Source organism: Dipodomys merriami, unplaced genomic scaffold (assembly GCF_024711535.1).
Source record: "Dipodomys merriami isolate MVZ:Mamm:240054 unplaced genomic scaffold, mDipMer1.0.p SCAF_4, whole genome shotgun sequence".
NCBI classification, from domain to species: domain Eukaryota; kingdom Metazoa; phylum Chordata; class Mammalia; order Rodentia; family Heteromyidae; genus Dipodomys; species Dipodomys merriami.
Window position 1 is genome coordinate 48,555,863 of NW_027205603.1, and position 144,179 is coordinate 48,700,041.

General features: G+C 34.3%; 2 protein-coding genes and 1 long non-coding RNA gene across 7 annotated transcripts; 1 reads left to right on the forward strand and 2 right to left on the reverse strand.

The window, feature by feature from the left end:
* Positions 1–6,365: 6,365 nt before the first annotated feature.
* LOC138806268 (uncharacterized) lies at positions 6,366–7,316 on the reverse strand. Its single transcript, XR_011365758.1, has 2 exons — positions 7,167–7,316; positions 6,366–6,950 (listed from the first exon to the last, which is right to left on the reverse strand). It is a non-coding gene; the product is annotated as an uncharacterized lncRNA (long non-coding RNA).
* Positions 7,317–7,456: 140 nt separating this feature from the next.
* Positions 7,457–77,711, forward strand: Zc2hc1a (zinc finger C2HC-type containing 1A). 3 transcript variants are annotated; one of them, XR_011365646.1, is made up of 12 exons: positions 7,457–7,543; positions 15,656–15,732; positions 18,818–18,934; positions 22,297–22,438; positions 24,065–24,213; positions 27,888–27,987; positions 28,526–28,625; positions 39,743–39,841; positions 50,601–50,706; positions 51,219–51,266; positions 52,200–52,278; positions 77,262–77,711. XR_011365646.1 is itself a non-coding variant. In XM_069990958.1 (10 exons), exons 1-10 carry the CDS (start codon positions 7,528–7,530, stop codon positions 42,433–42,435), a joined length of 1,083 nt encoding a protein of 360 aa, XP_069847059.1. In that variant the 5' UTR covers positions 7,457–7,527; the 3' UTR covers positions 42,436–44,487. The 3 variants fall into 3 exon arrangements, 2 of the variants coding, with proteins under 2 accessions (XP_069847059.1, XP_069847058.1); XM_069990958.1 differs by lacking the exons at positions 50,601–50,706; positions 51,219–51,266; positions 52,200–52,278; positions 77,262–77,711 and adding exons at positions 36,208–36,324; positions 42,270–44,487; XM_069990957.1 differs by lacking the exons at positions 50,601–50,706; positions 51,219–51,266; positions 52,200–52,278; positions 77,262–77,711 and adding an exon at positions 42,270–44,487.
* Positions 37,316–77,275, reverse strand: Il7 (interleukin 7). 3 transcript variants are annotated; one of them, XM_069990961.1, is made up of 6 exons: positions 76,815–77,275; positions 70,671–70,804; positions 52,936–53,016; positions 51,785–51,919; positions 50,354–50,514; positions 37,316–37,400 (listed from the first exon to the last, which is right to left on the reverse strand). In XM_069990961.1, the coding sequence occupies exons 1-5, from the start codon at positions 76,822–76,824 to the stop codon at positions 50,401–50,403; spliced, it is 474 nt and encodes a 157-aa protein (XP_069847062.1). In that variant the 5' UTR covers positions 76,825–77,275; the 3' UTR covers positions 37,316–37,400; positions 50,354–50,400. The 3 variants fall into 3 exon arrangements, with proteins under 3 accessions (XP_069847062.1, XP_069847061.1, XP_069847063.1); XM_069990960.1 differs by lacking the exon at positions 37,316–37,400 and having other exon boundaries at positions 49,699–50,514; XM_069990962.1 differs by lacking the exons at positions 37,316–37,400; positions 52,936–53,016 and having other exon boundaries at positions 49,699–50,514.
* Positions 77,712–144,179: the final 66,468 nt, after the last annotated feature.

Here is a 144,179-nt window from a genome sequence, read left to right on the forward strand (position 1 = left end):
GGGTGTGATTCTAACACAGTAAGATTAGTGGCTTTGTAGAGGAAGATACCAGTCTCTCATTTTCTGTCACATAAGGAAACAATGAACAGATAGTTTTCTACAATTTGCAAAGAGATCACTTGTTCATAATTGCTCATACTTAGTCCTTGATGTTGAACTTTCAGCCTATATTACTGTAGCTTAGTTTATTGTATATTTAATGGCGCTCAACCAAGCTTTATTGTAGTTCTATTGAAAAGTTATTAGACTTTAGCCCACCAATAAGAAAAATAGTCCTCTGTTTTACATATATGCTACTGTTTCTCAAACTTTAAGTTAATCCACTAGTAGCTGAGTAATTGGCAAGGATAAATGTGTACACTCATGCCCAAAATAATTATAATATCAAGTATTATCAAAAGCATCATTTGGATCTAACATTACTAGCAACAAACAAGACCATTAACACACAAGTATTCATCACTCAGTGTTCTTTTAAAATGGTTATTCTTATTGTCACTGCCAAATACAGCTATTCAATTTTTTTAAATTTAAACTTTATTGTAAAGATGATGTACACAGAAGTTACAGTTACATAAGTCAGGTAATGAGTACATTTGTTTTTGAACAATGTTACCTCCTCCATAATTTTCTCCAACTTTCCTCCTGTAAATTGTGTTTTTTAAAAATAACATCTGTTCTGTTCAGGAATGATCAAAGCTGAAGATACTTCATTTTCTGTGAAATAAATTTTAAGTCAAATGTCTAGGACTAATAACCTTCTGTAGCTTGGGCTTAATTTAAATTTCCCACATATAATAAGGAACCAGTACAAATTCATAGATATAGTTTTTATCTTTCACGTTTTCACTCTCATGTAAACTTGCCATTATCATGTCTTATTTTCTGCCTTTGTTCACATTATGATCAATAATCAGAATGTCTGTTATAATCACACATAATTCAAGGAAAAATACAAAATCCATCTCCTAAGAGAAACTATCTAGTTCCAAAACATGAGGATATTTATTCTAATTTTTCTGCTCCATTTGACTAGGATTATTCATTCTAGCAGTGTATAAATTGAATATTACCAGCATGGATTTCTCTGCTTCTTCCATATCTTTATGATTTGATTTAGACTGTAAATCTCCATAGGACTTCCATTCTATGTTCAATTTTGTTCATTAATCTGCTTCCCTGGAACTTTCTCAGATTTAAATATTTAGTAATTTTTTTCTTTTGGCTTTTTAACTATATCTGATATGGTATTTATTTGCTATTTGTAATATATTATTATGATTGCATTCTTGCTGAATTAACTAAAGTGTAGCTCATGCACTACCCAATCCTGGGCACTGTTCCTGAGCTTTTTGGCTCAGGACAAACTCTCTTCCAATTCAACCACAGCTTTGCTTCTGGCTTTTTGGTGGGTAATTGGTAATGAGTTTCCCAGACTTTCTTGCCCAGACTGGCTTTTAACCATAATCCTCAGATCTCAGCCTCCTTAGTAGCTAGGATTATAGGCATTAGCTACAGGATCCTGGCTTCAATTAACCACAGTTTAATTTCCTAGAGCTAGAGTCTTAAAATAGTATAGAACTGAATTGTGTAAAAAATTAATGTGTAAAATGACACATGAAGCCAGGAGCTGGTGGCTCATAATTGAGGCTGACATCTGAAGATCATGGTTCAAGCCAGCCTGGGCAGATGAAGTCTGTGAACTCTTACCTCTCCTACTCAGAGAAGGCCCGAAGTGGTAGAGCAATAGCTTTGAATGCAAAAACACTCAGGGACAGTTCTCAGTACCTGAGTTAAAGCCCCAGGACTGACAAAAAATAAAAATAAAAAAGACATATGTTCAGCCTGAACATAAAAGGGTCAGAGGTGAAAAGACTGTTTTAGTCTTGCATAACCAACAATCTCTCATATTGAGCAGAATTTCAGTAAATATGTCTAGAGGAGAGTTGTGATACTAGAATATTAAGGTCATAATATTTGTATTCTGAGAAAATGGTCTTAATGTATTTTGTGATTCCCAGGCATTAGTTATACCTCTACCCAACTTAGTACAGTGTATTCTTTAGCGAAACAGAAATCTCTCTCTCTCTCTCTTTCACACACACATACACACACGTGTGTATATATATATAAATATATATATACACACGTGTGTGTATATATATACACACACATATATATAGGGAGAGAGAGAGGGAGAGATAGAGAGAGAGAAATTGAGAGGAACTGGCTTATGTGATTATGGACATTGTAAAGTCCACAATCTGCAGAGTAAGGCCATCAAACAGGAGATTCAAGGAGAATTTTCTGTTTGAAACCAAAGGAAGTTTGCTGACAGAATATATTGTACTTTGGGAAGTCTTTATATATTTTTCTAAAGGTAAAAGTTCCAAGTCTATTTTTTAAAATATTAATTGCCTACCAAAACACCTTCACAGAAGTATCCTAAATAATGAATGTTCCAGCAAATCCTGCTAGGGTAACACATAACACTATCATAGAAATGTTATCACTGAAGGAAATAAAGAATAATAGGAATTACATGCTTTTACTTCAATCCTCTGGTTCCATGATCTGCCCACAAAAAAAAAATGACTACTATCCAATATAATTCCTCATGGTTTCAAAGTTCTCTGAAAACTAATGCTTTCTAATTATATATAAATTGTTTCAATTATTGTAAATATTTGATTATTTAGAATTTTACTTATAAAGACATAGCTTTATAATATTTTACAAAAAGAACTAGTAGAGATTATTATTTGTCTTTTGTTGATCATCCTTTAGCTGCTATGAAACACAATGTACATAGGTTTCAGAAACCACATCTCTTAGAAACAGCAGGCAAACAAACTTGGATTCATGTGACTGAAATTACAGAATATGCCAAACATATAACTTTGATATGCATAGTGAGTAGGAAGCAAATAGAATAGTATATTTTCAATGTATAAAATGCAAATAAGCTATTCAGAAAGATAAGTTTATAAATGCAAGCATTTTATTAAATATTCGAAGGAATGTAATTCTAACTTCATATGTATCTGCAATAAAAATGACAGTTTTAGCTTTCTACTGTAAGTTGATTGTTCTTAAGGAAAAAGCAAGTAGTCCCTTATATTAGTAATTAGCATCTATCTATAAGGTAAATTCAAAAATGTCACTTTCCATTAAAAAGCAGCTACAAAAACTGTATTAGATGTTTTAGGAAAGGAGCCAGAAGCTTTTTAAAGCATGAAGAAATGCCCAGACATTCATGTAGGTAACTTATAATTAAGTAGAGTTTTCCTGGTTTGTCCTTACACCACCAGCACCACCACCACTGTCATTATCATAATCAAATACTTACTTGTAATATTTTATAGCATTTTAAAGCAAGTTTAAAGGGCCCAGGAAGGGTCCTAGTTAATAAAATGGAAAAAAAAACTACTGGCAATTTTCTTCTTGTCTGTATATCTGGTTTTTTCTTGCTAGAAACATTTTGCTTTCCTGAAGGCAATAGGCAACACTGGATAAAACTAAACTACATAACTTCTCCAAATCAGTTCAGAATATTGGTATAAATTCATATTGTTAGATACAATGTAAAGATACTAGAACATTTTTTTATTTTTGTCTAATTCTCTTTCTAAATCATTTCTCTGTTTTCAAGATTAGATTTGGCTGCAAATACACAAGTCTTCTTATTCTTTAATACTCTCAAAAAATAGATGCCATAGGGGATTATTTCAAATTACTGGTTTAACAGAATTAAACTGAAAAAAACCTGTCACTAAATGACATCATAGACAAAATTATCAAATGTTTGACAAACTGAGAAAAAATAATTGTAATTAGCAAAGATTTAACATCTAGGAGATAAAGAATTTGCAAGTCCATAAGAAAAACTGTGAGAAGAACAATTGAAACAACTGGGAAATAAAGAAAGTCAAATCTGAATTACCAAGTGTATAAAGAAATCACCAACAATTAACTCTGAACAAAGGGGCAAAAAATTGTAGGTAAGCCAGCTATTAATGAAATTTAGATAAGTATATTCTTTATGTATTTTTATGTGAGTGTATACTGGTACATTGTAGAGAGAAATCTGGGCATACTTACCTTAAATAAATATGATCCAGTAATCTCTTCCAAGGATACATCCCAAAGGAACTCAAGGCTAGGTTCATAAGGGGACAGGCACAAAGATGCTCATTGTGGCAGCAAGGTAGTTGCAAGAGGCAACTCTTTAGTAAAATACATGTATGCATACAGTAAGATATTAACCAGCACTAGTAAACAGCAAACTAGCATTGCATACAGTAACATGAGTGTATTTCTGGATGAGTGGTAAAAAATTAAAATTAAAAGTTAAAATATAAAGATTACAAGTAGAGTGAAACCCATAGTATATTACCTAGACAAATTAATAACAAGCATATACAAAATAGTTCTGTATTTATTTCAAATAATAATATATATCCAAAGGTATCTGAGAATTTAGGGCAATAGAATGGTTCCCCATAGTGAAAATGCTGGCAAAGAGAGATAAAATGGAGAATAAGTGGCAAGATGACATCTTTAAAATACATTTTTTGCATGGACAATTGAATTACATAGGTATATGATATACAAACAGTGGTATGTACACAGAAAGAAAGAAAGTCAACAAGTATCTTACTAGGTCTTCCGGTGCAGTTAAAAATCTATTTGGAATTATAGTGACAAGTGAGAGATAAAATCATAATAGAACATTGAAAAATTATTGTTCATTCAGGTGTGACAGTGGGGGTTTTTAAGGTTCCTTCCACAATTGAGAGTCTCTTTTGTAACTAGATAATAAAAACAGAATAATTTATATCACACTGTGAATAGATAAGTTCTCCAGTAGCAGAAGAAAGTTTGCTTGAGGTTTCTCTTTCTGTTTTAATATTTTTTTCCTTTTCTTCTTATTTTTGAGGACATTTTTCTTTCAACAGATTTCTGCTTTTAACAGTCACTCAATCTATCTTTGCTTTATGATTGTCCTAGGCCATAGTGAATTATCACTTGTTTATTCCTGAACACCAAAGGAATTTTTATTTTATTTCAATCTAAAAAATAAAACCACTAAAAACCAACTCAAAATTTCTTCCACAGTCTAGAACATTGCTCAAGAGTCTCTTTTCTCAAATTTTAAGCCCAATATATTTGCTTTCTTACAGATGAAAATTGTTATTATCAACTAATAATATCACTTGTCAACTGAAATAAGTTATACACAGATAGAAGACAGAACTTAATTGTAGGAGAGAAGAGAGTTTCATTCATTTTGGTACATGACTGGTGATGAAATAAACAGGAGGCATAGAAGGGAATTAAATACTTGCTGAAAAGTAGAACAGATTAGACAAAAGTTGTCAGAGAAAAGCACCAAGTAAAGTCACTCACAAGCTAGTCATTTAGGAAACAAAAAAAGGTATGAAAGCAGACTCTCTCTACTCAGGAGTCTGTTCTTGTACCTGCAGAAGGCAAAGAGGCTGTGGCATATAAGTGTTGTGAGCCTAATACCTGTACAGTACAAAAATGAACATGATTTAGAGTATTAAGATTCATATGCCTATCTAAATACATATTAAACAAAATACCTGAACATTTGAGTTTACATATAAGGCAGCAAAAAGACAAAACAAGGGAATAAGAAGCACATTAGACACATCAATTTAAAAGCAAACTATCATTCACTAATGGAATAAATGTGGGCAAAAATAAAATGAGACATCTACAATATTAATATTTTAATGCAAAAATGAGAAATGTAGAATCTACTTTGTAGAATGACTTTGAAAACTGCATAACTGAATTTTTATGACCAAGACCGAAGCATGTTTAATATAATGAAATCTTCATTGCTTCATCATTACTGTTGTTACTATAGATTTTATGTCTAGTAAGGTGTCTTAATTTCAGTTCAAGAATTATAATTTGTAGAGTTAATGGCTTCTTTTTTATATTTTCTGCATTATATGCTTTTTTCTCCATAATGTTCTTTTTGGAAGTTTTTTCTTTTTGTTATTGTTTTTCTTCATGTATTTTTATTGTTATTATAAACAGGAGTTTATAGTCATATATTTTATATATATAGTTATATGTCAGATAGAGTACATTTCTTTTGGAACAATGTCAAGAGTTTTTTCTAACTATATATACGTATATATATATATATATATATATATATATATATATATATATATATATATGTATGTATATGTTGACTGTCTTAGCTCTAAAGAGGTAAAAGGAAATTCTATATATTCAGCCCAGGTAGTGATGTCATCTATACAACTATCAGCTAGCCAGTGAGGCTCAAGAACTCAGCAGAGCAGAAAAGCCACAGTAAAACCAGGGAAAGGATAGAAAAAGGCAATTATTCAGACAAGGATGACGTTTTCTTTACCTCACCCCATACAAGAGATGGACTATCTCACAACCAGAAAACAGGCACTTATAGCAACTTTCCAAAGAAAGATAAGACCCCCTCAAGAGTGCTTACTTGTTTAAGCAGTACTTTCACTAAAAGTTAGTAGCTTTTTGTGATTAAAATGATTTAAGTAATTTATAATTTTTCAATTATATACATTAGTGTGAAAATTAAATTTTGACTCTTGAGTCAAAGAACAGTACTGCTTGCCATGGATAAATCAACTTTTCCAAGAAACTTAGTTTGGATGACATGTTAGCTTGCTAAGGAAAATGATGAAAATGGCTTGAGTTGTTTGAAAACGTTTTCACTCTGACTGACTCGAGCCTCCTCTGGTGTTTAGGTCTCCCTCATCAAGCACAGGTGTGCATGACTTCCTTAGCTAGCAGGCCAGCAGCTGTTTTGGTGGGAGGATGATCACGTCCAGGGTAGGCCAAGATTAGAAGATAATGAGAGGACCTTGTTTCACTTCTGATTTGGGCCCGGGGTTTTATGCTGAGCAAGTTGTTTCCTAGGGTTTAGAGAAATCTCAGTTTCACAATCCCAGATAGAAATAAAGCAGAAAAAAAAAAAAAGATTTCCCCCTAGGAAAACAGCTGCAGTTCACCACGGGGCTGCGTGTGAAGACACAGGGGACACACCATGCTAAAGTCGGGTGACCGCGGTGGGGTAAGCGCGTGGGGAGGGCATGGGCTTGCTTCCCGTCGCCTCAAGGGAATAGACGTACTTGCGTTCACTCGTTAGAGTTCCTGAGGTGCTGGAATAGTCTATAAATAGGAGAATGACCCGGCTGGAGGCGAACCCAGGCGCTGCTGGGTGGCAGAATGCAGTCAGAGAGGCTTGGGACCCCCTGCAGGGTGACCGGAACAGCCGCGAACCTGAGGGAGCCGGGTTTACACCACCCGAGGCTCGGCCGCGCCTCGTAAGCCCCGCCCTTCTACAACCCCGCCTTCTTCTGCTCGGGCCAATAGGAAGCCACGATGTTAGTGGGTGGGAGGCGCGGCCGGGTTGCTACAGCCAGAGCTGGGCGGCGGCGGCGGCGGCGGGCGCTGGCGGAGCGGACTCGCGGATTCGGAGGCGGGGGCGCAATGGAGGGACCGGAAGGTAAGGAAATGAAGGATGCAGGCTTGGGGCTCAGAGCATTCGGGGGTCCCGGATACCGATATTCCGGAGAGGCGAAGGGAGGTCCGGAGCGGCGGACCCCTCCTAGGCCTGGGTGGGCTGGAGCCGGACAGCTCCCCACGCCGAGGAGGGGTGACTCCCGGAGCCCCGCCTCAGCCCGGCTCGGGCTGGGCTCTCTACCCAGCCCGCACCCGCGCCAGCCCACACGACCTTTCCTTCTGTTTTCTGATCCTCCTAACTCCCGTAGTTAATCGGTCTCTTGGCCAGGTTTTGTTTTGTTTTCCTTCTCCTTAAAAACTGGAGTCTAGGTTGCTGCCCACGGCCTCTCCACTGCCTGTCTTTGCTGTTCCTTCAGGGTGTATCTCCTACCATAAGCCACTTTGCCTTGGCCAGTTGCCTCTGCATAGCTGTTTTCACATTTCTGCAGCATCCTCCATGGGAGAGATGCCAGAGCATCTCCTAAGGAAGTGTCTGTCACTGGCAAGCTGTCCGACCGAGACAATAGGTTTCCAGATGGATTAGATGGTTTATTCACGATGAATTGTGAGGGAGAGCTAGCCTTGGTCCTTCAGTTTTGGGCTTATCCTTGTGTTGTAACTATGACTCCAGATTTTGCTTTGTTCCCAAATCCTTCACTTTTCCTCCATTCTCTTAACACATTCTGTGCAGGGACTACATTAGTTTAAAAACAAAGGAATGAAGGGGAAATAAAAATAGCATAAGCAAAAGCAGTTTAAAGATTTAAATTGTGGTTTATCCTTCGGATGAAGAACAAGTCTTCAGAATTGAAAGATCTTGTTAGGATGTAACCCCTTTTTTTCTCATTTACTTATATTCAGGTCGATGGAATAAAGAACGAGCCATTGAGCTCTGTGTATTGTTAAATGATGCAGAGTAAAATATTCCAGGTTTTGTTTTGAAGTGAAAAGTGATATTTGGTGACTTTTTCAGTGTTCTACACTCACCAGAAAGCGAGTGGCAATAATGAGTTTATTTCATATATTTGCTTTGAGTGAAAGCCTTCATGTTAAGCACCTTGAAAATGACTGATAATTCTGATAATTTGTCAACTTCAATGTGCTATTTCCTGTGAAGATCATATTTAAGACTACCAGTCTGAAGATTTTACTATTTAACGTTTGTGGTGAAAGCAGGTGTCTTCATCTAAGTTTTCCCTTACATATCCTAAACACTTTTCTATCTTGAGGATGCAACAAAGAATAAAAAAGTCAAAGCTTTAGCCATTTCAGTAGTCTTCATTTTAAGTTGTGTTGACATAACTAGTGAAGCTGTACTTAAGAATGCATTTAGTAATAGAACCCTATTATACTCAATTACAAGGGTGGAGTATGCATGAATTCTATGTGATAAGGTTGTGGGCATTACAGGCTCCACTGATGTATCATGATAAACAATACCGGATTTTTCATCTGTTTTTAAATAAAACAATATTATCATTAATGGTGTGTTTTGTTGCAATGAATCAGGTTGAAATATATGAAATGGTTCTCTTTCTGGAAAACAGTAAACATTCAAATATTGGTAATTGCATATGGTACAAACTAATAAAAGTTTTTGAGAATTTTATGTTGAATGAAGAATAGAGATTTTCTTCCCCCAAGCCCTTCCTGTTCCCCTTACTCATTTTTAAAAATAAATTATTTCATCACATTTGGCAAAGATCAAAACTTTGAATCTTTTTTTTTATTGTGAAAATACTGTACAGAGGGGTTACAATTACATGGGCAAGATAATGAGTACATTTCTTATCAAGCATTGTAGCCTCCTCCTTTGTTTCCCCTTCCCATCCCATCTTCTCTCCGCCCCCCCTAACTGTCTTCCCCCCCCCCCACCAAGTTGTAAAGTTTGTTTTCGACCTAATGACTTGTACATCTCATTGTTGCAGTAGGTCCACCTGTATCCCTATTTAAACGATTTGTTTTTTCCCTTCCCCTCCACAAATTATAACAACATCAAATACAGTGAAAGCAGGGGTTATACCATGGGGGAGGGACATACAAAGCATCAAAGAAATCATCTTAGAATTCTATGCCTCCATCAGAAAACTTTGAATCTTGAAGTTGCTATTCATTAATTTATTCATCCATGTCTTCAGATAATAAACATTCATACAGTGATAGTTTCTTTTCTATGTTGGAAGTCTCCATCTAATATTTTGAAGGTGTGGGGTTACCTTACCTTTCAGTATCTAGTATGAAATTTTGAAGTTTGCTCAATGTGTAATAGTAGTTGAGTAAATATTGTGCTCTGTGTAATTAGACTTGCATTTCTGTTTGAAACCAGTTACCAAGTTCTGGCTTTACAAGCTTCTGTGAAGACAGGACTATGGATTCTTGAAAAGCTCTACTGATGATAATCTTATTCTCTTCTTTATGAGGTTATTATTTGTATGTTAATCATACAAATTATTTTCGATCTTATGGGACTTATAATTCCTGAATTTTCAAAGGTATAAGCATTTATACTGAACAATTTAATTTGAAGCCAAATGTAAATCATTGCTTACAATTGTGTAATTAATAAAAGTATGGTTTGAATAATTAAAGATTTTCCTTTTCACCTAAATGTCATACAGATGTATCCAAAGACAACAGAGGTAGTTTTAGACCTGAATTATAAGCTTTTAGAGAGGTATTATAGAATTAAGAGGAGATAAACATTTTTTAAGATTTCTCCATATTTAGTACTTCATTGCCTTCATAATATCCTAAAAATTAGTTACAACAATGATAAACATCAGCTGCCTGTTTCTCTTTTGGGCTTCTAAAATTACTAGATCTTAATATTGTCTTCTGAAACCTGATTAGGAGTGAAATTGCTATTTTCCAGTGTAGCACTGCTTGCCTTAAAGGCAGGCGATATGTCTCATTAATGTTTCTACTATGTTTTTCCATAGCATAACTGTATACTAGTTCATTAAATAATTTTTCTAGCATTGTTGTTTTGGGGGGATGATACTGATTAGATGGTAGATTTTTTTTTATAGTCAATGCATTGGAAAGGCTTGTATTTTAATTTGTGTTTTGTTTCATTTTTGCTATATGATTTGGGCAGTTGCAGTTATTGAATACTATAATGTCTTAACTTAGATAACATACACTGAGAATTTAGCTGAATGTCTAATGCATTAAACCCCATGTTTATTAGGTTTTTTGGGTGAACCCATAGGAGGCATAATACTTGAAACAGTCCAGGATAAACAGAGCACATGGTCTATACAGAGCCCTAAATAATCTGAAAAGGGAGAAATTGGGACTACATACACATATACATACATACATACACACACATATATATATGTATATAAAATAGGCATTGGGACTAAGGCAAAGATGGGGAAATTGAAAGGAAGGATAGATTTAGAAGTTACTTCTCTTTTAAGAGGAAGAAAAGTTTGAGTGATGGAGTAATAAGTTTGGCTTTAGAAGTGTGTTTATAGAATACTTGGAGTATCTGGTAGAAAAGTCTCAGAAAAAAAGTCTCATGGAACTGTAGACATAGACATTTTAGTAGTTATCAACATATATGACAACAAATGAGTGTAATCACTAAAGCAAACTGTTTAGCATAAAAGAAAAGTTACTTAGGAGAATCTAATGTTTTAGGGTTTAGTAGAACAGGAAATTGGAATAAGGAGCATCTTTAAAGAAGTTTAAAATTTTGTCAAAGAGGAATGTGGGAGCAAAATAATTTTCATGGAGTAGGAGGTAAAAATCTGATAGTATCTCATATTTAAACATAGGTAGCCTAAGCACTCATCTTCTCAAATCCTGCTTCATTTGTGAAACCTAGACAACTTGTGTATAAAATAAATACAGTAGAAGTCAGAAGAACAAGGATTTTAAAAAGTTGAAGGAAGTTATCAATGGTTTCTCATGTTATGGAAAGGTCCTATAAAATAATCTAAGAGAAGGCTTCAAATTTGGCAATTATGATAATGAGCAGTCATCTCTATTTCAAAAAATTGTTTATCTCTATTTTAGCACATTTCCCTGATCTACTTCGCAAAGATATTGTTATGATCTTCTCTTTTACCCTATTCTTTTCTTTATTCATTGTGTTTATCAGTACTTGACATTTTATGTTTTCTAAACATGTGACCATGAAGCAAAGGACTTGAAGATGATTAGTGAGAAAAGAAAGCACTAATCATGTTCAGATTGGTAATGAAAGAAATTCAACCAAGAACTGACTTCCAGTGGTATTCCTATGTCTGTGGGTTATACTGTCCAAGACCTTTAATGGATGCCTGAAGCCATTGACAGTATTGAACCCTTTATGTACTATTATCTTTCCATATACATAAATATATATGTACACATATATGTGTACATATATATATAATTATAAGGAAGTTTCACTTATATGCACAATAAGAGATTGACAACAATAATAAAATATAGCAGTTGTGATAATTGTAATAAGAGTTATGAGAATGGAGTCTTTTTTGAAAGTCAAGACAAGTACTTGTATTTTTAACTACAGTTGACCATCAATAAATTAAACTACATAAATCAAAAGTGTGGATGTGAGAGAGAGAGAATTGAATTTTTCTTTTTCTTTTCTTTTTTTTTTTTTTTTCGCAGGATGAAGGTATTAACTTAGAACCTGGTGCTTGATAGGTTGGCTCTCTACTGCTTAAGCCTCTCTGCTTTTTGATGGTTACTTTATTCCCTAGCCTAGCCTTGAACCTCTATTTTCTAGATTTTAGCCTATTGAATAGCAAGGATTTACAAATGCAAACCTTTAAGAGTCCAGAGGGGGACTTTTTAAAGCTGTTTTGGCTGAGGCTATTGTTTTGAATTAGAGTGCAAGTAAAAAGAGAGTGAAGGTTAGGTGTTGTAATATGTAACTTATCCAATGAAATCTTGTTAAGTTAGCTGAAAAGAAAAAACATCCTTGATATTTTCAAAATTGATATCAACAAGATTTTGTAAAAGGTCTTGGGAAGAAAGTAGTATTGTGGATGATATGTACTTCAAAAGAGAATTTTGTTGAGTTATGTAAAGGTTAGATTCAGATCAACTGTGGTAGAAGTTAAGGCTATCAGTAATCAAATAGACATGCTTGCATTGGGAAGAATTATTCTTGGATTTTAAGATGTCTTTTTTTGGAGAAGATTCTCTCCTTTTTCCCTAAATATACATATCTTTTAAATGTTTGTTTCATCTATATATACTAGCAAATTCTTTCACATTATCTGTATTGTATAGTAGTATTACACTTATTCATGTTCTGAAATCATTATTATCTACTTACAACAGAATCAAGGCCTTATGGTAAGGACAGATTGGCTTCTCCCAGTTCTAGAATGGTAAAATATTTTATTGATTGAATTTTTTTCCATCATATTATTGTTCCTTTTGCTCACTGCTACAATCTTACCTTCTTTGGTTATGTTTTTCTTTTACCTTCTTGGTTATGTTTTTATATGCATCAATATTTGCTAGTTTGGACCCCTTAGGAGAGGTTTGTGAGGTAGATTGAACAGCTATTTCCTCATATAATAGATTTTTTTAAAGTAATTTAGTGAACTTCTTTATTTTATAGAAGAGGAATCTAAATTTTAGAAAGGTTTGATTTTTTTTTTTTATCTAAAACTCGAGTCTTCAATAAAGATGTTGAGACTTGAAGTTAGGTAATACAAGTCAAATTTCAGTGCTTTTCTATCATTATTACAAAATGTAGATTTTGACAAAATACTTAACTTATTTATTATGTACTGTTGGCTTAAGTTTTTTAGTAGGTCTTCTCATCAACACAAACACAAATACAAGTTATATTTTATGAAATACAGGACTTATGCTATATGACCAACTAATACAAGAGGAAATTAGTTTGGATTATCTATTTTAAACAACATAATGACTTTTCAAAAATATTTTTATCTTTTTATTAAGATGATTGTATTTTCTTTAAGCTGTGTATTCCAGGGTAAACTGAACTCATGATCTTTCTGCCTTACCCTCCAGAGTTCTGTGATTGCAGGAGTGATTAATATCTTACTTTTCATTTACTTATTCTTTTTGTGACAATGAATTTAAAGAGATTTAAGTCCATTACATAGTTTGTGTGAATTTTGATTCCTATAATTGGATTTTATCACATTCTAATATTCTGCTACTCTTAAGTTGTATGGTTTTTTTTTTTTTATAAAATGGAAGATGGTTTGAATCTTAGATTGAGTATTTAAATCAAATACATTATGGTGGCATTCTGAGAGCAATGATTTTTTTGTCTTCGTGCCACCATTATTACATGGTATGTGCTTAGCAATTACTAGGTGCTCAGTAGGCAATTGGATTATTTTAATGCATCAAACTGGCTTTTCTCAACATTTATTTTTAGTACTCTAGATTGATACAGTTCTTCATATATGCCACATGTGCTCTACCACTGGCTTATTCCTCAATAGCGGTAGCCTTAGTAGTTAGTTTTTATAAGTAGATACTGAAATGTACTTTAAAGCAAGTAAAGCATGCAATACTTTTAAACATTATGTTTGACAGAGTTTTAAATCACTGCTTAGTATTTAAAGTATTACATAAAAACTGTAAGCAAGTCTAATGGCTTATTCAGCATGTGGTTTCACTTGGACCATCTTTTTAAAAGCATTCTTAGTGAATTTAATGGATTCCACATGGCAAGTACTTCACCTTTCTGAATTGTTGGTGAAGTTATGTGATCCTTATAAATGAGACTTCTCTCCTTAAGTAACCTATCTCCTGATATTAGAGAAGGACAAATCAGGCAAATCTTAGCTTTGCCATTGTAATGTCCACTGTTAAAGTGCCACTGTACAGACATTGCCTCCCGTTTGAGATGACAAATAGCCACTATTTGCTAGTAAATAGGACACTGGAGTGCTAGAACAGTAAGGGAAAAAAAAGTTCTTCTGTTACTATATTTGAATATATTCTCTAATGTCTATTTTGGTTCACTTGATTAGTTTTCTTCAAGCTCAGCAGATGCTATATAATGTATATTATGGAATCCAAAAAAATTCATTTTCCATGAGTTAATGTTACTTCTAAAAGAAAATGTTTTTCTTTTTTTTTTTTTTTTTTTGTCGGTCGTGGGGCTTGAACTCTGGGCCTGGGCGTTGTCCCTTCGCTCTTCAGCTCAAGGCAAGCGCTCTACCACTTGAGCTACAGCGCCACTTCCGGTTTTCTGGTGGTTTTATTGGAGATAGGAGTCTCACGGTCTCTCCTGCCCGGGCTGGCTTTGAACCGAGATCCTCAGATCTCAGCCTCCTGAGTAGCTAGGATTACAGGCGTGAGCCACCAGCGCCCGGCAAGAAAATGTTTTTCTATTTGTCTTTCATATAGTAAAAGAATTTGAACCACAGTAAATTAATCAAAGTATGGGAAAATATTACAAGTTTACAAATTACTTTTGGAAATTAAAATATGAAAGTAAATTTAGATTTGATATTTACCTAGTAAATAAAATGATAGATTAATTCAGTTCAGTCCTGAGAAATGTAGGTTTCTATTGCATTTGTAGTATTTGTTATATCCAGATGTATCAGATGAATATATTAAGTTTAATTGAATACCTCAATTTCCTGGTTCACTGAATCTTAATACCATATATACATAACAGAGTAAACATGGATGTATGTAGTTAATATAACTAGGTGCTTTTGAGAGTCTTATGCTTTCTATTATCTGGTAACAAACAGTGCAATATTTTTTTTTCTAGATTCTCTTATGTCATCACGGGAGGTCACTTAACCAACGATAATTCTTTAGAGCTATTAGGATATATGTGTGTTCTAAAGTATAGTAATTTACAACAGAGTTAGGTTATAAGATAAGAGACATGATTACCTTATTTGGTTACATCATTACAAGAAACCTAGATATTTCCAACTATATCAGTTTTCATATTATGGCCATGTTGATCACAGGTAACTTGAAGCATTCAGTCATTTTAATAATTTTGCTTATGTTAATGTGAAACAAAGTGCTTTTTGTAAGAACTGACAACTCTCTATGAAGCTAACAAAAAATGTAAAAGATTGAGTTTACAATTTGATCTATAGAAATTATTTATTGTTTTCTGTTTCAGATAATGGAAGTGTTGTCCAAGTTGGAGAATTACTGCCTTGCAAGATTTGTGGAAGAACATTTTTTCCAGTGGCATTAGTTAGTAGACTGATTCTGTGCCTTTTCCCTTCTGGGTTTAATGTGATTATTAATACTCTAGAACAGCTCTTATGAGAAGAACTTAATATAGAATAATGTTTGAACGGTTACTGCATAATATTCTTGTTCAAGAGTCTCAGTTTTATCTGCATCATTTTTCCACAATGTTCTTTTTAAGAGTTTTACTGGTCTTCTGAACTCCTCCATTTAAGTATTAAATTCTTTGTAGTAAGGGGAAAATATTACCAGAAACAAACACACACTGATAAAAACAAACAAAACATTTCTTAAGTACACATAACAATATATTTACAGATACAAAATGAGATGATACCCAGGATGTGCTTTCAAGTCATTCAGAGGAAAAAAGTAGAGAACAATGATTAAAATGCTTTTAATTGTTGGGTAAAAATGGGAGTTCATTATACTATTTTCAAGTGTAAAAAAAATTAAAGAAAAATGTTTCTTTCTACTAAAAAAAGCTAAAATTGTTACTTTTAGATATTTGTAACTACTTACCTACAAAGAAAAAGACTTTAATTGATCTTAATTAAAAGTAGCCATTCAAATAATGAATAATAAAAATTATGCTTTTGTGCCAAGCATCAGTGGCTTATGCCTGCAATCCTAGCTGTTAAGGAACATAGTATATATTTATAGGTGCATTAGCATATTTGTAAAATTTAAACATAAATTATTCAAAATTTATACCTTTATTGAGATGATTTACTAGTATTGTTAATAAGCAATGTTTTAATAATATGGATCTGCTCATTAGTGTTCTGGCTCCACTTACATTCTACTCTAAATTATTTTTAACTAAGTTTTGTTAAAGTAAAACTCTTACTACAACTATTTCCAGAAAATAAAAAAAAATTAAATTAAAAAATGAAAGTTCTGAGATCAGAAGCTCACCCCTGTGATCCTAACTACTCAAGAAACATTGATCTGAGGATCATGGTTTGAAGCCAAACTTAACTACTAAAAATTCAGAGTGGAACTGTGGCTCAAGTGGTAATGTACTAGCCTTGAGCAAAATAGCTCAGGGACAGTGCCCAGGTCATGAGTTCAAGGTCATGAGTTCAACCTTCCCCCTCTTAACAAAGAATGATAAAAGAGAGGAATTAGTGATCAAAAAGGTTCTTAACAGATACCTCTGCCAGCCTTTTTGTAATACTTTAGAAATCAAATACAGTGAAAATGAGTTAAACCATTGGGGAAACACACACAAAAGAAATTTTAAAAAATCACATAGTACAGTATAAGTACATTAAGAAGAACAGCAACAAAGATAAAACCTCTTGTATCCCTGTATTGGGGTTTATTTCACATAACATCATCATCTTATATGGTCAAATGTACATAGCTTTTGACCTTTTCTGCTTGTCCTAGACATATATTAGTTATTGTATATAAGGAAAACCATGAGGCCTATGTTTCTTTGGGCCTGGCTTACTTAATATAATTTTTTCCAATTCTTTCCATTTCCTAACAAATGGGGTGATGTCATTCTTTCTGATGGAGGCAAAAAATTCCATTGTAGGGTCTGGGAAGGTGGCTTAGTGGTAGAGTGCTTGCCTTGAATGTATAAGGCCCTGGGTTCAATTCCTCAGCACCACATAAGCAGAAAAATCTGGAAGTGGTGCTGTGGCTCAAGTGGTAGAGTGCTAGCCTTGAGCTTAAAGAGCTGAGGGACAGTGCCCAGGCCCAGTTTCAAACCCCACGACCACCAAAAATAAAAATAAAAATCAATTTTATACATATGTATTATATACACCACATTTTCTTGATCCATTCATCTACTGAGGGGCATCTGGGTTGGTTACATATCTTAGTATAGTAAATAATGCTACCATAAGTATAGTTGTGCTGGTAGCTTTAGTATACCCTTGTTTGTGGTCGTTTGGGTAAATGCCCAAAAGTGGGATTGCTGGGTCATAGAGGAGCTCTATGTGTAATCTTTTGAGGAACCTCCATACTGCTTTCCAAAGTAGCCCAATACATGTTTGAGTTGTATTTTGTAATCATTTTTCAAAGCTTTCAGCTTAGTTTTTACAAATAAACTTTTATTGTTTAATATCTAAGTAATGTTACTGTAAATATTACACCTTTTACAATGGTTTGGAAATAAAAGCCACCTATTCTTGACATATTACTAAACTCATAAACATGGGCATATATGGTAATACTAAATGGTGATCCACTAACTTCATTTTTTATTATTTGAGGTTTTATTCAAATAGCTATAGTTATACTGCTGTGTTTTAAAATGAAACTGGGAAGTATGTAAGTCAGTAATTTAGTGTAGTGTATGAGATTTTATGACATTAAGTTAATCAGGTATGAGATTTCTTTTATTCACAGAAAAACTTCCAGATGCATACAAAAGAAAAATGATGCATTTAATTCACAGTCATTAGTCAATATGTTTCATATAATGGAGAATTGTTTTATCTGATTAATTAATTGAACAAACAAGAGAACTTTATATTGTTCTTTGAATGAATAAATGATTAAATGCACAAACACTTTAAAAAAAGAAAAACCTATAAGCGTAGAAGACTAAGTGAGAAAATTCTAGGTGAAGAAAAGTAGAAAGCTTGAATTCTTGAAGGAGGAAAAGGATAATGTGGAGGAAGGACACAAATCTGGCCACTTTATCCTTTTATTTTGTATTCTTTTAATCTATTACTCTGCATTGCTTTTAGTAATCAAAAGTAGTCCTATTATCTTTGGTAGTCCCATGACCAATGCATTCTTCTCCATTTGCATCCTTTTTCTAGTATTGCTGAATAGTATTCAATGAAGACTTTTTTTCACTCAAGAAGTTTTCACTTGTTTACATTATTTTTCTTACTGTTAACGTGTGAAAATGATAGATACTTAACCCATAATAACATTTTGAAAGATTATTTCCCTATAATTTATTGTATGCAATTTATTTTACCAAGGAAAACCAACCTTTTATTTATTTCGGGCTCAGATTTTTTAATTAGACAGATTTTTTTAAACTAGTGTCAAATAGTTTTATAGTCTTACCTTGTGGAAAAAATAAAATTATATGTTTCATTTCTCCGTTTAACAGAAAAAACATGGACCTATTTGCCAGAAAACAGCCACTAAAAAACGGAAGACCTTTGATTCAAGCAGACAGAGAGCTGAAGGAACTGATATTCCAACAGTAAAACCTCTTAAACCTAGGGTAACTATCTCACTTTTTAAGCAGTATGAACCTTGCTGTTGTAAATATTTTAAAAAATAGATAATTATTCTTTGTGCTAAGATTAAATAATGAGCAAAGTTCTTTTATTTTTTTTCAGTTTTTAAACTTTCAGAAACTTAGAAATTCTATTTTTAAGTTTAAATTGCAAAGGTAAGACTAAAGTTGTGGCTCAAATTCCATCAATTACTTAGAGGTTTGTTTACCATTGGAGAGTCAGTTGCTTAGCTGTAGACTGGAACTAATTCAAACAATTATGTTAAATTATTATTATTATTTTTTTTTTTTTTTTTTTGTCGGTCGTGGGGCTTGAACTCTGGGCCTGGGCGCTGTCCCTCAGCTCTTCAGCTCAAGGCGAGCGCTCTGCCACTTGAGCTACAGCGCCACTTCCGGTTTTCTGGTGGTTTATCGGAGATAGGAGTCTCACAGTCTTTCCTGCCCGGGCTGGCTTTGAACCGTGATCCTCAGATCTCAGCCTCCTGAGTAGCTAGGATTACAGGCGTGAGCCACCAGCGCCCGGCTCTATTTGGCTTTAATTTTTGCTCTTTTACTGTCTTTAACCAATAACATAAAACTTTAAATACACAAAAAGGAAAACTTAGCATAAAAGACATTGATGTTTTCTGGAGAAGAGTTTAATCAATTGTTTGGTTACTGTACTGTAGTTGTTTTCTTTTTGTTGTTGTTACTATTAGAAGTAAAGCAGTGAACTTCTTTGATAACCTGTCCTTCTATTTTTATAAATAAATCATTTAAATACTTCATAAGATATAATTTTAAAAAGTCATTTAGTGAAATGGTCAAAGCTAAGTTTTTAACCAAATCTTTAATCTTACTAATAAAATTATTTAGTAAAATCCTTAAGTGAGTTATGACACATTAAACCTTAACAGTTTTAGATAATTTGAACATTGCCTGTGACTATTGCTTATAATCCAAGGTATTCCAAGGACAGAGATTGGGACTTGCCACCCTGGGACAAAAACTCAAGACCCTATTGGGAAAAATAAAACCAAAACAGTGTAGGCACCTGGCTCAAGTGATAGAGGTTCTGTCTAGCAAGTACCATGCCACTAAGTCAAACCCCAGAACTGCCATAAAATGTACAAACAGGACTGAAGTAGCAGAAGCCAAAAGAGGAAATGGAAAAAGAAGGAACAGAAAATTGAGCAGGCCAAGTAGCAGAGACTCACAGAAACGTTCCTGATGATGAAAGGCCCAATCTAAAATTTCATATCCTTTGTTAAAGTGGTTGTGGAACTGAGAGCAAGTAGAGCTAGCCATAGTACCTGGTTAATCTTCTAAAGAAGTAGAAGAGGCAAGCAAGCACATATCCCACCGGAAGGCCTTATTTGCATAAAGTAATATGATCTAGTCCAACAAAGAAGAGATGAATATAACCTCTGAGCCTCTCTCCCCAAACATTTTTTGCAAGTAACTGTCTCAGGAATATCTAAGTCATTCAGAAGTGAATGACGAGAAAACTTGTTAGGTCACATTGATACAAAAATGTACAATGAAGAAAAAATAGAAAAGAGCAGCAATACTTGCCAGTAGGTGAGTAATACTTGTTAAGAAATAAATGAATAATGTGATCATAGATTTAGCTATAAAAGAAGAAACTTTTTAAGAATTTTGCTTTTATATCCATGAACTGTAGGTCTGTCATTTTTCTTCTCATAACATTTTGTTGCTCCCATAAATCTAGTTGGAGAATGCCTTGTTTTCATTTTCTGAAAGAGTTTTATGCGGGGGAAGGTTTTTAATGATAAATACATTTTTTAAAGTGAATATGAGACTTTCTCTCTGATATTTGTTTTGGTGTGTGTGTGTGTGTGTGTGTGTGTGTGTGTGTGTGTGTGTGTGTGTGTGTGTGTGTGTGTGTGTGTGTGTGTGTGTGTGTGTGTGTGTGTGTGTGTGTGTGTGTGTGTGTGTGTGTGTGTGTGTGTATTTGTGTTTGTGTTTTGCAGGATACTGCTAATTTGAGCTTATCATATTTATTAGCAACAAGTTTCCTTATAGTAACTTATTTGTTTATTTTTCTATGTAAACACATGATTGTGTTTTCATACTTTGGTAAATTTTTATCACATTTTCTTTAGTTTTGACTTGGCATTTTAAAGGAACCGTGTTTTAACTTTGTTGATCAATGTAAAGACTGGAGACACACTAAGAACAGTTGAATAGTTCAATAATATGACAAAACAATACATTTTGTAGTATATGAACCAGCATCATATTTAATGTAAATAGAATTACCATGTTATATAAATATTCTCTTCTATTCTCTGCAAAGGATATGGAGTTAAATGGCTGTGACTTCACTTGGTTACCCATTTTAAAAAGCAAAACTTAGTTGGGTTCATATGTCATGTGAGATACTTATAAGATATACAATGTAATTACAAATAATAGAAAACTTAAAGTTTTGAAAGTGAATCCATGAATGTTCAAGAAGGAAATATGGGAAATTTTTATTTTCTCATCATATAAATTTAGGCCCAGATAGCTACCTATACATTCAGAGACCATAAAAGAAAGTAAATGAAGTTTTAAAGTAATTGTATCAAAGAAGAAGAACCTGTAAGGTTGTTGAAGGAACAGAGGGAATACTATACTATACTATAAAAAAGTTATTTGAAGCCGGGAGCCTGTGGCTCATGCCTGTAATTCTAGCTACTCAGGAGGCTGAGATCTGAGAAATCATGGTTCAAAACCCAGACAGGGCAGAAAAGTCCATGAGACTCTGATCTCAAGTAAACCACCAGAAAACTGGAAGTGACCCTGTGACTCAAGTGGTAGAGCACCTGCCTTGAGCTCAAGAGCTCAGGGACAGCACCTGGGCCCATAGTTTAAGCCCCATGACTGACAAAAACAAAGTTATTTGAAAATTGTGTCATTTTAGAGACCAAATTCACAAAATGGGCAGCAAAAAATGATTCATAGTGATGTGAAATGTTATTTGTTAAGTCACACTCATTATAAGAAAAAACAGCTAGTTAGGTTCACAGAGAAAGGATAATTATTTTCCATTTTTTGTCAGTTAAAAACTCAAAAGTTTGGTAATTTTATTAGTGATGTGATAGGAAACGGGAGAAGGACCCTCTTAGTGTAGACACAGTGTAACACTTATAGAAGACAATTAGGCAGTATCATTCATAATTAGAATTATAGTTTGAAAGTTCCATACAATAAAATTGCACAAAATTTTTAAAAAATTTAATTTAGCAATGTCATTTACAGATTCTTATTAAAGAATCTGTGAAAGCCATATAGCACTACCTCAAGTTACTATTCAGTTTATTAAAAATATATTTTATAACTTTTTTTTTCTTTATTTATAGCCAGAACCACCAAAGAAACCATCTAACTGGAGAAGAAAACATGAAGAATTTATTGCCACCATAAGAGCTGCTAAAGGCCTTGATCAGGCACTTAAAGAGGGTGGCAAACTCCCTCCTCCTCCACCACCTTCTTATGATCCTGGTATATTATTTGACAGAAAATGATAGAATTCCTATACATTTAAGGCATCTTAAAATTCATTCTATTATAATGAGCCTAATTACACATGCACTTTAAATGCTTTGGTGTAAAATGTTAGTAATAGTCCAGGCCTGAAATCATTAAGAACATAGAAATGTATTGTCTCTTTGTCACAATCCTTTTACTTAAATGTAAATCATTACATCATTTTAAAATTATAATTACCATTGAATGTTAAAATTTGAGGAAATATAGTCACTCAGTTGAACTCTGATAGTTACATTGTTACCTACCAAGTTAACAACATTAAAATTGAATTAGTATTCTATACTTTCGTTTATTTCCCAGTGCCAGAATGATGTTTAACAAATGTTGATGTGATCATTTTTAATATTTTATTGAAAAGCTTACCAGCTAATAAAATAGAAGGCCACATAATAAATATTTTAGTGTTGACATTCCATAAAGTCCCTGTTGGAACTCAACATTTTCATTGTTGCAATATGTCATATGTAAATGAATGGATATGATTATGTTTCAATAAAACTTTTTACCAAACTCAGGCAACGCCTGACATAGATCACAAGACATATAGTTGGCCAGCAGTATTATTAGTTAATTTCAATTCTTTAAGTGTTGTTTCTGGGATAATCCAGCTGAGTTTAGATCTTTTTCAAACTTCACTTGTGGTTTTTTCCATATCGTTCTTTGCTTTGGCAATATTAGGAATTACACGTTGTAATGCATACAGTTAAAATTTTTCATGTATTCATAAGTTTTTGAGAGTGACAGTTTTTCAGGATAATTAGGGCTTTACAAATTTTTTAATCTTTTAAAGACAAAAACAACTTTGTTATTTTGTTTTAAGACTACTCAATTAGTAAGCAGAACAAACTTCTGAGCTTCAAAATTTATTCATATAAATTTAAAGTGCATTCTCCCTATCCAGAAGTAAACTTGTTAAAATAATGGAGATTTTTCTTTTAACAATTGCTGAATTTTTTTTCTTATTCCCACTGTCCCATGTAGTTGTTCTTTTATAATGCTAAAAAATTGGGCTCTGTGTTAAATATAAGGATTAATTTTAAAGCAAATTTAGAAAATATTTCAAGTTACAAACATCTTTTAAACTTGAGTTTCTTATGTTATGGAAGTTGTTTATCAGTACCAAGTTTTGGGAACTCTGAGAGAAAATAAGAGTGTTAAAAGTCCATTAATCTCTTTCTCTAATTGAAATGAAATATATAGATATACTCACATTTCAAATTGTGTTTTAATGTGTTATTACTATTTACTATAATATGTGTGTCCATAGCAAAAATATCATACTATAGAGGTAAAAACAAAATTATAATTTTCTTTTTATTCTTTTTACTGAGTACATGTCTTTTAATTATTTTCCTCAGAATTGATTTAATGCTAGCAGAAAGCTAGGATTGTTTAATTGGACTTTTTCTTTAAAGTCTATACTAACCTTAGATAAGTCAAGCTAAATGTTAGACATATTTTTGATTATCAGATGTTATTATATTATGTATCTTAAGTTACTCTTCTTAGAAACCAGTGATACTTTATATCTATTTCAGGTGTTCTGTTATTAATTTATTTCTGTTTGGGTCTGTTTAGATTATATTCAGTGTCCGTATTGCCAGAGGAGATTCAATGAAAATGCAGCTGATAGACACATAAATTTCTGTAAAGAGCAGGCAGCTCGTATTAGTAATAAGGGCAAATATTCTACTGATACCAAAGGCAAACCAGCTTCTCGGGCGCAGGTGAAGTATTCAACTTAAATCATTTCTACAAATCAATGAGAAAATGTCACTGTCATATATATATTTGTATGTTTATAGTGTCTTGATTTACAAGCTTTTATACGTTTCTCATCTGCTAAAGTAGATACATTAATGCTAAGAAAGTTAATGAATGACTGATTGAGAAAAATTACTTAAATTAATCCACTTAAAATGTACTGGAATAAGTAGGAACTTTGTTGCACTAGCGTTAGTTTAACTAAATCTTAGAAATCTTCATGTTTTCTTTTTGTTTTTTTTCTTTGTTTTTAAATTTTATTTTATTGTAAAGATGCTGTACATAGAGGTTACAGTTACATGAGTAAGGCAGTGAGTACATTACTTGTCGGGTATTGTTAGTCCTTCCTTTGTTCTCCCACTATCCCTTTTCTCCCCCACCTCCCACACTTTCCTCATTCCCCCCTCTTCCCTCCCCAGCCTGCAGTTGTAAAGTTCATTTCCAATATACTCTCTTGTGGATATCATTGTTGCAATAGGTCATACAGTGTCATTGTTTCAGCATTTTGTTATTCCCCTTTCTCTCCCCAGATTAGACAAATGTATATACAAGTTGCAGGGTACCAAAATCAAGTACAGTAACAACAGGGGATATAACATAGGGGAAAGAACATACAAAGGAAACAAACACAAACAAAAATCACATAGTACATTTAAAACAACAGCAACAAGGAAAGACCTCTTGTGTCCATATCTTGAGGTTTATTTCACTTAGCATCATCTAATATGATCATATGAACATAGCTTTTGAGCTTTTTCTGCTCATCTGATAAAATTATATATGTATGCTAATTATTGCAAATGAAGGAGACCATGGAACCTAAATTTCTTTGGGACTGGTTTACTTCACTTAAAATGATATTTTGCCCAAGTCTTTCCATTTCCTAATAAATGGAGCAGTATCATTCTTTCTGATGGAAGCATAGAATATACACATATATATCACAATCTTCATGTTATAATTATTCTGTTTAAAATATTTTCTGATTTGTAATCCTTTTCATTTCATGGGGAATAATTTACTTCTAAAGAGTTGAGGGGGTTCTAAGTATTTCATTGTTTATAATTCACTTGTCTGAGAACCTACTAGACAAAATTTCTACCTTTTAAGTTTTTTATTGCTTATCATATGGTGTTTGTTTTTGAATTTTCATGCTTTCTGGAAAAAAGTTTGTGTTCTGCAGTTATTTGGTGCCAAATTTATAAACTCTCAGGTCAAGGTGTCTGGTACTAGCTAACTTTTCTTCTGGTTGACCCATCAGTTATTGTAAAGTTATGTGTTTAAATCTTCAGCTGTGATTGTGGCCTTTTCTGTACATTTATTTTTTCACTTTTACATCAAATAATTTGATTTTTCTGTTAGTTTCTCTTCATATATATAATATCTATTATGTATTCATACTTTATAATTTTATAATTTCTTTTTCATAAATATAAAATATAAATATGATGCTTAAATTTATATTTATATTTCATAAATAGAAAGTAAAAATAATACAATATTTATATTTGCATTATATGTAATATTTTTTTTCTCATTATCCTTTTCTGTATGTGGCTACATTCCTTTTATAAGAATATAACAATTTCAACTTAGGCTATTCTCTATTCCTTAAATACATTTTTGCATAATTTGGAGGCCAGCTTGTACTTGTGTCTTATTTTTATTTCTTAAATATAATTTGACTGCCATTACCTATTCTCTTAAGTGTTTAGCCCCTTATATTTAGAGTATTTCTTTTTTTATGTGTGTGCCATAATAAGGTTTGAACTCAAGACCTGGGTACCCTAAGCTTTTTATATTCAAGGCTCTACCTGTGCCACAGTGCCACTTCCAGCTTTTTTGGTAGTTTGATTGGAGATAAGTATTTCAGGCATTCATTTCCAGGTTGGTTTTGAAATGCAATCATCAGATCTTAGGTTTCTAAGTAGGTAGGATTAAAGGTGTGAGCCACTGGCTCCCAGTTACATTTAATGTAAGTTTTGATAAATTGTTTAGGTCTGCTATGCTCAATTTTTCAGCTTGTCAAATCCATATATATAATTTTTTATTCTTGCACTATTTCTTTCTCTTGTTTTATTGAAAGATATTTTTTATTCTCTTTTAACTTCTTTTGTTATACTAGGCATAACATATATCTTTGATTTATTCGTTTTATGGCTATTTCTATTTACCTCTCATTGTCCTTAGTGCTAATACATGTGTAACTCTACATACATCAGAATACACATCAAGCGTATTGATGTCTGTTATCATGTAGTCTTTGTATTATTGCTTTACATATCATTTTTAAAGAAATGGGAAAGTTAATGTATTAGCACATCTATATATTGATGTATACATATACTTTAAGTTTGTACTGATGTATTCATTATTCTAGATTGATTCTTTTTTGCAATTCTTCCATGGCCCTTTGGGCTGAAGAAGTTTCTTGAGTTAATACAGCTATGCTGGCAGTGTTCTATGTCTGGTTTTCTAAAAATGCCTATATTTTGTCTTCATTTTTTTGTTAAGATCCTCTTTTCTGTTGACTTACTGTTACCATATTTATTTTTATAAGCTTTTTGGACATAGTTATAGTAACTAGTTCCCTATTATTGTCAGATTTGTCTTTTCTTTAAAAGTAATATAATTATTATTTTGTAGTATCTCTCTGGTAATTGTAGTATTAGGTTATCAATTGTAGTATTAGGTTATCTTGTATGTTCCTGCTACCATTTTTTTCCCTTCTTTCTTAGTTTCTTAAGTATTTACTTCCATGACTATTATAAATTATTGCTCTTCCCCTAAAAAAATACAGCTGGGCACCAGTGGTTCATGCCTGTAATCCTAGCTATTCAGGAGGCTGAGATATCAAGATCATGGTTCAAAGCCAGCCTGGGAAGGAAAAATCTGTGAGACTCTTATCTCCAATTAGCCACTAGAAAACTGGAAGTGGCAGAGTGGCTGAAGTGGTAGAGTGCCCAACTTGACCTGAAGAGCTCAGAGACAGTACCCAGGCCTAGAGTTTAAGCCCCATGACCGACAAAAAAGAAAAAGAAAAATACTTACAATGTGTTTACGCAGGTGAAGTGCCTTCTCCCAGAGAAGTGTTTAACTTGCATGTATCGAAGAGTACTATCAATCTAGACACATTTTAATTTAAATTAATGGTTCTAGTTTGCGCTAGAGCAAATCCACATACTGACCAGATGATTATAATCTCAAATGGGATTATCCCAACAATATCTTTTCTTCTAAGCAAACACTCAATGCTATAAAAATGTTATTTTATGTAAGTGTTATATTTTTAATACATTCTTGGGCATTTTGTTTTTTTGTTAGTGAATTAGCCAAATAGTCCATTCAACCATTTTGTCAGAAATACACTTTTTTCAGTTTCAGTAATTTTTTTATGAATGTAATAATTTTACTTTTATTTTTCCATTTGTCAGTAGTATTAATCATAGTCTTTAGTATTGACCATAGTATTAACCAAAATATTACATGCTTTTATAATGTATACCCATTCTTCTCCATAGTTCTCTTCTTATGAAAGTAAAATTCTATACCTGGAGAATGTGAGCTTGTCAGTTACTAGTTTGTAATTCATAATAAAAAAATGATACTGATTTTTTTTTTATTTTTGTTATTTCAGTATAAGCCTCCTGCACTTAAAAAGTCAAATTCTCCTGGAACCTTATCATCAGGATCATCGCGATTACCACAACCAAGTAGCACTAGCAAAACTGTTGTAGGTAATAAAATCCACAAAATAGGTGTTTTGGTTCCTTTTTAACTATATTGGTAGAAAAGGAAATGAAAACAATAGTCTATTTTGTTCCATTAAATTAGTTACGTTACTAATTATGTAGAGAGATAGATTGTTATTATTTCTAGATAGAAATGAAATAACTAAATATTTTCTATTTTTAGGTATTTTTTTCTTTAATGCCCTTCCTTGATGTTTTTACTGACGTACTATCTGTTAAGAATATTCAAACAAATTATTTCATCATTCTTTGTCTATAATATTTTCCTTCATTCCTACCTTGGTTTCTCATTTTTGAACTTGAAAGCTGTTACCAATAGATATTTAATGGCTCTATGACTATATTGACCACTAAGATAGAAATTAGCATATCAATAAGCATCCTGTTCCCTTGTAACTTTTAAAGAAAACTTTTTTATTTGTTAATTTTTGAACATTACTAAATCACTGTTTCTCATGTCAAGTATTCTGCTTTATGTGATTTCATTTATTATTTTTAAAGCTGTTGCCTTTTTTATTGTAAGGTGTATCTTCAGGTAAAGTGTCATCAGTTAACAACTCTTTGGGAAACAAACTTCAGACCCTATCTCCTTCACATAAAGCAATATCAGCCCCTCAGGCAGGGTAAGTCTACATTGAATAATTTATTAATGGTACATATTTTAATGATGCATTTTATTTTCTCTGGCCTTTTCATGAATATTTTTATCTAAGTTCATTTTTTTTTAACATAATGCTTTTCAAAGGCACCCTAATTCCTGTTGAGAGAATTTTAGTAGAGTTATTTTAAAGAAACACTCTGGCCAAAAGTTAGTTCCTATAACCCTAGATATTCAGAAGGCTGAGATCTCAGTTCAAAGCCATCTTGGGCAGAAAAAATCTGTGAATCTCTTATCTCCATTTAACCAATCAAGAAAAAAAAGTCAAAAGTAGGGCTATGGCCCAAGTGGAGGAGAGTGCTAGCTCTAACCACAAAAGTTCAGGGATAGCATGTAGGTCCTGAGTTCGAGCCCAAGGACTGCCTCCCCCTCAAAAGAAAAAAATCTGGTACTTTTATCAAGAACCATAAACTATTCATAATTTTGATTGAGAATCTAAGGAAATAACTTGAAATATTCAAGATTTTTATGATAACCATAATTTATTAAGCTCTCTGTTATCAGTTATTGTACTGGGCATGTTGCTTAAACTTGCTCCATAATTATAAGATAACATTTAGAGAAGCAAAGTGATTTATTCAAGGCCACATAATTCGTGTGTGTGTGTGTGTGTGTGTGTGTGTGTGTGTGTGTGTGTGTGTAATAAAAATACATAGGGGTTACAGTTACATGAGTAAGGTAATGAGTACATTTCATTCGTACCCCCTCCTTTGTTTTTCCCCTACCATCCCTTTCTTCCCTAACTTCCCCTCTCTCCCCCCACCTATCCCCAAGTTGTCAAGTTCATTTTTACCATAGTCTCTTGTACATCTCATTGTTACAACAAAATTCAGCATTTTGTTATTTCCTTTCCCCTCCCCAAATTAGAAAAATGCATATATAAGATGTAGGGCACCATGGGCTGGAAAGGTGGCTCAGTGGTAGAGCGCTTGCCTTGCATGCCAGAGGCCCTGGGTTCGATTCCTCAGCACCACATAAGCAAAAAGAAAAAAGCCGGAAGTGGCGCCGTGGCTCAAGTGGTAGAGCGCTAGCCTTGAGCTGAAGAGCTGAGGGACAGCGCCCAGGCCCAGAGTTCAGGCCCCACGACCGGACCCCCCCCCAAAAAAAAAAGATGTAGGGCACCAGAATCAAATACAGTGAAAACAGGAAAGAACATACAAAAGAAACAAAAAAATTTACATAGTAAATTATAAATATATTAAAAAGAACAGCAAGAAAGATAAAACCACTCAAGGCCACATAATTCTTTTTTTTTTTAATTTAATTTAATTTTATTTGTGAACATACTGTACAGAGGAGTTACAATTACGTGGGCAGGATAATGCGTACATTTCTTACCAAGCATTGCAGCCTCCTCCTTTGTTTACCCTTCACATCCCTTCCCAGCCTCCCCCCTCCCCCCCAATCCCAATCCTTCTCCTTCCCCTCCTCCCCCCCACCCCCGCACCGACTTTGTAAAGCTAGTTTTGGACATGACAACTTGTACTTCTCATTGTTGCAACAGGTCCACCTGTATCCTTAAACTACTGGTTTTTCCCCATCTAAGGCCACATAATTCTTAAGAGAAGCAATAGGCTAAGTAAGATCTATTTGATTCTAAAATTTTTATGCATACTTTTGTTATAATAAGATCAAATACCTGCATTTAATATAGTAAATTATGAAAATAGACAAGGCATATTTTACCACTGTAAAATATAAATAAATTTTAATAAAGATGATTTTGCTCTAGAAAGAGAAAAATATAAAGCTCCACATGGAGTTTTATATACTAACTACATACTATAAACTTACTATATACACATACTACTTAGTATAAATACTTTAATAATGTATATTTTTTATTAAATAGGTTAGATATTAAATAATGCACTGTATTTTCCCACAATAAAATGCATTATTTTAATACTTTTTTCTACAAGCACAGTTACAATGAACTCCTTTTAGTTCTTATTTCCTATGTGGTTTTATTGGTAAACAAAAGGTAGCTAATCTTCTTGGGCGCTTCACTCAGCTCTTCAGCTCAAGGCGAGCGCTCTACTGCTTGAGCCACAACGCCACTTCAGGTTTTCTAGTAGTTTTATTGGAGATAAAGAGTCTCACGAACTTTCCTGCTCAGGCTGGTTTTGAACCATGATCCTCAGATCCCAGCCTCCTGAGTAGCTGGGATTACAGGTGTGAGCCACCGATGCCCAGCTGTGTTGGTCTTTATATATACTAGTATAATTGACTACAGAAAAATAGTCTGCATTTAAAAGAATATAGTCTATCTATGGCCCACATTAACTTTAGTTATTATGTAGGAAATATATACAAGGAGATTGCCAAATGAGATTAGCTACTTTTTGTTTACAAACCACATAGGAAATAAGAACTAAAAGGAGTTCATTGTAATTGTGCTTAAAGAACAAAGACAAAAATAATAATTTACAAGATCTGATGACTTAAGTGTTTTTTCTTATTGCTGTGCTTCCAAAACGAGACAGATTAATAGTATAACCAGGTAGTTGAAAATTAAAATAATCTCATTTTTCAGTGTTACAAACAATCTGAGTTTTTTCTTCTTGACTTTTTTCTTCTCTATTTAGTTGGCTCATTGATGAGTTATGGGAAGTATACATATAGCATTTAATTTTGTAGTCTTTTTTTTCCCCAAGTTAAAGAGAATTGCCCTCTGTTTTATAGTTTGTAGTGTTGTTAATTTACAGGTGATAATAAATTACAAAGTAATCCTTTTCAGCACTACTGTCACACTGATAGTTTCATCAGTTGACAATATTAAGTTGTACTGATAACACTAGTTTTAAGTAGGACATGTGATCCTGGATGGTATCATGAAAAAAGGGAGCATACTGGTTTTAGAATTTTGAAAACTAGCTTCATGTATTCTGTGTCATATGTGTCTGGGGATGTATCTGTGTTTCAACTTTACAAAGTTCTTTGACTCTGCTTAGACCTCTACAAGTGATACAAGAGAGTACAGAGATGGGGCTGGGAAGGTGGCTCAGTGGTAGAGCGCTTGCCTTGCATGCATGAAGTCCTGGGTTTACTTCCTCAGCACCACATAAGCAGAAAAAGACAGAAGTGGCACTGTGGCTCAAGTGGTAGAGTGCCAGCCTTGAGCTGAAGAGCTGAGGGATAGCGCTCAGGTCCAGTATCCAGGCTCAAGTGGTAGAATGCTAGCCTTGAGCTGAAGAGCTGAGGGATAGGCCCCACGACTGGCCAAAAAAAAAAGAGAGAGAAAGAGAGAATACAGAGACTGTTGAACATGTACTTTTGTGAGTTGTTATATAATTATAACTCAGTCAGTTATCTCTGTTCATATTCTGATTATTCTATATAAGGTATTTCTAACTACTTTCTAAAGAAAGTAATGTTTACTTCTGGTAAATATGATCACTATATTAACTAGAATTATTAGAGCCATTCTTAACTGTCTATTTAAGGCATATATTGTTCCTGTCTTACTGAAATAAAAATGAAACTTGTTGACCTAGTTTAGGAAGGAGAAAGGACATTGATAGATGGGATGAGATTTGATTGAAATACATGGTATATACCATGTAAAATACATGGTAGAAATACCCCAATGAAATCCTTCCTTTCCCATAGTATAACTAACATGTGCTAATAAAGAAGAAAGCAGGATTGGGAAGTTGGTTTAGTGGTAGAGTGCTTGCCTTGCATACATGAAGCCCTGGGTTTGATTCCTCAACACACATAAGCAGAAAAAAGCTGGAGGTGGCGCTGTTTCTCAAGTGGTAGGGCACTAGCCTTGAGCTGTGAGGGACAGAACCTAGTCACAGAGTTCAGCCCCCACGGCCGACGAAGAAGAAGAATTGTTGAATTAATATTTTGTTTGTTTCCATTTGATAGACTATACTAAGATCCATGACAGAGACTAGAGTGCCTGACACATGATTATATTGTGAACTTTTAGCAAATAGAAAAATGATCTAGTACATTTCTCAAATTTATCCTGTTACCAAACCATTGTGGTCCTGCTGGAAGTAGAAGAACATTTGAAGTTTGTGTGGCACCCATTTTTTTCATTTACACAATTCAGGTCTTCAGTGTGGTCCATTTTAATCAGGTACACTGCTGATCTGTAATAATTAACCTGTATTGGAGTCATGACACAGGAAAAGTAATCTTAATATTTGGATACTGTCTCATATTTTGGTAATTAAATTGTAGACAATCAGTGAGCCAAAGTTAGTAGACTTCTTTTAAGAGGAAAACACACCCAAAGGAGAAATTTCCCCTTATTATAAAAGATAATATTCTTTAATTGTGGGAAAAAATTGTAAACTGTGAAAAACTAAATTTTTAAATATTACCACATTTGAAGTATGTCAAAATTCACACTTGTGTCTTGAGAACTTTCTTTTCATAATTACAAATTTAATATATATCTCAAATCATAGATTTCAATAGCTAAAAGGTCACCTTTCAGATTTGCGTTTCTTCCCTTAATGTGAAAAAAGTACATTTACTTTGAAGATTAACTGTAGCCAATGACTTGAAATGAGTAAAAATTATTGAAGATGTTTGTATCAGGACTGAGATACTAAGTTATCTGTGATGGGTTAATACAATCAAAAGTAGATATCTGACACATTTCAACATTTTGAATATGTAAGAGTGATACAACTACAAAGGTTCACAAGATACACTTGGTAAATGTTCTCTCCAGGATGATTTTGTGAATAATCTTTTAAGTATATATAGTTTTACTCTGCTTGATACAGTCTAATTTTTAGCAGATCAGAGTAGGTATGACATATTTCCTAAGATAACTCATTCTTGATAACTTTCATAGATTAAACTCTATTTCTATTTTTTTTTTGTCAGTCATGGGGCTTGAATTCATCACTTGTGTGTTGTCATTGAGCTTTTGTGGTTTTGTGCTCAAGGATACCATTACCACTCTACCACTTTAAGCCATGCTCCACTTCGTAGTCTGTTTCAAATCAGGAATAGGTTGATAGCATTGCCAAATCATTCTTTTCTTTTTTATTGTGAGAATACCCTACAGCGGAGTTAAAATTACATGGGCAAGATAACGAGTACATTTCTTATCAAGCATTGTTGCCTCCTCTTTGTTTCCCCTTCCCATCCCTTCCCATATAATTCATCAATGACTATTTTAAAATCTGTGGAAGTATTGTATAAAATTTTTATTTTTATTGAGATTTATAAGCTTTGTTTTTTTGAGATCTATAAGTTTTGGTTTTTATATATAGCAGCAGATTGTAGCAGAATATGAATTTTAAGTGATTTTAGCCCTGGGCTAACATTTAACCTAAGAAACATTTGAATTGTGTAGGACTGGAGGTGTGGCTCAGCATTCCAGCCTCACATGCAGGAGGCCTTCAATTGAAATTTCAGTATTATCATCACAAAAAAGAAAAATCAATGGGGGGGAGGGGGGGAGGCTGGGAAGGGATGTGAAGGGTAAACACAGGAGGAGGCTGCAATGCTTGGTAAGAAATGTACGCATTATCCTGCCCATGTAATTGTAACTCCTCTGTACAGTATGTTCACAAATAAAATTAAATTAAATTAAAAAAAAAGAAAGAAAAATCAAACATTTGAATTGTGTGTATACACAGTAATACATAGAATCATTATACATGCACTTACATTGAATTTCTTTTTTTATTATTTTTATTTTTATTTTTTATTTTTATATTATATATATATATTTTATATTTTATTATTTATTATTGTGTACCGAGGGGTTACAATTACATGGGCAAGATAATGAGTACATTTCTTATCAAGCATTGCAGCCTCCTCCTTTGTTTACATTGAATTTCTTAACCCAACTTTGAAGTACAGATTATAGTTGGAACCTGCATCTCAATATGTTTCTAAAATCTTTAAATATAGGTAATGCTCCTGTAGTAATGCATACATTTCCACTAGATCCTTAAGATCTTTATAAGAGTATACATGCTTCGTTTCTCAAAATGAATTTTGTTGGTTCACATGTAGTAGGGCTGAAGTACTTTTTGCAATAGTAAAAGAAAAATCTTTTAAAATGTTAGTTCTTTGCTTAAATTTTTGTTTTGTTTGTGATGTTGGAGATCAAACGCAGGTGTAGGCAAAAATTTTCTTAATTTTAGTTTTTTATACCTTATTCACAAAACACATAGTCTTTCAAAGATAACCACTATTTATGAAAAATAATGCTAATTCAAAGAAAAACCCTAGTAATTAAAATTACAAATGAATGATTTTTTCAGTAATTTTTTTACAAAGTAAAAGGAAATTAAAACCTTTTAGTCCCAGACATTGGAGAAATCATGTTTGATGAATATTTAATGAAGGCAATTTTAAATATTTAATCACTGGGTATGTGCCATCTCCGGCTGAATAACATCCTAATAGTCATAAGAAATAATTAGAAATTAATAACATTTCTTCACTTACAACATAACACCTGTTAATGTAGAGGCAACTGAAATAACAGAATATATAATCTAGGAACATGAACTCTTCTGGACACTAACTTCCATAAAAACAAGTATCAGTTCTCTATCATATGTTAAAATTAACATAGTGTTTGACACATAGGAGGTGCTCAAGATTTATTGAGTTACTGAATGAGTAGGAAAAAAAGAATGAGCAAATATCCCTTTAAAATAATGTGTTTTAATGGTAAGCAATGATACAATATTGAGTAGTCATTTACGACAGTTCTGTTCCTTAATTTCCTCTGTTCCCTAGTAATGGTTATATATGGTTCACTGATTTGGTTGATAGAGAACAAGTACTACTGGACTTCTAGACAGACGGAGAACAAAAACTATACTGCATACCTGTAGTTTGTTCTGGTACCCTCTAGCTGTAGCTGTGTAAAACAAAATTCACCTGGGGGCTGGGAAGGTGGCTCAGTGGTACAGTGCTTGCTTTGCATGCAGGAGGCCCCAGGTTCAATTCCTTAGCACCACATAAGCAGAAAAAGCCGGAAGTGGTGCTATGGCTCAAGAGCATTAGCCTTGAGCTAAAGAGCTGAGGGACAGCACCCAGGCCCCATGACAGACAAAAAAAAAAAAAAAATCACATGGCATAATTATTTAACATTACCCATGTGATTTCACATTGATATTCACATTTTTTTCACATGGGTAATAATTTTTCTTACGTAAGTTTCATGAATTCACTCTATTATTATGCAGGCAGCATAAAGATATAAACATTATTCATTCAATTCTTATTTTATATTTAGAATTTAAAAATTCTCCAGCAGACAGAGTAACAGAGAGAAAAGAAAATGACAAAGGTTCTGTAGCATTTGTCTAGATCTTCATCACAATTGAAGAGTGGCCTGAAGTTAGAATTTACAGATGTAATAATAGCCCTTGTATGAATTCTAAGAATTCTTTTTTTATTTCTTACTCTGTCAGTTAGTAATTAAGGAATATGGGTAGATTTCTGAAGAATCAGAATGTCTTTTTCTAAACAAGAAAAGAAATCTTTATGTAACGAAACAAGCAGTAGCAATCTCCTTATGGGTACACCTTTATATATTTTAATAGTAAGATGGACAAGTTAGGCCCTCCACTTCGAACTGGAAGACATGTGCAAAGGTTGTATGACAGTGATACAAAGTCAAACAGTGCCTTCAAAAGACATGAGTTATTACCCATTTACAAGTAAGTATTTGTAACTCAGCTTGGTTTATATTTTCAAGTACTTTCTTAAAGGCTTTATATCGTAGAATACTGTTAACTTTTAGCGTCTTATACTTAAATAAAAATCTTAGTTTACTCATCTTTAAGCCCAAAATTGTTAAGTAACCTTCTTTATTGTTGAACATTTTTGTTTTAATACTTTCTTAGATAATTTTTATTCCATTAAACTAATGGTTTTAATAGAATCCTTCAATGTTTTTATGAAGGATCTTTTTTATGTGTAATAGTTTTGAAAACAAAAAGAGGAAAATTATCTATAATATTACTAAATAATCTGCTCACCACACACAAGATGAATTATTATGGCCAGAAAAAGAAAGATTTTTAGAAAGCACTTAATTAAGGAATTTTTAGGCTTTTTGTGAGATTTATAAATTCCACTTGAAAACAGGGGGAAAATATAGTGGTCCCAGAGACAGTCTAGTTTTCTCTGGCCTAGTTGACCAAGCACTGAGTATGACGACATTCATTTTTGAAACTCTCCCATGAGTCTTCACAGTTTAAAATAGCAAGTTGAACTCGTACTAAATTTGAAAAAAAATAGTTACTTTTTAAAAATATTATGATCTCTATATGAAATACATTAACAAATGTAACTATATGCAGTAACATAATGGGAAGTCTTTAATGTACAAGAAGATACATATACATGCATCTATAGCTGTCCATACACACACAGACACTATGGGCTATTTTTGTCTTGGAACTACTACCATTGACTTAACCTTCTGAAACAGATATCAGAGAATACCATAATTAAGCCTCCCTTTTATTATTTGATCTATAGCATGCACATTCCAGATATGGAAAAGGGTGACACTTTTCAGACTCTGTCCAGAAAGTAAAATGTTTTTCTTATTTTTATTTTTTTATTATCTTTAAATAGTTGTACAAAGGAGTTTCAATTCAACATATCAATTCATGACTACTTGCATCTTGATCAGTGCCTCCCCTTACAGAAAATGTTTTAAGAATTGATAGTCTTCCCAATCTCTTCAGAATGGTTCTTGACAGCTTCTCCTACATAGCAGATGTTACTAAAAGCAAATAATAGACATTTCATATCACATTTTATGTAAATAACTGTTTTTCACTAATCATAATCATATTAAGCAGCTTTATGTGATTGTGATATGGTAAAAGTAGTAGTCATGTGTATTCATTGTTATTTATATCATCTATGTGAAACTGGTACAATTTCTCTAACAGGATGATCTAAAACTTACAAGAAAAGGAGGAAAACATATTTCCTACTTAAATGCCATTGTATGACTGATTTTTCTTTTAGAACTTAAACTCTAAGGGCTAGGAAGGTGGCTCAGTGGTAGAGCGCTTGCCTTGCATGCATGAGGCCCTGGGTTCGATTCCCCAGCACTACATAAGCAAAAAGAAAAAAACCCGGAAGAGCCGCTGTGGCTCAAGTGGTAGAGCGCTAGCCTTGAGCTGAAGAGCTGAGGGACAGCGCCCAGGCCAAGAGTTCAGACACCAGGACTGGACCCCCCAAAAAAAAAAAAGAACTTAAACTCTAAGAAATATGCTATGCTAGTACATTTTATATAACCTTATGATAAAAAAGTAGAATAAAACTTCATGAATGGACTTGAAAAATTATTTGAAGGAGAATAGGACATCCCATCCATACACCAAAGTGATTTTTTGTTGGTAGAACTAACTACTCAAAGCAAACACTCTGAATTGAATATTAAATATGAAATTTAAAGTACAACTCACTTAACTTGAAGTTGAAGTACTAATAACTTTGATATAAAAATATCACAAGACAAGTTTCTCCAACGTGGGATTGGTAGTGTATATCTAGTATCTGTAGTCCCAGCTAATCTGTAGTCTGTGTTGGAAGGATCAATCTAGGCAGTATATTGAGAACCCATCTTTATTTTCTTATTATTACTATAAAGGTGATGTACAGAGGGGATACAGTTACATAAGCCAGGTAATGAGTACATTTTTTTCCTCCCATCCCCACCCACCAGTTATGTTTCATTTACCACATAGTGTCTAATGAGTACCATTGCTCCATTTGTTCACTCTTTTTCCCTCCATTTGTGTCCTCCTTACCCTCCCAAAGACAGAAAAGACAAAAAAGAAAACAAAAGCAAAAACAAAAGGGGAAAACAAGCCTCTTTTAAAACCCATCTTAAAAAGTTTAAACTTCGAAATGACTATAATATTATCTAAGATTTGAGAGACAATTACATTATATGCAGTACCAAGAACTATATTAGTCATGTATTTGACATGAACATTTGAAAAAGTCAGTTACTATCTACTTGTATTTTGGAAGTAGTTACTTAAACTTTTAGGAGAGCCTCCTCAACTTTTCATATTAATGGGAAGAATTTCAAACTGAATTTCTGAATCTTGCAGTGTATTAGCTGTCACCTTAGGTAAGTTACTCAAGTGTGTGGGGTTTTTTTGGTCTTATTTATCTCATCTGTAAACTGAAATTATCAATTCTTACCTCTTAGGACTGTGTAGGAAGAAATTCACATGTGCAAAACAATGAGAAAAGTATTTGGTATTTAGTTATCACTGTTATATAAATGGTAGCTTACATAGCAGCAACAATAGTAGTAACAATATTAATAGTAACAATAATAGTAGTAGTATTATCAACGATACTAAATGTTTACAAAAATTTATATTGCATAAACTTCCTGTATGTGATCATTTTATTAATCAGGGAATTCGGATTCAGAGAAGTTGACTACAATCACAGAGCAGTCAAGTAGCAGTTGGGAGTAGAATCTAAATTCCTATGAATCCCAAATCTTCAAATTCAAGTGCAGTGTCAGAAATATTATTTAGCTTTCTAAGTTGCTCTGGTTCCTGAGGTTTCTCTATAGGAATTCAGTGCTGATTCAGCCTAAAGTCTCCCTGATATCAGATAGCCCAGGCTGTCCAGTTAGTGAAATAAATCTTTAAACAAAAATTATGTTAACTTTATAATTACTTTTTCTAAGAATTTTCATAAATTGATTATTAGCCTCTAAAGTGGTAGGTAATATTTCTTTATGACCACATCCCATATACCTAGGATGGCAATAACACAATACAACTGTGTTTTGAGGGACTTCTAACTATAAGACCTTTGAAAAAATGATTTAACTTATGAATTTAATGTAAAACGTGTAAATATTTTAATTGACATATTTATTATCAGAGTATTATTAGTAAATGCAAGCTGCTTTGGTTGACCTTCAGTATTAATGTCTCCCACTTGTTTTCAGATTTAAAACAGTTTGGATTTTAATCTTTTGTACTTCTCTGCAGCCTCTAATTACTTTTTTATTACACAAATAGGTAATTTGAGAAATAATTGATAGTCTTTCATCATGTTGTCTCACCTTCTCTCTCCTAGAGCTAACATCAAACCTCGAAATTCTACACCACCCAGTTTGGCAAGAAATTCTGTGCTTATGAACAAAAGAAAAGCATATAGTGATAGCTCCACAATCAGGTATGTTTAGTGCTACCATCCTGAACACCAGAATGAAAAAGAGTTTATTTATTTAGTTTTCCAAGTCTTCTGTGCAAAAATAAGTAATCAGCTAAATTCACAATCTGAATTTTTTTTTGTTATTTGACTTAATATGACTTATATGTTATACTACACAAAAGGAATATTGAGGAGTATTATTTCCCTACAGCTTGTAGTTATATAGTTATAGCAGCATATTTTAAATGCTTAAAAACATTGTTCAGTAGTGCTACAAAATACTCTAAGGAGTATAATTTATAGTCATTGAATTTTTGGCATTATGTTTAATATTTCTTAACATTGGTATATTCGTATAAGTGCTCATTTCCTGAGATGTACATGCTGTGGTATTTAAATTTATTTTGAAGTAGTTTTGTATTTGTTTGTTTGTTGGTGGTATTCTGGGCCTTTCCCTGCAAAAACGCTACCTCTTGAGCCACATCCCCAGCTGAAGTAATTCTTACATATTTCACTGACAGTAAAGCTGCTATGTTATCCCTTGACACTTGTTCTTGATTAGTGTTATGACTCCTAATTAATTTAATACTTCCATTTGTAGTTTATATGAATTTACTGTAATACCTAACAGTTCACCTCTTGTTTCAGAAAATTGTAATTTCACAGTCTATCAGAATAAGAATTATACAAAAGAAGATATATAATTATTTGAATCTCTATAGCTTTTAAGTAGATAGTGGATTTTCATTGGAAATCCAGTGATACTTGTATCAACTCTAACCTATTTTTATGAAACAATATACCTAGATCCGAGAGCCCTTAGTGTTTTTTAGTTCTATCTTTGTAGAAAAACTATACTATTTTCAATAGTGTTATTTTTATAAGCCTGTGATTTAAAAATTTCCTTCATGGCAATTTTTAAAGTCAATGACATGTTCTCAGAAGAATAGTGCCCAAGTAGCTCTGCTTTGCCAATGAAATAATGAAAAAATAGTTTCTTTAGTAGTCTGAATTTCTTGACTGTCTGGCTTCTGTAATAAAATACTTAGACGCTCAAATGTTTTGTTTAAACTTTACTTTGGTGCGTAGTTCTTCAAGCATTTATTTTACCTTCACTGCTGTGTATTGTTAATAAAGCCTATGCTACTTGGGGATGCAAGGAACTTACTATTTATTTGACTCATACTAATTTAATATAATAAGATCAAAGTAAATAATAAATAGTGGAAATACCACTGCATCTCTATAGTACTTTTGGACAAGGAGAGAGAACTAGAACCTGACAACCTCCATCTGTAGCCTGTGTTTGTATTTCTCTCTCTCTCTTTCTCTCTCTTTTTCTCTTTCTCTCTGTGTCTGTCTCTCCCCTTCTCTCTCCCTCTTTCTCCCTTTTTTACTTTTTCTTTTTTTTTGTGCTGTATCTGTACTTGAACTCAGTCACTGTCTACAAGTCTTTTTGCTCAAGGCTAGTACTTTAGCATTTCAGCCACAGCTCCATTTTCAGATTTTTGGTGGCTAATTGGAGGTAAGAGTCTCATGGACTTTCCTGGCTGGGCTGGCTTTGAACTGCAATTTATTGTTTACAGTGTTAGGGCATGAACTAAGCCTAGGTTTCAACTCTAAGCTAGTGCTCTACCACTTTGAGCCAAAACTCCACCACCAGTTTTCTGATGATTAATTGGACATGAGTCTCACTGACTTTCCTTTGGTTTCCAGCTCAGATCCTCAGATCTCAGCTTCCTGAGTAGCTGTCATTAGACATGAACCACCAGTGTGCAGTTATGAACCACAATTTTTATATCTTCTCCTAAGTACCTGGGATTATGTGCAAGAGCTACTGGTGCCCAGCTCTAGTCTTTCTTAATAAGATGATTTTTCAGGAAGGACATTGTAAATTTTAGTAAATGACTATACATTGAACAAGATGGAAAGTGTGACTGCATTTGATCATTGACATTTCTTCTAGTGAGTACAAATGTAATGTCAGACCAGTTGGAATTATTGTATTTCCAGCAAGTTTTTTTTTTTATTATTTTGTTTTGGTTGGTTTTGGTTTTTTTTGAGAGGGAGGAACAGGGGAAGGAATCTGGTACTAGGGCTTGAACTTGGGTCTTCATGCATTTGTTTGGCTTTTTTGCTCAAGGATAAAAGACTAGCATTACCACTTGAGCTATACATACTCTACTTCTGGCTTCTTTCTGGTTAATTGGAGAAAAGAGTCTCATGGATTTTTCTGCCAAGGCTGGCTTTGAGCCATGATCCTCTTGCCTTAGCCTCCTGAGGAGCTAGGATCACAAGTGTCATCTAGCCACCAGCGTCAGACAGCAGTTTTTTTTTTTTAACTAGAAGAATATTAAAAGTGACATTTTAGTTATTTTTATTATGTTATGTCCTTCAGTAGTTGTGTTTAATTAACTACCAATATGAACCTTTTCTCCATCTTCTTCAGGCCAGATGGAGACTATGCATCTTCACTTAATGGTGGAAGTATCAAAAGCACTGAAGGAAATTCATCTGGACACTTACCTAAATTCTGCCATGAATGTGGGACAAAGTACCCTGTAGAATGGGCAAAGTTCTGCTGTGAATGTGGCATTCGAAGAATGATTCTGTGAACAGAATCCCAAAAGAACAAATGCCAGCTTCAGAGCTTTATAATTACTGCTGCTTGGACAGCTAAAGCACTTCCTCTAGTTATTTTGTGCTGAAACTGTTCAAAAACCTTGCTCCCATAATTTTTGAAGCATAATTCTTTGGTTGTACATATGTATATATATGTTGTACATAATAAATACCTGATATCCCAAGCTGTGCAATTCAAGAAAATACTCACTTAGCTATCAGAAAATAATTCCATCTTATTACCGTGGGTTGTTGTTAAAGCACATTTACTATACCTCCACAAATACTCTTACCTTTAGCCCTTCAAGCTTTAGGATAATCACAACTTTGAGCAAACAATAGGACAAACATTGTTATTACTGGTGCCTGTCTTCAAATAGCAGGATGGACAACTGTGGATTTTGTAATTGAAGAGAATGTTTTAATTATTATCAGTTGATAAGTCATATTCCTGTTGAACTCTTGACAACTAGTTTTATGAAATACCTTAGGTTTATATTACTCTGAACTTTGTAGATTATTAATTGTATAATTTAAGTTTCCTCCATCCTTTGAAAATAATTATGGATTTTTTTTTCAGAAACACATACTAAAATTACAATGTATCTTACAACTGAATATTTTTTCATTTCTGTGTTATTTCCTAGATGTTACTGTTTTTCTTTTTCATAATCTATCTAAAGAATAGATTGAACTTCCAACATATTTTACAACATATACACAAAAAAATTGTATTTTCTGTTCAACTCGTTGACTAAAAGAATCGATCATTGTTACTTTCAGTGTAACATAAAGTTGGCTGTATGTTTCTTTGATGGCTTGTACTACTGTAGTCAGTAATTCTTTAGTAGTTTATGATCAATCAGACTTGTTAGCTTTATCTTATTATAAAGATACAAGCAAAAATTTTATGATGTGTTTTTCCTAAAAGATTTATGTTATATATTTTCTAACCTCTTGTTTGTGATTGATCACAGTAAGGATCAGTGTAGAAATGTGTTGCTTGGAATTTTATTTCTCTGAAATGTATGTAGTTTGTTTTATTTTGTTAGTTTGGGCAGGAGTTATAAACCTAGTGGTATAGTTATAATCATTTTACTTATAATTTTCTGCTGTTTTTAAAATCAGTTTGGTTCCTATTATTCTGTTCATCCATACTGATAAAATAATGCAGCAACTCAAATAAGTTACAAGGAGTTTAGAAGACTAATGTACATATTAGATTTCCATTTTAAAAACTTCTTTTTATCCTAATTATAAATCACATGAAAAGGAACTTTTGTGTGTATATGTGCTGATAATGGGACTTGACTCAGAGACCATCTTCTTCTTGCTTGCTCAGCCCATTTTTCTTGTGTCTGCTGCTCTACTACTGGAGACACTTCTCCAGTCTGGCATTTTGCTGGTTAATTGGAGAGATGGAATCTTACAGTTTTCAGGCCTCTTGAGTAGCTAGGATTATCACGAACTTTTCACTCTTGTTTTATCTAGGAATGAACACTATCTTTCAAGCATATATTTAACACTACATAATCTTTTTTTTTCTCTCAAAAGAGTGAATAGATACATCAGTTTAAATAAAACAAATTGGCAAACAAAATGTTTGTTTCTCAGTGAATTTTACAGTAGCAAGTAAATGTTAGTATGTACTACATGGAAATGACTTTGTAAGGAATCAGCAATCCCAGAGCCCAGAGATAATTATAAAAAGTAACGTAAATATATTTATGTCTTATGAAACATGACAATGTATTTAAATGCATTTTCTATTACATAATTTACTCTCACATTGATTTGTTGTGCAATAGTTTTTAAACAATCTTCCTATGCATCACCTATTTTCATTTGTATTTATTTGCACAGGTATTTGTTGGTGTGACTGAATTTTTAAAAATGATTGTAAGCTTAAAATGTAAAAGTTGCTTCTAGATTATTCTGAACATTTTTAGCTTGAAAATGTAGGATTATTGTGACTGCTGTTTGTCCCTTATTATGGTTTTTTTTATTACAGATACCTTCAATTTAAACCAATAAAGACATGAAGCCTAAAAATTCTTGTTATTTATTAACATCTATTAGACAAAGAAAGATAGGAACATACTTGAATGTAAATAAGATATTTGAAGTAAAAAAGTTCATTTCAGAATGAAAATGTATCTTTACATTTTTTATGCCATCAGGTTTTTACATTTTATTGAATTGTTTTAGGACTTTAAGGTACTCTTAAATGTTTTTCTCCCAGGTTTTTGTTTTTAGACAGAATAATTTCTTTACACTCAAAATTTAGAAATTGAACATAGTATAATGAAGGTTGATTGGGAATTTCTAGGTAAGTATTCTGTGATTTAATGGCAAAAATCTGTTTACTGTTAACATTAAATCAGGCAATATTTTGAGTTTTTATCAAAAAGCTCTTTATGGTGAAAAACAGACTATATATGTTTCATTTGTACTTGGTTTTGCTTAGGCTAAAGGAGTGAGTAAAAGCTGAGAGGATGAAAATGTTATGCACAGATACAAGTTAGTGCAAGTCCTAGGTATTTATTTGCCTTAGATATCTAAATATTTTCTATGGTTAATGTTCTTAGTACATTAATTTTCCAACTGATGATGTTACTGAGTAGAGCCACGATATGATTACCACACATACTATTTTCACTTAGATATATTTCACTTAAGTTTTCAGGATGCTCATTGTTTAAGTTCAGATACACTTAGTTTATATATGAATTGTGTTTTGCCACTAGAGGGTGCTTTAGGATAATTTAATATTTACTAGCCTTTAAAATAACTATTTTAAGTAATTTTATTATTTTAAGTGTCAAAATTATTCTACATAGTTATTTTACCAATACAATTGTATGTTTTTGCTAGCTTACATTGGTTATGCAGAGGAAGATTTCTTTGTTACCTTTCCCCATGTTTACAGTGTATTCCAATTTTATCTTAGAATTTTTGGCAACATGCCATTTAAGAGATTTACAAAAGTCATTCTTATGTTATGATTTTAGTAATTTATATATTGATATTTTAGAAATCTAGTTTAACTCATCTTGGTCACCAGCATGGTGATAACTGATAGAAATATTTAATATTTATGTCTCCCAGTGTTTTATTAGCAGAATTGAAGATATCTCAATGATATCACTAAGTCATATTACCAGATACCTGAAATATTACTTTAACATGTTATCTAAGTTGCATAACTAATTCTATGGGTTATATTCTTTTTTAAAAAAACTAGATTCCTTCTCAACTCTTTCCTCGCCCCTCCCCCCTCATTTATCTAGGCTAACACATGAGGTATCCTCTACTTAAGTGTAGGAGTCAGTAAATAATAGTCAGTTAGAATAGGGGTCAGGTAGAATAAACTAATGTGTAAAATACTAAAAATTAAAGCTTTATGCTTATAAATCTTGCTGTTCCTTATGTATATATGAAAAAAACTTAGGTTTGGCAATTATAGGTACACCTATTTTGTTATCTTGTTCTTTTAATAGTTCCATAGATTAGAATTTGGTCAAAATATGGGCTGACATGTTTTACAACAAAATTTAGAAATAGAGTTGGGGGGGAGGGAAGTGGGAGAAAATGAGGGAGAGATAACACTGTTCAAAAGCAATGTACTCTACCTTATTTATGTAACTAACCCCTCTGTATATCACCTTTACAATAAAATTTAATAATTACAGAAAAGAAATAGAGTCACTGATAATCTCAGCAATTAGGAAGCAGAAAAATTAGAGGTTCAGATTTTGAGGCCAGCTCAGGTAAGAAGTTAGGGACACTTCATCACAACTGATAAAAAGCTGATGTGGCAGTATACTTTGTCATCCAAGCTATGTAGAAACCCTAAAACAGGAAGATGTCAATCCAATCAGTCCTAAGTATATTTTCAACTTCCATCCCCCAGAAAAAAAGGGATAGGGCATGGTTTAAATGGTTGGTAGAGTATATGACCAACAACTACAAGACTGAGTTCAACCCTAGTACCATTAAAAACATTAGCAATCAGAAAATTCCATTTTTTTTTAATTTTGCAGAACGTTTTAGTTTTTTTCTATTGTTGTAAAGGTGATAGAGGGGTTACCATTTCATAAGTCAGGTGAGCAATGTCACCATACAGGACTAGGCATTCACACATGGTGAGACCAAAGAAGGATATTCTTAGGGGAGGAGCCCAAAGGTGCAGTGCCTCTGAGCATATAAAATAATATGTATTGAAATTAATTCTCAGAAATGGAAACAAAGGTTTTAGGGTTTTTTCCTTCCTTTTTGTCTTGTAAATTCCAGACATTTTAAGAACACAAGCCTATATGGTCATGTCATATCTTTATGTTCTCTGCACCTATGATATTCCTTTCTGAGTAAACTTATAGTGTAGAAGTATTACTTGGGGATTAACTGAATTTAATAATATAATGGAACACAATATTTCATCTTTTACTAAATAGCTATCTCATGTTTAGCTTTTCCTATAGACAGTAGACAAAAATCATGTATTCTTTGAGGAAGATAAAATAGTTCAATTTATTTAAAGTATAATTTAAAATAAGGTACTAAGATAAATCTGACAAAGTACATACAATGCATAAGACCTATAATAAAGCAATGGGAACCTAAGGGAAAATTTTAACATTGTCTAGATTTACCATGAAAGCCACAGTCATTCAGGAGACAGAAATTGAGATACCGATTGAAGTTTGCACACAATTTGGAAGAGTTTCCCAAGAAGTAAGAACCTAATCTTGTGAAGATTGCCTCTCTTTATAGAGAGCCATAAAACTATCTGACATACAAAATAGAGTATGTGTTTCTGATAATTTTTATAGTAGAGTTAATGAAACGTTCTTAAGCTGGCTGGCAGTGATGCAAAAAACTTCTATTTCAGTTTTCCATAGTTTAAGAGATTTGGAACAGTTGATTAATTGGTACTAGGTTTTAGGAGAAATATGGTTGCTGTTCTGTTGCCCAGTGGGTAACTTCTACAGATCACAATATTGTAACAAATATTTCTAAAAATAAGAATTGTGAATATTTTCCCACAAAGTACTAAGTTTGAAGAAATAGTTCTGGTTTGAACATTACATAAAATATGTATACTAATGTATACTATGTATACTAAAACACTAAATGTTTTAACTAAAATATGGTATTATCTGGGAATTCAAATGATGTAATTCCTTAGAAAAGCTAACTTAGCCCAACAAAATAAACACCAGGAAATGAATACTAGTAAGGTATGAGGTGGAGTCAAAGGGCTGGGGCGAAATGAAGAAGGTGGAGAATGGAAGTCAGTTCACATCCTACAGGATTAAGAGAATTACAGGGAGGAGGAGGATTCAGAGAAATGGGAGAGAATGAGGAAAGGGATAACATCAATCAAGATGTGTTGTATTCAAAAATTGCTTTGTCAAATTGGAGCTCGTTTGTACAATTGAAGATAATAAAAAATTATAAAATAAAGGGGCTGGGCAACAGTGGCTCAGCCTGTTGAGTAGCTTGTAATCCTAGCTACTCAGGAAACTGAGATCTGAGGATCATAATTCAAAGTCAGTCCAGGCAGAAAATTCTGTGAGATTCTAACCAGCAAAAAGCCAGAAGTGGAGTTATGGCTCGAGTGGTAGCATTGAGCAAAAAAGCTAAGGGAAGTGCAAGTCCTTGAATGAAAGTCCCAGTACCAGCAATTTTAAAAGACACACAAAAACACAAAAATGGCACCTCCGAAAAATACACAATCTTGTGTACCAACTTAAAAAATATATTAATCTAAAGAAGCATTTTCTTAAAGGCCTGTTTTAAATAAGTAATTCAACAAATAGCTTTTCTATGAGTCAATATTCTTGCTAACATCATCCTGCTAACATATTAATCATATTAACCTTGTATTAATGACTTTCACATAAAATGGTATTATTGTATAATCACATTTTGGAAATGCTGTATTTGTGCTAAACTTTAAAATCTATATGAATTTACAGAGCAGTTGGTAATTTTATGAACTGTGAATCTCTAATTCATAAATGGAAAAAAATTATATAGCTTCAGAACTCAGAAAACTCCCATTTGGGTTTCTTGGGCTACACTTTAGAAAATTTAAATCATTTACATGCATAGTTGAGAAATATTTCATTGAGACAAATCTGCAAGTATAGAATTTTATAAAATGAAACCCAAGATTATTATTAACCTGCCTTCTTTGCCTCTACTTACTTTGCTACTAGTGGCTAGGAAAGAATAGAAAGGAAAATACAACTGTAAATATAACAGGAATTTTTCCAACCACTTAGCACACAATATTTGTTGAATATATTTTTAAGTATAAATTTTCTGTACAACACAAACAACTGATTAAAAACCAAGGAAAATTTTACTAACTCCTAGTGAGCATTAGGAAAATCTCTCCCCTCATTTTGCCATAATTGGAGAATGTTTTTCAGCATCTTTATACTGCCTTCAAGCCTCCAGAAATTTCAAAGTCCTTGTTTCTCTGAGGACCTCCCCATAGCACCAGTTGACAAGAGTGGAGCATACCAAATAGTTGACCATCGTTCATAGTAGAAACACAACCTAACTGGAAAAGTACATCTGAGTAAAAGAAGTTAAAAATCATTTGCTTCTCACCAACTAGTTTTCTCACTTTTCTGGAGTGAATGTTAGTAAACACAAAAAAAAGTAATGAAACTCCATGGGTATAGGGAAGTGAGAGGGAACAAAAAAGTGTTGCTGCTACACATTTGAAGTGCTGCTCACACTGTAGATCAAATAGAGTTACAGTTAAATAGATGGAGATGAGGTTGTGAAAGGACAGGAAAGATGTGAGTTCAGCAAAGCACAAACTGGGAAGTTTTTGTTGCACTTTTGCCTTCCTAGAGTAATATTTTCACTTACAACTAAATGAAAATAGTAAACTTTTATATTTTTTTGAAAACAAAGATTACCAGTAATAACAAGATTACCAGTAAGAACAGATTTTCCTACTCCTATATAGGTTTAGGGACCTGATTCCATGTTGATTCTTGTTAATAAAGTATGAAAAATCATATATTAAATAAAAATGGAACACCAAGTGGTTAAATATTAAAGTTTTTCCTGTGATTAAGTGAATCTCACAGTGTTAGCACATAGGTAATTTATTATCAAAGACGAATTGTTATGCAAAGTAGGCAACTTGTTTTTAGTATTGTATGAAAATATTTTTATATACAGATGTGTCCAAATTAAATATATACAATCCATTAATTAAAAGGCTAACATATATTATCTCTCAAAATACACTTCCAAATTTGAAAACTTGTTTTATTATACATAAATGAAAAAACTTTACTACTGTTTAGATTTCTTAAACCGAATGTATTTCTATTTTTTGAAAATTTTATTTTCATTTTAAGTACTTTATCATTTTCTGAAGGCACTGTGGTATAATTCACATTTACTTACATGTCTTGTTTTATCACTTAAGTATCTTGGGTTTTTATGTTACTGCTTTAAAGCAGTTGACTCATTCTTGTGAATATTTTCTACATATCACTATGAGCTCTAAATATCTGAATTGTAGAAGGTGGCAATTTCCATTCTTGCTCCAGTACCTGGATGTACAATGGGCAATAAAATTACCTTCATAGTAAAACTGTTACAATTTTGTATTCTTACAACCTTTATATACTTTGTAGATTTTATGTCTTCTGAAATATTTGAAGAAGTTTAATTAGTATTATTGCAAAAGATGCTTTACATGAATTGTTTTATAAAATCTGTATAGTTATATGGACTGCTATATGTTCACATACATATGAAACAGTTGTTGACTAGGAAATAATTTTCCATTGTTTATGTCCATCTTCTAGTATGAAAATGTAGCTTTCTCAGTTGCTCTAATCATCATTTTCCAGGATGCATCCAGCAACTTACTCCAATTACAAAGGCAAATTAACTCTTGTAGGATGGAACTTCAGGACTTATGGTTCTGTGCTGCCCATCAAAATTTTATTCCAACAAGTTTTTATCTCTTCTAATAGTCTCTTAAGGAAACATGGGTCACTCTTTTTTTTGTCCTTTTTACTTCTTTCTTCCTAGAGAAATAAATTGTAAATGTTTTAATTTTATATTTTTAATAACATGCTTTAAAGTGTTCAATCTTTAATTTCCATTGTAATAGGGTATATTGAAATTTTCATCTAAAGGAACTGGAGAAATATACATGCCATTTTACAACCCAAGATTTCTGGTCACAATTGTGACAATTGACCTGTGCTAAATTGAAGGTTAGTTTGTTTTAAGATTTAGCTGTCATTTTCACACTACTACAGAGGATATAAGAATGTTTAAACATATTTAAGGTGATTTTTTGGAATACTCAGTTGAATATTTTAATACGGAAAAATATACTTTTTTTGTAGAAGGGATAATTAACAGTGAAAGTATTTAAATTGTTCTGGAAAAAATAGCTGATTGAACTTGTACCCTAGCATTCACCCCAAACTACAGCAGATTTCTACCTCCTAAACTAGTGTTTCTAAGCATCTGATAAGAACTTTTTAAAAAATGAAACTGAGCAATGTTAGAAAGTGAATAAATGAATCTTGGCACAGACATATGAGGAGGTCACCCTATAAAGACTACTGTATTTCTCTGAGAGGGGAAGGTGTTTTCCCATTTAGATAACAAGCACTTAATGAGTATTTTTTAAGTGAGGTATTACATGTAGTACTTTACAAATATTACTGAATTTTTTTTACTAACCCTTTGAATTTGATCATTTCACCTCACTTAACAGATGAGGAAACTAAGCTACCAAGAGGATAGAAAGTGCCAAGTATATCAGGTAATTACAGTGGCTAATCTGGAATGCATCTGTACAGTTGGCTTTTTGACTTTGCATGTTATTTGGTGAAGTCCCTAAAGTGGAAAATAACAATAGTGATAAGCATTATATTAAGCATGTAAATCATTTGTTGTCATGTTATGACAGTAAATATTTCAACATCCTAAGGTATAGATATTATATTTTTATTCATTTGAAGTTGAGGAAATAGTTGTCTCTGGTCAAGAATATATCTTGTCAATCCTATTGTCTTTAGTATTTTTCCTTTAATAGAAAAGTAATTAAAATTTAGGCCTATAAATATCAAAATTATTACAGCAATACTGATTTCTCCTTGGGAACCAGATGAACAAGTTTGTTCTAAATGGAGACTCCGGGGCAGAGTAAATACATCTCAACCATAATGACAATAATCACTTAGATCTCTATGATAATGGGCATCATCATCCATCAGAGAATGGTAATATACAGCACAATAGTATTTTATATTTTGTTCAGAATAGACAGTCCCAGCTTACCTTACGGCTGGTGCAGTTCACTAGAGCTAATGTACCTTCTGAAACTTTTGATAAATGATCTCCGAAATCCTCACTGATATTCATGTTATGAAATTGCTTCAACTTGCCAGCAGCACGATTTAGAAAAGCAGCTTTCTAATGTAAGGGGGGAAAAATCGGACTATGATCCAAAGGAAATGTTAAGAAATTAGAACTTTCTCAAGGAGCATAAGGCAAAAACTGTAGTGCTAAGTAACGCCCCACACCTCCACCTCAACTTTCCATTCCAGTTAATCATGTGACTGACAAGTAACAGGATTGAAACTGTTTAGCTCCTAGGCAACAGGTTGGACAGCATAAAGTGCCTAGTACTTGGTTTAATTATTGTCTGACTCTGAATCTCTCTTTATCATGTATGTGTGATCTATCACTTAAGGGTGAATATTACAAGAATTATTCACATCTATCACTTCAGGATAACTGAAGGAGGTTTCTTCAAGCAAAATTGAGTGAAGGTATGTGTGTTTTGGTTCTTAATGATTTCATTTTTTAATATTTTGAGTTATGGAGGAATAGCTGGTAATTAGAAAAGAGACAATAGTCACTTAAAAGGTGTTTACTCCTAAACAATATTTAAAGTAAGCAGTTTAGAGTAAAGAATTTATAGTTTTAAAATGCAATGACATTAATTCCGCAACTGTGAGTGTTTAAAAAAAGGAGCATCAAACAGCAAATCAGTTTCTGCAGGAAGAAACACATGTTATTGTTTTAAATTTAAGCAAATAGTGAAAGAAGTAAAAAAAATGCCTATAAACTTAATTATACTCATGACTTATGTCTGTATGTATGCTAGCAATCATTTTAACCAGACTTTTCCTTCATAAGAAATTTAGAAAAAAAATTATTTTTAATTCAATTCTTCTAGTATTTTCAAGGTGCGAAATGTTGAAATAAAAGAAAATATTATGTTAAGGATAGAGCTATTTGTAAAATTTAAGAAATAACATAGTGTAATTTAATGGGTTAATGACAAATATATCGTTAGAACCGAAAATGTTATTAATACATTAATTTGAGTCCAAAAAGTAAAATAAAAACTTTTAAAAAATAAGGTTTAACTGAAAAATAAACTCCAAATAAATAAACTCCAAAAATAAACTCCAAATCTTTACCTTTGTATCATCACATGAATGCTTTTTAAAAAAGTTTGATTCATTATTCAGACAATCACTATCATTTCCTATTATTTTGACCTGTAATAAATATAAAATAATTTTGTTAAAATGATGTCTCTTCTAATGTAATTTAAAACAATCTCATAGTATCCTATATTTATGTGTGCTACTTTTGACTTATTCTACTTAGAGGCATACAAATAGTTTTCCATTTGAAGAATAACCATTATATATATACACAACTCCCACACATATATAAAACACCTTTCAGACTCATAATTTAGTAGTGTATTACCTAACAATTGGCATATATACAGAAATAAAAGTTCTTATTTTAGAGGTAATACTAGATAGATAAAATGCTGTAAAATTTCTATTCAAGAAGTAGAGATGATTTTAAAGATTATTCCATCAAATGTCCTGCTACCTAACAGAGAAAGGAATTTACATTAAAATGGAGGAAAAAATACCTCTTGGTAGAGTTAAGGATGAAATTAATTATACAAAATTTTAGACAATCTAATTTTTTCTGGTGTGCTTGAGTTAGAAATTTGAATATATTATTTATAGTTAAAAACCATATTGGTATAAGCTCATTTCTGTATTATTTCTGAGGAATGTAGTACAACAAAGTTGGCATTACGTGAATCAAGAATTTCATTGGCAGTCTAGGAAGAACTTTCTAAGGATTAAATTCTTGTATAAAAGATGTTATACTGTCTCTGTCCAGAAAACTAGGATGTCCATGCTATCAAAGTTTCTAGGAGGACTTCAAGCAATCTAAGTCTATCAGGCATAGGGAAATGTTTTTTTTCCAGGTGCTATTTATGTATTTATAACATCAATTGTGGGCCATACAAAATTATCAGTACAGGCTGATGGCCATAAAACAGCCATGCCTCTCCTGTTTTGTACCAAATGATTTCTTAGCTCTTTCATGCCTCAATGATCAGATGTTCCCATCACTACCTGTTATTAAAGAAAGGGAAGTAGGGGAAAGATAGGGTTGCTTCTAATTTTCACTTGCCTCTCAGATAAGTATGCAGGACTCTTATCATCTATGAAAAGAATAATTGGTCTCTGGGTTTATCTTGTCTTATCTGCAGGTAGTTCTTTATTTTTTTAGTTCTGAAGGTGGTTCTATCTGAATACATTCTTGTTTCGCTTAAGAGTTCAATGTTTTCTAAGTGTGAAGTATTCTGCAAAACTATACTTGGAAACAAACTTTAGAAAACTGGTCTAATTTCTGTGCCATTTAATAGAAGGGACAGTCACTCATACCCTTAAATACATTTACAATCACTTCTTATCTTTGGAAAAGTATGCTTTTGGAAAGAGAAGATTAATTAGTGTCAAACAACTGAGTTATACTATAAAGATATAAAGTGCAAAAGATACATTTTCTATAATGATCTTCAAATTGCCATTATAAAAATTCCTGAGATCATAGATAAGAGCTATTATTGTCTATTCATTTTCCTATTCTCTTTAATCTGAAGAAAAGGCTAATATACAATTCCATTTGGTAAAGCACATAACATTTGATTTTCTGCTGTGCCAGCTTTCACAAAAGTAGGGAGACTAATGCATAGCTAATCAGCATGTTTTCCAAGTTACCAAAGTATTGTCTGAGAAAATGTCATGGAATTACTGACAATTTTTAAAAATATTTCCTTATATGGCATAATAGTTGAATATTGGAAAAACATTATTGGTTAGCATCAGGATATTAAGTTCATTTTGATCAGATCTATAGAAAGGAAATGTTGTTCCAATTGTGTTTACCTAATGTTTTTTTCAGATTATAAAGGCTTTACTATGCCCTTAAAAGATGGACCTCTGTAAAGGCCACAATTACTATGAACTAGTTGAATTCATAATTTATGAATACATTTAACATAGGCAAATAAAAGTATCAATTAAATTGCTTTCTGAAATTACATTCAAGCCCTAACAGAAGAGCCACTAGAAGTAAAAATTCTTGCAGTAGAAAAGAATCTTAAATGCCTATCTCCTGATTTAACAAAAAGTAGAATTATTTACCAAAGTTAAAATAATATTATTTAGGTTATCTTGACTTATTCCAATCTATTGGAATCACAATGATTCATGTTAAGTTGTTCCTAAATTAATGTCTCAATTTGAAAAATTAGATTTTTTATTGTAGCATAGTTTTTCTATCTGTAAAATTTTAATATATTTTGTCTCTTTTTAGAAACACTAAGTATACATAAAATTTTCTATTTTATTTTGAAATTTATATTTATGATTCAAAAAATTGTTCACTTTGTGTATATTATTCCATTATTTCTTACATATGTCTGTTTAATGGGCCTTTTGTTATAGGTGTGTGTGTGTGTGTGTGTGTGTGTGTGTGTGTGTGTGTGTGTGTGTGTGTGTGTGTGTGTGTGTGTGTGTGTGTGTGTGTGTGTGTGTGTGTGTGTGTGTATCCTGCAGCTTGAACTCTGGGTGCTGTCCCTGAGCTTTTGTGCTCAAGACTAATATGTTCTAGCAGTCAAGCCACAGCTACACTTCTGGCTTTTGTTTGTTTTGGTAGCTACTTGGAGATAAGAATCTCTCTTAGGCTTTACTGCCCAAGCTGGCTTCAAACAACAATCCCCAATCTCAGCCTCCTGAGTAACTAGGCTTATAGGCATGAGCCACCAGCACCTGGCTTCTGATATGTATATTTTCTTCTTCACTTTTTTCCGTGGAAATCCAAGAACTCATGATCAGTTTTCCCATTTGCTGTTCTGTGATATTGTGTGGATTTTTGCTCTTTTTACCCCCCCCTCTCTCTCTCGCTCGCTCGCTCGCTCTCACCCCCCCCCCTCTCACTCTCTGTACTAGAAGAGGCAATCTATGTAATGTTTAGTATTTTATGAGCTTACAATGCCAGAGAGATTTTTCCAGCCCATTAAGTGGACATTATAACTAATATAAAATGTGCAATTAAATAGATCCATTTAGATTCATGATTTTAAGTTGGAACCTACATACAGTTTTGGAACATTTTGAGGACTCTAGAGTAACAGGATTCTTTTAATTTATTTTATTTTTTCCACATTTTTGCCATTTGTTAATTTTCCTCTTTAGTCTTTTTTTCTCCAAATATTTCTTTATTGAGATTAAATGAAGACATGAATTTTACAATATTGTGGCATAGTTATACTTAGCTAAAGTCACAAAAACATCTTAACCTTCACACTGCTATTCATCATTATCTTAATCTACAAAGATTATGAACTCTACGAACCTTAATAAAACTATTTCTTACAAATCAGATGATATGTACACTTCTTTCCTTTTTGCTTAGTATCAGCTATCCCCTCTTTCTCTATACCCTATATATAAGGGTACTTGTATAACGGTACTTGTGATAGCATTTAAGTTCACCTGGATAATGCATATAAACTCTCTGATTTAATCCCATTTTCAGACTCCTAAATTTCTAAGGATTAAAAATTAATTTTTGTGTGTCCATTATTTAGTCAACAACAAAGAAGTATGTTTCAGTACTGACTGATGATAGGTTTGATAAAATACCTTCTTTTGGCAGTGATTCTTACTGAATTCTTCCCCAATATAGGCTTGTGGTATACTTGAAAAACTGAGTTTATCCCCTTGTACTCTACTTTGAGTGTAAACATCTTGTAGCACTTTGTGTTCATTATTATTCATTATTGTTTATTATGTTATATTGTATTATATAATAATAATATAATCACAATGTATTGTATTCACTATTCATTATTGTGTTCATTTTATATCTACCATTACATAATCATCTGCCACTAAACATAGCATAAAACAAACATTATGGTTATTATTGTGGTTTAAAAAGTTTGGAGGAGCTCAAATAAGAGCATTTTCTATGAGAATATTTAAGATGTTGGCCTTGTCTATATTCACTTGAGCCTGACTAACATAAAGGATCCAATCCCAAATGTGTTTCATTCATACAGCTATTTCAAGAGATCTCAATGTCTTTACTGGATGAGCCTATTTCTGGTATTAATACAAGAATACATGTCCTTTTCATACTCCATCTCAAAAGGTAGTAAGACTTAGTGAACAAAACTGATCTAGTAAAGCTGGTGCATCATGGTCTCTACAGACTACCCAAGCAGAAATTGAAAGTAAGAAGGATTAACTATACTTATCTCTGACAAAGTAGACTTCAAGATAAAATTACTTGGAAGAGATCAGGAAGATTAATTTATGACAGGAAAGGAAGTGATCCATCAAAAGATATCTCAAGGTTAGGTGTGGTGAATCATTTGTATAATCCCAGCTACTCAGGAAGTAAATACCACAAAAAGGAATAGGGCCATGGTCAAATGGTAAAGCACTTACCTACCAAGCAGGGGGTTCTAAGTTCAAACTCTATTACAACCAAAATAAAAATGTCATTGGTAAATATAAATAGGCTGAGCATTGTTGCACCAATTTCAATGATACTACTGGCCATAAGGAATTGATAGGTCCAGATAGTAGTCCAATAGTAGTCAATGACTTCAATATCCCACTCTCATCAATAAATCATCTAGACAAAAAATTTAAATAGATATCTCAGAGCAAACTGCAACGTAGATCAAATGAACTCTTAACAGATATCTACAGAATATTCCATTCAACAGCTCTTTAATATACATAGAACTTTCCCTAAATAGATTATATTTTAGATTACATGTTTAAATAGGGATACAGGCAGACCCATTGCAACAATGAGATGTATAAGATGCTATGCTGAAATACGAACTTTACAACTTTGGTGGAAGAGGGAAAGTGTAGTTGTGGAGATGGGAGGGCAGGGATGGTATGGGAAAAACAAAGGAGGAGGCAACAATGTTGATAAGAAATGTACTTATTACCTTGCTCATGTAATTGTGACCCCTCTGTACAGTATTTTCACAATAAAAAAACTTACTAAAAAATAAAAGATTACATGGAAAATCAAAAAATAATTTCCTATATCTTAGCAGGTCAAAATACAATAAAATTTAGAAATTAATAGAGAAATTAGAAAGGCTATATGAACACGTGGACATTGGATAACTAACTTTTGAATGATCAGTTGGTCATTGGAGAAATCAGAGAAAAAATTAAAACTTCATAAAATCAAATGAAAATGCAGACTAGCCTACAAGATCTAGCAAAAACAGTTTTAAGAAGGAAGTTTGCAGATACACATTCCTACATTAAAAATTTAGAACATTCTTAAATTAATAAGCTAATGCTGGATCTCAAGCTCTTAGTAAAACAAGAAAAGCCCAAACATAAAATAGAAGGAAATAATAAAGACATGAAAAATTAATGAAATGGAGACTAATGAAATGATTCATAGAATCAATAAAATATTTGGTAACCAAAGAATGATAGATAAAACCCCAACTAATAAAACTGAGATGGGAGTGGGGGATAACAATAAATAACATTAAAATTTGGAGAAAAATTAAAGCATATTTTGAAAAAAATACTTCAATAAATCAGAAAGTCTAGAAGAAAAGAATAAATTTCTAGACACACATTACCCATTAATATTAGAGGGTATAAAAGTTTAAACATTTATAACAAGGCATGACACTGAAGAAGTACACTGAAGAAGTAATAGTCTTCCAACAATTAAAAGTCTAGGACTAAACAGATTAACTAATCATTATTACAAAGCTTTTGAAGAATAATACCAAAATAATCCTTAAACTGTTCTATAAGATAGGGGAAGCTTTGCTGCTGAGCTCATTCTACAAAAGCCAATATTAGCCAGATACCAAAACTTTATAAGGACACAATAAAAACAAGACATTGTTGACCAATCTCCTTGATGATAAACCTAAAAAGTCATAATAAAATGCTTGCAAACTGAGCACATCACATTAAAAAAAATCATGATATTAGTTTCATTTTAGTGATACAAAGATGGTTCAAATTACCCAAGATGAAAAACATAGTGAAACACAAAATTAAGACATAGAATACAGGACAAAACTCACAATATTCTCAAGAAATGTTAGAAAAATTCTTTGTCAAGTAACTAGAAAGAGGGAACATACATACCTGAAGAAAATAAACAATATATATGACAAACCTATTCTTAAATGGGAAAAAATAAAATGAAAACATTCACTTTAAAGTTAGGAGTAATACAAAGTGTGTTCCTTTGCTACCTATATTATAATATTAGCCATTCACCCAGTCTTGGACAAAGTTGTATATACTTTAGATTCCTCTTTCTGGGAGTAAATTGTTTTCTATTGATGGGATTTCTTCCCATCTTTACTAATGCATGTAATACACAATGTGGTTTTTTGTGTTAGTTAAGGTATAGTTATGTAGCATGGGGTTAAGAAATATTATTTCAGGAATTATATAATTCAACAATTGACAGATTTCCATGGATAGCATTGTTCAAATTAGACGCACTAAACAATTATTGAAAACTTGGTGTCATATCCACCTGCAAGATCAGAGATCACAAAAGTATGTAGGTCCAACTCTTGGTTTATAGAAATATTATTGTATACATAATATAGAAATAATATAGAAATATCATTGTACTTATGAGTACAATGCATCTTGATTAGTCACCCCTTTGAACATTCTCACAAATCCCTCCCTGACCAACCCTTTACCTAACTCTTCTTAATTTTGTAGGATATACATTGCAGTTTTTACTGCATTCTCCCTCTCTTCTCCCTTTAATTTGTCTGCTCCTTTCTCCATGATCCCACCTAAACCCTTTGAGTACCCATTTCCTAATGGTTTATAGTGCTAAGCTTTGATTTTTGTCCTTATAAGGACATGGTCTCCCTTGAATATACCTTATTTCAGTTTATATATTTGTATACATCTGCATATTACTCAATATATTACTTATAAGTTTATACGCTAAATCTAGTTTCCACATATAGGGGAAAACATGCATCCTTTTCTCTCTGGGCCTGACTTACTGCACTTAACATAATTGTTTCTAGGACTTTCCATTTCTTTTATTTTTTTCCTATTTTTTTATTGTGAAAATACCGTACAAAGGGATTACAATTACATGGGCGAGGTAATGAGAACATTTCTTATCCAGCATTGTTGCCTCCTCCTTTGTTTCCCTTTCCCATCACATATTTGTAAGATGATTTCTTTGTTGCTTTGTATGTCCCTCCCCCACGGTATAACCCATTTTCACTGTATTTGATGCTGTTATAATTTGTGGATGGGAAGGGAAAAAACAAAGTGTTTAAATAGGGATACCGGTGGACCCATTACAACAATGAAATGTGCAAGACATTATGTCGAAAAACGAACTTTACAACTTTCCATTTCATTTGTTTGTTTGTTGCTTTTGTTTATTTGTCCATTGTGGGGCTTGAACTCTGGGCCTGGAAGTTGTCCCTGAACTCTTCAAGGCGAGCCTTCTACCATTGAGCCACAGTGCCACTTCCGGTTTTCTGGTGGGTAATTGGAGATAGTCTCATGGGCTTTCCTGCTCAGGCTGGCTTTGAACCACAATCCTCAAATCTCAGCCTGCTGAGTAGGTAGGATTACAGGCATGAGCCACTGGCACCGGCAAGGTCTTTCCATTTCTTTACAAATGGTATAATATCATTCTTTCTAATGGATGAGTAAAATTCCATTATGTATATATACTTTTTTGACTCGTTTGTCCATTGAGGGGCATTTGGGCTGATTCTTTACCTTGGGTAAAGTGAATAATGCTGAAATAACCCAGCAACTTCACTCCTGGGGATTTGTCCAAAATATTATAATTTTTTAATTATCTTACTGTATTGCAATTCTTTTTTATTTTTATTTTATTTTATTTGTGAACATATTGTACAGAGGGGTTACAATTACATGGGCAGGATAATGCATACATTTCTTACCAAGCATTGCAATTCTTTATTCATGAATATACCTTTCAAATTTGTGAATTTCACAAAATTAGAACTCAATTTGATAAGGTAGTTTTCTTTATATTTTTGTACATTATTTAACAATTTACTTACAACCACTTACAAGTATTTCATAAATGCATGCATAATTACATTGCAAGCACAAGATTCAAGGCTTTGACTCAGGAAACCCTTTTGATGAAGTAGAACTCCTTCATTTTGCCTCCTTAAAATCTATTGCTGTTTCAGTGTCCTCTTAAACTTATTCTTTTCCTCTTTCATAAAGTAGAACATATTTATCTTCCAATTGGCAGATTTCAATTAATACACTTTAATAAATGTTTAATTAAATGCCATTATATAATAGCAATTGAGATTTTTTTTTTTTTTTTTTTCGGTCGTGGGGCTTGAACTCTGGGCCTGGGCGCTGTCCCTCAGCTCTTCAGCTCAAGGCGAGCACTCTACCACTTGAGCTACAGCGCCACTTCCGGTTTTCTGGTGGTTTATTTGAGATAGGAGTCTCGCGGTCTTTCCTGCCCGGGCTGGCTTTGAACAGCGATCCTCAGATCTCAGCCTCCTGAGTAGCTAGGATTACAGGCGTGAGCCACCAGCGCCCGGCAGCAATTGAGATTTTATATAGAGACCTGAAAAAACTGATTTCAAAACTCAACTCCTGTACCGTGATCATCTCAAGAGATTTTAATCACTCATCCCTCTTAAGTTCCAATGGCTACATACTATTTTAATGTAATAATCAGTTAACTGATGTGCCAAATGTGAATTTGAAATCACCGTTTAAACTGCCTTACATCTGTCCTGAAGTGTCATACAAAATGAAAATGTAGTTTATTGGTCAGAAAATATAATTCTAAACATGTCCTCATCCAGGAATAGCAAGCAAGACAAGATAGGCTGCAAGGGTTTTTATCAGTTGCAAATAATCCAAAATTTGTGAAAAGTCATTGTTATAACAACATGCAAGAAACTACAGCTCACATGATAATTTTACAGTGCCACTGATATGATCTGTGTGTTTGTGTCAACTTCTACATTGAAGTGTTAACCCCAAGTTTATGGTGTCAGGAAATAGGTAGGGCCTTTGATAAATGATAAATAAATTTGGGGGAGTAGGTTACTTATCAATAAAATTGATACTTTCCATTAAAAAAAATCTCACCTGAGAGTTCTCTTTTTCACATATTAACATGCCAAGTAAGCAATTAGGAAGATGGACTTCACTAGAATCCACCATGATGCCATCTTGATCTCGGTTCTCCTGCTCATTAACCCCTAGTCTCAGTTACATTGATTTAGGCTAGAAATAACCAAACAGGTCATTCAAGAATACCAAGATCTTTACACTATAGTTTTAAAAAATAAGTATTTTAATGTAAGTCTTGTAAAGTATATTAATTATTCAGTCAAAAATACTTTTGAACCAGATGCTGGTGGCTCATACCTGTAATCCTAGATACTCAGCAGGCTGACATCTGAGGATCATGGTTCAATGCCAGCCCAGGCAGGAAAATCTGTGAGACTCTTATCTCCAATTAATACCAGAAAACTGTAAGTGGAGCTGTGGCTCAAAGTGGTACAGCAAAAAGAGCTCAAAGACAACACCCAGGCCCCAAATTCAAGCCATATGACTGACCAATTTTTTTTAAAGTTAAAACTTTTGAAAAAGATTCATCTGTCTTCGATATATTGTAGATGTTGGGGAAACAGTGATAAGACATAGTATTTGCTATCATGAATAGAATAATTTCAGAAAAGAATAGGATAAGGGGCAAGCAGAAGACATATCACTCTGGTTCTTTTTTTTTTTTTTTAAAGGAGCTTATCAGTTGACCCTTTTACTTCATTTCTGCTTTTTTTCTCCTGCTTGTTTGGATTTGTCTAATCTTTCATGTCTTCTTCCCTTCCCTTCTCTTCCCTTCCCTTCCTTTCCCTTCCCTTCCCTTCCCTTTCCTTTCCTTTCCTTTCCTTTCCTTTCCTTTCCTTTCCTTTCCTTTCCTTTCCTTTCCTTTCCTTTCTTTCCCTTCCCTTCCCTTCCCTTCCCTTCCCTTCCCTTCCCTTCCCTTCCCTTCCCTTCCCTTTATCCTTTCTTTCCCTTCCCTTTATCCTTTCTTTCCCTTCCCTCTCCTCTTCTGTTCCTTCTTCTCCCTCTCCTAATCCACAAAAAATGAGCAATGTTCTGTCACTCCATTCTAACATGCAAATTTTTTCCTGTGGTCCTTATACTTAATGAATTTGTTTGGTATAAATTGTGAGTCACAATTTATATCCTTCACAATGTGATGACATTCCATCATCTTTTCCTTTAGGATGTGGAAAATCTGAAGCATAATTTGCCCTAAAATTTTTTGTCCATTCTATCAGAAATATTCTTCCTTTATCTTGTAATTAGTGAATGTTCTAAGATGTGTTAATAATCATTCTATATCAATCTTTGTAAGCCATATTCCATTTTTCCTATTATTCTCTTCCCTTCTTTTAGTGGAAATGTTTTCTTTATCATAGCACATTTTAATTTGCCATTTGATGTGTCATTTACAAACTGATTCGTTATTGTCTCTATGAATTCTTTTGGCAACTGTTTTATATTTGTTCCTTTTTATTATGAGTAGAGTAAAACTTTTATTTTGCCATATATTCTTCATATATTATTAATGTATTTGTCATAAGTAAAATAAGGAAAGAGTATTTTTTATTTCAGCATGTTTATTGGGTTTTACAAAACAATTTTAACCTCATTCTATTCCTTTATCATTTCATCTTTTGTTGAAGTCAAATGAGCATTTCAAAAACTATGCTCAACATATGAATGGGAATTATTATCTCTTTTTAGAAATCTCTTTCAGAATGGATTCTTGTATATGTTGTTTCTTTCATTCTTATTTACCTTTGCCACTGTGTATCTGTATGCTAGCTTTCTTGTTTTCACCTTAAATAGATCATATTGTCTTAATATTTGTCTCTATGACTCATAATGCCTTCCTCACCTCTCAGAGTCTCCTCTAAGCACTTAATTTTAAATTTTATAAATAATACTATATGTATTTATAATACATTTTAAACACATATGCAATGATTAGCTAATTAATTATTGTACTACCTCCCACACTAATGTTTTGTGATGCATGCACTGAACAGCCATTCTTTTAATTTTTCAACTATAATTTTTTCACTGCAGAAAAACTTGTTGGATACTGAAAATAAATTTATGTGAGAATTAGTTCTGGGCTCTGTTGGCTTATGTCTACAATCCTAGGCACTGAGGAGTCTGAGATCTGGAGGATTGAGTTTTGAAGTCCAGAACAGGTAAAAGAGTCCTTGAAACTCATATCTCTAAAATAATCAGCACAAAGGCCTGGAACTGTGCCTTAAGTGTTAAAGTGCTAGACCACCAAGCAAACCTAGTAAGCTTAAGCCTGGAATTCTAATCCCCAGTTCTATAAATGATGGTGATGATGATGATGATGATGATGATGATGATGATGATGGCGAACAAGATAGATAGGATAGATAGATATTGTCTTGGCGAAGTTGGACTATATAAATACAATATATGAACAAATCCTCAAAAGTATCCTGGACTATTAATGATGTACCTAAAATAAAAAGGAAGTTGAACAGGTGCTAGTGGCTCATTCAGGAGGCTGAGATCGGAGGCTAGTAGTTCAAAGCCAGTCCAGGCAGGAAAGACTGTGAAACTCTTATCTCTAATTAACTTCTCCCCAAAAGACTGACAGTACAACTGTGGCTCAAGTAGTAGGGTGAACTAGTTCAGCAGTGAAACCAACTAGACACTATGTTCCCTCCCCACAACTTTTGGGGGAAATGTTGGGAGGGGAAAAACTGGGAGAGAATAAGGGAGGAGGTGACACTGTTCAAAAGGAAATGTGCTCTTTACCTGCCTCATGTAACTGTAACCCCTCTGTACATCACTTTTACAATAAAAAAGAAAAATCTCGGGGACAGTGCCCAGGACCTGAATTTAAGCCTAAGGACCAATGTGCTCACGCGCACGCGCGCGCGCACACACACACACACACACACACACACACACACACGGGAGTGCTTCCTAGGTACCATTATGTCACTGCAGATTTTGTAAAGGCAGGTACTCCCTTAGCCCTTATGTTCACTGTGGTAGCTGGAGGGGCTGAGAACTTTCAATAATATTTGGTAAGTTAATAAAGAACAAAAGACATGATCAGACTTTCAATCTAAGTTTTTCTGGAAACTATACAATTTGTAAATGGTGGAAAATATGGAAAAGGAATTCTCATGAATTGCTGGTGCATTTGTAAACTTGTACCACCAGTTTAGAAAACAATTTACCATCATTTAATATTATTGTTACAGAGTTTAGACATTCTAACAGGAGTGCAGTGTTAGCTCATGTTTTAATTTCCAGTTCCTTAGTGAGATAATATTGAGCAAGTATATACTCTTATTTGCTAAGTAAATTACTTGTTGGCAAAGCATTTTTCAGATCTTTTGTCTGTTTTCATTAGAGTGTTTCTTTTGTAGCTGTTGAGCTTTACCAGTTTTCAAGTATTTTTAATGTAAGTCCTCTATCAGACACTTTTTACAGACATTTCATCCTAGTATTTAGCTTGTCTTTTCATTCTATTAACAGTGTGCCAGTCTTCAATAAATAAGAAGACTGAATTATCAGGGTTTTTTTTTTAGTGGATTGTGTACTGTTTGGCTTATATTATAAAGTCATCATAGTGACTTTATAGTTTTGTGTTTTGCATTTGTCTAATCCATTTTAGGTCAACTTATGTGAAAGTATAAGGTCTCCTTTGTTTTGGTCTGTTTCTTTGGAATCAATTGGTTCAGCATCATTTTTGGAAAGTTTTACTTTCTTCACTGTATCATCTTTGATCCATTGTCAAAGGTCAGTCAAGCATATTGATTTGTGTCTTTCGGGGGACGATTTAGTTCTGTTGATCTGGCTATTCTTTCATCAGCATTTTGCTGTTTGATTACCATTACTTGATAAAAAATTATCATATAGTAGCAGTTTTTTGTTCATCAGTATTATATTGGTTATTTTGATATTCTACATTAACTTTGAGTCCAGTTATAAATATCAGAAAATAAGTGTCTGGAATTGATTGGAATTGAAGTGAATCTACAGTTCAAATGAGAAAGAATAGACATGTTATATACGTTAATTGCATATTATATATTATATACTATTATATAATGTGTTATATATAATATAATATAATATATATTAATTGCATATTGATATATTAATATGCAATGAATAACTGTTTTCAGTTTTATCTGTAATTATAATTCTTTTCTTCAGATTATTTTAGTCTTTATTTTTAACCTTTTTACTTTCCTAAGGCAGAAGCCTAGATTTATGTCTTTCCTAATATATGTATTACTATTCTCACTGAATCTGCTAATTCTTGAATATAATGTTTATTTCATTCAGTTCAAAATATTGTTAAGTTTTTGGGAATTTGTGTTTAATTAATATATCATCTAAGGTTTTATATTGTTTGCTCTCCAGGCATTCTGAAGTTTTCACTCAGTCTTGTTTTATTTATTTCTTGTATAATTGTTTTCATTTGAGAACATATATACATATACGTATGTGTTTTTTGTTTTGTTTTGTGTTTTTTTGTCAGTCCTGAGGCTTAAACTCAGGGCCTGGGCACTGTACTTGAGCTTCTTTTGCTCAAGGCTAGCACTCTACCATTTGAGCCACAGCGCCACTTCTGGCTTTTCTGTGTACATGGTACTGAGGAATCGAACCCAGGGCTTCATGCATGCTAGGCAAGCACTCTACCACTAAACCATAATCCCAGCCTGAGATTATATAAGACTTTAGTTTTTTAAGATTTTAAGATGTTTTTATGGCTCAGAATGTGTTCAGAACTGGTGAATATTCCCTGTGATCTTAAAAAACTTGTATTGTTTTGTTGGGTAAATTATATTGAAAATAAAATCAAATCAGATTGATTCACAACACTTTTCACTTTAATTATATCCTTACTAATTTTCTGGTTGATGAATTCAGATTTAATTATTGATAGAAGAAAACTGACATTTTAAAACTTTAATAGGGTATTATTTCTCTATGTAATTTATCAGAGTTTGCCTTTCTGATTTTGATGCTCTTGTGTAATATGCATATACACTGAGGATTCTAATGCCTCTAGGGGAATTAATCATCTTATTATGCAATACCTCTCTATCAGTGATAATCATCTTTACCCTGAAGTCTGCTTTGTCTGGAATAAATACTCCTGATTCAACTTTGATTTATTTGTGTGTAGATTTATATTTAAAGTGAGCTTCTTATTTTGTTTTATTTTATTGTTAAGATGCTGTACAGAGAGGTTACAGTTACCTGAGTAAGGCAATAAACACATTACTTATCAATCATTGTTACCTTTCCCTTCCTTTCTTCTTGTTGTCCAACTATCCCTTCTTGCACATAACACAGTTGCTCCTTTTTTTCTTAAATCACTCAGTTTTGACATCTTTTAATTGGTGTATTCTTCTCTCATTTTTCAAACCTTAAAACTTATTCATAAAACAAAAGGACTCAGCCCCTAAAAATCAACTTATTTTGCTTATGTGCAGATAATTCCATCATGGTTTTTTATTATGTAGATAAGAAATGTGTTTTACACTGTAGTCTAGCTTGATATAATAAAAATTTTTAGTTTAGTCAATTTAAACAGTTGAAGGTAACTAAAGTGATTTAAACATAGTATATTTAGACATAGTTTTAAAATAATACTTGACTAGAATTTGATCCTTTTTCAGCCATTTCTGTTAGCAAACCATCCATGTTTAAGGCCAAAATCCATAGGTATCAAGGAAGGAAAAAATTAAAGTATTAAGAATTGTTTTTAGTTTTAAAGAGGAGACAGTATTCAATTTGAATTTGGGAAGAATAACTTGTGTCATTTTGGACGACAACTGAACTCAGTAGAAAATGAGTCAGGGGCCTACTGAAAGTTCTGAAAAATCATCCCAGGGAGATCTAAGGACTATTTGCCCTAAGACTTGGTAATAGGAGTAAGAATGAATGACTTACCCAGGTGTTAAATATACTAGGCTATACAATTAGATGATGTATAAGTTAAGAAGTAAAAGTGTCAAGGACAGTTCCATGCTTTCAAAATTGAGGAACTATGTAGAAGCTAATACAATGTCCTAAGGTAGAGAATAATGAAGCACAAAAGTTACTATTGTGCATGCTGTGTCTTGGTACATCTGGGTAGATATTTTCAGTTGATGTTTTAACTAAATGGTTATAGAATTCATTCAAGGACTACAGTTATTAATCATTAGCTATCCTAAAGAATGAAATTAAGCAGGCAATTTCATTTGTAATAGTGTCACACATGTAAAATATTTAGAAATAAATTTAATGAGAGTCACATAATTTATAGTCTGAAGATGACAAAACATTCTTGAAAGGAATGGAAGGAAATCTGGATGAGTATGAAGCCATCCTATGTTCATGGATCAGAAGAATTTTAAATATTTTAAGAAAACTATAGTCTTATAGTTCTTCTACAGATGCAGCAAAAAACCACTCAGCATCCCAGCTGACATCATGGTGGTTAAGTTGATTTTAATGTTCACCGTGAATTGCCAGGGAACTGAAATCACCAAAGCAGTCCTGTTCTACAAATTATCTACATAGTTTTCACAGAAATCTAGAAGATTTGTAAATCATTTGTAAACTCATTTGTAAACCAATAAGTCTAATTTTCAAATGATTCATCAATTTCTCTCCTAAGCATATACTCAACAATGTTCCATGAAAACTTCCATACCAATGTTCATAACCATGTAATTCTTAATAGCTCAAAGTGCAAACTTCAAATGTCCAACCACTGATGAATAAATAAGTTGTTTATTAAAACATAAAGAAAATAAACTACTGATTCATATGATAACATGGACAAACCTTAGGAATAAAATGTCAAAAATGCCAGTGTAAAAGTTTACATATTGTATGATTTCATTTACTAAAATGTTGAGAATAGGCAAGTCCTCACAGACATAAAGCAGATGAATTTGCCAATCACAAGTAAAGAGAAATGGAAAAATTAACACCAATGGGCACAGAATTTCTTTAGGGATGATGAAAATATTTTGGAATTGGAAAGTGATAATGAATGATTATGCTACTTTGGAATATACTAAAAGCCACGGAACTGTGCTCTTTAAAAGAATTAAGTCAGCTGGGCATCAGTGGCTCATGCCTGTAATCCTAGCTACTTAGGAGGCTAAGATCTGAGGATTGCAGTTTGAAGCCAGTCCAAACAAAATCCCCATGAGATCCTTATCTCCAATTAACTACTAAAAAACTGGAAGTGGAACTGTGACTCAAAATATTAGAGTGCTAGCCTTGAGCAAAAGAGTTCAGGGACAGCATCCATGCCCTGAAGCTTCATGACCAACACATAATGGAAGAACAAAAATTAAAACATTCAATGTCACTAGAAATGTAGAGAAATGTAAACCAAAAAATAGAATATTTTTTTTCTGTTGCCTTGGCAGATGACTTTAAAAAGAACAAAGTAAAAATTTTGCAAAACTTACAGGAAGATGATCTCATATACTACTGTGAAAATTGCAAATAGATCCATCTTCAGAAAATAGTAATTTGGTAATTTGTATCCAGAAGTTCATTAAAATAATTAATCTAATTTAGTCATTCTAATTCTAGGTATCTCATCCATATTTGGCAAACTATATACAGGGAGGCACCTTACAAATTTGTATAAACCTATTCTTCTATTTACATTAGAATTAAAGAATGAATTTATTTTAACTTGGGCTCTCTTTAGACTCTAGACTCATCAAAACCAATGACAATGGACAACAGTGTGAAATGTAAGGTGAACTATGAACTTTGTTTAATAATATTGAATCAATACTGGCCCATCAATTTCAAAAAATGCACTCTGATAATGCAAAGTGCTAATAGGGAAAATCTTGCAGAGAGAAGAGGGATACATGGAAATTCTTTACTCTTTGCTCATTTTTTCTGTAAATTATAATTTGCTCTAAATATAAAACCTAGTTATTAAAAAACTTTTGTTGCAATAAATTAGTGTACAAAATTATATACTATATAGAATAAAAATATGCACATGCTTATAAAGATACAGACACACATTCAGATAAAACTACATGTTTCTTTGCACCATAATATTTAGATAGAATACTCTTATTATTGTACATCTCCTAAAGGATATATATGCAGAACTAACACAGTATGTGGATGAAAAGAAAATGCATGTAGTGCTGTAAAAAATGTGGTAGTAAAGGGAAATGGGTCTAAAGTATATATTGGGAGTCTAAGGGTTTAGGAAATGTTCATTTTTGAAAGACAAAATGAGGCCAAGTATAAATGATAGTTGGTAGTTTATTACATTGTATTCTGTAGCTATTTCTCATCCTTGTGAAGAAATGCAGATGATGGATAATGGATTATAAAACTACTTACCCTGCTGAGCACCAGTGGCTCATGTCTGTAAGCTTAGCTACTCAGGAGGCTGAGATATAAGGATAGCAGTTCAAAGCCCATCTGGACAGGAAAGTCTATGAGATTTTTATCTCCATTAACCACCAAAAAGCCCGAAATACAGCTGTGGCTCAAGTAGAGTGTTAGCCTTGAGCAAAAAAGCTCAGAGACAGTGCCTAGGCCTGAGTTCAAACCCCAGGACTCCAGGACCAACACACACACACACACACACACACACACACACAAAAATAAAACTAACATAACCAAAGTATATTTCCAATTTCCACATAACCAAAAATGTAAAGAAAATAAACACCTACCAATTTATCGAGGCTGATGACTATAACGTTTTCAAATGCTTTACCGTCTATGTCTTTAATGTGACAATCAGAAGAAGTTACTGGCAACAGAACAAGGATCAAGGGAGGAAGTCCAAAGATATACCTAAAAGAAACTAAATTCAACAGTCAATAAGAATGACTTAAATTTTCTATGAGGTTACATTTGATTGCAGTTTTACAAGAAGCTTATCATTTGTTTCTCTGTGTTTTTTTCTTGTGGATTTGATGGTTGAGCTCAGGACCTGTGCTTTCTCAGTGAGTGTTTTACCACTTCAGATTTATTTCCACCCCTTTATGAGTTGTTTATTCCTTGGGTTGATGCTAACTTTTTGCCCAGCTGGCCTGGGACCATGATCCACCTACCTATCTATGCTTCCTGAGTAACTAAGATTACAGAAGAGTGTCATTGTGCCCCTTTTGTTTGTTGCTGTGGAGGTCTTGCTAACTTTTTGCCCAGGTTGGCCTCAAAACCATGCTCTTCCTGTCTGTAATTCCTAAGTAACTGGGATTATAAGTGGAGGCCACTGGATACAGTGACCAAAAATTTTACTCTAATATTTGTGTGTGTGTGTGTGTGTGTATGTGTGTCAGTGATGGGGCCTGAATTCTGGGCCTGGGCACTGTCCCTGAGTTCTTTAGCTCAAGGTGAGTGCTCTACTACTTAGACACAACACCACTTCCAGCTTTTTCTGCGTATGTGGTGCTGAGAAATCAAACTCAAGGTCTCATGCATACAAGGCAAGCACTCTACTACTGAGCCACCTTCTCATCTCCTAGTCTAATTTTTTAAGTTCAGTTTTGTTCTTGGATAGTGTAGGAAGAACCTTAAAAACTTGAAATTATGGGGGCTGGGAAGGTGGCTCAGTGGTAGAGTGCTTGCCTTGCATGCATGAGGCCCTGGGTTCGATTCCTCAGTACCACATGAGAAAAAGAAAAAAGCCGGAAGTGGCGCTGTGGCTCTAGTGGTAGAGCGCTAACCTTGAGCTGAAGAGCTGAGGGACAGCACCCAGGCCGAGAGTTCAGGTCCCACGACCGGACCCCCCCCCAAAAAACAACAATAACAACAACAACAACAAAAAACCTTGAAATTATGTAACAAAGTAGAATAGAATTTGGGGTTTAGGTTTCATCCGCTTTTTTTTTTGTACTTTTTATTGTAAAAATACTGTGCCGAGGGGTTATAGTTACATGAGCAAGGTAATGAGTACATTTCCTATTGAGCATTGTTGTCCACTTTTTATATAGAAATTACTCTTAAGGAACATGAGGAATAGGTATATTGAATGCTCCAGAAAGACACATGAGGGGATACTGGCAGGTTAGTTGATTTGATTTTATATTGAACATCCCTTTAAGAAAAAAATTTCAATAGGTAAGAAGGTACTGCACAGCTTTCAAAGTTACACATTGTTGAAATTTTATGATGTTATACAAAACCATAGTCCACTTGAAGGAATATCTGGTTCCTTCCTGGAGGCAGTTCTGTGGGAGGTCTACTCCATAGAATTATGGTCTTTCTTTCCAATGATGCACCATAAAGGATTTACTTCCCCAAATTCTTGCAAAGTCAACGTTGTACTTGGGATTACTCTCATCTTTTCACTTTTCGGTATGTGTCCCCAAATCCACATTCTGTTTAACTCCACCTCTGTTCAGCCTGTTGTCATGTTAGAAGAAAATAAATGATTTTTGCCTGTTTTTGGTAACCCTTCCTAAATGGGGGCAGTTGTTAAATTAAGAATGAAACTGCAGGGCACTGGTAGCTCATGCCTATAATCTTAGTGACTCAAGAAGCTGAGAACCAGCCTGGAAAGGAAAGTATATGAAATTCTTATTTTCAATAAGCTGGAAATGGAGCTGTGTTGCAAGTGGTACAGCACCAGATTTGAGTAAAAATGCTAAGTGACAGTGCCAAGGTTCCAAGTTCAAGCCCCAGCATGGGAACACACACACAAAAAGAATAAAATTGCATATTGTATCATTTGGGGCAGTCAATATATACTAGATGAATAGCCAGTAATGTGTCTTTCTGTGAACTGAGTTCTGTTGATGATATATGGTCTGTGCTCTTTCCAAATAAATTTTATTTATACTCCCACTTTTCAGTGGAAGACATTTCACATGCAAGTCTTCTCTAATTGAAAGTACGAACACGCTTAGCACCCGTGGTTTATTCCTGTCCTATCTACTCAGGTGGCTGAGGTCTGAGGATTGTGATTCAAGGCCAGACTGCACAGAACAGTCTATAATCCATCTCCAATTAACAGGAACAATACGAGACTCGAGGCCTTGCTCAAACGTAGAGCATCAACTGAGTAACTGTGTGGCTCTGAGTTTACATCTTGATTTCCCAAAATGTACAAACACCACTTCTCCAAACCCAAGTAACAACTATTATGACCATATCTTTAAGCATGTTAAGGATATTATAAAGGACATGAGGACATCATCAATTGTATTAGGATCTATCATATGAAAATCAGTACCACTACACAGTCAACTATGATCTTTGGTGACCCATGTTTTTGTTAAACATAAAAATGACCAGGATTTTTATAAACATAAAAAGTAGGCTAGGTAGAAGTTATAGGGAAAACATTCTCGCTTCTCATCTCCATATGTGAAACATTCTCACTTCTCATCTCCATATGTGACTAACACTTGTCACACATGCATACACACATATATATGTATATGTGTATATACTGTTTATAACATATAATCATATTGATCTTTTGAATGAACCATTCTCATATAGTATTCAGCTTTGACTCTTTTCTACTACCATTCTGAAGATCTATATCCTTAAATGATGATTAATTGATAAATTGCCTCCGAGCTACAGAGATTTTATAGAATCATCACTTTGTGGTGTCTTAAAGCTATACTTTGGGAGGAAAAAAAAACAAAAATATTACAGGGCACATTCTTTGATGAAATGTAGAGAATAGAACATATAATTAAATAATGTGATGAAAGTAAGATAGTTTTACCATTTATGTTATTTTAGAGATCATCTCTTTTTTTGTTTTGTTTTAATAGCAATTCCTTTGGAGTCTTCTCTATTCAAGTTTTGAGAAATAAGTGCTCCCTAGGACCCGGAGGTATGGCTCAATGGGAGAGTACCTCTCTAGCAAGCATGAGGCCTTGAGTTCAAATGCCAGTATCATTTAAAAATATGTATAAGTAAAAATATGTATAAGTGCTTCCCAAGTTCAACCTGTGATGAGTTAGTGGAGAATTCATAGTCTTTTTATGTAGTACATAATATTTCAATCTCAAACATACTTTTCTTCTTCAGCATTCTTCTGTTGCCAGTGTTGTTTACTAAGTGAGCTTCATGTAGGCTATGGCAATGCAAAGCAATCAGGTTTGCAGGATGGAGACTTGGAAGTTGTGTTTGGTATGATTCATAATTGTGTAACTGAACAGCAGAATTTTAAGCTTCATTTACTTGATTTCTAAATGCAATCTTTAGTTCTCAAATTCTTCAGTTCTATGAATTTTACTGCTTATCCACAAAATCTATTTAGGTTTTAAACTGCCTCTGGGACAATTCTATAAGCAAATCTATAATGTAAAGGGCCCTACCTTGTCTTTACGAGGTGAACTTTCCTCTGTAATTGCTTTTTTTCCATACTACATATAGAGAAACATATTAAGGCTATCTGGATTGAAGGTACTATCAAAATGGTCATAATGGGATAAGGACTGAATTTTACTGTGTGTGTTATTTCATACTGCATAGACTCCTAATTCTCTCCTCCCCCTGACTTTCCATTAGGTCATAGAAAAGACAAAACCATAAGCAACAATTGAGGGCAAGTATGTGCTTGTGGAATTGTCTTTAAGTCTCCTGAAGGGATTGAAACTGGAGAATTTGTTTTCAATAGGGAATTTGGTTAAACTAGTGGCTGTTATTTAAAAATTCTTGTTGGTTTTTAATTTAAGCCAAATAACACATTCATTCCTCTGCTGCTTAAGTTATGGGGTCAAAGTGAACATAAATAAATTAGTCTTTAAGGTCCATGAAATCTAGTCTTTTATCAGTTTTTCTGATAAAAAAATAGCTACTGACTGTCCATCACATAAAACCTAGTTTTACTGGGAATTTAATTCCATAGCTACTCCATGTCACACTTAGCTACAAGTTATCCCTATCTTACAGGTGGAAAGCGTGAGGCCCAAAGAACCTTTTCCCCCAAGTTACTATGTATGTAAAGAAGAGCCAGAATTCATATACAGTTTGCTCAGAACAAGGAGTCTAGAATCTTGGCTTTTAGTTACTGAGATATACTGCTTCCTATAGAAATAACTGTGTGTTTGTGTGTGTCAAAGGAAATATAAAAACCCATTTTCCTCTGTACCAACCTCATGAAGATACTTCCTGGCCAAGTTATGAAGCTATCATATGCTCTTATTTTTAGAAAAAAAAAAAGACACTAAATAGTATCTGGCCTTATTTACATACCCTGTATTTCCAGGTGAGAGGAAAAACTCTCTTAAAAATGAATGTGAATATGATATTAATTGATTTTATGGAAAATCCTTGCTGGTTTTAAGATATCCACACACTGATATGGCGCGATTTTTTTAATTCAATGTTCCTAATCATTCTCAGTTTTCTTTCTTTATTGCTATTATATTGTTTGGTCCTCATATAGAGTGAAATTAGCCTCACCAGACAGCCCAGTTGGGGATCTCACTGAGAGTCTTCATCTACTTCAATGTGTTCCCCCCACCAAGATAATGTGCACAAACATTCTATGGCCAACCTTGACAGAACTTAAGCTTTTGGAGAAATCTGTTGGGCTAAAAATAAAAGATACTAAATATAGCAATAATTATTAGCAGTTTAGAGTTTTAATACATTGTGTATATTGATAATTCATGATACCTGACTAATATAGATATACTTCAGGAAATAAAAGCTCCTTATGAAAAGTACATGGCCTTGCTTACAACAGCAGTGCACCAAAAAGCAATAATTTCAGGAAAATCGTGTTACAAGGAAAACCGAATAGCCTCGAATCTGAATTCTGCATTAAACTTCTGGAGGATATTCCTTACAAAGCTTCCACAATCGGGTACTGCCACATGCACTCCGCCTTCATTTGGTCAGTTTGGGGATCTTTGCTACCTATGAGAGGGAAAAAATAACTCTTGATCTGAATAGCCAGGAAGGCACACGTTGCCCTCTTCCACTGCCCTGTTTCTTGAGGAAGTTCTAGCGTAACCCGCCCCCCCCCCCCATTTTCCGCAGCAGATCCTCTTAGATCTCTTTTTCCTCTATTTTCTTCTTGCATTATTATTATTATTAACTTTTTATATTGACCACATAGTTACCAATGAAATCCAGCTTATGTCAAGTTAGCGCCTGTCCATTTTAAACCGTTACTCTGAGCAAAGACATAATGTATATGATCTCATCGGGGTCTGCAGAATTTAGACCCAGGCCAATTTAATCCTTCATCAAGTAGCCAATATGTTCGTTAAGAATAATTTTTTAAAAAATCTGGCTTTTCTTAATGCCAACCCCTAAGACTCGGGTTCCCAGCAAAAGGCGCAAGGTACAGTCCCCGTCGGAAACTCCCAGCCTCGCAGAGGGGAAAAGACGGGGTTTTCCAGAGACTCGTCCCCGAGGGATTTAAAAGAGCGTCCCCAGGGGAGCTTTGCTTTCAGTTCTCTCGGAAGTTCGGAGCTGCAAGGACTCTGCTGCTCGCTGAACCCTGGCTGTCTGTGAGTAACTTGGCCAGACCAGGAGCCCGGGAGGCTGACTTGGGCGCCCTGGGGGTGGAGGGAGATCCTGGCTAGGGACGTGCAGATGGACTGAAGTTGGTAGCCCTTGATTACTCCATCCAAGGGAGCTGCCTGCAGGCTTGCACCTACAGGACGCTTCCCGCTGCCGGGCGCAAACGGCTAAGGGGCCACAGTACTCAGGCGCAGGTAGTGGCTGACCAGGGGAGAGGCAGTGCTCTCTGCAGGTCCAAAGTGCAAAGGCCCGGCGATTCCCGAACGTGCCTAGGCTCAGGAGTGGGGTGGGGGTTGGGGGGCAGCGCTTCCCGGAGTTCCCGGGCGTGCCAGGCGCGCGCCGACCAGCGCGCCCGGGAGAGGAGCGCTTACCATGGAACATGGTCTGCAGGAGGCGGGCGTAATCATGATGACCGCAACTGCAGCAGGAGCAAGCTCTCACCACCCATAATCACTCCCAGGACTCCGGTCTTCCGAGGAATTGCCACAAGCGGGGATGGGCAGGGCAGGCTCTGCAGCTGGTTCCTTTCACCCACGCCGCGCCGGCTTGCATCCATCCCGGGAGGGGCGGCACTCATCACTGCCCGGCTCCGCGCCGTGCCTTTTCCATAACTTCCGTAGGATCAGCCTGCAGTGTACTTTCAGTTTCTACTTTGTGATTGGTCTGCAGGTTCAACCTTTGGGTTTATCCTCTGAGCCACTGCCGCCTGTAACTGAGAACAGGACCAGGGAACTGTGCAAAATTTCAAAGTACTGACAGAAGTAAACAGCTGGTCTTCTGATTCTTTGTTCTTTTTTTTTTTTCTTTCTTTCTCTCAGATGATCCTTTGACGCCTTGGCAACACTGAGTGACTGAGCACGCAAACCATCAGTTGTTCCTATGTCCACGGAAGTTCACAAATGTGCTGGGCAAAAGCTGGGCTATGCCAAGCAAACGCCACCAAGGAGGCGTCGCCTCTTTCTGCCGCGGATTGTCAGGCGCTGCCAAGTCATCTTGTTAAAAAAAAAAAAAAAGGAAGTGAGGAATGATTAAGAGGGTCACACCCTCTGCCCCTCCAACCTCTCTACTCAGTTTCTTCCCTGGGTCTTCTGTACGTGCACCTGCTCAGGTAGAATCTTAAAGAAAAACAACTCTGTGGTCCCACCTAATCTGCTAGGTAAGTGCTGTCTGGAGAACCAAACCTCCAGTTCAGTGGAAGACATAGGCATTAATCATACTATTAAGATTGCGTTTTATGTGACTTGGCTAATAAATCAAGCTCTCCATTTTGTCTCTGTGTTATTGAGGTATTATCCTTCCCTCTCCTCCCGCCCCTCCCAAGACTGAGTTCCCTAGGTATTTCCTACTTTAGCTTGGCTTTTGATACTCTGCATAAACCCTTCTTAGGACAGGTGAATAATGCAAACCAGTCATTGTTACATAGGTAACAACAATGGCTATCATTCATCTAGCAGTTTCATCGTGCCCATTATTTTAGGAAGTATTTTGCATATATTGCCGCGGGCAAGACTTCCGATGAAGCAGATCATTTTCTGGTCTGCACTTTACATTTGTGGGAACAGAGACTTCCTTAATTGACATGCCAGAGTTCACTTAGTAGAATTAGGAAAAACGCCCCCAATGTCTGACTCCCAAAATCCATGCTTGTAGCCTCTGTGTTGGAAGAGCCAGGGAATACCTCAGTCAAGAAGAACTTGATGCCAGGAGGGCTGTTATGTCATGTGGGTGTGTGTTTGCCCTGCTGTGAGGACCTGAGGAAAGGTTTCTGGAGTTCATGACCTCTGAATTGGCACTTGAAGGGGAATGAACTTGGAGCTGGTGAAGAGCTCCTCATTCTGTTATAATGTAACAGTGAAGAGGCAAAAGGAAGGAGGGAGAGAAAAAGAGAAAAATAAATTAATAAGACAAAGAGGCCCAAGCCTTCAATTTGCATATTGATTCCTTTTTAAATCTTGCTTCAATCTGGAGACTAGTTTTGTCAGTTATCCCTGCCAGGTGACTATGGAGACTGCCTAAGGGATCTGTCAGCTTTCCCACAATTCCAGAGCAGCCAGATAGCTGATTATACATCTCAGCATCTGGCCACTCTACTGTGTAAAAAGTCCTCAAGAGCATGTGTGACCTGGGTTCTGTCAACTTTCTTTAAAAAAAAAAAAATTTCCTTCCTTTCTACCTTCCTGCCTTCCTGCCTGCCTTCCTTTCCTTTCTCCTTTCCTCCTTCCCTCCCTCCCTCTCTCTCTCTCTTTCTGTCTTTCTCTTTGTCTTTCAAAATCTTTGGGTAATTGTACAAAGGAGGTGTCATATAACAAAGCATTCTCAACATTCTCATCCCCTTCAACATTCTCATCCCCCTTCGACCCAACCTTTGCAGAATATATAATGAGTTTTTCACTGCATTCTCTGCCTTCATTTATCTTCCCCTCTCCTCTTGGCCCCACTACTTCTACTGGATGTACCCATTTCCTGGTGTGGATTTGGCTGGATTTTGACCTAGTCTTTCTAAAAGATTATACTGTTGGGTTCTCCATAGGGTCTATTATACTTCAATTAACCCACTCATGTGCCAGCCATTGTGTTTACCTATAGATTTATAGGCACCATCTAGCTACCACAAATGAAGGAAGCCATGAAACTTTTGTTTTTCTGGATCTGGCTTACTTCACTTCGTATTATTTTTTCCAAATGTTTCCATTATAACATTTTGTGAATGTTATAATATTCTTTCTAATAGATGAGTAAAATTCCATTGTTTACTTATAACACATTTTCTTGAGTTATTCATCCACTGAAGGGCATATGGACTGATTTCATATGGTGAATAGTGCTGCAATGAACATGGCTGTGCTGATGGCTTTACTGAAACCTTGTTTGTCTTCTTTTGGATAAATGCCACCTTTCCCCTCTTGGTACCCATTTCAATCAAGTTCCCTATAATCCAACCATACTGGCCTTTTCTTCCTTATGCCCAGGCAAACTTACTTCCATGTAGAAGTTATCTAGTACATGGTTGGCATTCAGTATTGCTGAGTGGTAGGATGGGAGAAGATGATAACATGAAAATGCATGGAGGGATGTGTGTGTAAAAGAATCTATGTGAAAGCAGAAAGAAAATAGAAAGAAAGACAAAAAGAATAAGGAAAATAGATGAGATTAGGAAACAGAATGGAGGGGGGAAAGTCGAGTACTTCCAAAAATGTTACTGCAATTTAGACAGGGAAGGTAAGGAGTAGACAGAGATAAGGTTGGGATGACTATGTTAAAGACAGATTCTCTAAACAGACAGGGTGATGGAAGTAGGCAACTAACTGCTTATAGCTTGGACTTGTTACTTTATTTCATTTTTCTGTTGTTAGACTTACGGGGGCAGAGTTAAAAACCATCCATCAACAGTATTCAAGATAGGAAATCTGTCTTCCCTTCTGATGCAACCACAGAAAGCCTGGCAGAATAGGAACATGTACATATGCAAACTTTGTGGAAAGATGAAGAGTTCAGGTATGGGATATAAACTCCTTTTTAGATTGTATCTAAATGTGGAGAATCTCTTTGTGAGAGAAATTCAGAAGCATTGAGAATGTTTCTGGATATATGAAAATGGGCACATCATAGCTGCATGAAGTTATGAATGAATTCTATGAGAAAATTAACATCACATTGAAAAAAACTCTTCAGTGCTGTTAGTTGCTGCTATAGTCAGCTGAGAATTACAATGTCACAAATAACATTCAATAAGTATTCAAAATACTGATGATTTAGGATTAAAGAAATAGATTAGTTCTTCTTCATTATTATAAGATTAATGAATTCTGCAGAAAAGCCCCCAAAGAGACAATGCACTGTATATATGTGTGTGTGTGTGTGTGTGTGTGTGTGTGTGTGGATTGTGTTCAATAAATATGGAAGAAACATTACCAGAATGGTGAATGTAGCTTAATAGAAAGATTGAAATAAAATAACACGATGTCAACAAAAGAGAAACCTGTTGAAGTTTAATATTTTAGTGCTTTACATTCATCAATCAAAATAATTATCATTAACCTGAAAATATTTTCTTGATCATGATCATTTTACCCACTTCTATAATCTGAAATTTGAATTCTGTTTTTATCCATGGATATTTGCTGAAGTTGCTATTATTTAATTAATTGTTATTTTTAATTTTTTTTTTTTTTTACTGGTCCTGGGGCCTGAACTCAAGGCCTGAGTGCTGTCTCTAAGCTTTTTTGCTCAAGGCTAGTGCTCTATCACTTGAGCCACAGCTCCACTTCCAGCTTTTGGGTGATCAAATGGAGATAAGAGTCTTAAAGCTTTTCCTGCCCTCCTGGTTTTAAACCATCCTCAGATCTCAGCCTTCTAAGTTGCTAGGATTAAACATGTGAACCATTGGCACCTGTCCCTATTTTTAATCAAAATGCCTAACATGTTACAAACCCACATACAAGACACACACACACACACACACACACACACACTTTAGCATGCACACATACATATATATTAGAACCATACAATTTATGTGGCTGCACAAGGTCTTGGGCTTTGAATGGTCCCTCCCTGGTTTAATAATGTACTGTTGCCACCTAGAAATTCTCAATTATTTTTGGTGAAAGGAATTCTTATTTTCACTTTTCACTGGGCCTCACAGGCTCTGTCACTGATCATGCATACCAAAAAAACATGTTAACTAAGATATACAAATAACAATGCATAGCTTTAAGGTGGTTTCAGTGTACTGAAGAGAGCAGTTATTAAATGTGTAATTTCAGAAAAGAAGAATACTCTATATAAGTGATACATCACTTGAACCAGGAATTCAAGGAAATCTGAACCTAATGTATAGTGAAATTTGAAAGTCAAATGGAAAAACACATTAATGATCTATAATTCTAAATCGGATCTGTTTGATTTTCCAGCCTGAGTTTCTTCAAAATGAAGTCTGAATTTTATTAAATGGTTAATATGCAGTTATTTATATGGTCATTTATTCTAGTTATACTCTCAAAGCATAAAAACAACACAATGCTAAATTTAAGTTGCTCATATTTTACTTAGAATTTTGTAATTATGCATAGAATTAGGATTTAGTTGTCCGCTATGCATATTCAACTGAGACTGGGCTCATTCTGTCAAGAGTTCTCTAACATGGACTTGAGAACTACAATGTAGGTGCTTAAGTATTTTACAAACTGTTTGTTACTAGAAGACTTAGCACAACTCATGGTATGAATTCCAGGCATGGGATAAAACTGTCAGTTCCAAGTATTACAAAAATAAGCATAACACAATTTGTTCTAAAGGTTTAATCAGAATGTGAAGAACATTGTTGGGAAGTGTATGTCAGCATATCAGAGATCCAGAGTCATGCAAAAAATAATGAAATTACCCAGACAGTATGCTAGAAGAGAGAAAAGAAAACTCCTGCCAGGAGGAAACTTGAGACGCAAGCACTGCAAAATCCACCAACAAACCCAACAGAGTGGCAGCAAAATTGGAAAGTCAGCAGTCGGTGTCCCAGAAGGCAAGAAATGGTGGAATTTTAAAATATATTAATCAGTACTTTCAACAGTCAGAGAATGGTTGAGCAAGATAAAGAAAATTTAGTGTCCACTAAATTTGGCAGTGTAGAGATTGTCTACAGCCCACAAGACAAGCCTCTGAGAAGAGAGGTGTAGATAGATTTGAGGAAGGGTGTGGGGAGAAGCACATAAAGTGAGAGGAGAGCATTTCAAAGATGTTCAGTAGTGATAAAAGAAATACATACATGGGCTGAAAAGCATGAAGATGTAATTTAAGCTTTCATTATTGAGGTCTTGAAAATGTTAATAAAATGAGATTCCACACAAGGAGGCAGGGATAGAACTAAGAAAGTAAAGATCCCTGTTATTTTTCTCTCCATTTTACTTTCGTCTTTAAGACTTTAAACTCTGCAATCAGAATTCATTATATATCTAGTGCCTAATTTTATGCTACTTATTGAAAGGTCTATTATGACACTAGAAACATTGCTGAAATAAGTGTTGGCTTAAAAACTCCACTTAGTGTTAAGAGATAGCAGCTATTGCTTACCTGAGCTTTGTTTTACATGCTAGATTTTGAAGAGACTATGTCCTTAACCACATCCGTTATAGACAATCAGTTAGAAAAAAATTACACATGTGACACTTTTCTTTACACAAAGAATTTGAAGTAAATGGAAAAATATTTTGTTGAAATCCCTTGATAGGTTTCCATTGTAATATTTGGTAACTTTGTGAGGCTATTGATTTGCTCTTATGAGCTCTAGAGCATCAATACTCATGTCTCTTTCAACCTAGAATTCTCTGCAATCAACAAAATGCCTGTCAAGTAATAGACTATGTCCTGGTGTAACCTGAGGAAAGGGAGACCCCAGACTATACAAGTCTTGTTTTTCCTATAGCGATTTAGTTCTCTGAGTAAAGCTGCATTCACATACAGGAATGTTTCAACACCAACTACTGATTGGCATTGCTATGTCTATGGTTCTGGCAAGGCTATCAAAATTCTAATATTTTATAGAAATTTAGAATACTTTCCTAACATGGAAGGCTGTCTTGTTTAAGTCTTTTTATTGATAGATTAGAAAATTAGCCCAATCACCCATTAATGGCAGCAAGCCAGGTTTGTTTGGGCATAGTTGTTATTGCCTAAGTCTCTTGAGACACCCATGAACTTATGTACATGATATGGAATGACTAAGTGTGTTACAGTAGTGAATTTAAATGTACAATGATTTTTAGGTCCCTCCCCCAAGTTTCTAGAGTATTGCTTTTTACTGAGTACTTGAGTATTGTTTCTATGTTCATTAGGAGCCAATTAAGAGGTACACTAAAAGCCTGGAACTATCACCAGTGTAAGAAGAATACAGAAATTCTAATTTTCAAGGGATTCAGTAATAAGCCATTGAGTTTGACATATCAGATAATAATTTCTTAAAACAGTGGAGGAATCATATATTTCTTGAGCATATAATTTATATTCTTCTTAACTTGCAGCTAGGTGCTTTGATTTCTTTGTATTTTACTTATTATGTTAGCAATTCTGCTGCCTACTTAAGAACCTTTTTAATTATGGCTCCATTTTTGTTAGAATTTTTGTTGTTAATTTTTATTGTTAAAGGGGATGTAGAGAGGCTACAGTTACGTAAGTCAGGTAGTGAGTACATTTCTTTTTGAACACTGTCACCCTCCCTCATTTTCTCCCAGTTTTTCCTGCCCTCCCTCTTCCCAGTTTTATGACCAATTTTTTTTCTGAACTTCTGCAGCAAGACATTGTTTTAACCAATGAAATGGAAAATTTGCTGTTGTGTGCACTTGAAAAATGATATGCTATGTAATATTCATTCTCTGAGATCTTTAAATATTTGGTTCAATTAGAAAAATGGGGTTTGATTCTTATTCTAAACCAACACAGATTATAAATTTTCTATTCTAAAATAAATTTATGAAATCATTCCCTTTATCAAAAACAAATGTCTCTATATATTAATATATTTGAGTGCTTTTAAGCTTTTCAGTATGTATTTCCCTCTTTCTTTAGATGTTTGTATAACCAAAAATAATACCAAATAATACAGAAAGACAAAAACAAATATGAGGTGCACATGAGTACTGACTATTCAAGAATGATCCAACAGTCAGTGGAGATTAGAGATATTTTTAAATGATATAAAATGATGTTTATCAAAATGAATGCCAAGAAATGGAAACAAGAGGTTTTTGTTACTTTGTTATTGTTTTTTATTTCTGTACTTTTTGTCTTGTATGTAAATTTATGTTTGGGGTCTGGATAAGGGAGAGCACAGAATACTGGGACAAAGGGTGAACAAATACAGCAGTGATACTCAGTAGACATTATGTTGAAAATGAACTATACAACTTGTCGGGGGAGGAGAGTTGGGAGAGAAAAACTGGGAGAAAAAGAGGGAAGAGGTGATACTGTTCAAAAAGCAATGTACTCATTACCTGACTTGTGTTACTGTAACCTCTCTGTACATCATCTTTGCAATATTTTTTAAAGAATACAAAACAAATACCAGAATACTGAATCTAGAAAAGTAACAGGAAATATCAAGTAGGTCACATTCATAGATTGATGGCTGTTATTTTACTCTTGGTTGGAGATCACAGTCTTATGATTTTAATTTTCTTTAGTTTCCTCTGAGTCTTTTTAGTCCTGATGACCTTAATGAGTTTTTGTGGTGTTGTCTGAATTTGACCTAGTACAGTTCCTTTTTCCTTTTCTTCCTGTAAAATCTTTATTGAATATTCAACTGGAAAAGGAATACTGTAAACAAACTTTTTGGCAAACCTTTACAGTAGACTTCTTTGTTAATAGTTCTCTTTTGGTAATTTCTTAGTGTGTTGGTCCAGCTAATTCAATATGCCAAACAAGGAATGCTGCTTTTCTGTGTTTCTATACTGCCTCAAACAGTATACATTTCTAAAATGTATATTTGCCAAGGTAATGAGTTTCTTCTGCTTTAATGCATGAACAAAAGTTTTGCATAGTTATCTGTTCCCATAGTATATATGTTGGTAGAATATAAGGCCAAATGATGCATAATGGTAATCACTTCAGTAATAATTTTACTCTTCCATTAACTTATGAGGTTCCTTGAAAATTTTTCAACTGCTTACCATGATAAATGTGCTGCACACATCCTATGAGAGTACATATGGCTTTCTTGAACTTTATTAAGTAGGTTCAACTTTATTCCTGGGTACATTTAAGAATGACCTCAAGATTTTCCCAACTCTAAATAATCTGTTAAATTCAACACCTAATTATTCAGGTAATCTTATGAGCAACAAAATTTTCTAGGTGCTCAATCTCTATCAGTATTCAAAGTATAAAAAATAATTTGTTTAATCACATTCACATATTAGTGGAAAATACAGGATATATAATAAAGTAGAACTCATAAAATGTTAGACCTTTATTAAATTATATGGAAAACATATAGAATTTGTTTTTGGCATTGTGAGAAGAGTACTGTGAATATAAAATGAACTCAGTGAGCAGTAGATATTTTTCTAAAATTTTTAAATTGCTGTTTTAAAGGTTATGTTCAGAGGAGTTACCAGAACTCAGGTAATCAGTACATTTCTTATTGGACAATATTACCCCTTCCTTTACTTTCTTAGTTTTTCCCTCTTGCCCTCCCCACCATGCTGTATAATTCATTTTCAGGTTAGTGTCTAGTGAGTACCACTGATGCATTTGTTCACCCTTTGTCCTTTCATTTCTGTGTACCCCTTTCTCTCCCAAAGACAGATAAACAGACAAACAAGACAAAAGAAAAGAAAACAGAAACAACAACAAAGAATCCTCTTGTTTCCATTTCCTGGAATTCATTTCTATAAATATTATTTTATATGATCAGATGCACATAGGCATGGAAACTTTGTGTTCCTCCACTAAGAATTTCCTCCTTTGGTTTTGTGTGAATGCCTAGAATCTTGTACAATTTATATCATGTATTTTAGAGCTTGCTTCCACATATGAGGGCAATCGTTCCATTTGTCTCTCTGAGCTTGGCTTACCTCACTTAACATGATCGATTCCCTGCAAATGACATAATATTATTCTTTAAATGGCTGTGTAAAATCCCATTGTGTATAGGTACCACGTATTTTTATCTACTCATCTATTTTAGGGCACCTGGGCTCTTTGCGTAACTTGGCTATTGTGAATAGTGCAGCAATAAACATGAATGTGCAAGTGTCCTGGCTTGTGTTGTTGTGAGTAGATGCCCAGGAGTGGTATGTCTGGGTTGCAGAGAAGATCTATGTTTAGTTTAGTTTTTTTTTTTTTTTTGAAGAACCTCCAGGTGAGCAAGAGAGCTTTAAGGCAAGATTATAAAGAGGCCATTGGATGAGTCATGGATATGTATATAAGAAATACCTCCTGGAAGCTGAGCACTGGAATCTCTGTTATCTTAGCTACTCAGAAATCTGAAATTTGAAGATCACAGTTAGAAACTAGCCCAGGCAGAAATGTCTATGAGACTCTTATCTCCCCCCTCCCCCCCAAAAAATAAGAAGTGTAATTGTGGCTCAAATTTTAGAGCAACAACCTTGAGCAAAAAAGCCAAGTGAAAGTATAGGGTACAAGCTTCATCATTGGTGCACATGCATAAACACACACACACACACACACACACACACACACACACACACACACACACACACACACACAGATATGAAAGCAAGCAAGATGTAGCTTGTCTGCATCTAGTCATGCTTCTTTCTCCTTCCTTTCCAATGGATACGGCTAATTCAGCATAGCTTACAGTCAGGATTTCCATCATACTCATTCCTTACCCTGTGGTACCCTGGCTGCTTTCTACCATGCCCAACATTACAGTGGATTAGTGACTAGTTCCTGATGGTATTACTACTTCAAAAGCCTTTTTAAAATGATAAAAAAAAAAACATAACACATAAAGTTCAAGCATTTTAAAATGGAGACAAAAATTTTAAAAAGTGAAATTTTATCTATTTTGCTTCTAACAACCACACTGATATCATACTGCATACTTTCTCTCTGCACATATAAATGTTCATGCAAATATATTCATATATGTACAATCCAAATAAAATAAAACTGTTCCTCTTATTGCAACTGTTTTGTAGGACATCAGTCTTTATATTTATATTTCAGTAAGTTATTTCCTTATCTAATTTCCCAGATGCTCAAATTTACTAAATTAAATCCCAAATGTCCATTATACTGTAACTGTGGTTTATTTTATCTCCTTATTATACCAAAAAAGCACAATCTGAGCCCTAAACATGTTCACTACCTAGACAGAGATCTCAGTGGTCATTACTAGAAAAATATGAATTATCATTGTTTTTCCCATTTTAAGAGTTTACCTTTTCTCATTTAATTAAAATTCATGCTTTGATTTCTTATCTTTTCTTAAAAATAAAAATGACTCACAGTTTGTGGTCACTTGGATAAATGCCCAGAAGTGGGATTGCTAGGTCATAAGGGAGCTCTATGTGTAGTCTTTTGAGGAACCTTCATACTGCCACACTAATGCTACCAGCACACCTATATTTATCTTAGCATTATTCATTAAGATATGGAACCAACCCAAATTCCCCTCAGTAGATGAATGGATCAAGAAAATGTGTTACCCTGAGTATTTTATACATGTTTATCTGGACTAGGGAAGGGAAGGGAAACAACAAAGGGGTGTGACAAAAGACAAAGGGAGAAGAGAACCTACACAAGAGCAATACTCACAAGACAATATGTTGGAAATGAGCTATATAACTTGAGGGTGGTTTTGGAGGAAGAGAGAAAGAGGACAAAATGAGGGAAGGGGTAACAAGTTAGACAAGAAATATAAACACTACCTTACTTATGTAACTGTAACCTCTCTGTATATCACCTTGACAATAACATTTAAATTAAAAAGGATTCCTCCTAATGTCATGAACTTACCTACTTACTTTTAACAGTAGGAGTTTACCAAGTTATTGTAAATTATAACCATTACATCAAAAATAGAACTTCTAAGAGAAGATTGACCTGTCCTTAGAGTTCTTTTCTGTCTCTTAAAAATGTCTTTCTAGGCGCTTTTCTGTAGCTGTTCTCTATAGTTATAGCTCAATTTTTCCATTAATAGTTATTTGACAAGTTTAATACATGGTTAGGCTTATTTGCTTCCAGTTGTTTTTAATGTTTTTTTCCCTTGAGATTTAGTTATATAGAAATGCCTAAAACAGAAAGTTTTGTGTGGAGTTTTATTTGTTTTTTTATCCCAATTGCTAAATACTTTCTTCATATTGGAATATGAAGTTCTTTGGGGGAAGAGCTGTATAATTTATAAATGATATATACTTTTAAAGTTACTTAGTTTGGATGCACTTCCGAGTCTACTTAGGGTACATTTTTTTATTTGACTTGTCATATGTGAATCATTTGACACTTTTATTACTTTGTTATTTTCCTTTTCTATGTTTCCACTGACAACACTTTGCTAATTCGTTCTTATTTTGCAGACTTACTCATCCTTATCCATTCTCTGTCTATCCTAATATTTCTATGCCTCAGGGTTCCTCCCTTGGCACTATGCTCTCATGATGCACTTTCTGTGTCACTTCATCAATTCTTACACTTTAACTAGTTTTACCAATGCTTCACACATTTAGCTACCTAGTGGGACCTCAGTTTTCAGCCTTGTTATCCATACTACCTGAACTTCTCAGCGATATCTCAAATTCAGCAGATAAGAACTTGTATTGATTTTCTACTTTATTCTCTCCACTCTGTATCTTTCCCAAATGTGTACTTTAATATTCTATTCATCACCTAGACTCTAAACCTAGGAAAAATAGATATTAATTTCTTGCTAGTAGCTACTATATCCTATTTTACCCAATCTGGCTACCTTTGTTTGGGTTTTGGTTTTATCTCTCCTTGATAAAAAAACCTCCCTACTAGGTTTTCTCCAGAACAATGTTGTCACTTACATTATTTCAATGAAAGGCCATTTTTATTATGAGGGTATGTTTCATTTGTATCTTATAGCATACAAAGTCTTAGTGATTCGTTGCCTTTTCCTACCATCCTCCAATACCACCAGGTATGCAACCCTCAATATTCTCAAACTTTCAGACTGCCTTAAGTCTTTTTATGCCGTCTTTTTAGCCTAAAGAACTTTCACATTTCAACCTACAAGTTAAGTGCAAGTTTAATTTCCTCAGGGACATTTTATCTAATGTACTTGTATGAAATAACGGCTTTATTTCTGTCAAATACCTATTTGTTATGTTTTGATGGCTCTAAAATGTTATCATCTCATAGTGAGAAAATTGCAAGGACAGACTGTTATTCTGTTTGTGATACCTTGGAAACCTAGCATCATGCTTGTTAGGTATTTGATGTATCTTGAATGAATGGATGATTTCTGCTGTTTCATAATCACATGATCAGACTTTTACAGGTTCCAAGACACCTATTTTGTTTGTGGTTTTACTCTGAATATTTAGCATAGTCCATGGACATTAAGGGACTCAGTAAGATGGGGCTAGGAAGGTAGCTCAGTGGTAGAGTGCTTGCCTCGCATGCATGAGGCCCTGAGTTTGATTCCTCAGTACCACGTAAACAGAAAAAACCGGAAGTGGCATGGTGGCTTAAGTGGTAGAGCACTAGTCTTGAGCTGAAGAGCCAAGGGACAGCGCCCAGGCCCAGAGTTCAGGCCATGATGGACAAAAAAAAAAAAAAAAAAAAAAAAAAAAAAAAAAAAAAGGGATTCAGTAAGAATATAACCAGTATTATATTGGAAGAAGATAACTGGTAATTAGGATATAGGTTAATTGATTATCTCACTTCTCAGAAATTCAGGTGAGACTGACTCCACCCTTTAGATGCATCTTATTTTTGAAAAGTAAATACACTATTATAACTGCTTTATATGTATATGATAACAGTTGCTCTACTAAGAGACTTAATGCCACAGACTTAACACAATATGGATTGATTACAGTGTAGAAAGGAACAATAGTTTCTTTGAAAAAAATTTCCTCCAGATTGATTCAATATCAAGCAAAAGTGAATGTTCTATGGTGAAAAATAGGCTTGGTAATGTAGGACTGTGAAAAGGAAGATAACTTAGTTAAATATGAAACAGACTGTTACGTGAATCCTTTAAACATCTTTCTTTAAATAATTGTATTAAATGAACATGCTTTCATTTTAATGTAAGATCATCTGTAGTTAATTTATTCTCTTATTTCTTCCTTCGAACAAGACATTTTAAATAGAAGAGAGTGGCTTTAGAAAGTATTTTAGAATTGTTTGGGTTTAGTTACACCATTTGATTTATGGAGTTATTTGGTTATAGCAATATTTGTGATGACTAACAGTGGTGTCTAGATGGCCCTGTAAATAGTTTTTGTAAGTGTCTTGGCACATGATATGTTATATTGCATAAACTGAGTCCATAAAATATGTTATAAAACAATAAGGGAGTTGGTTTTGCTGTTGATTTGAAATTTGTTTTTTGGACAGATTTATAAAATACTTTACCTGAGTTTGATAGGTAATCATTGGATAATATTCATAATATAATCATTGATGAATGAGTGGTAGTTTCTTTAAAATTAATGTGGTTAAACTCCTCTTTGATGTCCTTTGTATTTAGACTCTTTCAAAGTATGCCATGTTACTCATATTTCATAATATTGTTGATCAGGTAGATTGATCACAGGAAAAATAAAAAATTTATGATGAGATAGTTAAACATTAAAACAATAATACAAGATTCAAGGATATTGTTAGTACAAGTTATAATATTTCAACACCCTAGAAATTTTATATGTCAATGATTTTATTTATTTTTATTATCTTTAAGTAGTTGTACAAAAGGGGTTTCAGCTCAAAATATAAATTTATGAGTGTAATGCATCTTGATCAATGTCACTCCTTCCAACATTTTTATACCTTAAAAATTCAAAACTATATGCCTATTTTATACTCACGTTACCATCCTTGAAAATATTGCTCAGAAGCTTCTCTTAGAGCAGGCAGGCTTCAGGAACCCAGTATATTAAGATCCTTTTGATTTAGTAATGGGTTTGGTTTATTCCACATTTTTAATTAGATTAATTAGTTGTCCAAGGGAGATTTATTTTGACATTGTGAATATATACATTCAATCTACCTTGATCGTCTCATTTTTCTTTTACTCTCTCTAATCCAGCACTTCCCCAAATCACAGCAAGCTTCATTGTTCCATTTTTATACATGTACATAAAATAATTTGACAATATTATTTTTCCTTCACCCTCTCCACTCATCCTTCTCCTCCCACTAGAACTTCCGCCCTGGGCAGGACCTGCTTTACATTCCTGTCATTAATTTTTAAAAGTGCAAAACAATTTGGAAACAAAAGCATTTTGACACTCGGACAAATAAGAATTACTTTTTGATCATAAACTCAAATGCCCACAAAGCCAGTCAGGCACTGCTAAGTGAGTACTCATGTACTCACTTTGGTTAGAGAACTCCAGCTTTGTCTGATGGATGCCGAATGCAAACTCAACGTTCTCTGGCTTTCCAGTCTTGTAAGTTAAATTCAAAAATTGAATACTTTTATGGACCTTCCCAAGTTTTAAATGTTGGTTTAAGTTTTGTAAATATTTTATATACAATCTGCTTTAGAATAATTCCTATTCACAGTGCTTTTACCCTGGGCAAGTTCTACTTGAACTTTTAACAAATTCAAATTTCTTCAACACTGTAACAACGAATGGGAGCAGTTGAAAATGTCTCATAATCTTCCCCCCATAAAAGAGAATTCCCCTCAACTTATCATTTATAGATATTGCACAGACTATTTACTGATATGTTCATTGTCTTTGTCTCAAACTGTAATATAAAGAAAATATAGAGACTAGAAATATGGCTTAGTGATAGAATGCTTACCTAGCATGCCTGAATCCCTGGGTTCCAATTCTTAGTACCTCATAAATAGAAAAAGCCAGAAATGGTGCTGTGGCTCAAGTGGTAGAGTGCTAGCCTTGAGCAAAAAGAAGCTCAGGGATGGTGCCCAGGCCCTGAGTTCAAGCCCCAGGACAGGCAAAAAAAAAAAAGATATATTTCTTCCACCAATGTTTCTTTAGTTTGTAAACTATTTGTGGTCAAATAATAGGCTTTTACTATATAGCCATTAAATGAATTAATGTCCAATAGGTAGCCAAGTACACTGCATTGGGGGAATAACTAAAGAACTGGGACATTTATCTATAATAAGAAAAGACATAGTAGCAATACACCTCATAGTATGCTGGACTTGGCTTATCCTGACCTTTGAAAGTAATTGTGTTCCTCCTTTCTCATCTCTGCTTCCAGAATGTCCCGTTAGTAGCTTAAAGTTATCCATGGTGTGGTTCGTTCACAAAATAAATCAGGAAATGATACAAATATTGCACCATTTATCAGAATGTCGGTGGATGCAACAAGTGTGAGAGAATTTTCATAGAATTACCATTTAATATTTAGAGTCTTCCAACAATGGAATGGCCTGTCTCACCAAGTATTTTGTACTGTGTTAGAGATTAACTTTTTTGTATTTGTGTGTGCCAGTCCTAGGGCTTGAATTTAGGGTCTAAGCACGCTGTCCCTGTGCTTTTTTGCTCAAAGTTTATACTATTCCATTCAATCTACAACTCCACCTCCAGCTTTTTGGTGGTTAATTGGAGATAAAAGGCTCACAAAATTTCCTTCCTAGGTTGGCTTTGAACCATGAACCTCAAATATTGGCCTCCTGACTACCTAGGATTATAGGCATGAGCCACCAGTGTCCAATTGAGATTAATATTTTTTGAGATTCAATACTATAGAATCATAGAATTTCTAGGACATAGGCCATGTTTCTCCTTTAAAAATTCTGTCCTTTTTCCTATGGCTACTTAAAAAATTATTATTATCTTTAAGTAGTTGTACAAAAAAGTTGTCATTTAACAACACATTTTATGAATGCAATATATCTTGATCAATGTCACCCCTTTCAACATTGTCACCAGTCCCTCCCCTCTCCACATATATTGGATTACCCTGGCTGCTTCTGAGAGTTGTTTTTAATTGTCTTAATGTTCTAAAAGTTTTCTTATGTGTGCCTATGGGTGTGAATTTCATTTCATTTAGATTTATGGATCATCTTAAACCTATGGTTTGGTATCTTTTAACAGTTATAGAAAAACCTCAGCTATTATTCAAATAACATGCCTTCTAATAAGTATTCTATAAATGAGTTGTTCTACTTTTTCATTGCACTCTTACCATTTGCACCAAATTTCTATCCGTTGTCTTTGGTATGAGGCAAAGTAGTCTACTGCTTACCAGGACTAGTTTAATTATTTCTATTCTTTCTGCCAGATTATTAATAATTTATTCATGAAGTTAATCAAATGATAAATCATAATGAAGTAGAGATTTCTTCTGATTTGTTTGAAAGAGATAGTTGGTTTAAGATGGGAAAACCAGAAGGTTTAGAGGTATAACTCTTCAGCATGCAGAATCACCCACATGTGCCATAGTTTCTGCTCTTTTCCACTATTCTTCCATTCTGCTGGGTATTTAAAGCTGACTCACTCCTTCAGGTTCTGTTTTGTTTTGTTTTTGTTTTTGTTGTTTTCAGAAAATACAGTGTCAGACCTTTGTAGAGGGATGGGAAGGGGGATGGCAGCAGTGACACACCATCTTTGTGATAGAGCTTGGGGCTGGGATCAAGCTAAGCTGCATAGATATTTGTCTCCAGTGTCTTGTATTTTAGCTATACTTCTGACTTTCATCTTCCACAGAATCCAAAGAAAGCCTTTCTATTCATAGCAACCCATTTTCTTCTAACTTGTTTTTTTAACCTCATTAGGCTTTTTAAAACACCTTTCTTCCCTCTGCTAAACTCAGTTACCTTACCTCAGTATTACAGACAAATCTCATCTGGCATATTTACTCCTATTCTCACTGGTTTTTGTAAAATATTATCATTTTTATTTCTTTAAAATTTGGCAAATTTATAGTCATAACAGAAATAAATGTGTGTTTCAAACTGCCCTGGTTTATAAAGAAGGTGAGATAAAGTTTTTAACAAACTTTCTAAGCAATCCCATTCATCTCCTGTCTTGTTTTCCATGACTGATTTTATTCTTCTTTTCAGATGAGTGTTTTCAATCCAATGTCTATACTACTATTACTACTAGAGATTATATTAAAAATATACCTTTAATTAACTTATTAAATGCTAGTCATTTTTTTGAACTTGGCATATTTTCTTATTTAAAGCTTCGACCTTGCAATGAGTATCAGACATCTATTGCTACAATAATGCTGTATAATAAGTTATTCTGAAACTTAAAATAATGAAAATTACAACTTTTTTCACAAGACATTGTATTGATTTGGGTAATTCCCCTGTCTGCTTCCTTGGATGAGAGCTGAACATGTAAGATGACCTCAGATAGAATTGCTTGGCAATTCTCTATTTGTTCATTCATTTTTTTAAAGGGGCTTATTCCATAGTCCAAGCAGGGTTCTAAGAAGAAAGAGTGGAAACTTAATGCTTTTTCTACTCTAGCAGAATATACACCACCACTTACTACATATTCTAAGCAAGTTGAAATACTGAGCCAGATACAATGGGTAGAGAACAAATACTATTTTTTAATGGGAAAAACTACAAAGTCAAAGTGATCATTTCAGGAGAAGGGAGGACATTTCTTTTCATTTTTCCCATAGATGCACATTGTTATTCTCCTTATTTTACAAGAAATGGAGATATGAAGACACTAAGTAACACACCCAAGGACATTGACAAATGAAATAGTAGAACTATTTTGGATTTAAAATTTGACAATCTAGTTTCAGTCTTTGTTCTTAACCCCTAAATTATGTTTTCTCTCTCTCAACTGAGATATCAGACTAGTTGAAAGAATAATAGAAGAGAGGCAAAGAGAAGAAAACAATTTTTAAAAATTCGACATAGATAAGAAGAAAAAACAACAACACAAATGAATATCACTGCAAAAATGTGGCACTATAAACATTGCTCCCTTTGTGAAATCAGGCAAGGTCTGCATGGAGCCTGGGTAGTTTTTTTTGTTTTTGTTTTGTTTTGTTTGTTTTTAATTTAAATTTAATTGTAAAAGTGATGTAAAGAGGGGTTATAGTTATATAAGTAAGATAATAAGTACATTTCTTTTTGAACAGTGTTATCCTCTCTCTCATTTTCTCTTACTTCCCTTCCACTGCTCAACCCCACAAGTTGTAAAGTTTACTTCCATTGTAATGTCTAGTGAATATCACTGTTGAATTGGTTCACCCTTTGTCCCATTGTTTGGGTGATTCCTTTTCCCTTCCCCAAATCAGATAAACTTATATACAAGACAACTGATACAGAAAACAAAAAAACATTTCTTCATGTGTCTATTGGCCATCCTTCTTTCTTCTTCAGAGAAGTTTCTCTTTAAGTCTTTCGCCCACTTATTTATTGGGCAGTTGTTTCTTTGAGGATTTGTTGTTGGGGGGTTTAATTTTTTTGAGTTCCAAGTATATTTTAGATATGAGACCCTTGTCCGTTGTATGGCTAGTAAAGATCTTCTCCCAATCCGTGGGCTTTCTATTGATCTTGCCAGCTATGTCATTTGCCCTGCAGAAGATCTGCAACTTTATGAAATCCCATTTGTCCAACCTTTCTTTGATTTGTTGTGTTTCCAGGTCTCTATTCAGAAAATTTCGGCCTGAGCCAAGGAGACCTAGGGTTTCTCCTATTCCATCCTGTAATGTTTTCAGAGTGTCTGCTGTGACTTCGAGGTCTTTGATCCATTTGGAGTTGATTCTGGTGCAGGGTGATATATAAGGAGCTAGCTTTAGTTTTCTACATGTAGTTAACCAATTTTGCCAGCACCATTTACTGAAGAGGTTGCCTTTCTTCCATTCTATTGTTTTAGCTCCCTTATCAAAGATTAGATGGCTATAGGTCTGTAGGTTCATTTCTGGATTTTCAATTCTATTCCAATGGTCCTGAGGTCTGTTCTTATGCCAATACCAAGCTGTTTTGATTACTATGGCTTTATAGTAGAGTTTGAAATTTGGTATTGTTATTCCTCCAGCAGTGTTCTTTCCATTGAGGAGCGTATTTGCTATTCGGGGTCTTTTATTGTTCCATATGAATTTTTGGATTGCCTCTTATATTTCCTTGAAGAATGAGGTTGGAATTTTGATAGGTATTGCGTTGAATTTGTAGATAGCCTTGGGAAGTATTGCCATTTTCACGATGTTAATCTTTCCAATCTAGGAGCATGGGAGGTTTTGCCATTTTTTAAGTTCTGTGTTGATTCCCTTTTTTCAGATTTTAAAATTTTCATCATAGAGGTCCTTCACTTCTTTAGTTAAGTTAATTCCTAGGTATTTTATTTTTTGTGGGGCTATTACAAATGGAGTTGCTTTCCTAATTTCAGCCACACTTTTCTCATTGTTGGCATACAGAAAAGCCATTGATTTTTGGGGGTTAATTTTATAACCTGCTACTTTGCCAAAGTTTTGAATCAGCTTGAGTAATTTGGGAGTGGAGTCTATGGGATTCTATAAATACAAGTTCATGTCATCTGCAAAGAGGGAGAGTTTTATTTCTTCTTTCCCTATTTGGATCCCCTTTATGTCTGCATCCTGTCTTATTGCTGAAGCTAGGCATTCTAATACTAGATTGAAGAGAAGTGGAGAGAGTGGGCATCCTTGTCTTGTTCCTGAGTTAAGAGGAAATGGCTTTAGTTTTTCACCATTGAGTATAATGCTGGCTGTAGGTTTGTCATATACAGCCTTTATTGTATTGAGGAATGTTCCATGGATTCCTAATTTTTCCAAAACCTTCATCATAAAGGGGTGTTGGATCTTGTCAAATGCTTTTTCTGCATCTATTGAGATAACCATGTGGTTCTTATTCTTGCTCCTGTTGATGTGATAAATAATATTAATTGATTTGCGTATATTGAACCAGCTTTGCATCCCTGAAATGAATCCTGTTTGATCATGGTGTATGATTTTTTGAATGAATTGTTGAAGTCGATTGGCCAAAATTTTGTTGAGAAGTTTTGCATCAATGTTCATCAAAGAAATGGGTCTATAGTTCTCTTTCTTTGATGAGTCCCTGCCTGGTTTGGGGATGAGGGTTATGATGGCTTCATAGAATGTGTTCGGTAGTGAGCTTTCTCTTTCAATTTCATTGAAGAGTTGGAGGAGTATTGGTGTGAGCTCTGCTTTGAAGGCCTTGTAAAATTCTACTGTAAAACCATCTGGTCCTGGACTTTTCTTAGCTGGGAGGTCTGTTATTGCTGTTTCTATTTCAATGCTTGATATGGGCCTGTTAAGCTGATTTAACTCATCTTGGTTTAGTTTTGGCATGTCAATATTTGCTAGGAAAAGGTCCATTTCTGTGAAGTTCTCAAACTTATTAGCATAAAGTTTTGAGAAGTATTCCCTTATAATGTTCTGAATCTTGGTTGTTTTCGTGGTGATGTTTCCATTCTCATCTCTGAGTTTATTAATTTGGGTGTGTTCTCTTCTTTTTCTGATAAGATTTGCTAAGGGTCTGTCAATTTTGTTAAGTTTTTTGAAGAACCAACTCTATGTTTTGTTGATTCTTTCTATAGTTTTTTTGGATTCTAATTCATTTAATTCTGATTTAATTTTGATTATTTCTTTCCATCTACTGGACTGGGGTTTATCTTGCTGCTCTTTTTCAAGGAGGTTTAGATTTGTCATTAAATTGCTAGTTTCAGATCTCTCCAATTTGTTGATGTAGGAGCTCAGAGCTATAAACTTGCCTCTGAGTACTGCCTTTGCTGTGTCCCAGAGGAGCTGGTAATTTGTGTGTTCATTTTTGTTGAATAGCATGAACATTTTAATTTCCTTTCTAATCTCTTCCATGACCCACTCTTGATTCAGCAGTGTGTTGATCAGCCTCCATGTGATACCGGACTTTCTTTGGTGGCTTTTGGTGTTGAGTTCTAATTTTATTCCCTTGTGGTCAGAGAGAATGCAAGGTATAACTTCAATGTTTCTGAATTTAGACAAGTTTGCTTTGTGGCCTAAAATGTGGTCTATTTTAGAAAACGTTCCATGTGCTGCTGAGAAAAACGTGTATTCTGATGCTGCTGGGTGAAATATTCGGTAGATGTCTGTTAAGTCTAGTTGATCTATGCAGCTGTTTAGACCTGCAGTTTCTCTGTTGAGTTTTTGCCGAGTTGATGTATCTAGTGGGGAGAGTGGTGTGTTAAAATCCCCAACAATTAATGTCTTTGGATCTATATGGGATTTGAGGGAAAGTAGTGTTTCTTTGATAAATTTGGGTGCTCCATTGTTTGGCGAATAGATATTTAGAATTGTAATATCCTCCTGAAGGAGAGATCCTTTAATTAGTATGTAGCGACCTTCTTTATCTCTTCTCACGAATTTTCATTTGAAGTCTATTTTATCTGATATTAGGATTGCAACTCCCGCCTGTTTATGGGGGCCGAAGGTCAGATAATGTGATGTCAGGAAAATGAACCCTTAGATGTGTATTTTAATGTTTTTTTCTTTCATGCATGTGTTTCTAATGCATTTATAAGATTATCTCTTTGTTGCTTTGTATATCCCTCCCCCACAGTATAACCCCTGCTTTCACTATATTTGATGTCAGTATAACTTGTGGAGGAGATGGGGAAAAACCAGTTGTTTAAGGATACAGGTGGACCTGTTGCAACAATGGGAAGTACAAGTTGTCATGTCCAAAACTAGCTTTACAAGTTGGTGCGGGGGGTGGGGGAGGGTGAGAAGGGAAGGAGAAGGATTGGGATTGGGGGGGAGGGGGGAGGCTGGGAAGGGATGTGAAGGGTAAACAAAGGAGGAGGCTGCAATGCTTGGTAAGAAATGTACGCATTATCCTACCCATGTAATTGTAACTCCTCTGTACAGTATGTTCACAAATAAAATTAAATTAAATTAAAAAAAAAGAAAACAAAAAACAGTGACAACAGGGAATAAACCAAAGGAAAAAAATAAAGAAAAAAGAAAAAAGTGGAAACAGTACAATAGGAAAAAACCTCTTGTTTTCATTTTTTGGAGTTCAGTTTGATAAGCATCATTTTAGATGGTCATGTGCTATCTGGTTATATTGAGCTATTGTGATCCTCTCCTAAGAATACCCTCCTTTGTTCTCACAGTGTGATGCTTACAGTGCTGTTTAATTTTATTGGATTTATTTGTAGATTTATAGGCATATTCTAATTACTACAAATTAGGGAAACCATGCAGCCTATGTTTCTTTGAGTCGAGCTTACTTCACTTACTATAATTTTTTCCAAGTCTTTCCATTCCCTTACGAATGGGGCATTGTCAGTCTTTCTGACAATGTGTGTGTATGTATAGATAGATAGATAGATAGATAGATAGATAGATAGATAGATAGATAGATAGATAGATAGATAGATAGATAGATAGATAGATAGATAGATAGATAGATAGATAGATCACATTATCTTGATCAATTCACCTATTGAGGGGCATCTGAGTTGATTCTATCTCTTAGCAAATAATGCTGCAATGAACACGTGTGTGCCAGTGGCATTAGTGTGGGCTGGTTGATGGTCATTTGGGCAAATGCCCAGGAGTGGAATTGCTCGGTCATAGGGGCGCTCTATGCTTAGTCCTTTGAGGAACCTTCATACTGCTTTCCAGTGTGGTTGAACAAGTTTACACTTGCACCAACATTGTAGTGTTCTCTTTTTGCCAAATCCCTGACAGCATCTGTTATTATTAATTTTCTTGATAATGGCCATTCTAACTGGGGTGAGGTGGAATCTCAATGTTGTCTTTGTTAGGTGCTGGGGGTGGGAGGGAATGGCCCTTACCCCATTGATTGTTCTTCCTGGATACACATGTGGCCCCTTCCCTTGACCCCCTCCCTCCTCTCCCCCCTCCCCCCTCCCCCACATCCCCCCACCCTCCCCAGCATTCCTAACCCAAGTAATTGGTGTACCTGGGGGCAGTGGGAGGTCCCCAGGCTCTGAGGACTTCCCTGGGGCCACACCTCCTTCCTGTCCTCTCCCTATATATCATTCTCCATCATTAGTTCTACCCCTTGTTTTTCCCCTGGTCCCCTAGCAGCCTTTCCCTTGCTGCTTTCTCTTTCCCACCTTCCCTTCCTTTTCCCTTCCCCTGTATCCCTTGCGCCCTGCATACTTCCATCTTGTGCAGACTAGCAATATGCTCTCCCTTCCAATAAACTCTTTTCTGCCTGAACCATGTGGTGATCTCCTTTCATCCAAAACTTAGTCTTGATTTGCATTTTTTAAAGGCCAGAAATGTTGAATATTTCTTCATGTGTCTATTAGCCAGTCCTATTTCTTCTTCAGAGAGGTTTCTTTTTAAGTCTTTAGCCCACTTATCGATGGGGTTGTTATTTCTTTGAGGATTTGTTTGCAGCAAGGTTTAATTTTTGAGGTCTAAATATGTTTTAGATATCAGGCTCTTCTTGTCTGATGTAAAGCTTGTGAAGATCTCAAAAGCTGTGGGCTTTCTATTTATCTTGCTATCTACATCCTTTGCCTATGCAGAAACTCTTCAGTTTGATGCAATCCCATATATTTATCCTTTCTTTTATTTGTTCCTGGATCTTTATTAAGGAAGTTTTGACCTGTGCCAAGAAGCCACGGTGTTGCTCTTATCCCTTCCTGTAATATTTCCAGAGTATCTGAACTTACACTGAGGTCTTTGATCCATTTGAACTTGATTCTGGTGAAGGGTGATATATAAAGATCTAACTTCAGTTTTCTACACATGTATAGCCAATTCTGCCAGCACCATTTGTTGAAGAGGCTGTCTTTCTTCCATCCTGTGTTTTTGGCTCCTTTATCAAAGATTAGATGGCTATAGGTCTGTGGGTTTATTTCTGGGTCTTCAGTTCTATTCCATTGGTCCTTGGCCCTGTTAATATGCCAAGTTATTGTTATAGCTATGGCTTTGTAACAGAATTTAAAGTTTTGGTATTACTATTCCTCCAGCACTGTTCTTTCTGCTAAGGATTGTTTTTGCTATTTAGAGTATTATTCCATATGAATTTTTGGATTGTTGTCTCTATATCATTGAAGAATGTTGTTGGGGTTTTGATGGGTATTGCATTGAATTTGTAGATTGCTTTGGGCAGTATTTCTATTTCAAAATGTTAATCCTCCCAATCTTGGACAGGTTTAAAGAGAGAAGTATGCTATAAAAGATTATCAGCTTGCCACAGGCTATGGTAACTCCTCTTTATCACAGTCCCTGGAAGGAGTTCAAAGTATAAAGGACAACAAAAATGGCAACAATTCCTCCCTCCCCTTCACATAAAGGATGAAATCTTGGAATACAGCTTTTGCATCTGGGCCCAGTGGCTTACACACAATCCTAGCTACTCAGGAAGCTGAGATCTGAGGATTGTGTTTCAAAGCTAGCCTGGACAGGAAAGTTTGTGAGACTGTTATCTCTAATTAACCACCAAAAACTAGATGTGGAGCTGTGGCTCAAGTGGTAGAATGCTAGCATTGAGCACAAAAGCCCTGAGTTCCAGCTGCAGGACTCACAAAACACAAAAACAAAAATGAAAAACAGGTTTTTACCATCAGCTGAAACAGTTTAAATTTTGTAGTGTAGATGATTAAGTTTGTTCATGAAACTAAGTTTGTCTAAGATACAAGATATGTACATGGAAAGTGATTGTTCCTAGATAGGTTGTTAAGTGATTGTTCCTAGATAGGTTGTTATTGTTCTAGGTTTCTGTTTGTTTACAGTTCTGAGGATCCAATTTATGGACTCAAGCTTTCTTTTTTTTCTTAATATATATATATTTTTTTTTTTTTGGGGGGGGGGTCCAGTCATAGGGCCTGAACTCTGGGCCTGGGTGCTGTCCTTCAGCTCTTTAGCTCAAGGCTAGCACTCTACCACTTGAGCCACAGCTCTACTTCTGGCTTTTTTTTTCTGCTTATGTGGTGCTGAGGAATCCAACCCAGGGCCTCAGGCATGCAAGGCAAGCACTCTACCACTGAGCCACCTTCCCAGCCCCAATATATATTTTTTATTGTAAAGATACTATACAGAGGGGTTACCGTTGCACCAGCAAGGTAATGAGTCCTTTATTTTTCCCCTACCATCCCTTTCCTCCCCACCTCCCCAACTCCTCCCTCCCCCTCCCCTCTCCCTGTCCCCTGCAAAGTTGTGAAGTTCATTTTAAACATACTGTTTTGTACATCTCATTGTTACAATGGTTCAGACTGTATCCTTATTTCAACATTTTATCATTTCCCTTCCCATACTCAAATTAGAAAAATGTATATACAAGATTCAAGACACCAGAATCAAATACAGTGACACCAGAAGCCCCTCAGTAGTAGAATGGATCAACAAAATGTGATATATATATATATATATATATATATATATATATATATATATATATATATATGAATTCTATATACCTCCATCAGAAAAAGTGACACCGCCCCATTTGTTAGGAAATGGAAAGACTTGGAAAAAAATTATATTAAGTGAAATAAGCCAGACTCAAAGAAACATAGGTCCCATGGTTTTCCTTATCTTCAATAACTAGTATATGTTTAGGACAAATAAAAGAGGTCAAAAGCTATGTACATATGACCATATAAGCTGATGCTAAGCAAAATGAACCCCAAGATAGGAACACAAGAGGTTTTATCTTTATTGCTGTTCTTTTTAATGTATTGTAATGTACTATGCATTTTTTGTTTGTTTCTTTGTATGTTCTTCCCCCATGGACTCAAGCTTTCTAGGCAAGTGTTTTACCATTGAACTATACCTCCAGCCCCTATATATGGAATGTTTAACTTTTCATTTACACTTTTATTATTTCCTATAACATCTTTCTGTAACATCCATTTCCAGCTTTGCTACTTTTAGTGTTATTGGCAGTAACCAGACTACTAAAATGCATATTTTCAGCTTAAAATTATTCAGTAATCCACATTATATTCAAAAAATAATCTTAATTTCTTAAGGTTTATTGCATGACTTCTTTTTATCTTCTCCAACTCACCCAGCATTTTACCTTGTAAAATCTCAAGTGCATCATACACTTTCACATCACTTTTCCTCTGCTCACCTTTAACAACAAATATCTTAACACAGGTTTTCTTCCTCTTCCCCTTCCCTCCTTGCCTCCCTACCTCCCTTTCTTCCTCCATTCCTCTGTATCTCCTTCCAGCCCTCCCTCCCTTCATCCCTCCTTCTTTCCTCCCTTCCTCCTTCCTTTCCTCCCTGCTTTCCTCCCTGCTTTCCTTCCTTCTTTCCTTCCTTCCTTCCTTCCTTCCTTCCTTCCTTCCTTCCTTCCTTCCTTCCTTCCTTTCTCTCTCTCTCTCTCTCTCTCTCTCTCTCTGTCTGTCTCTGTCTGTCTGTCTGTCTGTCTGTCTGTCTGTCTGTCTGTCTGTCTCTCTCTCTCTCTCTCTCTCTCTCTCTCTCTCTCTCTGTCTCTCTCTCTCTGTCTCTCTGTCTCCCTCTTTCTCTTGTCAATTTAAGAGATGGACAGTGCTAGAATTGGAAGGACATGTGACCAATACCAATCAGGTAACAGTGCATAGAAGTGACAGGTCTTATTTCTATACCAAGGCAGAAAAACACTATGTGACCCTCCAATTTTCTCTTATAACTCTTCTTTTAACTCATCTAAGAAGGGCACAGGTTCCATGTATAGCACTTTTAAATTGAGAGGTACTTATTAGTCTGGATGCCTAAGTAACTATATGAAGCAATACACCTTCTATAAATTCTGCATTAAGCTTGATGTATAAATAATAAATGAATTTTTGTATTAATTTATTGAGATATGAGGAACCATATAGTACGACACCATAACTTAGGCTACCATAAAAATATTGTGCTGTGACATTAATACTTATTTGCATCATTATTAGTGAATTCAAGTTTTCTTCTACTTATTGGACATTTATTGTTATCTTCAGTTTTTCTTTGATAAAATTTCTTCAAGTATTTTGCTTACATTTTCATGATGCTATATAAATTAATACATAAAATATAATTATATGCAGTTTACATTAATTTTTTATATCATTGTTGCTGAAAGTGTTTACAGTTACTTAATTGCTTTTAAATGGTACATTTTAACACCCAAATTATTTTTTTTATCATTTTTGTGATAAGAAAGACCTTGTAAAATACAACAAATTCACTATTCTCTAGTCTTACTATCTTAAAATATGAAATTATATAATCTATTTTGGTTTATTCTTGATCATATTGTCAGATATTATTCAATTATCTAAATACTTACTTGACAACTTCAGTAGAGTGTTTTTGAGTTATTGTTTAAGCTACCTTTTTAGACTATTAAATATCCATTTAATGCATTCAGTGACTTGTCCTTCCCCGATGGTTTGTCTGCAGAGAACATCAAAGAAGGCCAGGCAGGAATCAGGAGCCTTTCCTGTCACAAGGGGAAACTTACCATTCAGTGATTTAATTCATAACTATAGCTGGAAGCTTTTCTCTCCCTTTGTAGAACTTCCTCTAGCATCTTATTTCTTCTCTTGGTCATACAGTACTTCTCACCATATTCTACATGACTTTTAATTAAATTGGTAAATGTTTTTTTCAAGGCCAGTAGGAAATAAGCTTATTGTGGGGGAGAGGGGTTCTTATCGTTGAAACACTGACTAATTTACAATCTTGGAAATGTTTCCTATACTTGGAAATAAACACTACAGATAGTGAAATATCCAGTTATTCTTCAGTTATATGCTTGTGTTTTCAGATGTTTATTAGATTGAAGCAACTGACTTGAATCAAGTCTATATAATTCTTTAATGCAAGAGTCTAGACTCTTAGATGCTCTTAGACTGAGATTCTATGGTTTTCAATTCAGTTTATTATCAGCAATGTATCTGAGTAATGATGGTAGATTCAGGGTCATGTCTATGTGCATAGACAAGCAAGAAGGAAAGGGAAGGAAGGGGATGGAGAAGATGCAGGAGAGGAGAGAAGAGAGAGGTGAGAAGAGAGAGAAGACTAAGACCAGGAGAGAGGAGAGAGGGCAGAGAAGGAGAGAGAGGCTTATCAGACAGGTGGTTAGAAGGAGGTTTATTGCCAAGTCATTAGTCTTTGGCTTTAGTAGCCTGTCTTCTTCTTTCAGGAGATAAATACCACACCCTGCCTTACCTGACTCACCTTGCAAGTAACTTTCCATGCTTCCAGTGTAAAATGTTACTCAGGAAAAAAAATGAATGTGGGTCTTAGTTTTACCAACTCAGAAAGCTGCTGATGGCAGTCACAACACCAGAATTCTGGTAATTCATTGAAAACATGTGCTCCTACATTGCTAGTTCAAAATCCTACTATTTTGATTTCTTAGGAAGCATCCATTACAGCTCTATGTGGACTTGCACAATTGGTATTAACTTTAACATTACACTCTTGTAAATTCCCTCCTGTTTTAATATTCAAAGAAACTGAAAAAATATATACAAAAATGTCTTGTCCTTTGAGAATAAGTCTTCCAAACATAGACCAAGTCATAATTCTAACCTCTCAAGACATAGACCAATTACTTAGGTCATTTGACTGCATTTCTCTAATCTTTTATCTTTGGAAAATTAATTATTGATTGTCAGCCATTTCCAGGTACAGTAGTAGATTATGGGAATATTGGCACTGATCAAAAGAAGAAATACCTATATCCTTATGGACTTTGTATTTTGGTATGGAGATATAGATAATAAAATATAATTAATAATTAAATTCCAAATATCTAAGCCTATAAATATTATACAAATTAAGTGAAGATTTTAGGAAAATATCCAATGGGTAATGAGCTTTAGTGACAGTAGACTTCCTTGGTACACTGTTATACGAACAAAGAATGAACACTACAGGCAAAAATAAATGTGAGAACATTTTTTGTAAAGAAGGGGAATTTCTTGCTGCTTGGAAAAATGCAAACTTGAGTTGGAGGTCTTTTAAAGACTCTTAACAATTCAATGAACGACTAAAGTAGTATTATCAGTACAGTTATATTGGGGTAAATTGCTGGTTTAAAGCATGATCCTCAAATATTAGCTTCCTGAGTGCTTACGATTAAAGGCATGAGTCACAGACACCTGTCAGGCTTTTAAGTTATTGATAATAAAATTAATATATTATTTGAAATGAGTATAGAAAACTGAAAAAGAAGACAATGGAAAAATCATATGTGAAATCTCTCAAAATAACATTTTTCTATACTTAGAATTATTCAAAAATTGCTATTGTTAATGAAATATATTTAATTAGTACTTTGTTGGTATAAGAAAATCTGTTTAAAGATAGAAATTTCTTTACTGACTGTGTATGCTAGATTATCTCATTAAATTATTTTCATCAATATTTAGTCAATATTTAGTTTTCTCAAACATAAAACTATTTTATCAAAAAATAAGCTCATTTAACAAATTCAGAGGTCATATTTCTAGAATTTCTCTCTTCAATTTAGTATACCTCATATTTTTGCCTGTTTTTGGTTGGTCATGGGGCTTAATACCTCCTATTCTTAAAAACAGTTTTAAACAATTTCTTTAGCTCACATTCTAGAGCAAGGTTAATAGTAATATTGGGAGGAAACATGTCTGGTTTCTAAAACATATTTTAATGGTCTTTATTAAGAAGTCCAAAAATGTAGAAGAGGTTTTTGGTGATTTATTTTTGGTACCTACAATTATTACAGAGTACTTCTCTCTTGGTTCCTTAATGGTAATCATTCTGTTAACAAACAGCATTAAATGATTTCTGCATTCTTAGTGTGAGCATCATTGCCAATGTTCATATGTCTTCCCTTCCTTTTTTAAAATTATCGTTAAGTAGTAGTACAAAGGAGTTGTCATCTCACAGAGCAGTTTATGAAAACAATGTATTTTGATAAACGTCATCCCTTTCAGCATTATCACCCATTCCTCCCCTTCCCACCCCTTCCCTCATTTTCTTTATGCATTGGATTCTTTTCTGCATTTCCCCCTTCTTTTCCTCTTCATTCGTTTGCCCCTTTACCCTTGACCCCACTACACCCTTTTTGAATATATGCTTCTGGGTGTTTTATTTTGCTGAACTTTGATTTTGCCTTTCTAAGAAATTACATTATTTGCAATCTCCTTTGAATCTACTGTATTTCACTTAATACATCTGCATATACTTGCATACCACCCAACTTATTTACCTATGAGTTTGTTACCTAAATCTAGCTTCCACATAGAAGGAAAACATGGATCTTTTGTCTCTGCAGGTCTGATGAACTTCATTTAACATAATTTTTCCAACTCTTTCCATTGCTTTACAAATGGCACAATAGCATTCTTTCTAATAGATGAGTTTTCTTGATCTGTTTTTCCATTGGGCTGATTCCATACCTTGGCTTTGAGATTCAACCTCACCCTAGCTAGAATAGACATAATCAAGAAAATAAATAACAGATGCTGATGAGAATATGAATGAAAGGAAATCGAATGTACTGTTGGTGGGAATGTAAACTTGTTCAACCACTCTGAAAAGCAGAATGGAGGTTAGTCAAAATATTAAATATAGAACTATCCTATCCTCAGCAATCCACTTCTGGGCATTTACCCAAAAGATTTCAAACCAGGATACAGGAAAGCCACCAGCACAACTATGTTTATTGTAGCACTAGTCACCACAAAAATGTTTATATTTTATTACCAGTGTTTACTGTTGAATTCAACTTGAGATTAATTTGTTTTATTATTATTTTATTTATTTTGACTGAGTTTTTTTAGAACTACATTAATTTTATATGATAGAATATTAACCCTTTCCTCCATCCTCTTTGCTCATAATTCTCTGAAATCATAAAGAATTCTCTATGATTTGTTTTTATATAACAACTTTATCAGTACCTTCTTCTATTGCTGATTTGTTTTGAGATGGTGTGATTTATATATTTTACAGAAAAAAATGTCTCTCAAACTTTCACACACGTAAGCAAATAATTTTATATTTTATGGAGTAAACAACTTCCCTGGGAACTGAAAATAAAGGAATTATGTATAAGTATTAGTTTATATTATTTTATAGACTTATAATTCCTTGTCATTATAATTTTTACTACTTAAAGATAACAAAAATACAAAATATAAATAGATACAAAATAATACTTATCTAAATGAACTCCAGGAAATGGAAATAAGAGAGTTTTTTTTTTTACTGTTTTTGATTTCATTTCTTTTTGTCTTGTTTGTCAATATGTCTCTAGGAGTACAAGTTGAGGCACAGAAATGGAAGGATAAAGGGCAAGCAAATGCAGCAATTGTATTCACTGGATACTCTGTTGAAAATGAACCATATAGTGGGTAGAATGGGAGGGAAAAACTGGGAGAGAACAGAAAAGGGGTGACATTACCCAAAAGAAAATTTACTCTTTTCCTGACTTATGTAACTGTAACCCCTGTGTTTTTTTAAATAAATAAATAAGAAAAAATATTTGCCTATTTTTTCTTCTCTTCCTTGAAGTAACATTTAACAGAATAAATTATATTAATATTTTATATATTCTGTTTTCTCCCATACGTTTACAATGATATTTTTCCTCAAACCGAATGGTAACACACCTTAATCCTAGCACTCAGGAGGCTAAGGCAAAAGGATAATGAGTTAATGTAAGGCCAGCTTAGAGTACAAACAACAACAGAAATAATAAATGAAAATGGGTCTATAGTGAAACTCAATGGTCTAATTTGCATGATAAATATGAACATCTATTGAAAAGCAGTAGCAATACACTGAGAGACAGTTAATTTTTCTATATTTTCTAGCTTAAGACAGTCACAGGAGGAACTCTCCTCTTTTAAGGCTACCTGCATTTCAAGCCATGTTCCCCAATGACTAACCCTGAATGAAAGTTGGCAAAATTTGTTTTACTTAACTTCCCTGAAAACTGCACATTTTCAGGAAATGGAGTTGCACATCAACTTTTAGTGTTTTTCTTAACACTGATTTAAATTTACTGAATTTGGTAGTAATCCCTGCCAAAAAATGTGCAATATATTGTTGGAAATATATTACTAGTTTCAGAATTGATATACATTTCCTTAGTTGGCTTTGTTTTGTGTTATATTTGCAGATACATCTTAGTTTCCAAGAAGACTTTATTGATGATTTACATAAGAAATCACTGAGTTTTTCTCTTTATATAAATACAGATGAGCAATGCATCTATACAACACTGTGTATTTGAATTGTGAGACAGCTAGAATCTCTTGTGCCCATTATAACAGTGTGCTTCTAACAAGCTAGATATAATACATGCTAACAAGCAATGACAAGTAAAGCTTGTCATGGTCAAATAAATGCTAATAACACATGCAAAACGAAATAAACATGATGCTTTACCTAAGGCCATTTAAGTACCATTAATAGACAAAATAGAATTACAATTCTTCCAGGTATACAAAATATGCAAAATTTCTCAGAACACTGAATTCAGATAAAATTCAATGCTTCCACTTATTTCTTTAAAGCATCACAAAGGAAAATTAAATTAGTATAGCAGTCTATACTAAAATTTTGCTATAACAGCATCATTTTCAAATGATAGGTAAAAGTTTAGAAGACAGGATAGATCTTCTAAAAGCTGTGCAAAGTTAAACATAGAAGTTATCCCTATCTCCTTTTCTCTCCCTTTTTAAATTTCTCAACAGTGAAACAAATTCTATGCATGTAGCAAATGCTTGCCCACTACGTGTAACGGAACACTCTTGAATTGTATTCTCATCTAATACGAATGGAAAAATTAATATTACAAAGTAACACTTTCATCCTCTGATTTTTTAAATAGTGCAAGAATTGAATAAAGATTACATCATATTTTCCTGCAATTAAGTCTATGGACTAACATTTAAAATATGCTTTTACATCACAAGAATGTTTTGAAATTTATTGCGAGATTTGTTATGAGTTCTGAATATTTCTAAATTTATGATATTACATAGTAGATTAGCTTTATAATAATATCACTGTCATTGCTCTCTGTCATGATCTCTTAAGTGAGAGAAAGAATTTTCAGCCAATCTTTGGAAATTGCTCTGGGTATGCACTGCAGTGTTGTTGCTATTTGGCATACAATATGGTTTGGATGTGCCACTCAAAGTTTATGAGTTGGAAAATTAGTTTTAACAGTGTTGTGAGGTGACATCTCTATGGGCTGACAGAACTGGAGGTCTTTGCTGATTCTAAAGGTATGCATAACACAAGAACTTCTACTTCAATTTTAGGCAGTGACTTATTACCTAGGAATTCATAGTTGATAGGATATTTGGGTCAGACGTATTACTCTGCATAGTTTTGTGATAGAATGAACTCTAAGGCTTGTGCTTGAATGATAATATTTCAGTTGGTGCTGTACATTAGACCTGCTGATGTCTTGTTGGAAGACTTAGAGTGAACCATAACTAGGTCTGGGGACACTGACTTTGTTGTGAATACTGGCCCAGGAGAAGCTATAAGAGGTAAGAAAAGCACCTAGAACACTGAATCCATCTCATTCCTAGTTCTGAAGCGTACACGCCAGGCAACACAGCCTTGCAGTTCTACAGGCTGAGCCTGGCAAGTTTAAATCACATTGAAACTGAAATGGAAGTCCAGGAAATTAGTAATTCCTCAAGAGCCATGTTCTGTAGCCATATCCATAGTATAAGAAATATCCACACAAAAGAAGGGACTGACAAGTACTTTATAGTCTTGATGGAGCTAGACACCTTGCTAGGGGTCAGAAAAGCCTTCATGTTCTATCAAACACCCAAAAATTGGCAGAAGAACTAGGAGTGGCAATCAGCCATGAGTCCCAACAGATAGGGAGATCTGTGTAGGACTTGGGCTGTAGTTAAATGCTTCCTGACATCTATGTGAACACTCAATTCCAGCATTCAGCATTCATGGCAAGGCCCTATAGAGGAGAATTGTGCAGATAGGACCTGGTACACACAGGCCCATGAGGTTCTCCTCAGGACCTTTCAAGGATCAGAAAGAAATCTATCACAAACAGTATCTCACATGCTGAGTACTCTCAGAACAAACCCAGAAGCTATGGTTACAGGTGGCAATCATTAGAGGAATCATTTGAGGACTTGGAATTGTGGCTAGTGTTGTGTCTCTCATTTTGTATCTCTTGGTTTTACTTCTTTTTGCCACTATCACATTCGCCCCGTTGAATCAGCACTAATAAATGAGATGCATGTAAAGATCCCTCCACAAGAACATTGGTTGAGCAAGAAGGGAAGGAGAAAGCAAACCAAGGAGAAATGTGCCCCAACTACTTACCTGGAATTTGTAACTTCTAGCTACAGACATAATTTAAGTATATCAGAGATTGGGACTCTTTCAAAACATTATGTTCAAAATCTCTGCGTGAGGTCCAGACATATTCTTCAGCTCTTTGGGTGATTATAATAATATATGAGAATAATAATAATATATAATAATAATATATGAGAATAATATTCAAAGGTATGTAAAATGTACCAATGTATAAAAACTACTTGGATTACACACACACACAGCAACACACACACACACACACACACACACACACACACTCTATTGTTCATTTAGCTGCTACATTTGCATACTATGAAACTTTATCCAAAGTATGGTCAAGTGAGTATTAGTTCCTGAGTATTTGTAGTTTGTGAGAACAGGGAAGATGAGTTTGAGAAATTCTAGGTAAAATCTAGTTACCTTGACTGCTTCCTCTTCATTTTTTTATCTTCCCTCTGGTCTTCTCTCTTCCCTGTTCTTATTTACCCTTTCTTCTACCCATTTTCCCCACTCTTTTCTACTCTTTGTCATTCCCAGTGGGGAGATATAGTATCAACTATGTCTCAAGCTAACTTTTCTGAGAATTTGTTTTCTTCTCCAAGAGTCCATTGGCAGATGCCCCATGGATGCATACTTGGAAGCATACTGTGGGTGTGGGCTAGGAGAAAATATGACAATGTCTTATAGAGGCTGGGTCCTCCCTGCTAGTTGCTGCTTCCTTCTTTTACCAGCACTTGATCTTGGGTGCTCCTCAATCTGAACATTGTTCTTACTTTCCTCCTTGATTAGACAGCTCAATAAATACTTACTAAAATTATTCTCATACTGCACATCTAATGGTTTAGTAGAGTTTTCCAATGCAGGAGGAACCCCAGGTTATATACAACATTTGTGAGACACATAATCATTTTGTGCAGTGTTGACTATAAAAACAGCTTAGCAAAATAAAGATGAGTGTGTAAATGGATACCTTTGTGCAAATATACATGGTCTCAGCATTGAAGTGCAAATATATTTCCATCATATGCCAGTGTTTGACAATCTCAGAGAATGCTCAAATATTAAGAGTTGATCTGGTAACCGTGGGATAATGTATTTTCCTGTATTTGTGACCATTTCTCCATGAAACTTTCTTACCTCTTAAAATACACTCATCAACATTCATTTCAGTTATACAGGAGGAGATGTGACTTATACTCCTCTTTCTCTCACTGAGGTCACTATCCTGAAAAAGAAGCATGAAGAATTTGATGAAGACTGATGATTAGAAGTAAGGGTCTTCACATTTCCAGATTTTTTTTCCAGAAATAAGAGTCATTATCTTTCCTTCCATGTCTCTTCTAGAACACCCAGCTCAGCTGCCTCCTCATTCAATGCTATGTATATCATCAGTCAAGGACATGTACTTGACAATAAGCCTTGACTAAGGTAACTTCTGATGCTCCATCCACCATCACAAAAAGGCTGATCAGGTCTACTACACATTTCAGTGAAAAGACAGGGCTCTTAAAGAACTGTCTAAAAAAAGCTGGTAATAGTTTAGCACTGGTCAATGGAAAGAAAAGCTGAGGAAGAGCCAAAACAAAAAATCCATTCTTTTATGAGACTAAAAGAGAATGATGGAAAAATAAATTTTTCTCACAAAGAAATCTTAAAATGATGATTTATCTATTAATATTTTTAAAAATGGTATATCTAATAAAATTAAAATAAAATTGATTATAATAATCAGAACATTATCAGCATCTTAACTGTTCTTAATGTCATTTTTATTGACATTTAACCACTTTGGAATTTTTGTCCTATTTGTGAACCTCAGATTGTTTTTTGTCTTTGTAGGTTTCTTCCGAGAGTTTTGTCCATATTTTAATACTGTGGTATTAACTATGGAATATTTGTTTTTGACTGATATTTCCTTCTCTGGTTATTATTTTGCCAGATGGTTTTCAATCACATCATCAGAGATTGTTGTGGTCAATGTGACTCAGAGTTGAGTAGCATTACCATCATCAATAGCATTATCATACCAAGATGTGAATCCTATCAGGAAGAATCATGACTTCCATATTTTACAGGAAGTTATTTTAATGCAGATGACAGTCTTCTATTTAAATTTTTGTGCATTATGGAAATAAAATCATTTTACCTTATACCACCAGAGGGAGCCCCCAAATCTATGGATTCTAAAAGGAAATAAGAAACAAATGGAAAATTTATGTTTTATAGTTGACAAAATTTAAATCAGATATACAACTTGACAAAAGTATACGTAGATCCAAACCAATTGATCATTGGCAACTTCAACACATCATTTACATCTCTGGAGAGACCATCCAGTCAAAAGCTCAGGAAAGAAAGCTCAGACCTAAATAATTGAATTGAACAACTAGACTTAACAGATACCTATAGACTAAGTCACCGAAAAGCCTCAGAATATATTCTTCTCAGTAGCCCATGAAATATTCTCCAAAACAGACCATATATTAGGTCACAAAACAAATGTGTGCAAATATTAAAAAACTGAAATTATCCCCCGCATCCTGTCAGGTCACAAAGGAATAAAACTAGAGCTCAACAGTAAAAGCCATCACAGAAAGCTCTCTAACTCATGGAGACTGAACAATGTATTGCTGAATGATCAGTGGTCATTGAGATTTGAGGGGAAATTCAAACGTTTCTGGAATTTAATAAAAAAGAACACACACAATACCAGCTCTGATGGGACACAGAGAAGGCAATACCTCTGAGCTCCTACATCAACAAATTGGAAAAGTGTACTGATGCCCCTCAAGCTCCTTGAAAAAGAGGAAACAAATCATTAAAATTAAATCATAACAAACGAATCAGAGACTTTAAAAACATATAATTAAGAAAATAAAGATTTGGTTCTTTGAAAAAATTAAAATTGACAACCATTAGCAAATCTGACTAAAAAAAAGAAGAGAACATACCCAAATTAGAGACAAAAATGAGTACATCACAATGAAAATATGCAAGATTCAGGGTATTCTTCAGGAATTCTTTGCAAATTTTTTTTTTTTGCGGGGAGGAGGGTCGGTCATGGGGCTTGAACTCTGGGCTTGGATGCTGTCCCTGAGCTCTTCAGCTAAAGGTGAGCTCTACCACTTGAGCCACAGTGCCACTTCCGGTTTTCTAGTGGTTTATTGGAGATAAGAGTCTCACGGAATTTCCTGCCCAGGCTGGCTTTGAACCGTGATCCTCAGATCTCAGCCTCTTGAGTAGCTAGGATTACAGGTGTGAGCCACTGGAGCCCAGCTACTTTGCAAATCTTTATGCCAACAAATTGGAGAATCTGGAACAAATGGAAGCATTCCTAGAGAACACTGATATACCCAAACTGAATCAAGAATATTTAAAACAACTAAACAGACCCATAACAAGTAATGAAATTGAAATGGCAATAAAGGACTTCTCATTCAAGAAAAGCCCAGGGCCAGATGCATTCACAGCTGAAATCTATAAGTTTGAAAGGAGAGCATGCCAATACTCCTCACACTTTTCAATGAAATAGAGAGGGAAAGGTCACTAGCAAACTATGATCGCTATGAAGCCAGCATAACTCTCATCCTCAAGCCAGAGAGGAACCCATCAAAGACAGAGAATTATAGACCCATCTCTTTGATGAACATCAATGCAAAACTTTTCAATAAAATTCTAGCCAACTGACTTCCACAACTAACAAAAAAGTCATGCACTAGGATCAAATGGGATTCATTCTAGGGATGCAAATCTGGTTCAATATATGCAATTCAATTAATGTAAAATTCAGCATATCAACAAAAGCAAAGATAAGAAGCACATGATCACTTAAACAGATGCAGAAGAATATTTGATAAGATTCGACACACTTCATGGTAAAAGTCTTGGAGAATCTAGAAATTCCTGGAACATTCCTCAATATAATAAAAGCTATATATGACAGACTTACAGCCAGCACAGTACTTAATGGTGAAAAGTTAAAACCCTTCCCTCTAAAATCAGGAACCAGACAAGAATGTCCACTCTATCCTCTCTTGTTCATCATAGTGCTGGAATTCCTAGCAAGAGCAATAAGGAAAACCATAAAGGGGATCCAAATAGGGAAAGAAGTACAGGTATCCCTCATTGCAGATGACATGATTCTGTATTTAAAGAATTCTATAAGCCGGATAGTCCATAAGACTCCTATCTGCAATTAACCACTAGAAAACCAGAAATGGCACTGTGGCTCAAGTGGTACAGGATTCGCCTTGAGCCAAAGAGTGCAAGGACAGCTCCCAGGCTTAGAGTTCAAGCTCCACGACAAGAAAGGAAGAAAGGAAGAAAGGAAGAAAGAAAGAAAGAAAGAAAGAAAGAAAGAAAGAAAGAAAGAAAGAAAGAAAGAAAGAAAGAAAGAAAGAAAGAAAGAAAGAAAGAAAGAAAGAAGAAAGAAAGAAAAGGAAGGAAGGAAGGAAGGAAGGAAGGAAGGAAAGAAAGAAAGAAAGAAAGAAAGAAAAAGAAAGAAAGAAAGAAAGAAAGAAAGAAAGATAAAGGAAAGCAAGAAAGCAAGCAAGAAAGCAAGAAAGGAATGAAGGAAGGAAGGAAGGAAGGAAAGAAAGAACAAAAGAAAGAAAGAAAAGAAAAGAAAAGAACTCTATATATTCTTCACCAAAGCTACTTGAGTTGATCTGAAACTTTGGCAAAGTAGCAGGGTATATCACCCTGCACCAGAATCAACTCCAAATGGATCAAAGACCTCAAAGTCAAAGCAGACACCCGGAAAACATTACAGGAAGGAATAGGAGAAACTCTAGGGCTAATTGGCACAGGCTGAAATTTTTTTAATAAAGACTCAGAAACTCACCAAATCAAAGAAAGGTTGGACAAATGGGATTGCATGAAGCTGCATGGCAAAGGATATAGCTAGCAAGAGCAATAGAAAACTCACAGGTTGGAAAATCTTCACTAGCCATACAATGGACAAAGGTCTCATATCTAAAATATACTTATAACTCAAAAAAATGAATCCCCCAACAACAATCCTCAAAGAAACAATTGCCCAATTAATAAGTGGGCTAAAGACTTAAGGAGAGACTTCTCTATTTTTCTTTCTTGCTATTGTTTTCAATGTATCTAAAATGTACTATGTGATTTTTTTTGTTTCTCTTGTATGTTTGTTACCCATGGTATAACCCCTGTTTTCACTGTATTTGATGTGGGTGCACTGCATCTTGTATATGCATTTTTCTAATTTGGGGAGGGGAAGGGAAATAACAAAATGCTGAAACAAGGATACAGGTTGACCCATTGTAACAATGAGATGTACATGACACTATGTTGAAAACACTTTACAACTTGGAGGGAGTGGGGAGAGTTGGGGAGGTGGGGAAGGAAGGGATTGTAGGGGAAAAACCAAGGAGGAGGTAACAATGCTGGATAGAAAATGTACTCATTACCTCACTCATACAACTGTAACCCCTCTGTACACTATTTTTACAATAAGAAAACATAGAAAAGAATGGCCAAAAGACACATAATGAAATACTCAACCTATCTAGCCATAAAAGAAATGCAAATCAAAACAACATTGAGATTTCACCTCACCCCAGTTAGAATAGTTATAATCAAGAAATCTAATAACAACAGATGCTGGATGTATATGGCCAAAAGGGAACCCTACTGAATTGTTGGTGTGAGTGTAAACTTGTTCAACCTCTTTGGAAAGCAGTATGGAGGTTCCTCAAAAGACTCCACATAGAGCTCCCCTATGACCCAGCAATCCACTTTTAGGCCTTTACCCAAACAATCACAAACAAGGCCATACCAAAGCTACAAGTATGTTTATCTCAACATTATTCACCATAGCTAAGATATGGAACCAACACAGACGCCCCTCAGTAGATGAATGGATCAAGAAAATGTGATATATATATTATATAATGGAATATATTATATATTATATAATGGAATTCTATGCCTCCATCAGAAAGAATAACACCTCCCCATTTGTTAGGAAATGAAAAGACTTGGAAAAAATTATATTAAGTAAAGCAAGCCAGACTCAAAGAAACATAGGTCTCATGGTTTTCCTTATCTGCAATAACTAGGATATGTCTAGGACAAGCAGAAGAGGTCCAAAGCTACGTATATATGACATATAACCTGATGCTAAATGAAATGAACCCCAAGATAGGGACACAAGAGATTTTATCTTTGTTGCTGTTGTTTTTAATGTACTTATAATGCACTATGTGATTTAAAAAAATTCTTTGTATGTTTTTCTCCCATGGTTCAATCCCTGTTTTCACTGTATTTGATTCCAGTGTCCTGCATCTTGTATATACATTTTTCTAATTTTGGAATGGGAAAAGAAATAACAAAATGCTGAAATAAGGATTCAGGATGACCCACTGTAACAATGAGATGTACAAGACACTATGTTGAAAATGAACTTTACAACTTTGCAGGGGTGAGGGGGTGGGGGGGAGGGGAGGGAAGGGAAGAGTTGGGGAGGGGAGGAGGGTGAGGGGGGAAACAAAGGAGGGTGTAACAATGCTTGATAGGAAATGGACTCATTACCTTGCTCATGTAACTGTAACCCCTCTGTACAGAATCTTTACAATAAAAAATATATATTAAGAAAAAAAGTAGCAGGGTATAAAATCAACCCACAAGAAAGAAAGAAAGAAAGAAAGAAAGAAAGAAAGAAAGAAAGAAAGAAAGAAAGAAAGAAAGAAAGAAAGAAAGAAAGAAAGAAAGAAAGAGAAAGAAAGAATGAAAGAAAGAAAGAAAGAAAGAAAGAAAAGAAAGGAAGGAAGGAAGGAAGGAAGGAAGGAAGGAAGGAAGGAAGGAAGGAAGGAAGGAAGGAAGGAAGGAAGGAAAGAAGGAAGAAAGAAAGGAAGAAAGAAAGATCAAAGTACTTGAGTTGATCTGAAGCTTTGGCAAAGTAGCAGGGTGTAAAATCAGCCCACAAAAATCAGTAGCTTTTCTGTATGCCAACGATGAGAAGAGCAAGACTAATAGCAGGAAAGCTACTCCATGTGTAATAGCCTCAAAAAACAAAACAAAACAAAACAAAACAAAACAAAAACTAACCAACAATATGAAAGACCTCTATCTGAAAACTAAATATCTGAAAAAAGAAATTGAAGCAGATTTAAAGAAATGGATAAACCTCTCATGCTCCTGGGATAGGAAAATTGACATCATAAAAATGGCATTAATGCACAGACCAATTTACAAATTCAATGCGATATCATTAAATACCAACAATTTTATTCAAAGAACTAGAGAATGGGATTCATATGGAATAATAAAAGAGTCTGCATAGAAAAAATAATCCTTAGCAGGAAGAACAATGCTTCAAGCATAGCAATACCAAACTTCAAACTCCTCAGAGGAAGAAGTAAGAATGCTCAATAGATACATGAAGATATGTTCAACATCTCTAGCCATAAAAGAAATGCAAATCAAAATAACAGTGAGATTTCACCTTACCCCAATCAAAAATATAACAATAATAGCTGGTTGGGTTGTGACCAAAAGGAAGCATTGCTACACTGTTAGTTGGAATATAAATGTGTTCAACCACTCTAGAAAGCAGTATGGAGGTTCCTCAAAAGACCAAACATAGAGCTTCCCTATGACACAACAAAATGCCACACAAAGCCACCAGCATAACCATGTTCATTGCAGCATTGTTTACCATAGCTAAGATATGGAATCCACTCAGGTGTCCCTCTAGATAATGGACCAAGAAAATGTGGTATACATGCACAAGGGAATCTACTCATCCATCAGAAAGAATGACATTGCCCCATTCAGAAAAAAAGGAAAGACTTGGAAAGAAATTGTATTAAGCAAAGTAAGCCAGATCCAAACATACACATTTTTCATGGTTTCCCTCTTTTGTGGTAGCTTGAATGAATGTGCTTTTAACTCTACAAGTAACACAAGTAAACATACCGAATGACTAACACACACACACACACACACACACACACACACACACACACACACACACACACACACACACACACACACACACACACAGAGGAACTTGATAAATTATATAAATCTCTAGACAGGCACACATTGAAGCCAAAGGAGGATAGATATAGGAGCAGATCACAAAGGCTTAATAGCTATGTGTCTATGATCATGTACAAAACATTTTATGAAATGAACTCCAAGAAATGGAAGCAAGAGATTTTTCAAGTTGCTGTTGTTGCTTTTTTTGTTTGCTTTTCCTTTTATATTGTATGTTAGATTGTTTGTCTTTGGGAGGGTAATGTGGGAACAGAAAATGTAGAACAAAGTGTGAACAAATACAAAAAAAGTGGTATCACTAGACACGATATGGAAAATGAACTGCACATCTTATGGGTGGGGATGGGAAGGACAAACTGGGAGAGAATGAGGGAAGGAATTGTACTCATTTCCTGATTCATATAACTATAACTCCTCTGTATTTTACCTTTGTAGTAACATAAACATTTTTTTCAATTAATTGTGCTCCCTTTTATTGGGCTTCCACTAGTCTGTGAATGGAAAGTGTTATAAATCTTGTTCTACTACACATGACACGCAATTTTAATTTACTGTCCTTATGTAATAGTCTGTTTTATGATTTTTTTAGTTTGAGTCAATATTATTTTAGTACTATGTTTTACTTTTGATTGTCTTGACTCATTCTTTGTCTTTAAGACATAATTTAATTATATTCTCTTTACCTACTGTCATTTAAGTACCACCTCTCTTGTATTTTTACATTCTCAAATTTATTTTTTCTGTAACCAAAATTTCAGTGCTCACTACATCTTTGTTTTGATCCATTACTTGACTTGCTACATTACTGAAGTTTATTGAAGACACGTCTTTTACTTCTACACAACATAATATCTTTCATATTTGGAATAGTGCTTGCTGCCTTATACACCAATGACAAGTAAGATGGGTGTGCTATTGCCAGGTCATATCTCCTTTCCCTTGTCTATGATTATATTTTTTCCCCAAGAGAATGAATTCTTTCTTTTTCCCTCACAAACGTTATGTCGCTGTGCAGTGGAAAAAGAAATTATCCAACTACTTCTGGCAGGAAGAGCAAGTTTCTAAAGGGCTGGCTGTCTTCAGTTAAGATAAACCCCAGAAAGATCCCCCATCTGAATAACAAATGTCATGTAAGTTATATATCTTTGTAGTTTGCTGTCTGTCTGTCTGTCTCTCCTCATCTTTTTCTGTTTTAATCAAACTCTAATTGTTATCATTAAAAGAAGTGCATTTTAAGTTTAGACACATTGTATACACTTTGCCACAATCAAAGAAGTAAGCATATCCATCACCTGAAAAACTTCCTTGTGTTCCACTCTTCTGGGAAGAACACTTACTTTAAGAAGACAATTCTAATGAAAGACAGTGCCTGCAGGAACTCTGTTTATTTATTGCTTCTGTACCCTACTCTAAAGTGCCTCCAAGTTTTCTCACAGAATAATGTAATCAACCCTGTTTTGTGGCTGTGGAAACTGTGGTGCACAGAGGTTAAGCAAATTACCCAAGGGCATGGAACAGATGAGTGAGAAACCTGGGAGCCAGTCCAGAACTCTAAACTGATGGGTTGATATATTCCCTTGCTTCACACATCTGCAAGTTGCCGGTGCACTTCTCCCCTTCTTGTTTAGTTAAAACCTGCTATTTTAATTGTCATCTGTGAGATAAGTAAGTGGTATTTCACTACCATCTCTAACTAGTATATGGTCTCAGCAGAAAACAAATTATGAATAATGACTAGAGATTCATTCAGTATCAACATAGTCATCCTTTCTTATTTCTGTTGCAATCTTACTCTCTCCAAGCTGCTTACAAACTTATGCAACTTGTTACCAAAATGTTTGAGAACAGACATTGAACAAACACTTAGCATTTTGAACAAAGAAAAATTATTTTAAAAAATTATTGTAAAGGTGATGTACAAATGGGTTACAATTACATAAGTCAAGTAATGAGCACATTTCCTTTTGAACAGTGTCACCCTCTCCCTCATTCTCAGTTTTTCCACTTGTCTCCCTTCCCCCCTAATTGTATAGTTCATTTCTAACATAGTGTCTAGTAAATACCACTGATAAATTGAGTCACCCTTTGTCCCACTGTTTCTGTGCTTCCCCTTCCCAAATCAGAGAAACTTATATACAAGACAAGGGGTACAGAAATCCAATTCAGTGACAAAAGGGAATAAACCAAAGAACAAAGTAAAGGAAAAAAAAGAAAAGAACCACAAAATGGTACAATAAAAATACTATTGTTTGCAATTCCTGGAGTTCATTTTGGTAAGCATAATCTTATATGTTCATATGCACACAGTTATCGTGCTATTCCCTAAGAATATCTATCCTCTTTTGATCTCACTGTGTGAATGTTTAGTGTGCTTTTTAATTAATCATGTTCAAGAGTAATCATTTGTCTTTTTACTATGCATTGAGTTTACTTGTAGATTTATAGGCACATTCTAATTATTACAAATAAGGGAAACCATGCAGCCTATGTTTCTTTGGGTCTTTGGCTTATGTCACTTAATATAATTTTTTCCAACTTTTTCCATTTCCTTATGAATGGAGCAATGTCATTTTATCTGATGGAAGCATAGAATTCCATTATGTATATATACCTTATTTTCTTTATACATTCATCTATTGAGGGGCATCTGGATTGATTACTTATCTTAGTTATGGTAAGCAATGCTGTAATGAACATGGTTGTCTAGTGGCTTTAGTGTGCCCTGGTTTGTGGTCATTTGGATATATACCCAGTAGTGGGATTGCTGGGTAATAGGGGAGGTCTGTGTTTAGTCTTCTGAGGAACTTCCATACTGCTTTCTGGTTGAACAAGTTTACATTCCCATCAACAGTGTGGTACTTTTCCCTTTTGGCAGCATTCCTGCCAGCATCTGCTATTTTTAGTTTTCTTGATAATGGCCATTGTCACTGGGATGAGGTGGAATATCGATGTTGTTTTTATTTACATTTTTTATGGTCAGAAGCTTGAACTTAGGGCCTGGGTGCTGTCCCTAAGCCTTTTTGGGCTCAAGGCTAGTGCTCTATCACTTGAGCCACAGTGCCACTTCTGTGTTTTCCTGAGTGGATTATTGGAGATTCAAGTCTTAGGAAGTTTTCTGCCTGGGTTGGTTTACAATCCTCAGATCTCAGCCTCCTGAGATTACAGGTGTGAGCCACCAGCTATGACTGAAAGGTTTAAGTTTTTGATCTCTAACTATATTTTAGCAATGAACCTTTGTCTGATGGATAGCTAGTAAAGATCTTCTCCTATTCTGTAGGTTTTCTATTTATCTTGCTAGCTATGTCCTTTGCCCCTGCAGGAACTCTTCAGTTTGATGCAATTCCATTTATCCAATCTTTCTTTGACTTGTTATGATTCTGGATTTTTACTTAGGAAGTTTCAACCTATGCCTAGGAGCCCTAGTGTTTCCCCTATCCCTATATTTTCAATATATCTGCTCTTACATTGTGGTCTTACTCATTTAATGTTCACATAAATCTGTATTTTATCTATATATATGTGAATAATGAAAAGCTATTTGCAAATAAAATAAAAATATTAGATAAAGTCATCACATGAACTGTTTGGATAAAGCACAGATGGTCTTTAATATATACTTAATTTTTTGCTTCTTTTTGGCCTTTAACAAACCAAAAGAGCTTACTTACCTCTAAATCTAAGAGGCTGAAGCAATAATGAGGTCTCTGACACAAGGAGTGTCAGTCAATTTCCGGCTATCAGACTGATGGCCAATGTTTTCACAGCTGCCTAGGATTGTGTACAGTAAATCCCTGCAGTTCTGTGGTTTCCCAATACATGAAGCATCCGAAGTGTTACTTTACCCCCTATCCTTACCCCCAGTACTTTACTGCCCCCATCATACTTCCAAATAAAGGCACAGGGCTGGGTTCCTGTGGATCCCTTTTCACACACATATTATACACAGAGGCATACAGACACATAATTGCTGTCTCCCCAGCTTACCACAGGGGGCAGACACTGACTAATAACGTGTTCAGAAGAACATATTCCTAAGCAAAAGCAAGAAGAAACAAAATGTTTTTATGAAAGCATGCAATAAAGAGAAATGTTTAAGAATATGTTTCTCATGTCACCTTCAATAGCACATTACATGAAATCTTAAGACAGGGTTTATTTCACTTATGAAAGAAATAACCAACTCTTCATTAATGCTAAAGACGAGAACTTCAGGATAAGCCAGGGTGATTTGAAACTGTTCTGCAGTATAACCTGATGCTAAGCGACATTAACCCTAAGATAGGGACATAAAAGATTTTACCTTTCTTGTTGTTATTTTTAATGGACTTATAATGTACTATGTGATTTTTTTGTTTCTTTTGTATTTCTTCCCCCATGATCTAATCCCTGTTTTCACTGTATTTGATTCCGGTGTCCTGCATCTTGTATACACATTTTTATAATTCAGGGAGGGGAAGGGACAAAACAAAATTCTGAAATAAGAATACAGGCTGACCCATTGTAACAATGAGATGTACAAGACACTATGTTGAAAATGAACTTTACAATTTTGCAGGGGCGGGGGAGGGAGGAGTTGAGGAAGTAGGGAGGAGAGGAGTGGTAGGGGAAAACAAAGGAGGGGGTAACAATGCTCAATAGGAAATTGACTTGTTACCTTGCTCATGTAACTGTACAGTATCTTTAATATATATATATATATATATTACAAATTTAAAAAGAAACAAAAAACAAACTCTGTATTGTGTTCACATTTTTTTACATTTTGCATTTCAAAGTTAATAATTCTATGACTGTTTCATTCAGGTGTCTCAGATTGGTTATAACCGAATAGATGAAGAATGCATTCCTTCTAAAATACCTTTCCCAAAGTAAAAACATGAACATCAGTTTTAACTTTTCATGCCAGTCAATAGATTTTTTTTTACAATTCTCTTTTTTTTACAACTCATACACATACATAAAACCTGAGCAAACCTGCATAAAGCATTTATATTCTCAATGAGTTGACCTATGAGCAAAATTAAAAACTCTCAAATCAGTAATTGTTGAACACAGATTTTTCTGTTATCTTATCTACTTGTTTTAAGGATAGTTCTAACAAGTATGGACCCTAGCGCTTACCTATTGAGGTTTGAAATTTAGTTTCCCTACCTACTGAATTATAATAGGCATATTACTTAATGTTTCTGTGGTTCATTTTCCTCACTTATTAAATAGAGATAACAATAGTCCTCAGATTGAAGTAGCTAGTAGCTGTAAATTAGGCATAATTTAAATAGAGCACATATTGTTTGTTGAAATCAATAAACAATCTTTTTTTCATAGCATCAGTATGCTAGATCAACATTTCTGTACTAACGAATGACATTTTCCCCTAGTACAATCCAGGCGGCTTGTATTAGAAGTCAGTTTGTCAGTGAGATGAATTAGGGAGTGGTCTGGTCCTACAAGATAGTGCTGGCAGCTTTGCCTTGTGAATCTGATGTGAAATAGAGGGAAGTGTCCACATTCAGTGCTTCAGAAAAGGATCTAATTGGTTACAGCCATGAGCATTTGATGAATGCTCACTGATAAGTAGAAATAATTATGTGCAATGTTTTCACATAAGCACAAACAAACCACATAAGCATTCTAGAAGATAAAATAAATATCACAGAAACAAAACAAATGGCATGTCAAAAGGAGTAGATTGTTTTACCCTCCTATTATCTGATTCAAATATGTAATTTCAGTCCATACTTCTGAAATCAAAGAACAATTTATTTTGTTTATCCCATCTGAGACCTACAGACATTTCTTAACTTAAAATGAACATATATCAATATTTTAATAGTACATTTCTGCTTACTAGAAAAGTCCTGTAGAAATACCATTACGTTTTATTCAGAAACAAGAGATAGTTTTGTTATTTTGCTTTTTTTTCATTTGTGGCTGTTTCTGATTTCTGTACCTTTTGTATATAGTTTATGTTGTGGAGAGGGTAAGGGAGAGCACAGAAATGGGACAGAGGGTGAACAGAGGCAGCAGTCTTACTCACTAAAAACTATGTTGAAAATAGACTATACAACTTGTGGAGGAGGGGCTTGGCAGGGAAAAACTGGGAGAAAACAAGGAAGGAAGGTACACTCATCAAAGAAATGTACTCATTACCTGACTTATGTAACTGTTACCCCTTCACACAATAACAATTTAACAAACTGCAATTAAGGAAAAAGATTGATACAGGACAAATGCAGAGGGTGTGTTTCTTGCTTCTTTGTACAACTCAATATTAGGGGAATACCACTCATGGTTTTGTTTATAAAGACAAGTAGAAAAGAGAGAAAAAGAACACATACTTAACTTCAAGCTAATTGTGCAGAATCCAAACATGTAGTCCTAGCACATGGGAATCTAGAAAGGAAGACGGAGAGTTCAAGGACAGTTTGCTCTAGAAAGTGAGGACCTGTTCCAAGCAAATAAACCAACAAGCAAACAAAACCATGTCTGTTATTTCTGTACAAAATTAAAAAAGAAGCTAAAATTGTGTGCTGTGGAGTAGGTGCCATCATAATTTTAACCAACAGGATTTTGCTGTCTGATAACTAAGTGTAACCCATATAATTTCTCATATACTAAACAATTAATAATTTCAAGTAAATTTTGTGGCTTTGTAAGACCTTAGTCACACATGGGCAATTCTAAGTAATTGAAAATTGCTTCATTTAAGTGAATATATATATATATATATAAAATTAGTCATTCTGTAATTTACACATATGATCTTAGTTGATCAGGAGGCTAAGATGTGAGGATTGAAATTAAAAGCTATCAGGGGTTAAAAAAAAATCTGGCCAGAAGTAGAGATGGAGCTCAAGTGATATGTGAGGACTAGAGTTCAAGCCCCAATGACAATACAAATACAAATAAAATAGTCATGATATTATAACTTGGGTCTTGTCAGATGTTAGGACAGAGTAAGATTAGGAATAAAGGCTCCAGGGTAGTATCACTGAGGTGCAGATAAGTTTATCTGACACTATCTGAGAGAGTTCTAGTGTTTCTGGCAGAGTCCAATTCAAGCAAAGAGGTGGCAGCATGACATATGGTTCCTCACATAAGCAGTCCCATGGATCCATGCCTACTCTTTGCTATGGAGAGCTAAGCAGTGGTAGCCACATCTTGTCATGGTTTTCTTTCTTAAAGAAGATAACACAGAAGAAATGGGAGAGAGGAAAAAGTCCTACTTGAATTGTATAAAAAAAATCTATTACCCTCATTATTTCCTGGGGACAGTTGTACCTTTAACCTAGAATTTTTTTCCTAATACTCAAAATTATGTCAATATTACATCAAAATTATTCCTCCATGTCTAGATGTTAGGAAGACAAAAACAGAATAGTCCATTTTTGTGAAAATGTTATCACTAAAAACCCTGTACTCAATCAATTATTGGCCATGAATCCTGGCAACACAAAGGTCTTTTCTCATATGCTAACTCTCAGAGAAGACACTGCTCACATTCACTTTTGAAGAAACTCACCACTTGATGAAGAGAAATTATTAGGCCATTTAATCAACTCAGCTGCCTATCAGTGGATGAATGAATCAAGACAATATGATATACATACACAATGGAATTGTATGCTTCCATCAGAAAGAATAGTATTGCCCCATTTGTAAGGAAATGGAAAGACTTGGAAAAATTATAGTGTTACATAATCAGACCCAAAGAAATATAGGCTGCATGGATTCCCTACCTCATTCGTAAAAATTAGAATGTGCCTATGAATCTACAAGTAAACCTAAATGGATAGTAAATGACAAATAATTACACTTGGACATGATTAAATAAACAGTACTCTGAACATTCACACAAAGAGACCAAAGGAGGATATTTTTAGGAGAGGATCACAAAGGCTCAATAAAATCAACATGTATATGATCTTATAAAATGATGTTTATCAAAATGAACGCCAAGAAATGGAAACAAGAATTTTTTATTGTATTATTTGTGGTTCTTTTTTCTTTTTTCTTTGGTTTATTCCCTTTTGTTGCTATTTTTGATTTCTGTACCCTTTGTCTTGTATGTAAGTTTATCTGATTTGGGGAGGGTAAGGGAAAGCACAAAAATGATGGGACAAAGGGTGAACCAATTCAGTAGTGACACTCACTAGACACTGTTGGGAATGAATGGGAATGGGAGGAGAAAGAGGGTATGACACTGTTCAAAAGAAATATACTCATTACCCATCTTATGTAACTATAAACCCTGCATCACCTTTACAGTATTTGTTAAAGTAATAATTAGGTCAGATCACAAAAATGAGGAAGTATGGTATAAAACAACAGTTTTTATCAATAACTGCACCATTCATGAAAATATGAAAAGTAATTATTTAAATGAAATATATATAGCAAAGATTGTGTTTCAAGACTCCAGATTGTTTTTATTTAAATTAAGCAATAGTATAAGGCTAGTGGCCAGAAGAAAAGACCTAAAGCATGCTCATTCCTCATCTCACAGGAAGAAATTAGTGGGTAGCACTTGTATATCACTACAGAAATTAAGGGAACAGCATAGCTATTTAAGGAAATTCAAGGAAAAGAAAACAAAAAGAACAAAATAAACAGAGCATTAAATGCACTGATGTTACTATGATTAAATGTTTTATGTAAAACCACCAATGTAACGGAGACTAAACTCAATATGACAACAGCTAGGCTAAACTTTGGCCCTTCCAAAATGTCAAAATATACATTATATACAAATAAAATAGCAAAATATGCAAACAGTAAAAGGCTTTACAACAGTATACTTCAACAATTTAAAAAAATTAGAGAAAAGAGTGGAACTTCTAATATTTACTAAATATAATCCCAAATCACCATTAATATTTGCAAAAAGGATTAAGTATAAACATACAAACTCAAGATATATACACCAAAATATAAAGGAAAAATTACCTAGTATTGACATATGCAGAACAGAAAATTCTAAAAAAAAAAAGGGAGAGAGGTGTAATTATTTAAAGACATATTACCACTGCTTTCTATTTTTGACATTTGATATAAAAAATAAGACATAAAATAATAATTGATAGGTTAGATTACTAATATATTTCTTCCTTTAAAAGTATTTCACTCTGTTCATTTTCTTAAAGTATTTATATATAGCAAAGAAATTCTAATAATTTTTCCATGAGGAAATGCACAAGTCATGTTTTAGAACAGCACTTCAACAGATCTCAAAGGAAAGAACTCATAGCTTTTGAGAACAAGCCTTTAAGAAACTCTTGAAACTGGAATTAGAACTTCAGAGTTTCTATTTTTAACAAAAATACAGAAGTCAACACCATAAAAGTATAGCACAATGTACATTTTCATAAAGGTTGAATACAATAAATATGTCAAATAAAATCTAATGAGAGAGGATCCTTGAAGGTAAAAATACTCAGAAAATGAGTTGGGAAATAAGCTTGAAACCATGACCCCTCCAAAGAATAGTTTCATACAACAGTTCTTCTTCTCAAGAAACCAGGTCTAGGGCTTGGGCAAGAAGGAATTTCTAAATGAAGCCCTAAAACAAAGTTGAAAATCAAAAGGTCTAAAATCACAACAAACCCCCAGATAACAAAACACAACAAAAGTTTTTTTTTTCTGAATAAAGATAAAACAAAAAAACAAAAGCATATTTGTTTTGGCTTCTACTTTCACTGAGCAAACAAACACCATAAATACTTTTACTGAAAATTTCTAACCACAGTGGCTTGGAGGTCAAATTTACACTACTCATATGCTTTGGGGAGCCACAATCTTAGAAATAAAATTAAGTTGCTTTATCAAACAAGATATATTATGAATAGGAAAACTCAAGTGAAATGAAACAGAAAGGAAGGGCAAAATCAGTGGCATGAATTAAGATAATAGATTATGGGAAGAAAAATGTAAACACTCTAAAGAAGGGTGTATTTACCTCAGGCCTCATGAGAATCCCACAGAACAGGTCTCTGAATATGAACTCATACTCAAAATAAAAAGATAGCAAGAAATTAGTCATAGTGAATGAGAACAGCTGCAACATAGAAAATAAGAGAAATAAGCATGTGAGGGAATTTGGACTAATAAAAAAACCAAAGGAACTTATAATGAAAAATGTATTGAATATATGTCTGCTAGAAGTTTCAGTAGAAGAGCACTAAAACAATGAAAGAAGAATTATTTAAAGAGATAACGCCTAAGATTTCTCCATAATTGATTAAAGGCATGAATCCTTGTCTTCAAAAGCATAAATGAATTTTAAGCAGGTAAAATGAAGATGAAATCAGTAACTAAATGCATCATACTTTCCCAATAGAATAGTAGAAGTAAAAGGATCTTTAACAAGCTATAGATAAATGAACCTATACATGAATAAAAACAATAGCAAATATCTTAAGAATACAAGCCAAATGAGAGCAGAAGATACTTTCAAAGTATTACAAAATTAATTGGGCATTTTTACTGCATGTGAAGCACGTAAGTAAATGTTAACAAGAATACTTTATGTATGTAAAGTGAAACATTTACATTTGGGCGTAAGCTAATCACATATAAAAACAGTGTGAAAGTTGAGTAATTGATCAGAGAGAAAGTGTTTTAAAGGTATTTTTTGTTGTTGGAAAAGAGAACAGAAAAAAATGTAAATTTAAAACAATGTACATATCAAAAACTTTAGAATAAACTTTGAAAAATAGAAAAAAGGTGAACAATTTCTGAAAGAGTAAGAGAGAAGCAAAAGTATAATTTAGGGTTTAAATCCATCATCATTTGAGTCCACAAAGAATTATATTATCTTCCCTAATTCTAGACCCACGTCAATTCCCAGAATAGAGCCTATTAATTGGAGGATAATTTGGGAATTACTCACAACATAGCTATCTACCATTAACATCTTTAGCTTTACCAAAAGAGAACTGAAACTAATTACTGGGTTAATATACAATGGCGAAAAGTAATCATCTAGACTTTTCAGGAGTTGACACAAATACCTATGGATTCAAATTTCTAATGTCAAATTTATGATAATCAGATAATAAATGGAGCTACATACCTATTTTGAGTCATTCAGTTCCTAAGGTGTCCACCCACACACTTAATGGTTATTTCTCTAGGTCCTGAATGTATAATTGGAAAGGATGGACATACATGACATTTGTCAGAATCTATGGCATAGGATGTAAGGCTATCATGCTAGGAAAGATAAGTAGAAAGTGCTAGAATTCTGCTCCTGCCAGGTCTTATGCATATAGTATTGAATTTTCTGAGTCAAAAGAAACATTGCACTCCCTCAGGGAATTGTGAAAATGAGTGCAACAGAAAAGGGCTCCAATATGTAGGGATGCTATTTGCATTCCCATTGCCTTCTTGTTGGACCATACAGAAGGTGATTAGTCTATGAAAAGGGCTACATTATTTTGAACTTCATCTGGTTACAATTTCAATTGCAGTTGATGTTCCAGGTTTTGATTTCTAAGTAGGTCTTTTTCTTAGAAATCATTACCAACCACCACTTTGAAGAATGATGCAGAATAGAATGGACTTAATGATTGAAGTGAACTTGAGATTTACCAGGCTAAAGTGACCAATGATGCTGATACTCTTTTAAGTGTCCCTCAAATACTTCTTTAAATTTTATTTTATCTTATGGATTTTTACATTCCACTGATTTAGTGCACCTTTGTTTACAACTGCCAGAATTTTTTTTTCTAGTACAGGGGACTGAACCTAGAGATTTGTCTTCCTAGGATTTCATATAACTATTTTCAGGCTGCCACTGCCTACTTTGCCTGAATAAGCATAGAGAAGTGCCTAGGAATTTAGTTTCTCCATTTACTACTGAATGACAATAATGGAAGTATAGAATTTCTAGCTTGTTTGCCATTAGTCTTAGCTGAAAGTCTGCAATCATTTGTGGAATGAGGTATAAGTTTCCACAGGCTTCTGTCTGAGAATGGTCCCTTGGCTGACTGACTCCTTTCCTCCTTCCATCCTTACTGTTTATCCCCAGTGAACATTCTCTTCAAATTTTTTGCACATGAATCTTTCCCTTTGCATCTGCTTTTGAAGAAGATACCAGATACCAGATAACCCTGTTAGAAATTTTGATGGAAAAAAGATTTCATTCGTAATAAATTGACAGCAAAAATTGTGAAATACCTATGAATAACAAGATGAAAGAAACTATAAAATGTTCATGAGCAACTTTTACAGAACACACAAAAATGAAGAGACAGGCTGTTAACTTATATAAGAGGATTAAATGTCATATGAATATTTTCTCCTCTTTTGTATAAAAATTTCAAAGCCATTCCAAAGGGATTCTATAACAAATCTGGAAGTATTAGCAGGCAATAATAACTATGCACAGTACTGAGATTACCATGTAAAAGTGTTACTGACAGAATGTTATTAATGTTACTTCTAATAAACTTGTCATATACATATATCTACATGTACATATTACTACACTGATGTTTATAGGTATTGTTACAGTTTCAGTCTAAAATATTTTCTGAAGACTCATGTGTCAATGCCAGGGTAGCCAGCTGCTGAACTTTTGAGAGGTGATTAGTTCATGAGGGTGGAAACATTTTCAAGAGACTCATCCATTGATAAATGAATAGTGGACTTAGAAGATGGGGCCTACTTGGGAGGAAGCAGGTCACCCTGGATTTGCCCTCAAAGGGCCAATCTTGACTCCAACTCTCCTTTTGCTTTTTGCTTACCATGGAGTAGACACCTGTGCTCTATCACACATTCAATATCATATTCTGACTTACCTCAGACCCAAAGCAACAGAGAAAGCCAACTGTGGAGTGCAAGCTCTGAAAGTGTCAGCCAAAATAAATCTTTCCTCTCCTAAGTTGTTTATAGCGGTTATTTTGTCCCAGCTGTACAAAATGAACTCAGTATTATTAACAAATTGAAAGTAAAATGACTTTTGAGAAAACTCATCAAAAAGTACAAAGTAGTTCATTTTGAATGTAGTGTCTAATGAATACCACTGCTGCATTTGTTCACCCTTTCTACCACCATTTCTGTGCTCCCTTTACCGTCCCCCAAACAGGCAAATGAACAAACAAGACAAAAGGAAATGAAAACACAAATCACAATGAAGAAAACAAAAACTTTTGTTTTTGTTTTTTTTCCACTTCCTGGAGTTCATGAAGAGAAATATTATTTTATATGGACAGATGCACATAGTTATTACACCTTTGCGATCCTTTCCTAAGAATATCTTCCTTTGGTCCCACTCTGTACAAATGCCTATATCCTTATATAATTTATCATGTCCAATTGAGTCATTTTTCTGTTACCACTCATTTTGTTTATTTGTAGATGTATAGGCACATTCTAATTACCCCAAATGAGGGAAATATGCAACCTATGTTTCTGTGGTCTGACTTACTTCACTTAATATAATTTTTTCCAAGCCTTTCTATCTCTTTATAAGTGGTACAATATCATTTTTTCTGATGGTTGAGTGGGCGAGGATGGGAGGGAAAACCTGGAGGATAGCAAGGGAAGGATGACATTGTTCAAAAAGAAATGGATGTTTTATCTGACTTATGTAACTGTAACCTCTCTGTACATCATCTATACAATAAGAGTAAATAAATTTAAAAATAAAAACCATAAAGAGAAGGACATACTATTAATATTTGCAATAATGACAGAAAATACTTTGAACTAATACAACAGTGATACAAGACAATATGTTGAAATGAAATTACAACTTGGAGGGATTGGAGGCAAGAAAGAAAGTGGGAGAAAAAAGGAGGAGAAGGTAGCAATGTTTGACAAGAAATGTATTCACTACCTTATGTATGTAATTATAACCCTTTTGTACATCACCTTGATAATAAAATTAAATTAAAAAATTAAAAAGTAGAATATATTTTGCTATCTTCAAATAGTTGTACAAAGAAGCCACTATTCAACAAAGAAGTTTATGAATGCAATGCTTCTTGGCTTTTAAAAACCATATTATATATACATTTCTATAGTGTGTACACACATTATACACAAATATTCACAATTCTGAGTATTATGTACAGAGTTACAACGAAAAAAATTGTATCTGAGTTACATGCTCAAAGACATATATGCAGGGATTTTAGAGTTGAGACTTAAAACTAGGTAATTGTATTGAGATTCTAGCTATTTAGCCACTTTTCTAGGTATATTTATATGATAACATGGCCTTACCAAAAACAGAACACTATTAGGATTCATCAGAAATAGGCAACATTGTCATATGGAAGAAGAAATTTCTACCAAAACTGGCATTTCAAGATTGGCTTCAGAAATGACATTATACAAACGATTACGTATTTGTTTACATTTTCTGGTGAATAGTGCTCTCATGGCTGTAGAAAGTTGACTCATTTGGAGGCCTAGCTCCCATGCTTACTAAACCCACCTGTTTGAGGAGTTTGTGCTGTGCCAGTTGTCTCTGTTTTCAACTGTCATCCTGTATGACCAGTCCTAACATATTTAAAAACTTGAGAACTATTTTTTGCTCTTTATCTTTTATGTCCTTTATTGTCTAACAACAATGTTTAGATATTTCTTAATTTATTAAGCATTAGCTCAAATATTAAACAGAAGTTGTCTTAGTGAAGCAAATGTCTTCACTCTGATAGAGAGTGGAAGGATCAGAAAATTATGCTATCTGACATGTTATCATTACAAGCAGTTTAGTGACCTACAGGAGCATAATGAACATTTAACCTGTCAACATTTCAACCATCCATTTTTGAAATGACTCAGTTATTAAATTTTACCTACCATCTTGAGAACTTTTGCAATCACATTTTTCAAAAAGACAGAACTGAAGCAAAGTATATTTTTATTCAAGTCATGTACCATGACAATACTTTCCTTTCCAAATATATCAGATATTATTCTTATATTGACCATAGTTTTCCTTTATAATTTATTTTATTCTCATTCAAAATTCATCATCTTGTGCGTGCTTGCTGAAAATAATAAAAACAATAATTTTAATTATATCAATTGAGCATAAAAACTTTACTCATTAATACATACATTGTCCACTACATTTTAGTATCTTATTCATTTATGGAGATCATTAAGTGTTTCTTAATAGCAATGGTCTTTGCATAACTCAAAAGAGAAGATAATTAATGGCCAAGTATTACATCAGTTAGCATATTGACATTGTCATAACCTGTGAGTAGGAAGAGTGGAGATTAGAAACTCAGTTTCCTTCATCTTATCATCTTGAAGCCAGATTCTTTGAAAATCAAGAAGAGATAGAGTTAAATACCACAACAGAAACAAATATGATTTCTGTTTGTTACAGAGGGAGGATTACCAATGAGTGTGATGACTGCATATCGCTGCTTATGAAAAATGACCGCCAGAAAGGATGACATTCTGGGAGGAAATGGAAAGCAGACACATAATTCACAATCCAGACACTGAGAGAGAAGACTCTGAATGACAATAAGCATGGAGGAATGTGTGGGCGGCAGAGTGCAGTATGGGATGGCTGTAGGCCTGGAAGAAAGGCAATGGCATCAGGCTCTGAGCACATTTCATCAGCAGAAAATGAAGAGCCTCTAAAAACATGAAAGATTACTTATAGAAAAGTGATGAAATTGTTTCCAGGAAGAATAATTAAGAGAGAGACTTTGACATAGGAAAAGATAGTGTTACTTTCTCCCCATACTCATTCAATAAAATTTGAACCTAAATTCAACCTGGAGTTTCATGAGTAAACTTTAGAGAATTTATCTAATTCTTGTGTGTGTGTGTGTGTGTGTGTGTGTGTGTGTGTGTGTGTGTTTATTGAACATATAAGAGAATAGAGTCTCAGAAAGGCTAAGTGACTTTCCAAGGTCAAGCTGAGACTAATGTTCAGATTTTTGAAATGTATGATTACCTACACCTATTTGTACCTTAGATACTAATATATCACCCTCATCTTTTAGCATAAATAAGATATTGTGCTTAGGAGAGAGGCTAGTATAGTATTTATTCATATATTCCTTAAATCAATTCAACACCAAGTGTTTATTGCATGCCCACCATGTGTGAGCAATGTTAGGTCGCTATGCAACCTGGGTTCATTAGCTTTCTGTCACTGTGACACAGTAGCTGAGATAAACAACTTACAAAGAAAGATATATTTTGGCTCATGGTTTCAGTCATGGAGTTTGCAAGTGGCTGAATAGACATTTAAAACTGGGTTTGAATTTGAATTTCAAGCCTTTGTCATTTCAGTAGAATGTCTTTCAGGTGTTCTTGATGAATAGGTAGGTTTGCACCAGAGAGAAATTGTGATAGAAGGCATTTGGGGACACAAAAGTCTCCAAAAGAAGAGCTGTGAGAAGACAATTTGGAAAATTTGTTTACAGGTCATGGAGGCTCACTGCTCTGCTAATCATAAGACAACTGACTGATTTGTTCAGTACATTATTTTATTATGAAAAAATTGTCATATATTAAAATCAAGAAAGAATCCCCCTTTTTGAGAATCCAAGATTTAATATTTACCTGTGCCTATATTGCTCTGAATTATAACGGACATACTGAGTACCGTGCTATAGTTGCTGGAAGAGAAAAAGAAAAAAAAGCTAACAGTGTGGAACAATAAGTTCTGCTGGGACTTTAAAATTCCAAGGATCCTATCTTTTCTGGAAGAAATCTCTAGCCTGGGCAAAAGGTAAAAGCCTTTATTTCCCTTTCTTCTTCATTTTTACCCTCTTTTTAATTATTTTAATATTATTGTACAAGAGATTTCAGTTTAACATGCCCATTTATGTGTGCAATGCATCTTTATCAATGTCACCCCTTCCAGCATTCTCTCACAGCACAGCATTATTTCTAAAGAAATTTCTAAAGAAAGGTAACTACATATCATCTATGATCCTATTTTTAATACTATTTGATTTCTTCTGATTATCAACAGGAAAATGCAGTTGGATGTTAACTGTCTAAAAATATGTAATGTCTTTTTTTCAGAGGAAGAAGTTATCAGAAGACTTGTAGATAAAAGCAGCCATTAGAAAACAGAGAATGTTTAAGGAAGGAGAGAATGTATGTCATAAAAGCTCTGGATAGCAAATCTCTGATTGAGAGCTGTCTGAGCAAAGTGCACATTGTCTCCATTGACTGTGAAGTTACTGTCACTAACATCAGTCCTGTGCCTGGAGGACTAGTATTTTATGATTCCAGGAAACAGTCACTGTAATATGTTAAAATGTATGTGAAAGAACTATAAGATTGGCAAAAGCAAGTAATGTTTTTATTTATTTATTTATTTTTGTTGGTCATGGGGCCTGAACTCTGGGCCTGGGCACTGTCCCTCAGCTCTTCAGCTCAAGATTAGCGCTCTACCACTTGAGCCACAGCACCACCTCCAGTTTTCTGAGTGGTTTATTGGAAATAAGAGTCTCTCAGCCTTTCCTTCCCAGGCTGGCTTTGAATCATGATCCTCAGATCTCAGCCACCTGAGTAGCTAGTATTACAGGCATGAAACACCACGCTCAGTGCAAGTAATGTTTTTCATGAAAGTAAAATGTTCACAATGTGAGCATTTTAATGTTTTGCATTATAGATGTTAGAATTTTCATAGGTATTCAGTTATTGTTTAGTCATCAAACACGTTTTTAAGTTCCCAATACCATAATGTGTACTGAGAACAAAGGAGTAAAAAATGAGCATGTCCTGTTCTCACTGATTTTACAGTTTAGTGGAAGAAACAATTGGATGATTGAACAAACATATGGATCACAAAGAAAATAAAACAAATTTTATTGGTGACTAAGTATCAGTAGGAGAGGAGACAGTGAATGGAAAAACCAATAAGGCTGAACTACTTTATATGCACTGATGAAATTAAAAGCAATAAAACCTATTGAAAGGATTTTTAATTTTTTTAGGGGATGAGGATGATAAAGGAGACGAATGAAGAGGACCAGGATGATCAGGGTACATTTTATACATGGATGGAAATTTCCAAATGAAACCTCCCTTGTACAACCAACATATGCTAGTAAGATATCTTTTCAAAAAACTTCAAATTTAAATTCAAATATATGTGATGATAACCTGCACTATTTGAAATAAGGGTAGAAATACAAGGTAACAGGAAATTTTTAGTTTAATCAATAAATACTTTTGATATACTTGTCTTAAAATTTTACAAAAAGATAAAAAGCTAAGTGGGATATATTTAAGCTGTAAATATGGCATCAGTGTGGGTTTATAGGCATGGAAGTTCATGTCCAGTCAATGATGAGTCTGAAGTTCCAGGACTATGGAAATCTTAGTAGTAAGTGATAAGAACAAAGAAGAGTTGGGGCCAGAATTTATTTATTATTTATTTATTTATTTATTTATTTATTTACTCATTCATTTATCTATGTATATATTTATGTTTTGTCTGTCCTGAGGCTTGAACTCAGGGCCTGAGCACTAGCCCTGAGCTTCTTTTGCTCAGGCTAGCACTCTACCACTTGAGCCACAGCACCACTTCTGGCTTTTCTGTTTATGTGGTACTGAGGAATCAAACCCAGGGCTTCATGCATGCTAGGCAAGCACTCTACCACTAAGCCACATTCCCAGCCCCAATGGCCAGAAAATAAATGATATAGAATATCATTCCAATAAGTCTGAATATTTATTACACACTGGAAAGCATTCAACATTTTTGAGTAAAGAGTGCCAAAGCTATATCTTTATTTTAGAAAGATAACTTGTGATAAATAGAGGCAACATTAAAGTTTATTGGAAAGATGTGCGAGAAAACAAGATAAAAGGACAGGCACAAATTAGGCAGCTCTACATTGATAGAGGTAAGAAATCAAGAAGGTGACCTTATTAGGCAGAGGCACTGAGAACAAAATGGGCCAAGGTTTCTTAAAGGGAATTAAAAACGGATTAGAATACGGAAAGCATATAAAATGTCTCAGTCTCCTAGTATGGAATGAGGGTAAGTTTATCATAATTTTCAGAAATAGTCCCATGGAACTCTGATATGAAAAGAATATTGGTTATAGACCTATCAGAAATGATGCCTAGAACATAAGGTTATATACCTATAAAAAACGATGAATAGAATATAATCTTAATCTATTCATTCTAACTTAATGCATAAACTAAAACTTTTCTCCAATGTTCATAAAAATATTATAAAACTTAAGATTATGTATGGGTATGCCACATTAACTATCTATAGTATTTGTAAAGAAATAGAGACAGTTTAACTACTCTAGAGATATATGCTAATTTTTGGATTTTTTTTAGATTAATTAAAAGAATCAACCTTAACTCTTTAAAAGTACTATGAATATAAGTACAAGTCTCTTAGAAAAAAATCTGAGTTTTATGTTCTTAAAAATCTTGTTAAATTCGGGCTGGGAAGGTGGCTCAGTGGTAGAGCACATGCTTTGCATGCCAGAGGCCCTGGGTTCGATTCCCCAGCACCACATAAGCAAAAAGAAAAAGCCGGAAGTGGTGCTGTGGCTCAAGTGGTAGGGCTCTAGCCTTGAGCTGAAGAGCTGAGGGACAGAGCCCAGGCCCAGAGTTCAGGCCCCATGACCGGACCCAAAAAAAAATCTTGTTAAATTCAATTTAGTACCCCATAAAGCTGCATTCTATTTATCAAAGGCTTTCCAAAGACACAATAAAGCTACTCTCTAAGACCAAGTTTCACTGTGGATTTCAAGGGAGTTTCCACAAAGCAAGATCCCACAAAAATCTCTCATACAAGCTCCATAATATCAAATACAATAGACTCACTAATTAAGTTTTTACCCAACATGGACAGGAGATAATCTCTGATTTAGTATTACACAAAATCATGACACAGATCAGTTAGGACAGTTAAATTAGACTGAGTACATACTGTGTGTGTCTCTGAGTTTATATACATTCTAGCTTTATAATGTTGATATCCATTCCATAGTGTTCATCAAGGTATGAATAGCCCCAAGCTAGAGTTAATGGTGAGTGGATAGTTCTCTCTCAAATGTGTTATACTGCACTTTAGTACAATGTTAGGTAACACATTTTCAACATTTCCATGTAAATATATACTTACTAATTATCAGATTATTAAAGTCTTACTAGCTAAAATGGAAAGGCACTAAAACATGGAGAGAATGTAATCATAATAGACAAGATGAAAATAATTAAGTTTTAAAGCAAATGGTACTATGAACGTAGGTTGTCCTGCCACTGTGAGTTGAAGATGTTCTATTTTTTCCATCTCTTTAATGGTAATTATGAAAGTAATAATGCTCAAATGGTTCTATTATAAATCTTATGTGTAAATTATTAAATTGATATAATCTTATTAAAGTGCTAGAAATAAAATAGATACAATGGTATCAATTTTTCCTAGCCAACTAAAAGCTGTTGTGAGATTGTTTTATTTTCTTGAGGAAATACTCAAATAAAAAGTCTTACTTCATCCTCCAAAAAAAAAAAAGAAACCTCACAAATAAATTATAAATAATTAAGTCTGGATTATTGAACTGTAGGCAAATAAGTCCAGGAGCTCAGTGGGAACTCACAAATCCCTGGCATTTGTAATTCCCAGGATTCTGAATAAAACTTTTCATACTTTTAATGAATGCTTTTAGGTGTGTGCCTTCTACCCTTCCTTCCTTCTTCCCTCCCTTCCTCCCATTTACCCCTTCCTTTCTTCCTTTCTTTTTTATTTTTACCTCTGTGTATTTTTTTGTGGTGAGTGTTTTGTTTCGTTTTCATTTTAGAGATAATATCTCATTATGTAGCCCAAGATGACCTGAAACTTCCAAATTTCTTGCCTCAGCCTCCTACATACTAAGATTAAAGTTATATGTTATCACACCCAGACCTGTAACTGTCCATCGTGAACTATTTCAAAGTTGAGTTCTCTTCCTCACAGTAACAATGCAAAGCTTGATTAGAGAAAATAAATTTTCAACAATTTTCAAAAAGCCAGCAGTCAGAATCTCACATCTATAATCCTATTAACCTTGGAGACAGATTGGTAGGACAGCAGTTGAAGGCCAGTCTGTGCATAAATGCAAGACTCCATCTCAATCAATAAATGGATGCAGTAGTGTGTGCCTATCATCTAGCTTTGTGAGAAGTGTAAATAGGGGGATTGCAATTCAAGTAGCCTGAGTACACATACCAAATGCCTATCTCAATCAATAGCTTGTCATTCTAGCTACATAGGAAGTGTAAATAGGCAGATTGAAGGCTATCTCCTGTATATACTTGGGACTCTATTCTAAAAGTAACAAAGGCTAAGAGGATTGGAGATGTGACTCAAGAGGTTGAATACCTGTCTAGCAAGAGAATAATCCTGATTTCAAGTCCCAATCCCACCAAAATAAGTAAACGAATAAAAATTTCTATCTTAACTTCAAAATATAGGATGAATGAAACAAATTCACTGTAATGGAATGAGGAGCTGGTGTCTATCTTGGTTCCCCTGTAACCTGGGGTTTCATAAACAGTAGCTTGAAAACCATACTGGTGTTTCCAGTCTTCAAAAATGGGGTATGGTTTCTGCATTCCTCTTGTTCTAGCCAAAGAAATCCACAGATTTCATTAGAAATTAACTGAGCTTAAGGAGAATTCTGTCAATAACCAATATTAAAAACATGGCTAGCGGAGTTGAGGGTGTATCACGGAGGTTCAGGGTAGGTGGAGCCCATGTAAGACCTTGGGAGCAAGTTCCAGCACGCAATGAACTTAAAAAAAAAAGGAGGAAAGAGGAAAAAGGAGCTTGCCTTATTTTAAGATAATGAATTTAAAAATAGGTAAGAACTTGCCATGAAATAAGCTAAAGTTAGAAATCGCACAGCACAACTTTCTCAATGTCCTTTTGAGGTAAATAAATAAAGAAAAGTAGATGATAAAAGAGTTGACAACTTATAAGAGATGAACAATTTTCAAAAAGCATGTGAATAAAACTACTAATAATTAATGACTCAATAAGATATGCTACTAATTCTTAATATATTTATCTTATTTTGTGGTGGATAACAAATTAAGTAGGTATGTGAAATATGTTTATATTGTAGCAAGAAAATAAAACTGTACTAGAACATAAGACATGCAGGAGAACATTAAAAGGACTAAAATGATATCATTTTGGGGGCTGAGTTTTAACTCAAAACTTTCAAACTTTAGCAAGAAGCAAGAATTGTGTGCTAGCGTTGCTGAATGAACTGTACTTTGGAGGATGCACGTGGGCGTGGGATCAGGTTTAGATGTGATAAAAGGAAGGCCGATCAGATGGCATATGGCTAATATTTCAGAAGTTGCTCATCATTTGGCCCCTGAGCCTGACTTGCTACAGGGTTCCTATTTTGAACAAATTATGCCATGATATTTTATTTAGTCAGTCATTATTTCCTAAAAAATATCACCAGGCAGAAAATAAGAAGATTGCCTGTAAAATACAATCTACTCCTTAATATTTTGTAGTCCTACTGCTTTTAGAAAGCACATGCCAATAAGGAGACAATTTCTGATCAGAAATGTCACACTGTCACATTTTCAGGTGGCATTACTTATTTCTCATGTGCCACACGCAGCAGCCCCCATCTGATGGATCAATATTTTAATCAATTCTATCATATTCTCAGAATTAATTAGCATCATGGCCAGATTTTCACTAGCATACCACATTTAATTAACACACACAGAAATCATTGGTATATGCCTTTGGCATTTCAATATGAATGAGACTAAGCTTTCTCAGTGGCTGATTAGAATATTGTTATGATTTTGAAAAATGAATTAGGAACTAAAGGAAATTTAAAATCAAGATCAATAGAAAGCTCACAGATTGGGAGAAGATCTTCACTAGCCATACAATGGACAAGGGTCTCATATCTAAAATATACTTGGAACTCAAAAAATTAAATCTGCAACTACAAATTCTCAAAGAAACTACTGCCTGATAAATAAGTGGGATAAAGACTTAAACTTCTCTGAAGAGGAAATAAGAATGGCCAATAGACACATGTAGAAATGCCCAATCTCTCTAGCCATGAAAAAAATGCAAATCAAAACAACATTGAGATTCCACCTCACCCCAGTTAGAATGGCTATAATCAAGAACTCTAATAACAACAGATGCTGAAGGGGATGTGGCCAGAAGGGAACCCTACTTACTGCATTGTTGGTGGGAGTGTAAACTTGTTCAACCACTTTGGAAAGCAGTATGGAGGTTCCTCAAAAGACTCTACATAGAACTCCCCAATGACCCAGCAATCCCACTTTGGGACATTTACCCAAAATGTTTACAAACAAGACCATATTAAAGCTACCAGCAATCCCACTTTGGGACATTTACCCAAATGATCACAAACAAGACTGTATTAAAGCTACCAGCACAACTATGTATATTGCAGCATTATTTACCATAGCTAAGATATGGAACCAACCCAGATACCCCTTAGTAGATGAATGGATGAAGAAAATGTGGTATATATATACACAATAAAATTCTATGCCTCCATCAGAAAGAATGGCATTGCCCCATTTATTGGGAAATGGAAAGACTTGGAAAAAATTATATTAAGTGAAATAAGCCAGGACCAAAGAAACATAGGTCTCATGGTTTCCCTTATTTTCAATAACTAATACATGTCTGGGACAAGCAGAAAAGCTCAGATAAGATGATGTTAAGCAAAATGAACCCCAAGATAGGGACACAAGTTTTTTTTTTCTTTCTTGCTATTGTTTCTAACGTATTTATAAGGTACCATGTGATTTTTTTGTGGCTTTGTATGTCCCTCCTCCACGGTAAAACCCCTGTTTTTACTGCATTTGTTGCTGGTATAATCTGGGGAGGGGAAGGGAAAAAATGTTTAAGTAGGGATATGGGTGGACCCATTGCAGCAATGAGATATACAAGACACTATGTTGCAAAACAAACTTTACAATTTAGGCGAAGGGGGGGGTAGTTGAGGAGGTGGGAAGGAAGGTATGGTAGGAAAAACAAAGAAGGAAGCAACAATGCTTAATAAGAAATGTATTCATTACCTTGCTCATGTAACTGTAACCCCTCTGCACAGTATTTTCACAATAAAACACATATTAAAATAACAAAAAAGCAAAGCATTAGTGTTTAGGAATATAGCATCATAGCATGAATCCATTTCCTAGACAAGAAAATATTTGCTTTTTTATGTTTGATCTGAAGATAATCAATCAGTAAAGAGCACTAGCAAAGACAAAGCAAACATTCTTTCCCAGACTTCCTTGTGAGTGAGAACTGCTTCTTGACGAGATTTGGCCACCTGAAGTCCTCTTGACTAGTCTATAGCAGCCTAAAATTGCTTTTATGTTATTATTCTATCCTTTGTTTTACGTTTACATATGATAATTATACATATTTATGGGATTGAGTATGTTGTGATGTCGATGCATTCACACAGTATGTAATTTAAATAAATATGGATAAAAGGAAATCTGTCACTTCATATACTTAACATTTTGCTGTGGTTAGAAGATTTGAAACCTTATTTTCTAGTTCTGAAACATTCAGTTCACTGTTATTCTCTCCTGTATAATTTTCCATAATCCTATGTTTCTATTCATTTATTTATTTTCTATGCCTCCATGAACATGCTTAATGCCTACGTCAATCTTGTTCACTTCTGTTTTACCCTCAATACTTAGAACAGTACCTAGCCCAGCAATTAGGTGTTTCTTAGTTCGCTCAATGAATAATAATAATGGTCTCTTGTGTATATCAAGAGAAAAAGTAACAGAATTCAGTGACTAGGAGCAAGCTCACCAGAGACAAACATTCC

Excerpts from the sequence above, each read along its gene's own strand:
- Zc2hc1a (XM_069990958.1), top strand. Across the intron at positions 22,439-24,064 it reads ACCACCTTCTTATGATCCTG|ATTATATTCAGTGTCCGTAT; the intron begins GTATATTATTTG and ends GGGTCTGTTTAG. Across the intron at positions 24,214-27,887 it reads AACCAGCTTCTCGGGCGCAG|TATAAGCCTCCTGCACTTAA; the intron begins GTGAAGTATTCA and ends TTGTTATTTCAG.
- Il7 (XM_069990961.1), bottom strand. Across the intron at positions 53,017-70,670 it reads TCATCAGCCTCGATAAATTG|GTCAAAATAATAGGAAATGA; the intron begins GTAGGTGTTTAT and ends TATTTATTACAG. Across the intron at positions 51,920-52,935 it reads ATTCATGTGATGATACAAAG|AAAGCTGCTTTTCTAAATCG; the intron begins GTAAAGATTTGG and ends CCCTTACATTAG.